This window comes from Rhea pennata, chromosome 1 (assembly GCF_028389875.1).
Source record: "Rhea pennata isolate bPtePen1 chromosome 1, bPtePen1.pri, whole genome shotgun sequence".
NCBI classification, from domain to species: Eukaryota; Metazoa; Chordata; class Aves; order Rheiformes; family Rheidae; genus Rhea; species Rhea pennata.
The window spans coordinates 57,251,021-57,393,871 of NC_084663.1; the positions used below are offsets into that span (position 1 = coordinate 57,251,021).

The 142,851-nt window shown below is 41.0% G+C and overlaps 7 protein-coding genes across 12 annotated transcripts; 4 read left to right on the forward strand and 3 right to left on the reverse strand.

Annotated features, from left to right (window-relative positions):
* Positions 1–7,124: 7,124 nt before the first annotated feature.
* Positions 7,125–9,997, reverse strand: MPST (mercaptopyruvate sulfurtransferase). Of its 2 annotated transcripts, none has more exons than XM_062588573.1 (3): positions 9,879–9,997; positions 8,621–9,269; positions 7,125–8,039 (listed from the first exon to the last, which is right to left on the reverse strand). In XM_062588573.1, the coding sequence occupies exons 2-3, from the start codon at positions 9,213–9,215 to the stop codon at positions 7,741–7,743; spliced, it is 894 nt and encodes a 297-aa protein (XP_062444557.1). In that variant the 5' UTR covers positions 9,216–9,269; positions 9,879–9,997; the 3' UTR covers positions 7,125–7,740. The 2 variants fall into 2 exon arrangements, with proteins under 2 accessions (XP_062444557.1, XP_062444550.1); XM_062588566.1 differs by lacking the exon at positions 9,879–9,997 and adding an exon at positions 9,771–9,864.
* A 187-nt stretch (positions 9,998–10,184) lies between these two features.
* Positions 10,185–19,200, forward strand: LOC134147410 (thiosulfate sulfurtransferase). The gene is made up of 2 exons (XM_062588542.1): positions 10,185–11,058; positions 18,714–19,200. Exons 1-2 carry the CDS (start codon positions 10,224–10,226, stop codon positions 19,010–19,012), a joined length of 1,134 nt encoding a protein of 377 aa, XP_062444526.1. The 5' UTR covers positions 10,185–10,223; the 3' UTR covers positions 19,013–19,200.
* Positions 19,201–19,634: 434 nt separating this feature from the next.
* Positions 19,635–26,290, forward strand: CIMIP4 (ciliary microtubule inner protein 4). The gene is made up of 6 exons (XM_062588554.1): positions 19,635–19,890; positions 22,397–22,472; positions 23,114–23,757; positions 24,266–24,413; positions 25,676–25,786; positions 25,992–26,290. The coding sequence occupies exons 1-6, from the start codon at positions 19,882–19,884 to the stop codon at positions 26,075–26,077; spliced, it is 1,074 nt and encodes a 357-aa protein (XP_062444538.1). The 5' UTR covers positions 19,635–19,881; the 3' UTR covers positions 26,078–26,290.
* A 4,995-nt stretch (positions 26,291–31,285) lies between these two features.
* On the forward strand, positions 31,286–113,020 carry PVALB (parvalbumin). 4 transcript variants are annotated; one of them, XM_062588642.1, is made up of 8 exons: positions 31,286–31,792; positions 35,899–36,066; positions 39,997–40,227; positions 43,261–43,335; positions 106,371–106,438; positions 108,443–108,575; positions 108,961–109,070; positions 112,857–113,020. In XM_062588642.1, the coding sequence occupies exons 5-8, from the start codon at positions 106,378–106,380 to the stop codon at positions 112,883–112,885; spliced, it is 333 nt and encodes a 110-aa protein (XP_062444626.1). In that variant the 5' UTR covers positions 31,286–31,792; positions 35,899–36,066; positions 39,997–40,227; positions 43,261–43,335; positions 106,371–106,377; the 3' UTR covers positions 112,886–113,020. The 4 variants fall into 4 exon arrangements, with proteins under 4 accessions (XP_062444626.1, XP_062444619.1, XP_062444632.1 ...); XM_062588635.1 differs by lacking the exon at positions 35,899–36,066; XM_062588648.1 differs by lacking the exons at positions 35,899–36,066; positions 39,997–40,227.
* CSF2RB (colony stimulating factor 2 receptor subunit beta) lies at positions 49,284–66,192 on the reverse strand. The gene is made up of 14 exons (XM_062588583.1): positions 66,020–66,192; positions 64,947–65,042; positions 62,996–63,125; positions 58,869–59,047; positions 58,379–58,527; positions 57,337–57,508; positions 56,676–56,808; positions 56,424–56,584; positions 55,402–55,547; positions 55,124–55,298; positions 53,926–54,016; positions 53,531–53,600; positions 52,064–52,167; positions 49,284–51,780 (listed from the first exon to the last, which is right to left on the reverse strand). Exons 2-14 carry the CDS (start codon positions 65,008–65,010, stop codon positions 50,580–50,582), a joined length of 2,775 nt encoding a protein of 924 aa, XP_062444567.1. The 5' UTR covers positions 65,011–65,042; positions 66,020–66,192; the 3' UTR covers positions 49,284–50,579.
* On the reverse strand, positions 69,464–79,296 carry NCF4 (neutrophil cytosolic factor 4). Its single transcript, XM_062588595.1, has 10 exons — positions 79,265–79,296; positions 77,426–77,510; positions 75,650–75,803; positions 75,240–75,310; positions 74,305–74,432; positions 73,249–73,306; positions 71,608–71,706; positions 70,731–70,861; positions 70,573–70,638; positions 69,464–69,784 (listed from the first exon to the last, which is right to left on the reverse strand). The coding sequence occupies exons 1-10, from the start codon at positions 79,294–79,296 to the stop codon at positions 69,547–69,549; spliced, it is 1,062 nt and encodes a 353-aa protein (XP_062444579.1). The 3' UTR covers positions 69,464–69,546.
* A 14,035-nt stretch (positions 113,021–127,055) lies between the features above and the next one.
* On the forward strand, positions 127,056–136,772 carry IFT27 (intraflagellar transport 27). 2 transcript variants are annotated; one of them, XM_062588606.1, is made up of 7 exons: positions 127,056–127,242; positions 130,540–130,619; positions 131,722–131,781; positions 132,482–132,541; positions 133,979–134,096; positions 134,413–134,522; positions 134,734–136,772. In XM_062588606.1, exons 1-7 carry the CDS (start codon positions 127,209–127,211, stop codon positions 134,830–134,832), a joined length of 561 nt encoding a protein of 186 aa, XP_062444590.1. In that variant the 5' UTR covers positions 127,056–127,208; the 3' UTR covers positions 134,833–136,772. The 2 variants fall into 2 exon arrangements, with proteins under 2 accessions (XP_062444590.1, XP_062444599.1); XM_062588615.1 differs by having other exon boundaries at positions 134,737–136,772.
* Positions 136,773–142,851: the final 6,079 nt, after the last annotated feature.

A 142,851-nucleotide genomic window follows, 5' to 3' on the forward strand; every position in this document is an offset into this window, starting at 1 on the left:
TCATCAAGGGGACCACAGTTTAATATATGAGCTCAGCCCTGCAGGGGCTGTCTGCAGTTCTGAACTTGTATTTGAGCTTGCCTGGAGTCAGGAAAAACAACCTGCTCTCTGGCACTCAGCAGGGTAAACCCATCAGTGCTATATGGCACAGCTTTTCCAGGGTCACAGCTCCTGTATCAGCTGCCATGCTGCTCTTGCTGCAAAATTCATGGACAGTTGCCTTCTTGCTAACATATGTAGACGCACTTCTGGGAACTATATCCTGAATTTGTGAAGTGCTGGCAGAGGGCAGGATTCATTTTTCTTTGTGCTTGAAACAGTCACTGACTCAGCAAACTTTCCTCCACTGCTGTCCTATCAGCACAAGCCATGCCAGACAGAGACCACCTGTCTCCTTTCCCCATGCTCCTGCCATCTCTGACTTTGCCTAGGCAATAGCAAGCAGAGATTTTAAATCAGCCCTAAGTAGGGTTTTACCTTTCCTCCAGGCACACATCACCCACTCACTCTGATTGGACCAGTCTCTCCTTACTGAATCTGACCATGTCTCTGCCACTCACTGCTGCCAGGCAAAGCCTGGAGCTGGTTTGAAAAAATAACAGCCTATGCCCTCTGGGGCATTGGTTCAAATGTGGTTCTTGGCACAGACACAAACTGAAAACATTCTCTCTCCAGGAGCTCTGCTTTTCCATTACTGTCTAAGCACAACCATGGTTGCCAGAAGCTCAATGCATTGGGAAAGGAAAGGCTGATGTTTTCCCTATCTCCACCTGAATGTGGACCAAAGCCTCCCCTTCACCCAAGCAACCTTCTAGGTCTTCTTTGCCAGGACAATGTGGAGACACGGTACTGCCTTGCAGATTCTTTATCATTCTTGTGCCAAGATGTTTGTGTCTCCTGAGTAGAGGTTTTACTCGGGAAACAGAGTCGAAAAAGAGAAAGACTGTTTTCCTATTCTTTTCATTTTATTCCTTCTTTCCTTCTCTTTTTTAATTTCATTATAAATTACTACCTTTTTTTTTTTTTTTTTTTTTTTTACGGAGTGTGAAGGCAGCATCACCCTTCCCCTAAATCACCCAGGATAAAGGAGTTCCTTGAGAAACAGTCAGTATAACCATGTACTTTGCTCATCCTGTTGAGGAATGCAAAACAGAGGGGGAAAGAGGGACTAACATGGAAAGGGTGCTTTAGATTGTTGATCTCCAGCTAATTTCAGCATAGGAACAATTTAGCTCCTGCAGGGTGCCAATGCAAACAGCTCTGGATCTCCTTTGATTTATATCAGGAGCAGTAATTATTGATTACTAAGGTAATCAATAATAGGGAGAGAATGAAAAGTGATTTTTGCCTACCTATATGGAGCAGGCTGTGGACCAAGTTAGTCCCTAAACCTTATATCAGTCTCTGCTGAGCAGAGGTGCTCAGGTTAACACTGACCTGACCTGAAGCATCATGGAGCACAAGACAGCTCTGGGCTCTGGGACTCTAATACTCCTACTTCTGGCTCTGAGTCAAACCTTGACAAGTCTAAGAGCTCTGCCCTGCACTCACTCTGGTTTGCAAGGGAGGCAGGACCTTGTCTGTGCTGGCTTCAGCTCCAGCAGAGACAGAGGCTGAGTAATGTGGTTTACTGATATGAATGCACTGGGTGGGAGTGGCAGCTTGTGTCCCTTATCTGCCATCCAAATCTGCCCTGCCTTTGTCTTCTCTCTTCTTTTATCAAGCATTCACCCTGTCTCCCTCTCCTCCAGACCTGTCTCACAACCCTTCAGCCTCTTGCTCTTTTTTAGTGTAATCTCGTTTGTTTTCCTTGCCCTCCTCCCCAACCTCTTCCATACCACTGCTGTTCTTGGTTCAGGCATGGTTTGTATTCAGGGCATACTTTCTACCATCAGCACTAGCCTCTATCTGTGACTAGCATGGCAAGTCTTGCTCATTCTTGGGCCATTGGGTAAAGGGTTAGTATATAATTCTCAAAAAGTATATTTTGAGTAGGGAGAAAGGTACAGGTACCCTCCTCTCATCCCTATAACCTTTTTTATGCAACATACAGCATGAACTTTACCGGAACTCCAAAAGTCAAGGAATTCCCCCCAGTAGGTGAAAACCCTCTTTGGGAGGAAATCAGCCTGTAGTGAGTTACTAACTGAAATGCTGTGATGAGTCAGTGTTGTTAGCTAAATATGGGCCTGATTTAAACACTTTTACCAGACATATGTCTGAGATGCTATTAGCATGTCCTTGTTAAGGTCCATTGAAAATCAAGGAGAAATAGAAGGGAGAGAGGAGATATAAATTTAGATAACCAAATGGCTGATCCTCCTGCTTTGATGATAAATATATATAAAACACATGCACAGAAAGAGACAGCAGCAAGGAAGAGCTTCTGTGGGGCAGTGTGATTACATAACGCCATACAGCACTAAGGAGTATACAGTTAATCACAGGGACTGGGACAACTGCACAGGCAGACTATGGAGAGGAAAAGCTGAACAGCCACTGGGTAGGCAGGAGCAGGCTGGCCAGAGACAGAGCAAAACCAGGAAGGTTACTCTAAACTGAGAGAACTTTTGTTCAGCAGCCATCAGGCTTATTGTGTAAACCAGCAAAGAACTCCACACACTGCCACATTCAGTACATGCATCACAGCTTGGAGAATCCATCTGGGTTCATTGTGTATGATGCATCGCTGATGTTACAGAGCTGCTCTTAGGTAGTTGTGTTGTGGAGTGTCAGTGGAAACAAGAATCACCGTGCATTGGCACAGACTGTCACTACTCTGACAGGCTGGGAACATGCATCTGAGATTAAACCCAAATGATCATTTAGTTAATGAATACACTTCGGGACAAGGCACTGGAGAAGAAACTCTTTCCTCTTCTGTAGAAACTGGACTGAGGAGGACAAGTAAAGCTCGGAAATTTGCCATTAACTCTGCAGAGAACTTGGCAAAGAAAACTCCCTGCACTGGACATAGGGGTCAGATGAAGACAGTTTGTTTGTAGCCAACATTGGCCAGCTTGACTGCCACCAGAGCAGGAAGACTGGAGCAGGAAGAGAAAGGTCCTTGGGCATGCTGGGGATCTAATCTCTCTCTGGCTGTTTGTGCCCTATGAGGCTTGTGAGCAGAGCACCTGCATTCAGAATAGTGTATAAAGCCTGTATGTATATGTGCATCACTTACCATCTCTGCTGGAAGAGTGCTGGGAGAGGGAGAGAAAACTGTCACGTCACATTTGTTTGTGAGCTGGACCCAAGAAAGATGTGAGAAAAAAAAAGAAAGCCAACTGCAGGTAATAAGCTCATGCAGTAGTCATTACTAGAAGGAACAGTGGCACTGGCAGAGAAAGGCTTGCTTTGGGCTGTGCGGAAAATGTGCAGTGGAACAAATGATTTACTATGGGAATGGCATGAAATAGTGCAATCCATCTGCTGGGCAGCAGTAGGGAAGGAAGAGGAAGGCTTACACAATATGAAAGGTGGAGCTATATTGCAAATGCACAGTAGAAAGGATGAGGAGTATGTTGTGTAAAATACATTTACATCCCTGGAAGGTGAGCACAGCCTCCATATATGAGGGAGTACCTGGCACCAGAGCTGGAGGAAAGGGATTGAGAGAGGGCTGCAGCAGAGCTCCAAAACCCTCACTCTCCTCTGCCCTCCATACCACAAACCCTGCAACAGCAAACCTGGAGAGCAGGACTCAGCAGCAGTGGCAACTGGAACAGGTTGGTCTGAATCATCACTTCCTCTGGAGTGGGGAATATGTTATATGGTTAAAACGTGACAGCTGTTCTCCCTCCCCACAACCTCTTCTGACAGGAGAAGCATTTTCTTCTCTCTCATTACATTCCAGGCTTGGAGAGTCTCCAGTGGCCAGGCATGTGGTCAAAATAGAAGCTGCAAGGTGATGTGGAGATGTAAGGGAGAAGGGTGATGCACTATCTGATCTTTGGCATCACTGGGGTTCTTGTTCTCAGCATCATAAGCAAATCCAGATGAGACACCATCACAATCCCAAGCCCAAAACCACACTAAAACCCTTCAGGGCTCTCTCAGGGCTGCTCACTCAGGTCCCCAGGTCTCAGGGAAACAATCTGGCTCATTTCTCTTTCCCACGGTGTTCAGCTGCTGGAGTGGACTTACCAGACAGCTGTAGTCCTTTCCCTTCCTCTCAATTACTGCTGCTTCACATAGTATATGCACTCTTTTGTCATAAGGCACAGAGCAGATTTTCCAGCATTCATGCCTGCAGGCTCAAGTTTTGCTCAGACCCTCAAAGCTGTGCTGTGCTCTGAAGCAGCCACAAAGTTTTCCATTGACCAGGCTGTTCTCACAGAGTCCAACACTGCTTCAGGACAAAAACATTACGGATAGCAAAATATACCTATAAACCAATAAAGAATTTACATGCTGACCTGGGGTTCTGGGATTTATAGAGATCTGTAACAGCTCCATCTCAAATTAGCCATAGGTCAGCCCTCTAGCCGCATTAGGGCTGTTTTTAAAGCTACTTCTCAACTACTATGAGCCCTGTTCCATCCAGGATAGTTTATTCCTCTTTCCCAGTGACAATTTTTCCATGGGCTCACCAGGAATATTACTGATTTGTATTCGTATCTACTTGTTCTCTTCCCTGTTTCCAGCTCCCACAGGAAACCCACCCACTGAGTCAGGGACATAAAGATCTGCAGAGCATTTATAGTCCTGGTACAAGACCCTTCAGCTGTTCCATATGTCCAGTAGCATCTGTTACAACTCAGAATAGGCTTTACAGTCTTCAGGCTTTGAAAACATTGTCTTAGGCCCCACAATGTTCCCAGTGCTGTGCCTGCAGCATGAGAATGGATCTCAACAGAAGGGAGAGAGCATATCAGAAGACATTGTCTTGGGACGGATTTTTGATGTATGATATAACAGGGCATACCCCACAGACAAAAAACATTTTGGGGTGGGGAGGAAGTTCTCTATTTCCCTGCAGTAGGGTAATTAAGGCAAAGCTAAGTATCTGGTTAAAGATTTGATGAAACCTGTGAAAATGAATCAACTATTGAGAAGATTCTGTGATTTAAAATCACAGGGAGAAGGGCAACTGAGTGCTGCCAATCTTGGCACACACGCCAGAGAGGGGGAAAGGTCCTGCTGGATGTCATGGAGTCACTCATCCACTAGAACAAGGGGAGAGGGGAAAAACTTTCACTTAGTTTGCAATCTCCATGTGGCTCATTGGGCTATATCTGACATCTCTCCCCAGCACATGTGAAAGAGAAAAGGCTCTCAGGCTCAAGAGGAAGCAGAGAGATTACTATTGACCCCAAGGACTGCTGTGTCCCAAAAGGAAACACAGTGCTTAGAGCTGTATTGCAGTGGGCCAGACATTCTGGAGGCACAAGAGCAGAAGCCAGCCACATGCATCCACTGGAAATGATGAATGAAGTCTGAAAGAAATCATAAATTTTCCCTAGTAAGTAACTTCCTGGAGAAACAGAGGAGTGGCAGCATTCTTGAATCATTGTCTGCGTGAGTATAGGAGTTTGACCACATATTGACATAACCTGCCTCATCTCCCAGCTACACAGAGGCTGTTAAACCCTAACGACCTATCAGTGAAAGACTCTTAGCTTGGCTGATAGTGGGAGAACCTAGAAATCTTGAATCAAAAAGATGTCACAAGCCAGTCCCTGCTACAGGAACTCTTACTAGAAAATGCTATCCATACAGACATCTTAAAACTTAAGCTGTCTCAAAAGCAGTGTGCTGTTGCTCAGACTGGGAAGCCCCTTCACAGAGTGTTTAAAACCGCTTGCTTACTCCCAGCCAGTCACCCCTAAACAGCTATTTTTTAAAGTACCCATGGTTAAAGATTGCAGTCAGATACCTTATGTGACATATTAGCTAGTTCCTCCCTTTCATCCCCAGGAAACAGTTGCTGGAAAATTACCCAACATGAAATAAAGCGAAGTGTTGCTACCAGCCTTTAAAAACACCGTTACATGGGCAGGGAACTTCACAAAATAAGGGAACAGAAAACTTTTCTCTATCAGGAAGAAGAAAACTAAACCATCTATTGGACCACAAACTGATCCAGAACTGAAGTCTTCACAATTTGCAGGGCATTTTTGACCTGCAGAAGAAGTGCTTTTGGGCGAGTCTAAGTACAAAGAGACAAATGTAAACCAACAAAAATAAAGATTAATTTTAGCCAGATTTGTGAGTTTCTTGCATTGCCACCTACAGAGTCACTCATTTCAGCCCTCAGTGTGCTCAGTATACCTAGGGCTTGCTGTAACATCATCTGAAAGTCCCTGAAGAACAAGGTTATTAGACTGAACCGATGTAGGGGAAGTGAATGTTTCAGTTATTGGAAATGGGGGGGAAAAGGATTAGGAATTATGTAGCACTGCAGAGGACAGAGGAAGAAATCATCTGAACAATGGAACCAGAAGAAATTTGCAAAAAGAGAGCTCATGTCCATGCAAGCCAGGCCCAGGAAGCAGCCAGGGCTCCAGGCAACCTTGGCCTAAAGAAATATAAAGAATAAAGCTCTCCAGTGGATTAGGATCTAGCCTTTGTATTCACTGGCAAGGAGAAGACCCTGTAAAGCTGTAACAGTAAGTATCCATTACATCCCCTAGAAAAGAGAAGAAATTGTTGAACAACCTTGGCAGGGATACTTAGGGATATTTTGGTTCTCAAATACATGACAATGATCCTGGGGAAAAATGCCTGCCATTTGGGGTTATTGCTCTGTAGGTTCCAGTTCCCCCCAAGCTATTTAAGGACGTACGGTTTGTCTTATGGAAGGAATAGCAACACTAATGCAACCCAACTCTCACCATGTGAGCTGGTATCCAGTCTTTGAAGAATAGAGCTGTAACTCCATTTTATGCCAAAAAGTAAATGGGCAAAAGACTGGGAGGAATAAAGTGGCAGTGTCCTGACAGAGCTACTTGTCGCCTTTCTTGGGCCACAGAGCTTGCCAAGGGAAAGAAAAAGTCATTCTACTCAAGGAAGAAGGAACTATCTCACTTGAATCATCAGAAAAGGTGCTCCCATTAAAAAATGACTTTATGAGAAAGACTAATACTCAAGCAACACCCACATATGCTCCATTCAGCAGAAAGGCCTTGAAACACATTTATTTAATCTTTTTTAATCTCATTTTTTTATTATTATTAAAAAAGGATTTGGAGTCATCAGGGTAAAAAATCAGCTAAGCATACATTGCAGTTAAGATTCCACGCACAATAAGAAATCCTGACCAACCTCTAACTTCATCAAGTGCCAAACTAGAAGCCATAGTTGCTCCTACAATGGCTACGCCTTTTCCTTAGGCTTTGTGCTCAAAAAAAACATTACCCACATGGGTGGATTCTAGGACACAGGCATCCAGATACTCACAGCCAGGAAAAGAACACGATCATGAGACGCAGTTACACAAGTATGACCATCCTGTGCGTAAACATGGTGGAATGTCCTGAGTCATGAGGCTGCCTTGACTCAATTACTTCCCCACACTGCTACCAGCACTCTCTCCCTTCCATCTGATACTGTAAGAGACGTCATCTTTATGCTCCATCACAGTAGTGTCAGGGGAAGGTGCCTAAAACACCATGTACCCATCTTTGTTACCCAACACCTTCACCTTATGACACTTACCTCAATAAGGAATGCTAAATCCATTTATTCCAAATCCTGTTTCAAGGCAAATTATCTGCACATCTTGGAGAGAGCAACTTACTACAATGTCTTCCCCTTTCCCTCAGATATAACATTTTCAGGTTGTGCTCGCATGTACCATTCCACCCAGGCCCCATCGTACACAGCGACATCTGGTTTGCCACAGAGGTATGCCCCCAGAGCAACATGGCAGGCAGTGACCCCAGAGCCACACGTAGCTACTAATGGCTTTGAGAGGTCCACCTTCTTCGCCTGAAACAGACTGCGGATCTGCTCAGGAGTCTTCTCTAAGCCAGACTCTGTGAGGAAATCGGTGAAGGGGATGCTCAGGGACCCAGGGATATGACCAGGCTCAATTCCTGGAGGAAAAGCAATACAGACAGGAATTAACCTCTGCCACCCGGGAGGAGTCCGTTGCAAAACCTGTTCTCTGTTTCACTGGACAAACATTTATTTTTTGATATATTTTGCTAAAATAAATAATTTTCTTTTTGTTAAAGTTTACTTTACTGACAACCATTATTGATTAGATGCACAGCCCTCAGGAATGATGGCTCCAACCTTCAGGTTACTAGTTAGTCAGAGAAACCTGTCATGAAGTTCTCTTCCTCCCTTGCATCAGAGCAATCTCCTCTGCAGTCACTGACTGAAGAACCTTCCCAAGTTCTGAGGGGAAAGTAGTACCAGTACATTAAGAGACTAATAAATATTTCTGAGGTGTATGAATGCTGTTTTCCCCACCCCAATCCTTTGTGAGAAAGGACACACAGCTTTCCCCACTTCTAAGTCAGTTTTCAACTAAAAACAGTACTAGCTAGTAAAAGAGCCAGAAAGACAGGGACAACTGTATTTCCCTTCACTGTCTCTACAGAAGTCAAGCCTGAGGGCACCCTAAATTAAGCCACTGCTTAGGATGCCAGTGTCTCAGCAGGCATATTACCATCTCGGGGCTCAGGCTCTATTCCCCGGAACCGTCCTGCAGAGCGTGCGTCGACTAGTTGGAAGCGGTGGGAATCCAAGTTATCTATGATGTCCTCATAGCTTTTCACCATGGACTTGTCCAAGGAGGCGTGGAATTCAGAGGGAGCTACCTGACTCTTTCCAGAGCTCAGTGGATTCCCCTCTTGCTGCCAGTTCTTCAGGCCACCATCTAGAAGGGAAACTGCTTCATGTCCAAAGGCCCGAAACATCCACCACACCCGGGGTGCAGAGAAAAGACCTTGGTCACTGCCATCATACACGACAACATGGGAATCATTCCCCACACCCAGCTTCCCCACATACTCAGCAAAGTCATTAGCCTTGGGCAGCATATGATCATATGGTGAAGTACGGTCACTGCACTGGTCAATGTCAAAGAAAACTGCACCAGGGATATGGCGCTCCTCGAATTCCCGCTTTGGGTCACGGTTCATCTTTGGCAAATACCAAGATGCATCCACAATTCTCAAGGCCAGTCCAGCTTGCTGGGACCTGATGGCTTCTGATAACCATTTTGCAGACACCAGAGCACGGTAGAGGAGTTGCTGCGACATTGCTCCTGATTTCTGGCCAAGGTTATGTGATCTCTGGGGCTTGTCTGAGCTCACCTGATTGCAAAAGAAAGCAAGCTGTAAATTAGAGATCAGCTTTATGGAAAGCAACAAGACAAAGATGTATTCTGAGGCCAAATACTTTCTGGCCTGTGTCCATACTTAGCATACTAAGCATGGCTATGTCTACAGTGAGAGGTCTGAAGTGCTCCAGTCCAGTCCAGAGTAATGAGTTTCACAGAGCTCAGCCCAAACCCTGCACTCTCTGAAGCTGCCACGGCAGAGTCCTGCCCCTTGCTCCCCCCTATCCAGAAACCTTCAGCTATGCTAAGGGCAGTGAGAGGGCAGCGGGGCAGCCCCAAGTCCCCCCGAACCCCTGCTCCAGGTCCCTGAGGAACAGCCTCCAAGCGGGAGGCGGGGATGGAGCCGCCCCCAGGGTGAGGGCAGACCCCTCAGGCGGGGGGCTTTGCCCTGCACTGCCCCACCGCTCTCACCCCCCTCGGGAGACCATTTCAAGCCGAGGCCAGGCCCGGAGGGCCCTCACGGGACACAGCCTACCGGATGACTCTCCGCCCTCCCGCTGCCTCGGGACATCCCCCTCGCCGCGGCTCCTCTCCGCGGGGAAGGAGAGGGGCCAGCTGGCGTCCGGGCCGCGCCGCCCCATACCTCCGCGCCGGGACCCAGCCGAGCCGCACCAGCCCTCACTCAGTTACCGCCCGCCATGGCCGCCGCCGGGAGACGGGAGCCAGAGCCCGCCCATGCGGGCCGGTCCCGGGCCGCGCCGCCCGCCCCTGCCCGCCTCCTCGGGCTGGTCCCGGGCCACCCTTCCCCTCCCCGCCGCTGCCCGCGGCGCAGGGACTAGCGCGCCGCCGCCGCCATTTTGTGTGTCCCCCAAGGCGCCCCCCAGGCCCGGGCTGCGCCTTCGCCCTCGTCCCCTGCCCGCCCGCCCGCTCGGTCGGGGAAGGCCGGTGTCGCCCCCCCCGCTCCGCGCCCCCTCCCCGCCTTGCAGAAATGGGGGGAGGGGGGCAAGGGAAGGACAGCAGCGGGGCGCCGAGCCCCCTCACTCCACCCAGCCACTTAGGCCCACGGCTGCTGCTAGGGGAAAGGAGCCATCGCGACCCTGCAGAGGCAAACGAGCACGTTTCCCGGGAGGGAGAGGGCGCCAGCCCGTCCCTCCCGTGCCGACTGATTGGCCGGGGCCGGGTGCCAGGAGGCCGGGAGCGGGGCCTGGCCGGCCCCGGCACAACCCCGGCCCCCGACATGGCGTCGCAGGTGCTCTCCAAGGCCCTGGTCACCGCAAAATGGCTCTCAGAGGCCATCCGGGCCCAGCGGGTCGGGCCGAGCTTGCGGGTGCTGGACGCCTCCTGGTACCCGCCTCAGGAGCGAAACGCCCGGCAGGAGTTCAAGGAGAGCCACATCCCTGGAGCATCGTTTTTTGACATTGAGGAGTGCAGGGACAAGTCGTCCCCGTACGACTTCATGCTGCCCAGCGAGGCCCACTTCGCCGACTACGTGGGACACCTGGGGATCAGCAATGACACCCACGTGGTGTTGTACGATGGGGACAAGCTGGGCACCTTCTACGCCCCCCGTGCCTGGTGGATGTTCCGGGCCTTTGGGCATAAAGATGTCTCCGTGCTGAACGGCGGCTTCAAGAACTGGGTGAAGGAGGGCCACCCCGTGACGGCAGAGATCAGCCAGCCGGCACCGGCAGTCTTCAAGGCCACGCTGAATAAAGCCCTGCTGAAGACCTTTGAGGAGATGATGGAGAACCTGAGTTCCCGGCAGTTCCAGGTGGTGGATTCCCGCCCAGAGGGCCGATTCCGAGGGACCGAACTAGACCAAGGTAAAAAGAAAATAGGAACGGGACCTGCCCTCTGCACTGAGCAGAATGATTGTTGATGTCAGCCTAGGCTAACAACTCATGTCGGCCATCAAACATATTTTTCCAGTGTACAGCCACACCAGTGCCTAACCCCTTGATTTATTTGCATGCTAAGGGATCTACAGTTGAGCATTCAGATCCCCATGCACTCCCAGCATTTTTTTTTTCTTGAAGTTGGTTGTAAAGCTGCAGGAGGAAATAATAGGGGAGAGGAAATACTGTGAAGTCTGCAGTTAGTTGGCTCCAGGATCCTCCATCCCACACCCTGCAGAAGTTAATCAGACAATGCAAACATGGGACATAAGAGCTTCCAGAGGGTTGTTTAGGGCCCTATCTAACACTAACAGATGTACACAAACTATCAGTATTCATACAGACACCTCACTTAATGAACCAACAAAAGCCCAGGCTGTTTTAGGCAATACTGTAACCCAAAGGATGTTTTTCTCTTTTCTCTGATTCCTAGCTAGTAGAAAATTTGCTTAACTTGATCTTTGTCCTTTGGCTCTTCGCTATAAATCTAACTAGCTAAAGGAAGTAAAGCCTCAAACCTTTCACAAACATATGAGCTGTCCCCTTCTTTCTTCTGGATGCCTCAGGTGACAGAAACACAGGATTTTGTTACCTTGATGGAATACTGGACATGGAGGCATTTGAGGTGGGAGAAATGCTGCGCAGTGGGGACAGCTAATAAAGCAGCGCTCCTGAAATGAAATTTGAGTTGATTGTTAAGGGAGTCTGTTACTGTGAAATTTAAGGGTTGATATATTACAGAATAACCTCCCCTCCAAAACAGTCACAGACACAGTTTAAAAATACAGAGTATAAGAAACAAAACCAAGCCCGACTACAGTTACTTGATCTGAGTGAGTTCCCTTCCATAGGAGTGGATGTACAACAGGCTTCTGTGATTCTGTGGCCATGCTGTGCTTTGGCCTTACAGCTGGGGGTTTTATTGTGTATATACTGCTCTACAGCCATTAAGTGTGGAAGTCTTGTCCCACAGATAACAAGCTCTGAGATTTTGATCTTGAAATAAATTCCTATGGACAAACCTCCGCACTGCTTGGCTGTAATGGGTCTGTACACATGGTTCACATAAACTGTTCACAGTTCACTGTGAATACCCAAGCACACTTGACCTGTGCTACAGAATGCAAAAGGCAGGAGAGTTAGTGGGAGTGATGGAGGGTACCCTGCAGCGCAGGGAAGGATGGGGAGTTAGGCTTATTGCTCATTCTGTTTCTTCACCTACTATAGCCCATCAAAGTGAACCTTGAATTTTAACCTTAAGATGTGAATAAAGTGCTCTTTGCTGGGAATTGATAGCCCCAAAGTGGGAGTTGTTACTAGGAGATTCTCTGCCCCAAAGTGGGAGTTGTTACTAGATGACAAATCCTGTTGCTTCGACAATGTCTTGAAAACAGATTTTTCCTTTGAAATGAGTCAGTGTGGAACAGTTTATTTGTGGTGGTCCGGCTTTGCTTCCTGGAGCACATCCAGCAAGATAAGCATTCCGGCTGCAGATGCTCATTCCCCAAGAGCTTGACAGCTTGCTAAACCAAGCTAGCCAATAGCTGCACAACAGCCATCAGTGGGTAAAAGGCAGTGCTTATACCTAAAAGAACAATTTGAAATCAATGCTGATTAATTACAGAGGTCATCCAATCAGGGAGGAGAAATGCTGTATGCAATTTAGAAGAGAAGAATGGTCTTGAGGCTAAAGAACTTGCTGTGTTCTCATGTGATTTCAGTTTAATTATTGCCTCAGCTCTTAACTTTCTAATTAAGTCAATTAATCTCTCCACTTCCATGATCTTCATCTCTAGAAGAGACTAATTTCAGTTTACTCTGTTTGGTTTTCAAACTCCTTATGGTAGGAATTAGCTGCCCCTGTTTTATTTCTGTGCAGCAGCTATCTTGTGGGGGGTCAGATCTCTGTTGTGGTGTTTAAGATAAGCCAAACTATGTGGTTAATTTTCAGATGTTCAAGGAGGCTTGCACAGGTTGCCAGGGGATGGAGAAAGATGGATGTATCTTTATGTCAGGTCTCATAGCTCTTAAATATAGGCATTGCTTTGGATGAAAAAGAAGCTTAGGTGTTTGTGCTGGAATGAGCTCCTCAGATGTGCAACTCTGAGCTATGTACAGAGTGGTTTAAGTGGCATGTTACTGGATGAACTGTCAAATACAGAGCAAACGCAGGCCCAGCTCTGCTCACTGCCTGTGATTCAGCAGAGGCCAGACTGGGGTCTACAAGGGCATGTCCATTCAGGCACAGTAGGGTACAGATCCAGGAAACCAGCTTGAATTGAGGCAATCCCCACTGATTGGGGCAGTTTATAAAAAATAATTATGAGGGTGGCAGTGCTGACTCCCTCTGAGTATTTGGCATATAAAATACGAAACAAGAAATACAGATTGAACAAATGCATACAGAATAAATGGCAATTTCCAAATTCCTTTAAAGACAACTGGAAAGGGAGACAGACAAGAAATCTTTCATCTGAAAAAGAAGACAAACCCTAAGTTTCATAATGGGCTTCCAGCTATTTTTATTTTTCCTTTTCACTGGCCTCAGCCCATGAGCCATCCTTTTCTTCCTTGCACATATACTACTCTTCAGGCTTTTCTTGTTTTTCCGGCTTTCATGTGCACCCTGCCCCACAAATACAGCTTTTGCTCTGCTTCAATATTCAATGGCAGAGTGAGAATGACATGTTGCTACTTCTTCCCTCTCTTCTGTAAGCAGGATGTACAGTCTGAACTGACTAGCTCCACTGTTTACATGAAGGAATACCCTATGCATGACATGGAGAGTGAGAGACTTTGTAAGAGTCTGTTTCATCTCATATAAGCCTGCAATCCAAAGATGTTCATCTTTGTGACAAGTTTGACAAACATCAGCCACTAGGATCTGCACTGTGCCCATACCAGTTCATAAAGAATTGACTTATCCTAACAATCTACAGTATTTTAACATTGGTAGCAAAGGCATATGGATCTAACTGCCAGGATCTTGCAGGTAGCTGGCCAGGACTGGGCTTAAAGTGTTCTTTCCAGTGAGTTTATGATCGGTTCCATGAGATCATTAATGGTCAATTCCAAGACATATAATTTGAATGAAAGAGAAAGATAAAAAAGGAGACAATGGAGGGGTAATTGGTGGGGAACAACTGTTTATAGTCAGCTGACTCCAAAACCTCAAGGAGTTAAATATATACAAGACACATCTTTCATTTTTTTACTTGATTTTGATCTCTTTAGCTTCTTTGACTAAGAAAGTCCGCTTGGGCTTTTATCAAAGTCAAAAGGAAAATTCTAGAGAATTCTAGAGAATAAAGAGCTCTAGTCTTAGCTAGATAAATAGTGAATAATAAAAGACAGTGATATTTAAACAGAGAGCCTAACAAATGTGGAAAAGCGGATTAAACACCATAGAAGATCACATATTAGAGGTTACGAAGTGTGAGGGAGAATTGCCAGAAGCCAAGCTGAGTGAGACTTGGCAAAGGGAATTAAAACAAATAACAAAAGCTGTTGCAGCAAAATGAATAAAAGAAAACAAGGGAAGAAAGAATAAATGGGGTTGCTATGGAGTTAGCAGGGTTTGAAGATGAAAGATTTTTTTTATCTATCCAGACTCTGCTACTGTTTTTTTCTGAAGAAGTCTATAGAATTGGGAGAGGAATAGTAAGAAGAAAGGGAAAGAAGTGGAAACGATCATTTTTAAACAGTCAATAAAAAAGTATCCCTGTGTTCAAATCCATCAGGCAAACAATCTCCATTCCAAATACATGTTGAAAATTGGTCATGTGACACTGCAAGTCCATGAGGAAAGACTTTTATTAAGTAGCTCACATTAGAGTATGGTTCTGTAGGGTAAAAACACTAGAAAAGCTTGTATTCATATTTTGGATGTGAAGTACAGTACAATCCGGGTAGCTATTAATCTATTAGCATAATGCTGATAGACTGGAAGACTTTTCAAAAAACTTAAAGAAAAAGTATTTGAATTGGAGGCAAAATGGAATACTATACTTTGTTAAACTTACAATGCAACTAAAGGCTATGTTTCTTTGATAATTAAATTGATTTGCCAGTTAAGAGAGGTGAGAACATGCATGCCTGTCTGATCCTTTCTTTTGGCCATTGGAAGGAGCTGTGTGGGGTAGATTTGATCCATTTGGACGTGCGTACTTTGTACATAATATTAAATAGACATTTATTATTGTGAGAAGAGGGCCGACAGAAAGGGGGGTGAGATAAAGGCAGGGAGATAAGAGCAGCTTATGCTGAAAGCAGATGTATTAGGCTGGCAGGAGTTATCAGCAGAGTCCAGTCATTGGGCTTCTGTGTTTTATTTCGTATTCTTGTGAATCATCAGGGCACTGAAAATAGGGCAGCACTACTGAAATGCACAGCTGGCATAGCCTTGGGGAGGTTTAAATGATCATATGCAGAATATGGGATAACCTAACCAACTGGAGTGATAAAAATGGTAGTAGGTATAGTACTACAGAGAGCAAGGCTGAATACCTAGTTGCATTAAATACTTTGCTGCAGGCGTTTCTGTTACAAGCTGAGGTCCCATAGTTGGAAGCAACAGAAGAGAGTAAGAATTGGGTGAATTAGTTAATTGCAAGAGCCACAAAATGTGATTTGGCCTTGAAAAGAGCAATTATAAACCTTCTATCTATCAGTCAAGGTGCCAGGAAGCACCACTTCAGAAGGCTGGTGGTCACCTAGAACTGATTCTAGGGTGGCCGAGGCAGTGAAGAGCGTATCTAACCAAACCTTATTGGGTTTAGGCTAAGGGCCTGATGGCTGATGGAAGTGCTGAGTACTTCCCATAAATATATTGAAGTGAAACCAGAAATGAAAAAAAGTTGTTTCAGACAAAGGGCAATGTTAGCTCAAGGATAAATGGTATATGGACTGACCACGACACACTTAATTTGGAAATGAATGTTCCTCCTTATTTGAGCACGGTGGTGTCTCCGTGGGAGGGCTTATGGCAAGGATTCTAACTGTTTCTGAGATGGATACTTTATGAGAGGGAGCCTTTAACCTGGTTACTGTAATAGCTGGGAGCAAGGCTCTGTAACTCTAGGATTCCTTCCTGGAGTTTTTAAGTGTGACTAAGTGAACCTGGCATGGAGTATCCTCTGTATTATGTGAGGTAGGAGTGGATGTATCCTCTCCCCATTCCAGATCCCAGCTATGTCCAGTCTTGCCTTCCGGTCTTGTGTTTTTCTGCTCTTGTCCTAGCGTGGAGTGAGCTGATAAGATTTCCTCTACCACTCAAGATTACTAGATTGTAAGCAGTCCAAGTGATTGCAGTTATGCAATGTCAGCTAGTTCTTTCAGCTGAACACCCACATACATGAACAAATGCTATTTCCACAGAATTTCCTATTTTTCACTCACAGACCACAAGCACTGGTCTTTCTGGCTCCAACAGACTTTCAAATATTTGGAGCAAAGAAATATCCCTATTGGTCAGAGACAAAAATGCGTTAAAATGAGACTGCTCTTTTCAGATCTGCTCAGCTTGTAACTGAAGATTTGTGGTCTCCAGTAAGAGGGGAGGGATATAATTCGTTCTCCTGTGCTCCCCACTGTAAGATGTGTGAACAGTCTAGAAAAGCTCTTGTGAACATTGGGCCTGGAACAGTTAAGAAGAGAATCAGTGGCCCAGCAAGCTTCTTCTGGTAAGAGCTGAGGCTTCTTAGTTCAGCTGCAAGCCTTCTTGGTCTCAATATGCTTCCCCTGTGCTCTAGGATGGAGGGGTAGTTTAAGACCGCTGTTCTGTGGAATTGTCTGTGTTGGTGTGATTATTAGTACTGCAGCAGAGGCTAGCAGAAATCCCTCAGCAAAGCAGAGAATCAGGACCATTGACTCTGGAAAAATGATAGCTTAACCCAGGTCTGTAATTGTTTTCCCGGTAAGATCATGTGCATTCTGAGAACTGTGAAAAAGGTTTTCTTACACTCCTCCTTTTCTTCCTATTTTTCTATTTTCTTTTTTTTAATTCTCCCTCTGTCACACAGAGGCTGTGTTAATGACAGTGGTTTTTGCAATTATCTGTACTTCAAAGACAGGAACTGATAAGCTGTTGTTTTCTGGAACTGGAAAAAAAAACATGTGATGAAACTACCAGTCCAAAACACTGCCTATTTTAACATAAACTCCAAACACAGCCAGAAGTCGGAGCAGTTGTCCTCCTAACTTTTCCCTGAAATGCTGAATGCTCCTGAGGGACACATGAGATGGCTAGTGGACAGAAGTGTTAGATTACCAAGACACTGGGAGTGGGTGAATCAAGAGGCAAACAGGGTCCATCTGGGAGAGCTTTTGTGAAACTGACTCAGGGCAGGTCTCAGTCTTTGCTCTGCTATGCAAAAATCACCTACTCATGATTCTCCGAAACCCTGTCTTCCTGTTATGATGTGGTCTCCAGGAGTGATGAAACTGCAGTGTCATTATGACATCTAAAGCCAGTCTCTGACTAAATATACTTTAATCATTTGGCTTTGACAAAGGTTCTTTGCCCCAATCTCTCCTCCATCTCCTGAAATCAGTTAGCCTGTTGACATTTGGGGCAAATTGAAAGCTCTTAATGAAACAGAGATTACTGTTTCTGTGAAACTTTCACAGGGTTCTCTCCTTAGAGGTTCAAACCTAGCTAGGACTAGTCCCTGGAATGCATTTTAAACCTAATATTTAATATTTCCTGCTCCATGGAGACTTTATTCAAAGCCTATCAAATCATTGGTAAAAATTCCTTTGAGTGTAATGGATTTTGATTATGCCTATAGCGACAGAGTTTGAATTTCAAGGGCATGATGAAAATCTTATCCATCACATTTTTATTTCTGCTTCTCTCTAAAGACTTTATTGTTGAGATCCAGCTTTCAGCTTGCCAAAAGTGGTCAGTTATATCAACAGAAAAACAGAACCCATGCTGATTTCATCCAAGGAGTAGATAAAATGTGATACAGAATCTAAATTCACACTTCTCTGACCCTGTTGCCCTGAGATGGCTTTCTCAACAGTAATATGTCTGGCTTTAAGGTTGCTTTACTGTTCTGAAATAGGATCTTATGGTGACACAAGAATAAACTGTGAACAGGGAACTACTTTTACAAATTTCACATGAGCCACTTTTTTTGTTTCTGAGAGTTCTGTTACACTGCTGTAGACAGCAGACATACTTGGAAAAGGCCAGAAAATATCCTGCAACATTTCTCTTTACACAATTTTCATTAATGTCTTTGTTAGGATCTTTCCTGGGTTGGTTCTTTGATTCTTGTCACATTTAGGTCTTCCAAAGCCTCTAAATTCCTACTGCCCATTGCTTGCAGTGGGGTAATAGTTCCCTAAATATCCTGGAAGATTTGACTTCAGCAGTGCCAAATAATCTTTATCTTCCTCTTCTTAGCACTGTACTGTTTTGCATCTTCATCATCACTTGAAACAAATGAGTATCTTGAAGAGAGAGACTAGGAGCACCTGCAGTGATGTCTCTCTTTAATGTTGTTTTTGTAGGTGTCTCTCATCACCTACATTAACTCCTCCCTGCTAACATTTCCTTTTCTTCTCTACTCTTGCAGGGCTGGAATCTGGTCATATTCCCGGTTCTGTGAACATACCATTCCACTCATTCCTAACAGAAGCTGGCCATGAGAAGAGTCTTGAGGAGATCCAACAAATGTTCCAGGAGAAAAAAGTCGATCTCTCAAAGCCACTGACTGCTACATGCCGCAAAGGGGTCACAGCATGCCACATTGCCTTGGCAGCCTACCTGTGCGGCAAGCCTGATGTAGCTGTTTATGATGGTTCCTGGTCAGAGTGGTTCCATCGTGCCCCACCTCAGTACAAGGTCTCTGAGTTGAAGCGCAACAAGGCCTAGAAGGAAAATTATTGCCTTGGGCAATGAATCTAGCAGCCGTCTTCAGCTCAGAGCAGAGGGAAAGAGGAGGTGGAAGTATAGGAAAAACATGGTGGTTTATATTTGGTCAATTTTTCTAAGAATGATCAGTAGAGTTTTTATCCCATCTTTCAATTTCTCATAATGAATAAAATCTGCTGCTAAGATGATGCAAGTGTGAATATCTCTAATTGTTCTCTGTAGCCCGTGACCTCCTTGTACTGGCTGTGAAAGGCAGCTTTTTTTAAATGAGGGAAAGTTGCACCCTGGAGGCTTTCAGAAATTCCTGTGTTCTGGTGAGAGCTCAGATCCGTGGTGTAACACAACAGAGGAAGAGTGTGGAGCTAACATACAGCACTGGATGCTGAACACAGGAGCTCTGTCTGTCACTGACTCAATGTGAGACCTTTAGTCAACCAACCATCTCTTCTTTTCTGCTGTGGAAATTGTGTGCACCTTCCCTTACCTCTCTGAGGGGACTTGTTGAGCCTGTGGGAAGTGTTTAGAGATGCTAAGAGGCCCAGTTATGCTAAAATAACAATATTGTTGATTATCATGTTTGTGTTATGAAAGCCTCCAAGAAATCCTGCTTACATGATGAGAACTTATGGGCACAGGTGCTTTATGAGACATGAGTTTTTTAGTCTCTTTCTTGTTTTTTCAATCAATAAGGATGACCTTGATCTCTGCCATGTTTATTATGGTTCCCATGGTAACTACAGCTCACAGATAGAGGGAGGCTTGTTCCCTAGCAACTGTCTCTGGTGTTTACCCTTCATTCCACCTCCATACCTGGACTTCAGCAGGACCTGCCTGGTTGTAAGAATAACTTTGGCATCTCATCAGAGACCATGAATCAGGTGAGAGAAGTGATAATGGAAGATGCTTTGCCTCTTGCTAAAACCTAGATTCTTTCTTCAGTATGAAAAAAAGCTGAAAAGATCCAGTTTTACTTTGACATTCATGGGGCTTCTCAGGCCTAGAAAGTTGCTGCGATCTCCTATTTTGAAGGCCAAGCCAGATTTGGAAGACATATTAGACCATTCTTGACCACATCTAGTGACTGGTAAGAAAGTCATAGCAATTCCTACACCTGTCTGAGGAGGTCTGGATGGCTAGAAGTCAGGAAAGTGAGGGTGAGGGTTTTGGGCTAGGCTAAACATGTATTCTTTTTTTTTTCAGGAAAAAAATGGATAAGTTTTATTATTTTTAGCTCTTCGACCAAGATATGTCTTTTCTGGTATGTCTGCATATTGTCGCCTGCAAAGTTGGTTTAAGTGTTACCCAGGAGGATGGTTAGAGGGATCGTGTAGTGGTTATCACATCTGCTTTACACACTGAAGATCCTGGGTTCAAGCCCCAGTGGAACCAGCACCAGGAAATCTTTGGGAGGTTGGACTAGGTGATCTCCAGAGGTCCCTTCCAACCTTACTGATTCTGTGATTCTAGCACTATAAGCATATGATTTCCCTTCTGTCTGTGAAAGCAGCAGAAATTCAGGCAGCCTCATAGTTTGGGGTTAGGATTAGCTCAGTCGGTTAGAGCGTGGTGCTAATAATGCCAAGGTCACAGGTTCGATCCCTGTACAGGCCACTCATTTGGGGGTTGGACTAAATGATCTCCAGAGGTCCTTTCCAACCTTACTGATTCTATGGTAGAATGATCTAAGAGTCCTTCCTGGCATGAAGATACCAGAATCTCAGGGTAGCACCTTGACTTTGGACAGCTCAAAAGTAAAACAAACAATAAGCAGTGATAACAACATCAAATCCAATTACAAACCAGAAGGTAGGAACTACAGCAGAACTTCAGTGGTGTTTTGTCTAGGAGGAACTAGGGAAATGAAAGTTATCAATGATAGGGATTTGAGATATTAGCATGTTGCCTCTATATATAGAAATTCTGAATTAAAAGAGGTGCATTGAAGTGAGAGAAGAGGAATTTCTACAACAGCAGACTGGAGAGAAAGTTCTTTCCATTGGATATAGTAACAATAATGACCGTATTTTAGTGCTATGTAGGAGGTGGGAATTAACAGGAGTTTATTTAGGAACAGATTCCTGCAATCATATGTAAATGTTTGGTTCCTCCTTAAAAGAGATTAAAAGCAATACAGAAAAGAAGCTGATCCTACCATATGAGCCATGCACTGGCTTTCCCTCTACATTTCTTGTGGCCCTTGTCTTTTTATGGAAGAGGTATTTTCTCTTACTACATTTTTGTAGCGTGCAGCACTGAGTCTTGGAGCCAGACTGATTGAGTAAATCCAGTTTCAGGATCCCAATATTGCATCAGACATGCTATAGCAAAATGCTGGTACAGTGTAAAACACAAGCTGCCAATTCAAATCAGTCCTGAGAATTCCTATGAGTTAACTTTAAAGCAGTAGGATTCCTGCTCCAACAGACCGTCTCTTTTCCAGTAACTAGCATTAAGAGCAGAAAGTAAGCATAAATGTCATATCATGAGCTAATTCAGCAAATGCAAACATATATCCCTGCCTGATCAAAATAATATTTGTACTGCTGCCAGAGCCAGCAGGTTCACAAATACTGTATTCACCATCATTGGCCATGTCATTAGTTGTAACCCATCATGGATTTCACATGAGCTAAGCTTACAGAGTCCTGCTGGGATGAGGAGCACGGAATAGCAGCAGCAGGATAGGACTGAGGATATGCAGACTTTCCTTCTGCATGAAAGGGCATAAGCTTCCTTTAAGTACAGGAGACAGGCAGAACCTAAGAGCTGGTTTTGCAAGGGTTAGGTGTTGGATCAATCACATCAGCAGAGCCAGCAAAGCAATACAGGGAATAGTTACTGCCAGAATCAGGGAAGAAACCTCCCTTCCTCTGCATATTCAGCAATGGCTGCATATGCAGCCATTTTATGTTCGATACTTCCTCTCCATGTTTGTCTAGCTTTACTTTAAAGCATGGAAGGAATGAACTGTTATAATTGCACATTGCAGCCTGGGAATGGAAGTCTCGACTGAAGCGCCTGTAGGTGCTTCAGAATAGATAATGAAGTTTTCACTGATTTCTTTTTCTGTTTTGGCCTGTTTCTTCACTACTGCTTATAAAAATTCTTGCAGCTCAGTATTCCTCAGAGGCACTGCTTGACCATGTCCTAGGCAGGCTGTTAATGTCAAATCCTGCAGAACTACAGTTTTTTAATCTGAAAGGATCATGGGTTGTAGGACCAACCATACAGTCTGGTGTGGACAGTCCTATCTTGATCTAGAGAGGTAAATTCCACATTTGCTTGAGAATATTCTACATCTCAGAAAGATGACCAGATGGGCAAGACTTCAGTCTTCTTCATTCCCTTCTCTGAGCCTGACACAGAATTTATTTCTCTTCCAAGGAGGTGCCACATGCCTTAGCTTCCCTGACACCTGACCTGGCAAAAAGTGACTCTGTGCTGGCTGGCAGTTCATCAGGTAAGCAAGGTAGCAGAGAAACTGTCCCTTATTCAGAGCTTGCTTTGCAACACAGCTTAGGAGGGAAATTATCATTGCCTCTCTTTATATTCTCTAAATTCGAATGTACACTATGTGGGTGAAAACTATACAGACAGGGGATCCCATGTGTCTGTGGGCTGATGGGTTACAGTCCCTCTGAGAATGTGTCCCCTACAGGTGGACTTGTCTTGCTACTTCCCTGAACAGGTGCAAAAAGCCAATGCTGTGCTGTAAACTCCTCAACAGATACCAATGCATAGCAGAAGCTGTCAGTGCACATTCGTGTATGTTTGGAGGGGCCACCTAAATGTAAGAAAGGATAAAGCTTTTTGTGCACATTCAGCACAAGATTTTTACCTGCACATTTCTGTGTATGATCATTTATCAAGAATATATGAGAATCCTTAGGAACTGGATTCATCTGGTTCAGTGGGAGCAGGAAGTTTGATATAGTGCTGCTAGGTATTTTTCTTTTCCTTTGCTCTTTGAGACCCTTGATTCTTCTTTTTTTGTCTGACAATGACACCATGATATGTTTGGTTGTTGCCAGCTTCACTTAAGGTACTACCTATCATCAAAACAGTAATAGATGCATTGTACTGTTCCTTTTGTCTTTTAAGTGGAACCTGGGGAAGTGAGAAAGGAGCATCTTCCAGCAGGCTCACGGCCCAGCAGCCGGAGAACATCTCTACAGAGTTCCAGCAGAACCTCTTGGAAGATCGCCAAAGGCCCATCAGCTCAGGGAGTTACAAAGAACTCCACATCTGTCAGATATCAGACATCTCCTTCTGCAAAGTGTGTTCAGAATAAAAGCCACAGCAAACAGAGTTTCCAGGCCAAAACTTCCTCCATTACAGATCTTCATTCAAGAAGACTTGAAGAGGAAGGAGGAGATACTTCTGCCACGAAAGACCCAGCAGTGAGGCATGAACTAAGAGGGAGGAACAGCAGTTTCCGCCTCTCTGCACTGTCCAGGCAGAAGGAGGCAGAAGACAAACCAAGCTCAAATGCCAAAGAACCACCAGCAGGCCAGCACCGAACACTGGGGTCTAGGGTGCCTGGATCTCCCCAGAAGACCACAAAGGCCAGCTACAAAGAGGCCAAGGAAACCCGCTGCAGATTAAGTGCCAAAGAGTCCTTAGCATCATTAGGGCAAGATGTGAAAGCAGAGGGGAAGCTTCTTCTGGAGAAGAAAAACACCTTAATGCATGCTAACAGCAAATATAAGTCTGTCAGTGCAGATGAACTTACCAGCAGTGAAGAGGTACTGGAGGAAGCAGTTTTGTATGCCCTTTGAGGCAGGTTGAGGGATGTTTCTATGGTGTAGCAGGAGGGCTGAGTGGGTGGAATATAAGCTATTTCTAGATGACATTTAGGGGAATAGATTTGGGATTCACACTGAGGTGTAGTAGGACATTCCACAGACAGCCTGTCCCATCTTTTTTTTCATTTTATTTTCCCCTCCCCTTTCATTTCTGTAGTCTCTGTAGTCAGCAACAGAGTCCCAACTCAACAAGGCAAAGCAGTGTGGTACCAGGACTCAGTCCACGGCCAAAACAATGTCAGCTCTTTCTAATTTGCACCCATTTGCACCAGTGTCAGTTGGCCCGTGCAGTTACAATGGCTATAGAGGCTACTGACTCAAGGACAGACTTGGATCAGGGATATTAGTCATAGCTCAAAGACTTATACAAGGATGGAAATACCAGAAGGAGTTTGGTGCACTTAAGAAGTATGAACTGAAACTGGTTCCATGTTGTTCATATTTTCAGGAACGGCAGGCTCTGTGCAAAGCAGGACTAATCATAGGGCAGAAAAGGCTCAGCGACCGCACTGAGATGCTGCAAAACCCTCTGACCTCTACATCTTTTGCTGATTACTACCAGCTGGGTTTTAATCTGAGGTCAAATATCTTCCAAGGTGAGGGGATGCACATACCTATGCTCGATCTTCAAAGTTGGGCCATTTATGCTGGGTTTGGGCCCTGAACATCTGCAGTGGTTTGGGTAGAGGTCTGATTGAAGGTGTCCATCATCTTCTTGCTTTTTCCATCCATGGCACTCCTTTCAGGCTTTAGCCCTTGAGGAAATAAAAGTTACAGCCTCTCTCTCTACATATTCCATCCCTTTCTTTTCTCATCTTCCACTCTTTTTTTGTCAAGGTAGGAAAAGTGAAGTTTTATCATGCCTCCATCCTCCATGTCCTGGACTTCCCCAATGGACAGCATTTGCAACCAGAAGTCCCCTATTAGTTCCAATCCCCTGTTGCCTCCAATTCCAATAGTGACTTTTTTTTCTCATCAAAGCCTTTAGAAATATGGCGTTCTGAAATGTCTTCCATTTCCACATGTCTTCTGAAATGTCTGAAATATTTCCACAGTCCCCAGCGATCTCTCCATTTAAGCAAATACGAGGAACAAAGCATTCATCACATTCTTGTTGCCACTGTATCCAAGAATCTCTGAAATAAATGTCTCTTTTTCTAGTTTATCATGTACCACTATGAGTCAGATTCCTGTCCTTATACAATATGTTCCATGACAATACCTAGGAAACTTGCTGAATATTGAAAACCGCACTGTCCTGGGCTTTATGCAGTCACATAGGAGAGAAGGATATCTTATTCCAGGGAGCTCAAAGTCATTATCATCAAGGAGAGGGTACAATAAAAAAGGAGGTAAAAAGGGATGAGAGATGATAATAAAGCCCCCCAAATGGCTAAAAGTTGAGGTAAACAGAAAAGTCAGAGTCTAGTGAGTGGGAGCTATCTGTAAGAATTATGGCAGAAAAGGAGCTCAAGAAGGCCTTGAGTGGTAAGATAGTGCTTTTTGTGAAGCTGTACTATTGAGTAGGAAGTTATTCACATGGATGAGGGGATTCAAAAGGAGATCAAGTTGGTACTTGAGTGAAGAAGGGGCACTGGAATACAAATAAAGATGGTACTATGCTGTACCCTCTATGTATATCTCATATTTCAAAATGAAAAGCAGTTAAACTGGCAAACACAGCTCCTGCCTGTGTGATGGTGAGGCTGTTATTCAGCACCTAGCCATACATCTAATAAAAGATACTGGAGTCAATACACATCTTTTCCTGTGCCTTTGAAATTGCTGATGTGGCTCCCCTGCAGGCCTGCAGTAGGGTGATTTCTGCATACTATTCCTCTTTTGCTGTTCCTTGCAGGTGGCCCACTGGAGAGCAGAAGCTTGATGAAAGATTCATACACCCCTGACGTAATTCAGAAAGCAATCAGAGATCCAAAGAATTGGCATGGAAGGAGGACTGATGAGCTAGGTATGCCTTCTGTCGGGAAAAATATGTTGTTGAACTTCTGAGATGGGTGCTGCTTCTGCCAAGGATAAAGAATGGGTATGGGCAAATGGGGGGACTGCACACTGGCATTTTCACAAGAAAGGAGCTCTGCGGCTAGAAAGGTCCCTGAGGAGTAATACTATTAGAAGGGGAACTATAACTGAACTATGATTTGCCTTCTTTACAGGGAGATGGCATCAGAAAAATGCCCTAAATCTTAACCTGCAGAAAGCATTTGAAGAGAAATATGGGAAGAACAAAGGCAAGCCTTAGAAGAATAAGGTTAGGGATTGGACTGCTTTCAACAAGGGATCTTCTTCTTCAACCATCTAATAAACCTCCATATAAGCCTTCTGCCAATTGCTTGTTAGGTGTCAACAGCAGGTGTGTTGGTCGTGCTCTCTTCTCTTCCCAGTTAGGGAGTCTTCTGGAAGTGGAATGCCAGAGAAAATATATGTATATGGAAAAGAAATTTGCTTTGTTGGTCACTGGTAAGTTGAGCCTCAATGGGATGTGAGATACACACCCTGCAGAGGGTAGAGGGATGAAGTGATGAGAGGAGACCAAATAGAAATTCATTTGCTCACCACATAAGGTGGAGTAGGATGTATGAGGCAGGACCAGGAATCCCACTGGGTGGCATGGAGGATGAGAGGAGAATGAACATGTTTTTTAAATGACACCCTCCTCGTGACCTGGTCGTAGTGCTGGGTTATTAAGTGGGACCTAGACAGAATGCCAAGGAAGGGAGATGGGTATGGGTGTGGATGTTTATGTGTATGTGCGTGTATAAAAGTTTGTCAAAAGATTCATGATACTTCAATGGCTGTCCCAGCAAACCAGACAGAAGGAAATACCCAGAGGATACACAGGGAACAAACCAGGGTCACCCAAGAGCCTAAGTGCTGCCTACCTTTTCAATCCTAATGGCTGTAAAACTCTCACACAGCTTCAGAGCTGGAGCTGTATAGCAACAAGGCACACTAGGCAAAGAACCAGATGCCTGTTGATGCTTTCCAGGGGAATTCAGACTCATAATTATGCTTCTTAGGCATCAGTGTCCATGCAGTCACTCGGGCAAATCCAAATGGTTGGCAACAGATGCCTATGTGGAGTAGGAAAGGAAGTTTCTCTGCACACAGTTCTGGTTTTGTTGTTATGTCTGTCACTTGGAAGGTATCATGGAAAGTTTTTGCCTAGGCAGGAAGCAGCAATATTGCTAGGAAAACAAATAGAAACTCACCTGAGAAGAGAAGGTATTCACTAAGGCCCACAAAATTTTCAGGCTATGCTAATGCAAATACAAACCAAGCCATTCCACCTAAAGGAAACGGGAAAGCTACAAGAAGCCCCTGGACTTCTCCAGTCTGCCGCTCACCCTGCCGTGTGACTGGACTGTTACTGAACCTCTCATAAGCCATACTCACCTCTGCTAGCCCTTCCCCCACCTCCAAGATAAATGTCTCTTAGAAACACGTCTCCACCATACAGTCTATGTAATCTGAAGTCCAGAGAGTGTGTCGAAAGAATAACTCAAGATCACCCAAGAGCTTGAATGCTGCTATATAACCAGGGAATATGCTGACTGCATAAAAGCAGTGAAGTAAGTTAAAATATAACTAGTGATTATCATGTGATAATCGTTTTCCAACAGCAATAATTAACCACTTGGGATTCAGATGTTTCCAGGCACATGCACAAGTCTTTCAAACTGAGGAGACTGGCCAAATGGCAATGTGTAGAAATCTCCCTGTGTGTTTCCGTGTGCATCAGTACAAGAGGTCCCTGTCTTCGCACTCAGCACTCTGGCTTCAGCTGAACAGCAGGGCTCTGTACCACCACCCTGTTCTGCATGTTGTATACAGCACTGATTACCGGCATGACTCCAACTACATAATAAACACTGTCGTCTGATCCTGCAGCAAGTCTTAAACCAGAATCAATGGACCTGAAAAGAAACCTACAGATGTTGTTTGGCACACGGAAAGCAGAAACTCAGGCACAGTTAGCTAATACAGGTATAAGTTCTTAATATAAGGCTAAATCAACACACAAATTTACAAGTCTCTTTCTAATGTCTGAGCAGACACTACAAAATTCTGGTACAACTTGGAACAAATGCACTTTGCTATCTATGAAATGCTAAGGAAGATCAGGAAAGGACTAGAAAAATCTTAATTGTGAGCCACTATCCTGTGCCACAAACTGTATAGTTTGTCTCTTGCTGTGAAGAACAGTAATCACTTTATACACTTTTTACAAATTAAAATAATATGTTTATAAGCACTTAAATAATGCAAAATAGTTGGCATTGTGTAATGCAGCGAAACAGAAGATATCTGATTGATGCCAAGTGAACACATACGCATGGTAATCCTTTTTCATCTTCCTCTCTGCTTTGCCAAATGATACAGCACAGCCAGAGGTAAAAACTTTCTGATAGCTGACACATTGAAAAGTGCAGGGATAACTTAGATAGCTTTTAATGAGACAGCTCAAACTACTGGAAGCAATCAATACCTGAAGTCACAGAGTGCTGAACCTAGATTTACCTAGAATCATGGTGAGGTGTGTTACCCTGTGTAGTGTTCCATGGTGCCTAGAGTGCTTTGGATACTCAAACAAGCATATTTAAAGCCAGCTTGGGAATCTCCAAATAGCATGTCAGATGCAGTTAAACAAGAGCTGAACTGAACTAAGTGCTCATTGCTGCTGAAAATCTCCCACCCATCCTTCTGCTCTCAGCTGTTCATTCCTGTTTTCTTGTTTGTGCTGGTGCTGATACTTACCAGTCCACACTCCAAATTGTTTCAACTTGAGAAACCATCAGGAAATCAATACAGAAGAAGAAAGTATAGTTAACAGGTTAACAAATCAAATTTTCTAAGCTAAGGATCTTGTAACAGTCAAGGCCCATAATGATGGGGCATACAGATGTTGAGGAACAGGCGTGGAGAGGGAAATGAGCTTTCACTTTTTGCCTTTTATATGCAGTGAGGCATTAGACCTCTGTTATATTGTAGCACTGAACTCAGCACTTTGCAATGTAGGTAGCTTGTATTTAAGTGATTTTGCAAGGTCTGAGCATTTGGTGGCAGCTCTGAGCCAATGTTTTTACCTGAAAAGCTGGAGTTGGAGGGGGGAAAAAAAATTGTTCTCTGGCCTAGCTAAACCATTCACCAGAATAGCTGGTTAAGATCTGTTTCAGTCATCTATGAACAGCGCATGCACTTGAAATATAAATAATCATATAGTATTATAGCAATTTGAAATAGAAGAGACCAATTAAATCCAAGAATCTGCATCACTCTTGTCCTACCTTCTAGTTTTTCCAGCAATAATGGATATTTCCCAGTTAAGGTTTAGGCATCTCAGCAATTGAAACATAGTTTATTCTGCAAGATATCACTATTCAGAAAAGTTTCCTGTTCTCCATCTAGCCTTTTTCCTTTTCAGTTAACCCTCTGACTTCTGTCTATCATGGGCTATCCTGAATTATTCCAATCTGTCTTTGTTATCTCCACTGCAAGTGGTTTTGAATGGCTCACTAAAGAAACTTAAGTGTAAGAACAGAAGATACTGCAGAACTCTTATCAGAGTCTTCAGCCAGCTATTAAATTCAGGCCTAGGCCTATACACTGTAAAGCTTTCACTGAACTAAAACTTACATTTAGAGACACTTCTATCCTGCGGTAAGCCCAATACCTCATTCCTAAAAGAATGAAGTACTTACTGCTGATCCTGTCTTTACTGGAATAAAGAGAAATCCTGAGCTGCTTGAAATAGCTAGAGATAACAACAAAGAGGGAGCAAGGGAACTGACTTCAGTGGATTTCAGTCTTGGACACTAGGGTTGAAATGCAATTTTGTCTTAATTTTGAAAGTATTTAAAGCATTATTATCCATCAGGAGAGAATGGTGTTTGAACATGGCCTGAGGATTAGGAATTACTTTTGCTAGTCCCCTTGGTAGTAGAAGCGCAAAGGAGCTATGTAGTAAGAAAGTGAAGAAAACAGAAGAGGTATTTTCCCCAGGGGTCTCTTGGGCTTTTGCATGCCACCAATTCCTCTCTGAGGAACTGAAATGTTGAGGGGACAGTGTGGGGACTGCAAATAGAATGAAGGCTTCTTGGGCTAAAGCTGCTGAGAGCAGCTACCTAGTATCAGAGGTTAGATCTCTGCAATTGGGAATGGTAAGAGAGGTTTAGGAGCAACCTTTCCCTTAGAGGCCAACAACGGATACTCTCAGCTCTGGGCAAAGAATGGGAGTGGAATACATTACCAAGAAGCTTTCAGGTTATTGAATTCAGTAAACTGTCTTTCTAGTGTTTATGTTGAGTTGCCATTTTATCCTTTTTAATAAGTTCTTTTTCTTTTAAGCCCTTGGATTCATTGCTCTTGAGTAAGAAACTTGATTATCCAGCCTTGTTTTGTGCTCAAGCAGAATCATTTGTTCTCCCATAACCTGAGAATTTAAACTGAAATTGATTACCTATTTTTAGAAAGAAGCTCTAGATAAATCTGACTTCTTCCTCTGACAGTCAAACCTGGCAAGGGATTATGTGGCAAGGCCATCTGAAGGTAGGTATGGGGGAATTACATCCTGTATCTATTACCAGATGCATTAATATAACTAGGAAAGGGGGTAGGGTTACTTGAGAACTTTCTCCACCTTGGACTGGAAACTGGGTAGGAGAAATAGCATTTGTGGGAAGAGAATGAGAATGTAATGGTGGCATTCTTCAGATTTTATCTTGATATCAAAGATCGCCACAATTCAAGCAAACTTCTCTGAATCTTGCAGCTGGCTGCATTCCTTTCCATAGAGGCTTCAAATTTCTGAAGAGACTGACCTCAATACTCTGTGTGTTCTTTTGATTGCCACTGATGGATCTCCCATTGTGTGCAGGCTATCTGATAATTTTAATATGCTTGGAGAGCCTATTTACTCCTGGAGCTTCCTTACATATGTGAGTCTTCTCACTGGGTTTAGGCAGGAGATAGAGTAGTAGTTGCCCACAGTGGAGGAAAACAATCACGATACTGTCAGGATTAAACAAGACTCTGTTGTTCTCCAACATAGATTCTTCGGAAAAACTGATTCCTTTTCAAGAAACATGTAAGGAAATATCTGGGGGTTCTGAAGGTCCATGGGGACCTGGAGGGACAGTAAGATAGTCCCCAAATGCATCCTGGTATGTTTCAGGAAGAGGGTTTGGTCTTTGTTCTGAAACTGCAACCGTGACACCAGATTTCCCAGGAGAAAACTCATAGCAAGAGCAGTCATCAGGGGGCTGGATCTCCTGCGAGTCAGAAGTTAATTCCTCATCAGTGACGAGCGCCAGATGGCTGGAGTCTTTGGCTGATGGCAGTAAGAGGCTATCTGTGGTGATGTAGCCCAAGGAGCACAGCTGGGGAGAGCCAGTACAGCTAAGAGCCACTGGGGAGTTCTGCCCTTCTGGTCTCACATTCATGCATTTCCCACAGTCTGCCTGGGCTGGTGAAATTTCCTCCCCTTTGCTGAGGTGCTGCATCATTTCCTTCTGGCCTGGGAGCAGGAAGGGCTGCAGAGGAAGTGCTCCTGGCTGTGCCTGCCTCTGTGGAGCCTGAGGACAGGCTTCCTTTGGGAGGCTCACATACTGTAGGGACACTGATTTCCCATGGATTCCCGCTGGGACTGCTTGAAGGGCCTGATGCATATCAGGCTGGGAGGACATCATTGGGCTGTACAAGTATGGACTGTTGAAATCAAAACAAGGGAAGCAGTACTTGTAACAGCACTGTTCTTGCATATAAGCCTGGCAAAGCAGGACTGACCATCCGTATGAATTAACGGACATACAAGTGCAGCTGATGAAAATGAGGTTCTACTCAGCACTTCAGAGGTCTGACAGGGGTTGTATGGCTCCAGTGCAGAATGGGAAACCTTCACTTTCTCTTCCTCAGCTCCAGGGAATTCTGCTGAACTACTCCTAATAATCCTGTTCAGGTGAGAAACACAGAACTTATCTACTAATGACACCTCTCTATTTGACAGCTCTGTAAAGTGATCATTGTACACAAACAGGAGTTGATCTACAGAAGCACACCGTATTCCAGGAAGATAGAAGGAATCTTTAGCTGCATCTCTTGTATCTTCCTCAGGAGATGCAAGCTGCAGCCTTCTCTATGCCACAGTAAGACAATAACTATCTAGTGTTAACACTGACTTTTCTCAGTGCTAGGATATGCAAGCACAAATTGGCTTTTGAGAAAGACTGTGTTTATACTCTGATTAAAAGAGTGCTGGGAACTATCCTCTGACCCTCAGGTTAAATGGCATGGACTGTCTGTGCCCACACTATATAACCCTGTTAGTTTTCTGAGTCTCAACACAGTGTCCTTGCAGTCTAGAACACAGCTATGTTTTTGTGTCCTTTTTGTTTCTTCAGTTCAAAGTGTACAAAATAATGTGAGAATTATGTTGCAGCTATTTTCATAGTATGAAACTGTGAAACTTTGTGTTGCATGGCCTGGGTGCAAAGTCTTCTAGAATACTGTTGAAGGACAGTGGACACAGCCAAACCTGGTACACTCGTGTTTTATGTTGCCTACTGGGAATGGTTGCTACCCTGAGCTATATTTCAAATTGTACCAGGATGTTACCTTGTAGAACAGTAGTTGGCAGAGGCCAAACCATGGCAGGGGAGTACTGGCAACAAAGCAGTTATAAGACAGTGCTTGAATCTGTATCTTGACTGACTTATTTAGAAGTACAGATTCAGGCAGTGTGATTGCCAGCATCAGCATTTATGCAGCTCTAGAGCTTTCAGTGATATTTTGCAGCTACTTCTTCAAAATAAAACATCTGTCTCAAGGGTCTTATAAACTTTGAATATGAGTGGACAAAGGGAGAAGACAACATGAGGTTTCAGTGAAATAACATACATAACCTATCTTTCGTTCACATGTCTTATAGAAGTAGATGTTGAAAACAGCTGATCCTCTCCCCTAAGAGAAAGATAATCATTATGAAACCCAAGAGTTATTTTAATTTGTGGCAACCATTCCTGATTCCTCTGCAGGTTAGGATAGTTTCCTGGGCAGAGCACTATGGTCATCATCCCTCCTTATCTTTGAAGACCTGACACAAATTTGAGGCTGTATGGACAACATCGGTCTCTTTCTGATCAGGTCCACACTAGTCTGGGATCAATGAAGTCCTTCTCTGGTCACTCTCAAAGTCCCATTCTGCTTTAGGGAGCAGGAAGTATATCATTTCTAGAGAATGAAGAGTTGAGGGAATATGCCTATTTATATGAGAGGGAAGATGTGTTTTATGTTCTGGTAGGCTGTGAGGAAGACAACCAAAAAGATTTCCACCGTAGCAAGTCTACATCTTTTATTCAAATCTATTTCCAGAGAGAATGCAGAGAACATAAGGGAGTAGATTTCTATCCCCAGACTTCCAGCTGTGGAGGGCAAGGTCTGCAGCTGCAGGAATTCAATGTAATTTCTACAGACATTTGGGAGGAGTAAATAGACTTAGGAAACATACAAGTAAAAATTCCTTGCCCTTTCCAACTCAATGGATGAATCTGTGTATGTATGCCCTTACCTCATGGTTAGTAAGGAACCTTTCAGAAAAGGAATCAGGAGTGTGCTGTTTGCTTACCAATCCAGCACTTGAAGGCAGTTAGTCTGTTCCATGTTCTCAGAAGTGTTCTGGCTGAACTCTGGCTGGCTGACTGGCACTGGGCTGGCAGCTTTCTGAAAAGAGAAAATGAAGAGTGTGACAGTTTTAAGGAGAGAGATTCCTTTTAAGGCTAGGAAGAGCCAAGAACCATGGGGACAAGAATGCAAGTAGCACAGATAGACACTTAGGATGAGCAGGAGTTTCCAGGCATTCACACCACGTAATTAGCTTTACTTTTGTTTTAAAAGTAGTCTTTTCTCAATAACTTTTGTCCCCACAACTGTGTTGTTTTCATTCGTAAGGTCATGCCGTTTCACTACTTAACCACAGTGTAATACTGGTGCAGGAAATCTTTTAATAGATCAATTGACGCAGGTTTAAGAGGCTGCGTGTCTGAATGTATTCTTAGCCCCTTCACACCTCTTTCACTTCAGCTAACCTTTTATGTCAGCTTTTCTCTCTTTTGTCTTTGCTCTAGTATGCAAATTACCTTCAGCTTTCAACCTTAATTCTCTAGTTTGAACAAGTTGAGGTCTGTTTGTCTTCTATCTTCAAGTAACAATGGATGGTAATGTGGAAGCAATTTCACTGCTCTGGCAACAGAATGTGTTCAGTTTTCCAGAAGACTGTTCCTTCACTTCCGTGTCGACTATCCTTGACCTATCTTTACATAGCTAAGAGTCAGGGGATGGTGTCACTGCAGGTTTCTTCCACAGAAAACATCAGATACTACTCTGTGCAATACAGACTCTGATCCAGCACCTCATGAGGACATTGAGGCAATATTTCACCTGTAGGTATGTAAAGACAGTCCTTCTGCAACAGCTGAGCAAAGAAACAGAATTACTGGAATGTTCACAAAGCTTAATATAGGATAACTCACTTCAGGAATGGAAACTTTCAAAACCATGAGACAAAGAATAGAGAACGCTTGTGGATGGAGAACCAGATATGAGCTAGGAAACAAAGCTACTGAGTTGCTTCTTAGAGTGGGGACCTTGGACCAGCGGTTATTAGTGTCGCAGACCAAAAAACATTTAATGAAGTCTGTCAACAGTCAAATTAATCAGAAGGAACTTTAGAACAATGAATGAATCTACAAGGAGGATTTATAAGGGCCTGAAAAACATGCAGACATGCAGTATCTGATACAATCTAGCACCACACTTTCCCTGTATCAATTGCTGACTGCATACATGCCTGGGAAGCATTACCTGCTAATTTGAAAAGGGCCTGAGAAATACTGGATGCCAAATGACTAGTTAGCTGAGGTGCATGACAGCCGACCATGTGCAGCATTCTCAAGAACAGCACTAAGACCAGGCATTTCACTTTAGGTGAAGATGTGCTGTGGGATATAGGAAGTATTGCTGATACAGAAAACACAGGTAGAAAACTAACATTATTGCAGTAGGAGAGGTAGCTGAGAAGTTAATCTTTGTAAAGACCACCTATTCCCTGGAATCATGCATCTCTGACTTACATTGCAGGGAACAAGACAGGAAGTGGAAGTCAGTTAGCTTAATGATAAGATAATACACAGTGGCAAAAATAGCCTGAGTTCTCTATCTGTAAAATGAAGATTAGCAGCATTGCCTTAAGGAGATAGAGATACTGCAGATGTAAGATCAAATACAAATGCAATGGTTTCAGAGGAGACTCACAGAGAGATAAGGCTGTGGAATTATGATATTTAGAAACTGAAGCATGGAAGGAAGAAGCTTAGCCACTGTTTTTGCAAAACTCCAAGTATGCTCCATTCAGTGCCTCTTTTGGTGATATCCATATACTGAGATATAATTTCTCTGGATCACAAGCTTTGCATGGCCTCCAAGTATGAAATCAGGAAATAAGTGAAGGAGAGGGAGGAAAAGCAAGTCGCTTACTTCTAAAAATGCCTTCAAAGATGACACTGTGCAAGATACACACTTCCTTCTCTTTGCACTCTTCTTTCTTACCTATTCTGGAAAAATACCTTATGGGAGGAAATATAGCTCTCATCGTGTGGAGTCAACCTTCAGCAACTGCAGGAGAAGATATGGAGAGATAATCATGCAGTGAATATGGAAGAGAGTCAGGCAACATCCTGACCAGCAACAGAGAAAGGTCAAGTCCACCTAGGAACAGCAGACTTCATGTATGAGGAGTCTAGAAGCTATTTTGGAGTCAGGGGATGGCAAACAATCAGATGCATCAGAGGTGAGAGTTGGCTTTTTTTTTCAGCTCTTAGGTCCTGGCCACCAAGGCAGGAAAAGAGGCACAAGATCAAAGGCTGTAGCTGAGGGTTTCACCAGGCCCAGCCAGTCTCTGTAATCCTTCTGGACAGCACAGCAGTCTGTTCAGTGACAGTGCAGACCCTGAGATGGTAGCTTCCCCCTTAACAAGATATCCCAACACATTCTTTCCTTTTCTTTTCACAGAATCACAGAATGGTCGAGGTTGGAAGGGACCTCTGGAGATCATCTAATCCAACCCCTCTGCTCAAGCACAGTCACTGAGAGCACATTGCCCACAATCATGTCCAGACTGCTTTTGAAGATCTCCAAGGATGGAGACTCCACAACCTCTCTGGGCAATTTCTTCCAGTGGTCAGTCACCCTCTTAGTAAGAACCTTTTCCTCACTTTCAAACAGAACTGCCAATGTTTCAGTTTGTGCCCATTGCCTCTCGTCCTATTCCCAGGCACCACTGAAAAGAGTCTGGCCCCATCTTCTTTATGACCTCCCATAAGATACTTGCACACACTGATAAGATCCCTCCTAAATCTTCTCCAAGCTGAACAGTCCCAGCTTGTTCAACCATTCTTCATATGAGAGATGCTCCACTTGCTTAATCATCTTAGTAGCCCTTAGCTGGACTTGCTCCAGTAGCTCCATCTCTCTTATATTGGAAAGCCCAGAACTGGACACAGTACTCCAGATGTGGCCTCACCAGGGCTGAGTAGAGAGGCAGGATCGCCTCCCTCGATCTTCTGGCAACACTCTTCCTAATGCACCCCAGGATACAATTGGCCTTCTTGGCCACAGGGGCACACTGCTGGTTCATGATCCACTTACCCACCAAAACTCCCAGATCCTTCTCTGCAGAGCTGCTTTCCAATGGGTCAGCCTCCAGCCTGTACTAGTTCATGGGGTTGTTCCTCCCTAGGTGCAGGAACCTGCACTTGCCTTTGTTGAATTTAATGAGGTTAATTTCTTCCCATCTCTTCTGCCTGTCGAGGTCCCTCTGAATGGCAGCAGCACAGGCCTGTAGTATATCAGCTGCTCCTCCCTGTTTTGTATCAGCAGCAAATTTGTTGAGGGTGCACTCTATCATTTCATCCAGGTCATTGAGGAATAAGTTGAACAAGACTGGACCCAGTGTTGACCCCTGAGTGACACCACTAGCTACAGACCTCCAACTAGACTCTGCACCTCAGATAACAACCCTCTGAGCTCTGTCTTTCAGACAGTTCTCAATCACCTCACTGTCCACTCATCTAGCCCTCATTTCCTGAGTTTGCCTTTTCTCTTCATACTAGAATAGTTCCATGTCATACTTCTCCAAGTGCACCCAGCAAAGCACAGTTCCATCCTTACTCTGTGTAATGGGGCTCCCCATTGCAAACCAAGGCTCGTCTGCGCATAGAGCACTCTCTCATGCTGGATGAGCAGTGCCTCGCCCTCAGTTTTTCATCCTTTATTCCACTCGCACAGCCAACATGCTGCTAAATCTCCCAGGCCCAAGGCAAACCTACCTGAGGAAATACTTATAGCTGCAATGAGCAATTATTAGCAAAGTGATGATGACGGCTGGGAGCATTGCTGGGAGAACCACTGGTGACAGAACTGAAACAGAGGGTGGGCTGAATGCCACCTTCAGAGAAGATCAGAGCAAACTAAGCAACAGGTGAGGTCTGTGAGAAAGCTGTTGTCTGGGTCTGTCTGCATGAGCAGGATCAGGAAAATGGGATGGAAATGGAAAACATTCTAGAAGAGGGAAGATGGAGCCTAGCTATTAGTTGCATCTAACCACAAACACTTACTGCATCTCTTGATAGTGCCTGAGAACCAAAAGGCCAGAAATTTGTCCAGCTTTTACTGCAGAATCTTGACCACTCTGCAGGGCACAGCTCACCCCAGGACAGCTCAGCTCTCCATTCTTACATCCCAGGACTCCCACTCCTGCTTGTAAGCCACTTCATACTCCAGCGCATTACCCAGTCCTTGGTTTGCATCAGCTACTTTCCATGTCAGCAAGAAGTCTCCTGATCTCATCAAGCTAACTGAAAGGTTTTGAGGTGGGAGGGGCTGAACTGGAAGGTGAAGGTACAACATATGCGATATGATAGTGAGGAGAGGGGCTAAACTTTGTATTCTAAGAAGGGAAGAATCTGGCCATTTAACGATTCCTCAGGGATGCTCCATGTAATCTGATGTTGGTTTATAATGCAAAGAGCAATTCGAGCAATACCTGTGGAAATAAAATTATGAACAGAATAAGGGGTTAGAGAGAGGAATGCTTTTGTTCAGCTTTTTAGCTGCTTTCCAAAAGAGGATGCCTTATAACGCATGGTGCTGAAATAGAAGTTTTGATATCATTCCTCAGTCTCAAGCAAGCCATTGTTAAGATGGAATGTGTATTCCCATTTTTTCTGTTGTAGCCAAGTAAGAAAGGTACATTTCAGTCTATTTAGAATGCAGTAAACAGAAGCTGGTAAAATGGTCTTAAAATGGACATTAAACTCAACTCTTGCTTGGTTTTCCACTTAAGAGCTCATCTAAGTATCTTTTAGGATTAGGTATGAAAAAGAAAAGGAAAACTTTATGTGAAAAGCCCTTAAATACTCACAAATAGAAACAAGACCTACTGGCTTATTCTTACCACTCTGAAACAAGCAGACATTTAGCTCTGTCTACAGTATCAGATCTGATTTGAAGATACACTTCTTTTCATTATGTGCTCTCAGATTCCTGTGACACACCCAATTCATTTTGAAGTTTTGGCATTTAGCATGGCTTTCACCTTTGTGGAACAACAGGTCATTTCTTTGGTCCTGGTTACACTGAAAAAGGTATGAGTAGCTGAATAGGAAACTGACGGATATTCAAAACTGGCTTCTGAAACCTTCCCTCCATTCTTTTTTTATTCTGTTTCTAGTATTGTGCTTATCACTGTGTCGTGTTGGCATGTTCCTGTAGTGTGTAAAAGTGACACGAGTAACTTCTCTAGTATCAGGCACATCTGCTTCCTTTCCTCAAAGGAAGGCTCATATACAGTAACTGACTTCAGTTGGTAGGTGTCAGGGACCTGAGTACAACCTCTTCTCCTCCTTCTAAGGGTTTGGCTGCCTATGCACAAGGCCAGCTCTGTGCACGCACACACAGCTGTGTAACCTGGGATCAGATGGTTGTGAAAGAGCTGTGTGTGAAAAGCTTTGAGAAGCCTCATTGGGGACCTCCCCACTTTCACTCAGCAGCTGCTTTTAAACCTTGGACCTTGCCTGAGCTATGATGCAGCCTGATGATGTGCCTTGCTGATTCTGATGTGCAGAATTCACTTCCTAGTTTGATTTTGAGCCTGCCTCCTGACTATGGACTTGCTTCAGGATCTAGACTGATGGCTGATTCTGGTCACTGTCGCTGCAGCTACTTTGCTCTTCTTGTTACTGCAGGACTGTACCCTTGTCAGTGAGGTCACTGCCTCTGCCTGTTTTGCTGTCTGTTACCCTTAACTCCTTGCTCACCTCCCTCAGAGAGCTCACCTCCCTCAGAGAGCAGCCAGAGCTGCTTTCATAACAGTAGGGTTGGCAGTTTATGTGTGTAAATATGTATATTCTGCTATGCTTACATTAGAAAAGTTAGAAAAGGTAGGTCAGAGAACTGCAGACAGCAGCTAGAGCATAAGGCTTGTGAGGAATATGGAACTTCAGTATGCCTCCAAAAAAAATTATTTCCCCTGAGGCCTGTAAAGTCCATTGTGCCACAAGAACACAAACTGCTGAAGTTTTGAATGTGGTTCAGTACTCTGTGGAGCACTCTCCAACATCTTTGCTGTTTAGCCCTCCATCTCCTTCTTTTGATATCTATTTTTTTTCTCCTTCCCCTATCTCTTCTTCTTTTTCTGTCAGTTCCTCTCCCTCATACCTTCCCGTTTGACAGTTCTTTTTTTGAAAGGAAGCAGAAATAGCTAGGAGATAGTGACAAACACAGACCAGTATCTCTGGGAGGAAACCCAGTGAGTCAGACAACTGTGTACTTCTCTCTTTCTCATAGCATTTTTTTTTCAGAAATCAGCTACATAGCTGTGTTCTTAATGGCATAAAGAGGGAGAAGAAGCCTCCTTTACCATGCTAATAAGTTATCATCTCCATTGCATCTAATGTAATACATCTTTTTCCACTTGGCTGCAGTAATTAACATACCTTACCGTATTTTATACCTGTGACCTCACAGCAAAAGCAAAGGAGTGTGACTGAAAAGATAATGAAAACAACTTACCAGCATATCCTGCTTTCTTTTCTTCTTTATCCTACACAGATCCAACTTCCAGGATGTTGGGTACACCTGGGCATAATACTAGTGTCTGCATGCTGGATACCATCCTGTCTGAAAGTCTGGGCAGCTGTCCTTCCACCCAGCTCCATCTCTTAGGTTGGCTTTAGCAGCCAAGCTCCTTTGGACTCTTCACAGAACTAAGTATTTACTTTCCACGGTTCGGAGTAATATTCAGGAACTGATGAGCATCTGAGCACTCCACACATGCAAGTTGTAAGTGATTTATAGTCTTTGTAATAGTGGAGGGTTTACATAGGTATGTTCTCTGAAAAGAGAAAGCATTCAGAAGACAGATGGGTCATAAAGGAGATGATAGACAGAAATGGCAAAATCAGCATCAGCTCTGCTACTGTACTGGAGAAGGCAGAGAGAGAAGAGTGAGAAGCAGGGAGGTGAAGTCTGCTGGGAATATCCTCTGTATTGTTCAGCTCACACTGCATGGATTTCACAGATAAAATTTGGCTCTTCATGGAAAAACCTGGCAATAAGAACTCTTCAACAGCAGCTGTTGCTCATAGAGTTGGCTGGACTGTCTTTTTGTTGCCAATTATCAAGATTTTATCATGAGTCCTAGGACTGAGAAAGCTTCAACTTCTTGACTCTGCTCATATGTAAATCACAATGGTTATGCAAGAAAAAAAAGATTCTGGCCTACCAGTTGTGAAGAAAAGGTGAAATGGTTTTGGAATAGGGTAATGCTAATTTTCAAGAGATACTCTAATTCAAAAGATATATAAAGTCATAAGCTTGTTTTCTAAGCTTCACATGGCCTCATGACTACAAGCAAAAGGGCCTCATAACACTGGCTTATACCTGAAAAACTTCCTCCTTTTTCTGCTTGCAACTCCCCAAGACAGGAAACACAGTCCTTTTGTTACAGTGAGCTATTATCTAGGATGCAAAATCATAGTTCTGTTCATTTTCCTGAGTTGCAGAGGACTGGTGCTCCACGAAACTCAAACACAGAGAAGAAGCTGTGTAAGCAAGTATAAAACAGGAAACTTCAAAGAACAGCTCCCCTCAATAAGAAACCTCTTTTCTCCCATGAAGGACCCTTTGATATTTCCAGCAGGAAGAGATCAGAGTATCGAGACCAACTGAGCAATGCTGAATGGGGATTTACTTAGCTGAGTACTCACTTCAACATCATTGTCCTAAATTCAGTTCTGTTCTGAGTCCTTGATAAATCTCTGTATAGCTTTGTAATAATCGGAGGTCAAAGCCAAACTGGAGACTGCAGTAGCAGTAATGTAGTAATGTAAGATCTCCTGCTCACAGGATTTAGCCGAAGTATAACGTTGCCTTGTGTACCTCTTAAGCCCAGGAAGAATCTCGGGGAATGTTTAGAAGGATAACTTCTAAGAACATAATTGTGTATAAAGAAGGCCAAACAAAAGCTCTTACCAATTCAGTGCTCTTCTAACAATCAATAAATGTCTCAACAGCAAGGCAATAAGTGCGGGGTATGAATGAATGTTTTATCATTTCAGGCAGAAACCAGATGCCTCATTAAGCAGGACATTCAGCTTTGTCTTTGTGGGTTGTTGTAAAGGTGATGAGTACATTCAGCTGACCACCTAGTAAGTACACTTGTGTTAGCATGCCACTAGGAAGTCATATGCAAAGGGAGAAACTTCTTACAACAGCTCAGAGGAACATTTTCTCTGGTTAGCTGCAATGACATTTAAGTTACAGAACTGATAAGGAAAATGTATTTTAAAAATCTAGTGACTGAAAAATATGTGTCCCTCTGAGTAAACAGGTATATGTAGTAGACGGATTTGCAGAATCTGCTTTTTCTTTCATGAGAAAGCTCTGTGGAAAGAGGAGCTGTGCTGAAGTGAGGTCACCATTAACCAGAGAAAAGGAAAGTGCCCTTCCCTGATGATTCCAACTCTAAGAATAGGCAATGGAGTTCTCTCTGCTATGATGGGAACTACTGAACTGGGGTCAGCCTGGTAGAGAGCTATTTTTCAGAAAGAGCAGCCAAGAGATGGTAAGGAATGATTTTGCCATTCTTAGCAGGCCTACTGCAGCTAAAACATCTGTGCCGAAATACAGCCACTTTCAGATCCAAAACGTGAAATACACCACAAGGAAGAGATTGTTTCAGTTATCATAGGGGCATAGCTTGATAGACTAGAGAGTTCATAGCCTTCAGTACCATACATCATGCATAAGGCAAAAGAGTATAACTCTTCCAAGTACCAGGGATTTGCATCTACCTCTGGAAAGACAGGTGATCGACAGGCACACTTTTCAAAACCTTTTATTGCAATACCTTTTATTCAATACAATTTGAGAGCCTCTAATGCTGAGAGAAATGAATAATTTCTGAAGCCTTCCTCTTTAAACTGTGATTACTAGCTCCTGTGATTATTAGCTCTTTTCAGGTTTCTGAGGACACTACAAGCCTCACTGGCCCTGCTCAGCCTCTTCTGGGGCCTTCTGGGGGCCTGAGCCCCAACCCTGCCCAGGTGCAGGACCCCATTTCAGCTTAGCCTGGGGCCATCAGTCCCTGCCTCAGTGATGCTGTAGCAATGTTAATCTCCAGCTCTGCTACAGCCATGCCCCTGTCTGGTCACAGACCACATCTTCCTGGCTTGACCTCGGGCCTTCCCTGTCACCATGAACTTGACTGATTTGGCATGATCTGGCCTCTCAGCTGATCGTTGGTGCTATCCCTGGCTCTGCCCTGCTTGTCTCAGGCTGGTGGTGTGAAACAGGGCCCTACTGGTAAGGCTGCTACCCTGCTGGTTGCATTATCATGATCGATCGGCTCCCCATCCCTTAGAAAGCAGCCGTCACCTTAACAAAGAGAAAAGGACAATAGCAGAGAGACAAGAGGAATCAATAGACATAATAAAGGAAAACCCTTTGTTGGGGGAAAAAGAAGCAAAGACATGTTGGAAAAGAAGCTTTCTTACATAAAACAAAATGATACCTAACAATGGAATAGGTGAAAGTCGCAGCTCATTCAGGTAACAGTCAGGCCTACTCAGGTCTGAAACTTCATGACTACTCAGTTTAAGTAAATACTAACAGGCTTTGAACATGGTCCATAAAGTTTGGGGTCCTACCTAAATACTTTTTGTAACTCTGCTGAGATTGGAGTCTTTTTGCCTTTGCAGTCCCCAATGGGCACACATGCATGCCCCTTCATGCTCCTTTCACAGATATATTGAATGAGGTGTAACCTTATCCCTTCAGGTTCTTCTTAACAGACAGAATCTTATTTGTTTACAGAGACCTCAATGGAGAAAAATGAGGATTGGTTATGAATACTCACGTAGACTATGTCTCTTGAAACTCCAGCCATTCGTAAGTAATTGCTTTTCTCTTCTTTGCATGCACATACACTGTGTGTGTGAATCCAAGCAATACTGTTACTCCTCTCGCTTAATATACGTGGAGTTAGTTTTGGCATCCCTAGACGAGAAGGTTTATCTATGAGATTGAGTTCTTCTGCAATAGCACAGTGCTAAGTGAAGGTAAGATTTGGGTTCCCTTGGGGGAATCCGAGGCATTCCTCTTCTGTGAGGTTGCTACAGTAACTTGAGGTAACATGTAGTATGTCCTGATCACTGATAGCAAATTCACGCTTCTAGTCAGATAGCAGAGACTGACACCATCACTTACCTTGTTAGTTTGGGAAGAAATCACAGTGCCATTTGGGTCTTTTGCCCATTGAGAAACATATGTTACAAAGTTCTGCAAAAGAAACTTGAGAAAGTTGAAGGACACTATCCTCTAGACAATCAAGCTGTGAAATGATGCCTTGTGAGGCCTCAGAAAGAAACACTGGCATGTTAATTCCCTGTCTAAATTGAAGGTTAGCAACAGCTTTTAGCAGAAACTTAGGTTAGATGCTCTGGGAAACTCTTCTGGTAAAAAAGCTACATGGGAGAGATGAATCTAAATCCCTGAATTTTCCCTGCTTTATTTGCTGTGATAATAGCCACACTGAAAGCAACCTTCATGAGTATATAAAGTAGTGAGTAGATTGCCATAAACTCAGTGGTAATCTCGTCAAGGCTACTAGTACAAATTTAAATCTGATTGGGAATGGAATCTTTGAGCACCAAGAGGAATGGCTGCGAGAGCTGGGCCTCTTCAGCCTGGGGAAGAGAAGACTGAGGGGGGATCTTATCAACGTGTGTAAGTATCTGAAGGGAGGGTGTCAAGGGGACAGGGACAAACTCTTTTCAGTTGCCCCATGTGACAGGACAAGAGGCAATGGGCAGAAATTGAAGCACAGGAAGTTCCACCTGAAGGTGAGGGGGAATTTCTTCACTGTGAGAGTGACAGAGCACTGGCACAGGTTGCCCAGAGAGGTTGTGGAGTCTCCTTCTCTGGAGATCTTCAAGGCCCGCCTGGATGCAACCCTGTCTACCATGCTCTAGGTGACCCTGCTTGAGCAGGGAGGTTGGACTAGGTGATCTCCAGAGGTCCCTTCCAACCTTACTGATTCTATGATTCTGTGATTCTCTGACTTTAATTAATCCTTTAGGAAAACCCAAGATCATGAACGGACAAGACACCAAAAGATCATTTGCTAGTGAGTTAAAATCTAGTGGCCCAAAGTGAGATATGCCTTGACTGAATGGATGGAAAAGCCAAGCCTTTTCAGGTCCAAGAGAGGGCATGAGGGTGAAGCAGGATCATCGTTCAGACACTGCCTGGGTCTTGTCGTATCTGTATGCTTCTCTGCTGGAGGCATTTGCTGACTGCTTTGGAGTATGTTTCCCCAAACACTGGCTGTTCATAGTCTCTCCTGTATTCAAGGTCTGTTCTGTCTGGTATGTAATATCAAAGACATAGCAGTAGCTCAGTATGCCTCATTGGCCAGACTGGACCTCATCTACTAGATCTGGTCTTAATCTGCAGCAAAAGGTGACTCTCAAAAAGTGATCCTGTTGGAAATGTGCTCTAGCCAACACTGTGCCATGAGCTACTGAACAGTTACCATCTTGTGTAAAGGATGATGGATGTCCTAAGTGCAATAGGCTCCCTTCATGGGGCAAAAAAGGGAAAATATCTCCTTTACTTCTAATAAAATAAAACAAGAGCATGACCAAGCAAAATAAAAATGTGAACAGACATTTTACTAGAAAAGGCTATGCAGTTGAAAAGATGGCACGTATCATGAGGAGTTTAGACACTGTCTTTACAAGTGCTGGGAAAGGCCCCAATGGTTATGGCCTATATGCACATTACCCAAAAAGTAAGTGAGAGGTCATGAAAGCAAAAGGTACACCAGGATGTTAAAAGTAAGGTCCTACATAGTAGCATTTTTTGAAATGATCCTGATATCATACACTGTGACGAACAGCAAAGAAGAGATTTAGCCATGGTTCATTAAACTGTGTAGGGAAGAGGAGGTTATATTTATTAGTATCCGTAAATTTTTTAAATAGATTAAATTTCTGTAAGATGGGGTCCACCTAATCAAGATGTTATCAGTGCTGCTACACATGTAAGATTAAAAATTCTGCAAGGGAATTTTAAAATGAAAATCAAGAAAAACATGCCAGCTGTCGAAAGTATCTTCTTCAGACTAATGTATCTGTGTGGTCTGAAATCATAGAAAGCCTGTGACTTAGGAAAACATATAGAAGAGAAGGTAAGAAATACTGAAGAAAAACAAATAATATCCTAGGTAATCAGGGTGTATAAAACAGGCAACCAGATCAAGATGAGTATGTGAATACCTCTGTACAAATATTTCAAGTTTAAAAGATGCCTTTAGTGGCAGAACCACTGGTAGAGTTCTGAGAAATGCATGAGAAAATAGACATAGAGTTAATAGTTTGATATATCATATCTGGATTTCTAAAAAGCATAATAAAATCCCTCAAAAAGTGCTGTTCTAGAAACTAAGGGATAAAATGAAGGTTCTTGTGGAGATTAAGGTCAATTAAAAGAAAAGAAATGAGAGAAGTTAATTATTAGTTTTCATATTGGAAGATTGTTATCAATAAAGTCTTCCAGGAATTTATAATTTCAACATAATTATAAGTGAGCTAGAAGAGAAGGTGACAAGAGGTCACAAAGTTTGTATGATACCCAATCATTTAGATCACTCAAATTTAAAGAAGGCAGAGAAAACAGTGAATTATGAGGTATAAATAGTATATGAAATTCAGTGTTAATAAATCTACAGTAAATCATGTGATGGAAAAATAATTTAACTGTACAATAAGTTCAGAGAACCTATGAAGGGAGATAAATGATAACAGCAATGGGAGAGTACAATTATTGTAGACCAGGTAACTAACAGGTTTCTTGAATACCATATTCAGTTCTTGTCATCTCATCTCCGAAAGAATATTGTAGAAACCTAAAAGGTACAGAAGGGCAACTAGTATTATCAGAAATACGGAGTCCATAAGAAGAAAAACTAATTAGACCAGAATTCTTCAGCCTGGAAAAGAGACAGCTCGGAAATGATATGACAGAAGTTTATACCGTCACAAACAGAATTTGAGATGGTAAGAGCTATCATTCACCAGATCTCATAGAATAAGAATGAGGGAGCACTTTATCGTACAATTGATCTAAAATGAAAACAGGAAGTTGTGGATCTATTTTTGTTTGTACATCTTTTATTCACAAACAAATTGAGGAATACTATACTGTCAGATGATATGAAGCCAAAAATAAAGTGGTTTTAAAAAGGAATTAGCTACATTTCTACAAGCTGGTACCATAAGTAAATACTACCTGTAACAGCCCAGATGCAACCTCCACATCTGAGAGGCTCTGGGCCAGCTGCCAAGTAAACATATCAGTGAAGGATTTACTGATTTACTTTATACTTTTCCCCATTTATCATACTCTGGCTTTAAGCATCCACTATAAGCTATTGACAGAGTCAAAATAGTGGGCAAGATGCAGTGACTGATGCAGTGCAGTTATTCTTATGTTACTACACTATAGTGGCTGCTCCAAGTAGAATGGGAAGAAAATATCTTTAGATATTGAAGCAGCGCTCCATCATCAATCTAGAGTGAATGAATGAAACTAAAAAGTGTATGGTAACATTTTATGTACCTGTGAACGCGGCAGAAAGACAAGCAGGTTAGGAATGTGCTCCACGGCTATAGAAGAGGCAACAGTAGTCAGCTTGGAAGTTTGCAATGTATGTGTGCATGCTGGACGTGGAGATGGAACATTTTTTAAAATGAACATATGAAAAGCCAGCGGAGAGTTTTAGATGGTTTTACATCTAGCTTTCTACATAGACAAGTTAATCTTAAACAAGGAGGAACATAGGCTCTCCTACCAATATACTGGCAAGGACACAATGAAGCAACATAGTTTTTGACCTAAAGCTGGCTCATACTGAACAAGTTTGCAGAGCAGTCTGGGTCTTTTCACCTAACACCCTGGTGAAATACCTGTGGTGTAACATGAAAAGCAGTCAGGATCAAGGTTGGAACATACTGAAGTCTGCTGGCCACTAGGAAGGAGCTAAAAGGCAAAAATGGGCATGAAGCCATTGTGTTATTTGTTCCTCAATTATAGAACATGACAGCCAGGGTTTCCTTTCCCAGTTTCTTCATTACTATAGTGAGAACAGAGGGAACATGTACAAAGCGAGGAGATGCAGTGGAGAGCATTCAGTGGAGCTGTATGGAAATGAGATCATGTGTACAGATGCACCTGACAGAGAATGAACAAGAAGCTACTCAGAGATTTGCAGGATGTGTTGAGTTTGTTTTCCATTAACTTGTAGAGAGTTATAGGGGGTCTTATAAATTCTCCAGGTATTATTCTTTGAGCCCTTGGAGGGCTTTCCATTGTAGGCTTCCTCTTCTAGCAAACTATTCACCTTCCTTACATAAAAGACAACTTCTGGGCTATTGCAAACAGTTCAGCACGGATCTTCATTAGAACTATTGAGGCCACAACATACTTACTAATCCAGTCTCATGGAACCTCAGGTAATATATTTCTAGTTGAGAAGGATTCTGATAAGGAAATAGTAAGCTGATTACTTCAGAGCAACTGAGAGAAAATTGCCTACTGTTAAAACACAAACAGAATCTTTGATGTTTGGACATACAGTGAGGAAAGAGTTGCAATGATTTCACAACTACATATTTAATGCAAATAGTTACACAGTTGTGAAAAGTGATTTAAAGCACTAATTGAGGTGCCTACCTCGCCTTCGTTGACTATACAGGAAAGCTGAGTGAGTCATCAGTCGAATGCATAGGGCAAAGAGCCACTCCGGAACTATTCAGTAGGAAACTCTACACAAAGGAGCATGTCATAATAGGGTCCTGACTCACCAAAATGCTGCCTCCTCTCTTACCTATCGGTACCTAGCACTGGGGAAGGCAGCAGCAGCCTCCTTCTGCACAGTGACTTTGTGCTCAAGCTAATTATCAGGAATTTGAAGATCTAGGATTCTCAACAGTTCTTACATTCGTGAATCACCAGGCCACAGGATTTCAAATATTTTTACCACTTCTACTGTAGCTGGACCTCATGCAGAAAGGAATGCAGGATTCATAGGATTAGCAACAGACTAAGTTCATGAAAGCTTTGTTTCTGTAACCCAGTAAGAAGTAGGCTTCTCTAGCATGAAAGAATCACTGGTTATGATCCCTGCTTCCAAGGTTGTTTATACCTTTTATTTAATAGGCTTTGACAGATAATCAATAACTAGTCCCTAGAATGGGAACTCATACTGCCCCAAAATGATTTTTATAGTTGCAAAAGAAAAATGCTGTTCAGCTCCCCTAGCCTGGTGCTGGTGTGTTACTCTGGAAGGAATATAGCATTCCAAACTCCTGAGGTGATCTTATGATCATAATAGCTGCTCTGTGAGGGTCACATGAAATGTTCATCTGCCTATAAATCCTGCCTCCAGCAGTAGCCCCTGCAAATGCCCAATGAAGTGTAGCAGTACATGAGGAATGCATAGTTTTCAGAGTACTGATCACAGTGCAAATGGGCCTCATCCACGCTGAAAATCTTTTAAGGTGTTCTTGAAAATTCTGCTCTGCCAGAGGCTGCAACTGCCTGCCTCTTGCTGTCCAGGACATCAGATTGAATTTTCCTATCTTTTAGATCTAAAATAATATTTATAAGTTTAAACATTTAAATATTTAACAATATTTACAATATTTTACAACATTTAAATGATGAAAAAATAATGCATTTCACTGCAATTTCTGAACTGGCAGTGTCCAATTAACATAGCAGGATGAATCAGCTGACATAAACACTGAACTCCCTCTCATTAGCTCTGCCAAATAAGATACCAAAAACAGGAGAAAACATCCTAATCTCAAAAGTGACATACTTGAACCTACAGAATTTTGTAAGGCCTCATCAGATGAGGTAATAGTAATGTTACTGTAAACATGATGCTCTAAACATATGAAAGGAAAGCTCTGTAGGAAGAAAGAATATTTTTAATAGTTCCATTCATATATTTGAAAAAAAAACAGATATCTTTGGAATGCAAGCCCACCTTCAGCTCTGAAACCAAAAACGTTAATTGGTCACAGACTGGCATCCCTGAATCAATGTGCTCTTACCTTGCACCATTTTCTTTACAGAACTGGTAGAAGTTACTTACCTAACTGGTTCCTCTTTCTCAACACAGCTTATTATTAAAAACAAACAAACAAACAAACTCCCAAACCCTAAGGATAAATTACATAGTTAAGCTATATTATATCATACATAAACAGCCAATGAACTTAAAAGATGCTCACACAATAATTTAGCACTTAGAAGGAGAGATCCAGGCTTTTGCACTTTCATAACATTTCTCCCCTGGCATTCGCTGTTACCTGTCCCATCCCTTCCTCTCACTCCACTTCATGAGTTCTCAGGTTTTCTTTCAACAATGTATCTTCCCCATGGTTTCCTATAGCCTACTTGATGTTTCCTCGTTGTGTCTCCTTCTTCTCTTTGCAGAATATTCTACAATATATTGCACCTTAGCATTATGACAGGTTTTCTGGACTTCAACAGGTTTTTCTCCTATTTCTTTCACTCTTCCATTACTGTCTAATTTGTTGCATTTTAGACAACATCTATTCTATCCCAACAGTGGAAAGAAAGAAGGAAAGGTCCTTGATGATTCTTAGGTCTATTTCACACACACACACACACAAAAAAAAGTTCTTAAGAAAGTAAAAGTTCTCTTTCCAAAGTTTCCAAGACAGTTTTAATCTGGTAACATTTCGTGCCATGAATTTTGATGTAGGCAGTTTGGTATTATGGTAGGATGACTGTGATCTATCACGTTTTTACCAGAACCATGAAAAGGCCAAAATGCTCACTGTGGATGAGTGAGAATTTTTGAAAAACACCATCTCTCTCAAAATGGTGGTATTTGGATTGTCTTTCATGCCAGATCTGTGAAGGCCATTGAGAAGGTGATTGACTGAAGTCACTCACCATGGTGAACTGGAAGCTGAAAAAGGAAACTGCTGTTCATTTTCTCCTGGATGGAAGGGAACAGTAAGGTTCATTTTCATGAAATATTTGCAGTCTCTTTCAGTTACCTCTGGTCTTGGCATTCATTAATATTTGCTACTTTAACAGATTTCTGTGATTCTCGAAGACTGCTGCCAGGAAAAGTAATCATCCAATTTCAGGCTTTTGAAAAGATGAATAGCCTGTGTTTTTGATACATTCTGTTCTTTGCCGATGATGGATTCATCATCAGATACAGGTTTCCCAGATGTGGTTCTGTCTTCAGAAGGTTTCTTGACTTGGGGATCTTCCTGGCTTGTATGTATCTTCTCACTGGGTTTTAGGCTGGGGAAGCAATAGTCACCAACCTCACAAAGGAAAACTGGCTCAGTGCTATCAGGGTTTAAGACTACCAAATTACCCTCTGACAAAGGCTGCTCTTTTGGAAGATTATTTTCCTTCTGTAAGACAGGTAAGGAAATATCTGGGGGTTCTGAAGGTCCATGGGGACCTGGAGGGACAGTAAGATAGTCCCCAAATGCATCCTGGTATGTTTCAGGAAGAGGGTTTGGTCTTTGTTCTGAAACTGCAACCGTGACACCAGATTTCCCAGGAGAAAACTCATAGCAAGAGCAGTCATCAGGGGGCTGGATCTCCTGCGAGTCAGAAGTTAATTCCTCATCAGTGACGAGCGCCAGATGGCTGGAGTCTTTGGCTGATGGCAGTAAGAGGCTATCTGTGGTGATGTAGCCCAAGGAGCACAGCTGGGGAGAGCCAGTACAGCTAAGAGCCACTGGGGAGTTCTGCCCTTCTGGTCTCACATTCATGCATTTCCCACAGTCTGCCTGGGCTGGTGAAATTTCCTCCCCTTTGCTGAGGTGCTGCATCATTTCCTTCTGGCCTGGGAGCAGGAAGGGCTGCAGAGGAAGTGCTCCTGGCTGTGCCTGCCTCTGTGGAGCCTGAGGACAGGCTTCCTTTGGGAGGCTCACATACTGTAGGGACACTGATTTCCCATGGATTCCCGCTGGGACTGCTTGAAGGGCCTGATGCATATCAGGCTGGGAGGACATCATTGGGCTGTACAAGTATGGACCGTTGAAATCAAAGCAAGGGATTGCAGTCTGGGAAGCAGTACTTGTATCAGCACTGTTCTCCTTTGAAACAGGAAAGGAAGAATCAGCCATCTGACTTGCTGGGCAGACAACTGGTGCACGCTCAGGCACATCTAAAGCATGGTATACGTTCTGTGGATCCAGCGCAACCAGGAAAAACTCTGCCTTTTCAGCTTGCCTTTCGGGGAACTCTGCCAACGTCATTGTCTGCCTGAATGTGGGAAAGTTAAAAGCTGCTATTGAGAAATATTCTTGTGATGAACATTACATATGAACAGAAGCTTAGTTACACACATAGCTACACAGAAAATCAGAAAACAATCTTTCTTGGGAGATCAGGTTAACCCAGATAGCAAAAGAAATTTGTTTCATCCTCAGAAGCAACTGGCATAAGGCTTTTTTGGTGACAGAACATTTAATTATATCCTCTCATGGCTTAGGGACCTCCTTGAGTGTGTCACAAACAGGGTCACTATAAAGTGCTGTTCACTAACCTGTCCACAACTTGAAGGAAACTAGCCTGCTCCATCTTCTCAGAAAAGTTCTGTTTGTTGAAGTCTAGCTGACTGTTTGTCAGCCAATTTCCTAGGTGTACTTTCTGAAAAAGAGAAAGTAGAGATGAGGAAAGAGAGGTTTCTCACTGGTAGTAGAATCAAGAGCCTCATGGACAAATGAGAGCATCCAGCAATCTGGGTACAACTTCACTAATATGACTAGAAGGTTCCCTGTATTCTCCAGAAGACTATTCCTTCATATCCTTTTTACTGTATCCCTGACCTGACTTTACATAGCATATAGGACAGGAGCTGCTCCCCTAAACAGCTCATAAGGATGTTGCAGGTCCTACTGTAATAAACATAATAAAGCTACTGCACTGTGCAGTGCCTACTCTTCTCCAGTAGCATATGAGGACACTCTAGGCAATATTTTACTTGGAGGTGTATGGCTGTCCTTCTGTAACAGCTGACCAGAGAAACAGAATTACTAGGATATTTACAAAGTTTAGGATAAGGTAACTCACTGGAAGGAGGGAAACTTTCAAAATAGTGACCTTAGGAGTAGTGAGTACTTGTGAGGAAAGAATGAGATATGGGATAGGAAAAAAAGCTACAGAGGTACTTCTTAGAGAGGGAACAAGTTTTTAATTTTTACTGTAGAGATCAAGCCAAATAAATTAACTTGAGATGTTAGTATAATCGTAAATATTCTGTCTTCTGGCACAGGAGCATCTATGCTTAGTTTTTCCTGTCTATTTGAAAATGATGTGTGAAACTGGTCATTACAGTGGAAGTCCATTGTACAGCAAAATAACAAATATTAGATGCTCAACAAACAACTGTTAAGTCTATCACTCAAACATAAACATAGATACTGTAAGTTAAGTGTCCTTTTGCCTCACACAGAGGCCATGTTGTAAATCATACCCATTGCATTACTGCATATCTAAATACACGGTAACACACACCCTGTGAGCTTAGAATAAAACCAGTTGTCATACAAATATATATATATATATATATATATATATATATATATAAAATTGAAAGTTTCTTAAATGAAGCTAAAAGCCCAACCTAAAAAACCTTGAATCGGTGTTGACAGCGGTTTGGAGGTGGAAGAAACCACCAGTTGATTAATTTCATGAAGACACTAGATTATTTCAATCAGTTAAAATTTTAGATCACAGAAAACTTTCTAGTTTAATTTTAGAAAATTATGATGCTGACAAGCACAATACAAAGTCATCACTAGTACAAATGTAAGGTTACAGTTAATACAAAGATACCTAGGTTTCTCCCAAAAATAAGAAATAGAGTACTGAAGGTGTGTGTTCATTGTGGAATGGGAGATAGAAAAGTTATAAAATTATTATTATTATTACTGTTAGGATTCTTAATATTATAAACTTCTGAAAAAAAGAGAGAAATAATGAGCCCTGCAAGGCACAATTCCATCCTCACCCCTAAGTAGCTCTGAATCAGGAGACTCTTGCTGGGGTTTGGAATCTTTTCCTCCCAGCTTTTCTTCTTTCTGCAACAACAACACAGAGTTTACAGGATTTGCTTCTTGCCTTGGCTGCAAAGGCAAAAGACTACACTGCACACACACACAAACACACACACACACACACAGAGCACTGCTCCAAGCAAGGCATCACCAAGGCCCTAAAACACCACAACACAGCTGTCACCTGCACGCAAACATGCACAGGGCTCCCCATTGCAAACCAAGGCTCGTCTGCGCATAGAGCACTCTCTCATGCTGGATGAGCAGTGCCTTCCCTCAGTTTTTCACCCTTTATTCCACTTGCACAGCCAACATGCTGCTAAATCTCCCAGGCCCAAGGCAAACCTACCTGAGGAAATACTTATAGCTGCAATGAGCAATTATTAGCAAAGTGATGATGACGGCTGGGAGCATTGCTGGGAGAACCACTGGTGACAGAACTGAAACAGAGAAAAGAGAAATAGGGAGCTACCCACACAAAGTGGCTGCTTCCCATAACAGGTTTTTCATTCTGGTCACTCGTCATGCAACAAGGTCAGGGAAATGTAGCTGGCACATCATGTGACAGGATGAAGAGGCCTTCTAGCTGTTGGGATACCCTCCAAAGCGAGAGGGACCAAATGTGACCTGAACAGTTTTTCCACTGGCATCAGAGTGATCAATTTATGCTCATAAAAAGCTGAGGAGGCACATTGCCCCACCATGAACACGGGGTGTGTCTGCCAGCATCTTAGGTCTGGCTTAGTTTGTCTCTGACTCCAAATTGAGCATAAACCTTCATTTCTCTATCCTTTCTTTTTAGGAGAAGTCCAGGGTCTGCCTTATTCTGTAGAGTCCTGAAAAGATAAGGGGGTGAGGGGGGGTGGGGAGTCTCATAGATTTCCTGAGAAAGAGCTTCCTTTCCTAATGACCACGATGAGTCATCAAGACAATAACAATTTCTCCCTGAGTACACTCTGCAGAATTTCCCTAAGCCTTCTTATTACCTCAAGCTTCCTCAGGACAACTCATGTAAGATCACATACCCTTGGGCCCAAGGCCGTACTGGTAACAGACATTCCACTTCTAGGTTCAGAAACAGTGAAAACCACATTAAGGTTTGTATCTCCAGTGCACTCTGTGGTGTGCTTAACACCGTCCTGTAGTTACTCGGCAAATAGAAGAGGCTGATGACGTTTATTCTGTCTCCGTGCAGTCTCAGCCTCTTTGGTCCCTGACAGCAGAATGGCCTATTAGATTTAGGAAACAGGAATGACCTTGTGGGCATAGTGTTTGCTTGATTCTCCCTGTGGAAACCTTTCCGGTTGGTAGTAGTGCTCTTGAGGAGGAAAAAGAAGGAACAGTGCTTAAAAGGTTATTGCTGCTCTCCTCCTTCATATTGCCCTTGTGTTGCAAGGATGCTGGTCGGACGTTGCTACATTGTTAAGCAACCCCAACTATGCTGTGGCTAGATCTAACTTCAAGCACAGGAGTGTGTTTCCCTATAGAAGCACTTCCCCCATTAACATTCCACAATGATTTATGAAAGCAGCCCAGGTGAGAAGTACCATTTTCAGTTTCCCAGGTGAACTCCTCACTCCATTCACTCCACGGACCCTTGTAATTCCAGGGAGTATTCACCCTTGCACGCATTCTCCCCCTGTATTTTGTAGAAGATCCCAGCATCTGTAGGGTGAAGATGAAAGGAGGCTCGTCGTTGCTGATATCTATCTTCTGGAGAGTCTAGAGGGAAGAAAGAAGCACGCATGAAGAGGGTAGGGGAATAATTCTTCCCATTCACCCCGCAAATAGAAATCCAGGTCTCCCCATGCTTCCTATGACTTACCTTTTCATATTGGTTGTGCTTCCAGTATTGGACTTCATATTTCTGTTTTATGAAGCTATATTGCAAAGTGTGTTTTATCCACCTCAGTTCATACTCTTGGTTCTCTCTCATGGTTACTGATACATTTGCAGGTGGCAGCACCTTAACTGGAGCATACAAAATGTCTTGGAATATGTATCAGCATACTGGTCTGACACTACCATTCACGATAGTGGATGGAGGCCAAGTCTAAAAACAGTATTGCGTTACACAACATAGTCTGCCTCAGTTACTTAACATCTCTTTATTCCTCACATCTTCTTTCCCCAACCCAAAACAGTCTCCCCATAAATAGAAGAAAATCCATACTCATGAATATGATGGCACTCCCTGCGTGCACATAAACAGTAAAACAGTATTTGAAAGTTCCGTTCTTGTCCACCACAGTTCCAAAGATTTTCAGCTCTCCGGGAGCTCCTAACTTATGTTGTCAACACTATAGCAATCCTCCCCAGCTTTACTTTGTGGAAAGTAGCACTGGTACCTCTGCACACATGCAGGCAAAGAAGATCTAGATAATGCACCTCACTCAGCAGAGGAGTCCTACCTCATCAGCGCTCCAGGAGCTGCTGCAGGGATTCCCAACAGTTCCACCAAGTTCCTGGGAAATCTCTTAAAGGCACACGCAGCACAAATGTCTGTCACTACCACTTCCTGCCGGCTGGGACCCCCACAAAGGACAATGACATTCTGACCATCGCAAGTCAGCAAGGAGCTTGGGGTCAGACCTGGAATTTCTTCACAACAGTTTACACTCCTGCCAGTTCCCTCAGCATCACTAGGGCCCTTGAGCAGCTTCAGGCCTATGAGCTGCTTCTCCCAGAACTCTGACCTGTCTCAGCATCCAGTTCCTTTCTTCATCAGTTTAGGTCTCTACCTCCTCCCACCCACTTCTCACCACCACTGTCCTCACACCCTCTTGACAATCTCAGCACCTCCCCAAGAAAGTCCCAGGAATTACAAGGCACAACACTGAGGCTTACTGTTCTTGTAGGCTTCAATCAGTTTCTCCTCCGTTTTGGTCCGAACAGCTACATGGTACTGGCTCTGACTGCTGCTGTTGGTAACAGTGATCTCGCAGCTCTGGAGCACATAGCGGGCATGGGGCAAAGTCTTCTCGTGCACAGGAGAGCACTCCTCCTCTCTGAGGGGAGAAAATGGAGATTGTGCTGAAGTGAGTGGGAAGGAGACAGAGTAGACCCTCAAAGGGAGAGGCACAGGAGCAGGTCACGTACGCTGATGCTGAAGTGGCCCTGAAGAACAAGCCAAAGAGGACAGAGGTGACAATCTCTTTCTTCACTTCCCAGCTGCATGTCAGACGATCCACACCATTGAAGAGGCAGCGAAGGTTCCTGGGCTGAATGCCACCTTCAGAGAAGATCAGAGCAAACTAAGCAACAGCTGAGGTCTGTGAGAAAGCTGTTGTCTGGGTCTGTCTGCATGAGCAGGATCAGGAAAATGGGATGGAAATGGAAAACATTCTAGAAGAGGGAAGATGGAGCCTAGCTATTAGTTGCATCTCAAAATTCTCCAGGCAGCTCAGGAGTATTATACCCATTCATCCAAGTGGATGCAGTTCCCACACCACAACACATGTCTAGATACGCCCTCTCCACAAACCAGAACCCAAAGTACAGCTAGTCCCCACAGAATTTACTAGACCTTGCACAGAGGGGCACAACATTCAGCCATTTCTTTTGTGCTAGGAGTATCCCAGTAACAAAAGGGCATGCAAGTTTGACAATACAGAGCGGTGGCTAGGTGGCTATAAAGGGGCTGGTCCTCAGCCCAGGCCCTGATTCTCTGCCAGCACAGCGTGACGACCCACATCCCTCAGGCCCTGGCTTCTCAGCCAGCCCTTGCACCCCCCCACAGCCTCGTTCTGCCCCACACTACCTTTTGGTGTCTCCCAGGATGCCTCCATGCTCCACTCGCTGTACTGCCCAGAGAAGCCGCTGGTCTGCCCTGGTCTGGCTCGCACACGGGCAATGTAGGTGCTGCCTGGAACAAGGCTCTCATGGCTGAGATGGCAGCGTGTGGTGTTGGAGAGTGAGAGCAAGGTAGCTTTCTGTTAGTGGGGGAAGCAGAGATGGAGTAAGGGAGGAAAGGGCAATCGGAACGGAGGAGAAGGGAAGACAGGGAAAAAGCAAGAGAAAGTGACCATCAGAGAAGAGACCAGCAAGATCTTTCCGAGGGCACTATAGCATCTCCAAGCATTCCCACATGTGCGACTGTCAACATGCATGGTGCCATGCAGCACGCTGTCCTGGAGAGGCTTTGATGTGCATGCTGCCTGCATAGCTCAGGAGGGATGAGGTACAGACATTGCCAGGTAAAATCTACCCCTGCAGAAGGGCTGGCTCTTGCAGCTTGGAGAGGGTCAATTGCCTTCAGCTTCAGCTGTGCAGGTTCAGAGCACTGCCCAGTGCAGAACTGTGTGGGAATTTGGCCAAGATACTTCTCATGAAAAAGTAGAGATCAGGCTGACAGGTGTAGAAACATAGGCAGATTTGGGGAAACAACAGAGCAAAGAAAATATGCTCTTAAAAATTATATTTTTCTTGCAGGGAAATAGCCTTAAATTGTTTTTGCCATCTTCCCACATGAGCCCACAGGTTCATCTTGAAACATGCTCTAATTTCATTCAAGAGGGACTTGGTGTAAAACAGATTCCAGCTCAAAAGCCAAGTACAGTGTTTATTTGTGTAAAGAGTAGGTCTTCGCACTTCGTTCAAAACAAGCAGTATTTCACTGTGCAAGCCACTTGCAAACAGGAACAGAGCCCCTTCCGCCTGACCACAAATAACACTTATTGCATCTCTTGATAGTCAGTGTCTGAGAACCAAAAGGCCAGAAATTTGTTCAGCTTTTACTGCAAGATCTTGACCACTCTACGGGGCACAGCTCACCCCAGGACAGCTCAGCTCTCCATTCTTACCTCCCAGGACTCCCACTCCTGCTTGTAAGCCACTTCATACTCCAGCGCATTGCCCAGCCCTTGGTTTGCATCAGCTACTTTCCATGTCAGCAAGAAGTCTCCTGATCTCATCAAGCTGACTGAAAGGTTTTGAGGTGGGAGGGGCTGAACTGGAAGGTGAAGGTACAACACGTGAGATGGGATAGTAAGGTGAGGGGTGTAAATTGGGGAGGAACCTAGTTAAAGTTCCCCATCTCTACAGTATTTCATCTCTACCACAGTAAGAAGCTCTTGAATGAGCGCCCTCTTCCAGTCCCAGCTGTGCTCAGAACCTAGTCTTCTCCCTTCCTGCCCCTGCCTGTCCTCTCAACGACAAATTTGACAGATTTCACAATAGAAGCTGAATTCAATTCCTAAATGGACTGCAGTATAAGGGAAGGATTATTAACTTTCATTTCTCGAAGATATCTAATATTCATGGGAAAATGTGAACACGGTATTTAATCCTTACCAGTCTGGAAAAGATGAATATTCAATTCTGCTTGAAGTAACTTGTTAGGTTTGAAGCTGTAAATATCATCTACTCCCATTCCAAAAGTGTTTACAGTGCTGTGACAAACCCAATGGATGTAGGGAGCCTTGTGGAACTCATTTTCTCCCTGAGGCTTGCAATGCATCTCTTCATTCTTCCTGTGTATAAAAAAGGTAATCTATAAAGAGCTGATTTGGAAACATATAATTAATCCAAAACTAAATGCTTAAAACTAATTCAATGTCATTCTGTTTTCTTATAATTTACTTAGATTCCTACATCCTCATCATCACTTTACTGATTATTCCTGTTTTGCATTAATGCATAACAAACATTTTTAACTTGGGGGTTTTCTCAAATGCCTTCCCTTTTCAAAAGTGTTCAGCAGAATCTTATGCTTTGCTACAGTTCTATTTTTGTCATTTTTTTCTATATGTACAGATTCCCGTATTTTTATGTAAGAAATGGTATGATGATCAATAATATAATGGAAATGCACCTTTCACTCAGACTGAAAGGCAGTAAAGGTTTCTGTAGGTCCTTAGCTCCTTAAATAAGTTTATTTTGCAGGCACAGAAAGACACTTATTTTTTTTTCTCCAAACAAAAGGCACTTTTATATCCTTAGTAGTGAGAGCTCTGTTCTGTCAACGGACCTTAGGTATTCATCGAAGTTTTCACCTGAGAGTGTTAAGCATCCTTTTAGATTGCCTTTCTCCAAGCCAAGGAGGATCTTGAAGATTAAAAACAATATTTTAAACTAGACAGGAGAGCATAAGCTTTGTGTGCTTGCAGTAGCCTTAGCTGCTAAAGGGATGTGTTGCTTCTTTTTGTACCCTCTGGAATTTTGCTTGTGCTTTTGGCTTCATGCCCAGTTATATTACATTGTTCTCAGTTATATTACATTGAAAAACAAAAGCGACCATCTGTAATGTATCTGTTTAAAACAAAATTAGGTGTACACCTACCAGGTGTAGGTGTCTAAAATATAACTATTTCCTTGTGGTGGGAGAGCTCACATGACTGAAATGCTAAAATGGATGGATCCAGGCTCTTGGACAGTCTGGGAAGGCAAGGAGAGAGGAGTTGCCCTTTATGTGGGAGAGCAGTTGGAATGCATAGAGTTCTGCCTTGGGATGAGTGAGGGGCCAGATGAGAGCTCATTGGTCAGGATCAGCAGGTAGACTAATGTGAGTGACATTGTAGTGGGTGTTTGCTATAGACGGCCTGGTCAGGAAGAAGACTAGGTAAATCTTTCAGACAATTGGAAGAATCTCACATTTATAGGCCATGGTCCTCAGGGGGGGACTTCAACCACCCTGGTATCTGCTGGAGGGACAGCTCAGCAGGGCAGAAACAATCCAGAAAGATTCTGGAGTGCACAATTTCCTAACACAGGTGATCAAGGAGCTGACCAGGGCAGGCACTCTGCTGGACCTCATGCTTACAAACAAGGAAGGACTGGTTGAGGTTGTGAAGATCAGAAGGGCAAAAAGCAGAATCTGTAGAACTACAGCTTCGTTAGTCTCAGTTCAATCCCTGGGAAGATAATGGAGCAACTAATGCTGGAAACCATTTCCAGGCACATGAAGGACAACAAGGTGGTTGGGTGTAGACAGCACGGATTTACAAAGAGGAACTCATGCTTAACCCACCTGATAGCCTTCTGTGATGAGATAGCTGGCTTGATAAATGAGAAGAGTGATGGATGTTTACCTTCACTTTAGCAAAGCTTTTGACAGTGTCTACCCTCATCCTTATAGACAAGTTGATGAAGTGTAGGCTAGGTAAGTGGACAGTGAGGTGGACTGAAAACTAGCTGAACTGCCAAGGTGAGAGGGTTGAGATTAGTAACATGAAATCCAGCAGGAGGCCAGTCACTAGTGGTATTCTGCAGGTGTCTATACTGGGTCCAATACTGTTTAACATTTTCATTAATGACCTGGATGATGGGACTGAATGCCCTCTCAGCAAGTTTCCAGGCAATATGAAACAGAGAGGAATGGCTGATACATCAGATGGTTGGGCTGCCATTCTGAGGGACCTTGATTGACTGGAGAAATGGGCAGAGAGGAACCTCATGAAGTTCAACAAAGGGAAATGCAAAGTCCTGCCCTTGGGGAGGAATAACCTCATATACCAGTACCCACTAGGGGCCGACCACCTGGAAAGCAACTCTGCAAGAAGGACCTGGAAGTCCTAATGGACGAGATGAACATGAGCTGGCAATGCACCCTCATGGCAAAGAAAGCCAATGGTATCCTGGCCTGCATGAGGAAGAGAGTTGTCATCATGTCAAGGGAGGTGATCCTTCCATTCTCTTCAGCACTGGTGAGACCACATCTGGACCACTGGGTCCAGTTCTGTCTCCAGTACAAGAGAGGCATGGATCTACTAGAGTGAGTCTAGCAAATGGCCACAAAGGTGATTAAGGGACTGGAGGATCTGACACACAAGGAGATGCTGAGAGAGCTGGTCTGTTTAGCTTGGAGAATAGAAGGCTCAGGGAGTCTGTTATCAATATCAATGTTTACAAATGTAAGTGTGTAAAGAAAATGGAGCCAGTAGAGTGTCCAGTGATAGGACAAGAGGCAATGGACACATACTGAAACACAGGAAATTCCATGTGAACATAAGGAAACATTTAATCACCGTAAGGGTAGTTGAGCACTGGAACAGATTGCCTGGACAGGATATGTAGTCTCCAGCCCTAGAGGCATTCAAAAACTGACTGGATGTGGTTCTGAGCAACCTGCCTAACTGACCCTGCTTGAGCAGGGCCTTTGGATCAGATGATCTCCGGAGGTCTCTTCCAGCGTCAAGTATTTTGTGATTTTACAATTCTATGATTCTGTTCCAGTTCAGATGAGAGATAGTCACAAATGTCTGAGGTCCAATCCTGTCTTCCAGGACATGATAGAGTATTCTAGCCAACCATCAGCAAGCATTGTTCAGCAATATTGCTATTTTTAAAATTTGAGTATTAGAAAAGAAACCAGAGATATTCCTAAAGTATAGATGGGACTGACCATACATAGGTGTGTGCCGTTAACCAAAAGAGCCTTAGAGATGTGAAGCGTAGAAGATGCTTCTATCTATGCACTAGTATCAACCTGTAGTTTGAATTTAGTCAGCTATTCTTCATGTATGAGCTAACCTTATTTAATCACTGGCTGTCTTGATGTAAGCTGTGTGACTGTCCATACTTCATACCTGTTTGATTAGTAAGATCCATTCGTGTTTACGGTAGGATCCACACAGAACACTCCAACATGTAACAATGTTCCAGAGCATATTCTAAAGGTCCAAGTAATTTTATGTTATCTTTTCCCATAAGTGTAAGTTTCTAGGGCCTATTACAAAGACCTCCCACTGATTTCAGTTTTTTTTAGGTCTATCAATTCTCTCTTCCTCAAACTAAAAACAAGGCTTCTTTTCTCTTTCCTTCCTTTATCCCCAGACTCTAATTCATTTTCTTCTCAGATTTCCATCTTTCTCTCTCCTTTGACTATTCCTCCCTCTCTGTTCTTTTTTTATTGTCACAAATGATCCAGTCTGGTGGTTCAGATCCATTTCTATAAGGAAGCAGATGTAACAGGGAGATAGTGACATAAACAGACCAGTATCTCTAGGAGGAAACCTGATAACATAAATGAACTTATCAGTTTCACAAATACACGGTTCATTTGTGTTTGGTAGAAATGATCAAAACTATGCTCTCAGTGATGCTCCTGCAAGGGCAAAATAACTGAAATAACTTGTCCTTTCTAGGTTTATGAACAACACTCAAGTCCACACTTGTGGCACCATCTTCTCCACCCCATCTATAGTGACCTACATGCCCCATCACATTTCATATCTATAAGCCCACAATGAAACTAGGGGAAAATAATTAAAAAAAAATCCACTACTGCACCCTATTCATTTCTCCCTCCCAAGAAGAGGCCTCAGAAGAGGGCCCAACTTTAAACTTGCACTCAGCAACAGAAAGAGGAGATCTGAAAATCTGACTGCCATCCCTTGTCTGGACCCCAGTCCTCATTTTTATGTTCAGTGGTCAGGTTCCCTTTGGACTTTTATCCAGCAGAGCACAGTTCAAGTACTTACATTTTATTATTATTCCTTCGGTAAAGAGTCATACCAAGGAAGGCATGAGCTTCTGAATGCTCTATCCATGTGCAGGTCAGCTGTGAGTTGTAGTCATTGTAGCAGCTCAAGTTCTGCATTGGGACACTCTCTGAGAAAGGAATTCAGGCAAAACAGATGCAGTGGTTACAAATGTAAATAGTGAAAGATAGCAGGAGGTAGGCAAGTTCTGCCAGTAAAATAGGGAAGACACAGATAACAACCCTCTCTTCATGACACCAGAAGATGATGCTCCATGAAAATATGCACTGAACTGTGGTCATTTTGCACATCTCCAAAATACACAAGTGTCCAAACCAAACTACTTGTCAAATTAACAAGAATAAAGTGAGATCTTTATGCTTTAGGGCCTATCATTCTAGCCAAAGTATCATTTTCCAAATAGAGATTATTTCCAAAGGTTAATAGATAGAACAGTCAGTGAAGAGGTGGTGATCTTTTCATCTTCATGCATTACTGAATGGGACTTCTTTGCCACTAACCTCCCAGTAAATGTTTTGACAGTAGAAAGGTAATGCTCTGGAAAACATCTTGTTAGAGGTCAGAAGAATGGCCAAACTAGTTTGCTGGAATCAGATTTAAGACCCAGAAATGTCCAGACCACTTGTCAGGGAAAACATTTATTTTTCAATCTGACAGCTGTGAAACGGAAAAATACAGGCCTCCTCTTTCAGCAGTAAGAGCAAACAGGAATGACTGGTACATGCACTACAAAGCAAGCTCCTATCTCCTGCCCTTGTTTAATCTCTGCAAGGTAGTATCTGTGCTACACTACTGGGATGTGATCTCCAGGTGTCAGAGATGTTAGCATGCAAACATGAGTGTGAGCTCGCAAATAATTTTTCTTGCTAAGAACTATTCTTAGCTTAACTGAAGGACTTTTTTCAGGCCACAAACATCAAAAAAAGTAAGATGATGTCTTAGCTAGCAGGCCTAAGAGTGACCTTACTTTCATCTTCTAGTGAAAAGCAGTGCAAAAGCAAGTTCTAGCACATCCCTTGCTGGTCCAGGAAATAGAGTATCCTACAAAGAAAGTGATCTAAGCATAAGGCTGAAACTTGGAATGCATCATTTAAGAGACCAGACTGCCTTACACTGTGATACATATTCCTGCAGAGATCTCAAAGGTAAATATCCTGCTTTTGACACTGGGCCAGGCAGCATAATTGCCCCACTGTGGGCATCAGGCATGTGGCATCTGTCTTGGAAAAGATAAATACCAAGAGGCACACCTTCTGATAACACTTTGGGGGTGGGTACAGGCTTAGTCTTTATGCAGACAAGAAATACTGGGTGATCTCAAGAGATATTAAGAAATTTAGAAGGATACTTCCCACTCCAAGTTACGCTAAATCAAATTAGAGGAAATAAAAGTAGCTTTAATTGTACATAAAAGAAGAAAGAAGTTAAACTCAGAAACAGAGGACAATGGATCCAACAGATGGTCTCTTTATCTTTCAGTTGTTCTACAGGAAAAAAAGATCAGGTCATTTGGATGTTGCTGTCCATAGTCCATACACCCACACATCTCTTGTGTCTGTCCACTCATCTCTGTTCAAACACACCACCATCTGATCCAGGTACCCTGTAATTTTCTTATGTTTTAACTTACTGTCAGGAGCTAGTACTCCTTTCTGTTCACTCATTAACCAATCAACTTGTTCATATCATCCATTTGTCCAGTATTTTTCCTGTCCAGTCCTTCAAACATACTACAATTGATCTGTCTGTACGTCCATCTATAACACATTGCCTGTCCGTCTATGACCAAGATTTCTGTTCTCCTAGAGTGGATAAGGTAGTAGCAGAAGAAAGTAGAAAAAAAGCAGAGAGTGAGGAAGAGTCTTGGCTGGAAAAAAAAAAGGAGACAGAAACAAAAAAAAGAAGAAGGTAAAATAAATTTGAAACTCACCTCGAATGGCTTGGATACTGAAGACCAAGTGTAGACTCAGCAAAAGGCTGCAAATGTTTTTCATGCTTATACTGTCCTTTGTACACAAGCTTGATCCTAAGTAAGAAGATAATTGGTTTCATTGCGAACTGGCTACTCTTTGGTTTTGCTTATTCTGAAGTTTCTTGTTTTCATTTCACAGAAAGAGAAGTAAAACTGAATTAGGGAACTTCTTCAGGCAGAAAATCTTCTCGTGCTTTGTTAGAGTGACATTTAGAAGTAACTTCTACTGAGCATTTATTTTAGGACAAAATCCCCATCTTCTTATTCTAAGAACTTGGAAAAATAGTCAGTTAAGAAGTAACTGTGTATTTTGAAGGTAGAGCAGAAGAATCCAACTAAGAGTAGTAAAAAGAAACAACCCTAATCTGTGAAGAGAGTTCAGCCTCCAAATTCATTCATCCTTCTCCTTATCATGCTCAAAGCCCTCCCAATGACCCTTAGTATTGCTTTGTTTTCTTACTTTTATTAAAAAACCACGATCCTCAACCACACATCTCCTAGGAGGAATAGCGCTTGAATTTCAATATTCATTCACTTTCATGTATCTCTTCAGCAAGCTACTTTTCCAGCTGCTCCACAAACAAATTGCAGATTATAGGAATGATTCCAAAGGAATGTCATAGCTCTTTTTTTCTGGTGATTCTAGAGATCTAGAGTCGATGTCAGTGTTTCAAAGACTACGGGCCACATTCTCCAAAACTGTAACTCAGGTGATTTTGGTCATTTCTCATTGCTTACTCAAAAGTAAAATAGACCCACATGTCCATGTATGTCACAGAGTTCAGACTCCTGTACTCTAGGAATATCTAGTCTGTAGCTCTTTACCACTTTAGGAGACCATGGAAAAACACCCTTTCAACTCCTATTGATTTTCAGATTACCGAACACCATTTCTTTACAGCAGAAACAACTGGCTAAGCCCTTGAATAACCATCACAGCTAACAGGTCTCTAAATGGTTCCCAAACTATTGTTTGAGAGCAGACTCTTTTTGCCATTTTGCTTTCGCCAGAGAGGAAACAGTTCCCTTACCTGGAATAAGAGCTGTCTATGCAGCAGGTGATTCAACTTGATGGGTAACTCTTCCTTTTCACTCTTCCTCCACACCATCAGAATCCTCTATATAGGTGCAGAAACCACCAACATCACCCTTATCCAGACTGGAGATGGGGGATATAAAACTGACAGCAGGATTTCATAGTGAACTTAGCCTTTAAATAACTGTTATACTTTCTACACACCTGACATGCCTCTTTTAAAGAGACAGACCACACCTTTTCAAGGAAAAGAGATGCCTGTATAATTGTATAGTCTGTACTTCCTATTTTAGCTGCCAAGGCGCTTACTCTGATGAACTGTTTTAACTGGAAAGGAAGGGGAAGGAAGTATGTCACTGCCTAGCTGCATTTTCAAACTAGCATGTGGGACTAATGTATTTTCAAGAAAAATGGGGGAGAGAAAAATGGAGAAATGACTGCAGCAGAAGCAAGAAAGAATAGCAAAGAATTCTTTGGATTTTAATTCCCATACTGTTTCTTGCTTTAGTCTAGTCTAGATAAATTTTGAGGCATGGATCTTTCTTTATTTATACTTTCATATATTATGTTTATTTTTATATAAACATATGTATATATATGAATAAATGACATATTTATTATGGGTGTATTTATTATCCCTTAAGGACCTATTTATTACCCCTGCAATTCCATTCACTTGAGCTATCTTTAAAATCCTGTTGTTTTACTGATCTCAAGAAGAATTAATAATAAATTAAATTTATTAGAGTATTCAGAAGAAAAAAAAATAGAAAGAAGAGTTGATCAGAAATTATCCTACATCCAAGACGGTCACACTGCTTTAAATCTAACTTTGAATCTTAGCCCCGTAGCCTTCAACGGCAAGGTCCATAAAAAAGTGAGCTAGACTGAAGGAAAGATGCTCATTTTTAAGCTTTCTGGCATAAACCGTGAGGGGCTACAATGAGTCCTCAGATAAAAAATGTAAATGTTGAGTCTATCTGTCCTGCACTGCTACTAGGCTTTCTCTAAATCCATGCGGCAGTGACCAAAACCATAGTTAGCACATTAGGCTTACAAAGAACTACACCAACTGTGGGGATCAAAGTAAACTGAGAATAAAGGAAGCATGTGTGGAGCAAAGAGGACGATCTGAGATCATTCAGGGAAGTTGTGTATCATTGGGACTATAAGGAGGCATGCATGTAAGAACCACCAAACAAGGAGGAAAATATGTGACAGTTTGCTGGGCAAGCAGAATTTACATTACAGTATAGAGGCAGAAAATTTTCAAGAATTATCCTACTCTGATTTTCAGAGGCTGGTCAGGTTATAGAAAATATATATCTTGTTTCTCAGCAGACATTTTCCCTCCTCCTTCCTCACTCAGACAGTCCCTCCATCTTCAAACAAGCTTGCCGAACCACTGGCTCCATCACAGGATCTAGCAATCAGCAAAAATCTTCAGAATTTCTTCACTCTGTTGAACTCCAGCAACAGGCGATCTTGAGCAACAGCTGCTTTACAAGCCATGCATGCTAAGTAGATTTCAGCTAACTGACATCTCTTGAAGCATGAGAGAATACACTGTAAGATTATTAACATTATCATTGTACATTGCTTCTTCTGCTTCCTCCACTGCATTTGTACAATGCCTTTAAAGTGATAAGTTATATTTTATAACATTTTAATAAAATAACATCCATTAAGAACTTTGACCATTGGAAAAAGGAAAGCATAATCTGTGTCTCTTCTGAACATATGCTATTTAGTTCTGAAATATAGTATGTGTGGATTTAATCAGCCAGAACATTTTACCTGGAGTACAGAGGTGACCGGCAGCACATCTTACAACTTTTTGGAAAAGGAGCATTTTCTATGAGTTTGTACAGCATTAATATACAGATAGAACTATGCACTTAATAAATAAAGTATGACACAATAAATGATCTATGGATTCCAATCTAGCAAAATATATGCTTATCTTTAAATATAAACGCTCCCCTTTATTTCCAATACATTGTTGTATTCATAAATGCAAGGCTTCAGATAATAGATTATTAAAGTTTATATGCATAAATTTATGTATAAACGTATGTACACACATCAAGAAAAAAAGCCAAAGTTCAAAGGATTAGTCATATTTAACTCTTCGTTGTTGTTGTTGAAAATCTTTTACCTGATAGCATTATAGGTAACATCTAAAAAAAAAGAAAAAAGAAAACATTATTTTGCCAGTTTTTGGGAGGGGTGGGTTATTTGTGAATGGTTAGATAACTGACTTTTAGTACCTTCAGAAAGGTTATCAATCTTCTCTTTTTCTTCGTGAGTTTTAGCAGCAGACCAAGGACAAATATTTCTTAAAAAGTGAATATGTACTTTAGCATCACAGACACTAACAGTTGAATCAGAAGCATGGTATTTGAAACCTCTTTTAATTTCTTAATTTTACTGATTATATCTATACATTATGGTATCCTTTTAATTACATGACTGCATGGTGTTTTTAAAATGTAGCATCTTAGGTATGGTACAATTTATGTAACACATACATAACACGAGTAGTACTTACAAGTAGCAGTTAATTTGCTCAGGAAGAAAATATTTTTGATTGCATGAACATTAAAGAAACAATTGCCAAGATCTTTTTTTTAATAACCAACTCTGTGTTTAAGGAAGGCTGAAAAGATAACATTCAAACTGTTCAAAATTACCTAATTTAAAAAAGTAGAATGAATTATTTTGCCACCAAAATAAAAATTTGAATAGAAACTAGTAAAATAAGTTTATGTGACTTTACTTGTTGAAGAAACTGATACAGTAAATTCTTGTTAGTTCTGCTTTGTAATATGGCGTCAGGAAGCAGATGAGACAGACAGAGAAGAAGTCGTTTTTTGTACAGGCATCACAAATTATTTTTATGAATGTGGAAGTAAATACTCTTACAAGTACAAGAAGCTTATGAGTAACACTGCACTTAAACTAGGTTTAATGTACAAAATTTAAAATATTGCCTAATGGAAAGACGAAAGCAAAGCAGTTTCTTCACTGAAATAACAGAAAGTTTTCTTGATGCTTCCATAACAAACTCTGAATGCCCAGTCAGACACCTAGATGACAGAAATAATTACTGCATTCATAAGCATTAGCTATCAAACATTCATTGCAGCAAAAGAGGGGAAAATTATGGTAATACTTGAAAAAAAGCTTATGAAGATATTTTGGGCAAATAAAGTGGCTCTAGAAGAGAGGATGGAAACTAAAGCAGGTCTTGGATCTTCAGACATGTGAACATGTCTTTGTGAACATGGCCAGTGATTTTACTTTTCTATTCCTTAGTTTCTCTGGTCTTCATGTAGATATCTCTATTACACAGGAGTGCTGAAAACCTGAAGAAGCTAACTAGGTATAGATTTTACATTGAAAAGTACTACATTATTAAATGTTATTTTTTTCATGCTCACCTCAAAAACTTGTTAAAGGAAATTATATGCAGAGAGGAAATCACAGAAGAATGACATATATGCCTACTGGAACATCTCTCTATAGTGGTCGTGTTGCTCTTACTGTTTGAATAGCATCTATTCCTGGATTAGTGTTGTAGACACTTAAGTCATCCTTGTGAGTGATGTGCAATTTCCAAGGGAAGATATGCTTCTCAGTGGGCTTCCTTCTGCTCTGAGACACCATGAGTTCAACATCCTGATCAGAGAGAAGCCGGATCAGATCACCATCAAGGTCCCGGTAATTCAAAATAATGTCGTCTTGGTCAAACTCCCGCCTGTTAGAAAAGAAAGGGATTGAGCCCTTGCAACCAAAGAATACCTGTAAGGTACTGCATTACAAATGATATCTTGGAAATCTAATTAATCCTGCCAGAGACACACTAAGCCTTGGATGTCTTTTGATGCAGAGCTAGTGGTAGAAATCACATAGCCACATTCACACTATGTTGTGTCTAAGCTAACAAATTTGTCAAGATATCAGTCCATTTGCAGTTACACGCGCATGCCACAATTAATTAAGTCTAATAATATGCCCATATATAACCAAGAGCTAACTGTAGTTACTCCCTCCTTTTGTCTATTTATGATTGCTTTTTGTGAGGGGAGGGCAGGTTAAGTAATAGAAGAATGCTGAGAAAAATCCTGTTATTAATATCTAATGTTCTAATGTTTTAGTGTTCAACACTAGTTTAATGATTTACAGGCATTAGATGGTGGTATCCTGCATGCCAAAGTAGTATATTAGACAAAAGACCCTTGCCTGGTAGTTGGGCTCTAGCCTTAGAGCAAGAAAAAGATACTGAATTCTACCCATCCCAGTTGAGCTGGAAGCACGTGGCATTCAGCACTTGCTGACAATCCAAAGGCAGAATAGTGTCTGCACAGCTGGCACTAGGCCAAGTCAAAGTACAAATAACTCTTCAGGACACCTCAAAAGTGTTTCATACCAAAAACATAGTGATGGCCAGGTAGAATGTACAGAATGTAGAAAATCTAGAACTGGAAGGAATGTGACACAAGTTTTGAGTAATATTAAATATACAACTATCTGCTTGCTCTGTACCTTATTAATTCCATTAGATCTTTGAATAATGGAATGGTGCTTAGATCCTCTTCCACCAAGATATCCCTGTAACAAGAACAAACATTATCATTACATATCATGAAAAGGGAATTATCAGCATCTCATCAGCAGTAACCTGGAAGACCTTTTTTTATTACCTGATAGTGCTCACTGTCTCCTCATGGTAATAGCAGCGTACTCTATTAACTGTGTCTTCCTGCTGTGGCAAATCTTTTATGATCTTCACAAAAGCACAAGGGAAAATCCCAGTGGCACTATGAGCTGTTCCCTGGAATGACAGGAAGCATTAGAATGAGAAAAAATATGCTGTTTTAGCTATATATTGTAAGTTTGGGAATTAAATTAATTTCCATGGGAACAACAAGCAGAATTTTTCTACTTTAAAAGGAAAAGAAACAAAAAAGCTATGGAAGTCACTTGCTGTCATCCACACAACAAGATTATATGATTGGGTAGTCAAACACATGATGGAAAAGTGAAACAGTGTGCAGTATATGAAAATCAAATGGTTACCAAGGAAGGCTGTGGTGTTTGAGCAAGCAGAGATATCATATCAGCAAACACACAGTATGTTCTCCTCATCGTTTTTCAGAACAGTGTTCTGTTGCCCAAGTTCTCTGTAACCAGACTGACGTGTTTTGTGGTATAAAAAGCATTAAATACAGAGCAACTTATCCTAAGGCAAGAAACCTACTAATCTCTGAAATAGAGTTTCCAGATCCTTTCTGTGGCCTTTTTGCATTCTAACCACTTCCAGAGAAATTAAAGAACGTTCTGGCAGAAGCAAATGCAAATGCAAACCAAAGAATAGAGGGCAGGAAATATGTAATCTAAAAACCATCAGAGAGGGAAACAATCTTAAATTTGGAGTCAGTGACCTTTCCCTCACAGTAACACCTGATTATGATATAGTTGCTTTGAAAGAAGAGCACAGGTATCAAGGACTAAAACAATTCTTTCTAGTCACCTATGCCAAAGTATGCTAATAATTAAGTACTGCTGTTGCAGTCTTACCTCCAACCAGTCTTTGTTTATTCTGCTGAGTAGATAGATCAAGTCCCCCTTCTTAAAGCTAAGTTCCAGTTTATTGGTTCCAGAAAAATCAAACAGTGCCTAAGGAAAGTAATAACTCTGAAATTATTAATTCATGGAATTAAAAAATGAATCTGCCTTGCCTGTTCTGTTCTTCAGTTGCATACACAGAGCATAACAAGCAGGATAGTAAACACACTGTCATCACAGATCTATTTCTGGGGTAAGGTCATATACAGAACTATAGTCTACAGTCCTTACAATTTCTTTTCCTACTCAGGAGGGGCAAGAAGGCTTTGAAGAAGCAGTGAAAACAATAGGATAAACATGGCTCTGAAAAGGCTATATGCTTGGATTCTTAAAGTGGCAGGACACTGACTACCAGTTAAATAAATATAAAGAAGATGAAGGCATATAAAAGCAAGTTAGTCAACAGAGCTAAAGACAACTGTCAACTTGAAACTTGAAGCCCTGAAAATCCAAAAAAATACATATAATTTCTGGCTGCAGTTCTACAGCTTTCAGATTTGCTGCAAGATGTCACAAAGAGCCTTAAAAAGTTACAGGAAAGTTGTGTCCTAATTTAAGGATAGCTAGCTGTTCTGTTTTCACCTAGCTTTCAGGCCTACATGCTGAACTGAGAGATAAGGGGAAGCCCAGGAAATTAACATATAGTTAAAGTAGAACTTAGATGCCCCCTTCAGGAAAATAAAAGGGGTAAGCACATGTTTAAAAGCTATCAATAAGCTTAACAAGTGACTCGGTTATCAAAAACATACATCTTCCCCATTGTCCTAGAGAACACAGTAGTCATTCAAACACTCTCAGAAGAGCAAACATTAGAGATGTCCCTTATTCTGCTGTGAGATGGTTCCTCTGGTCTCATTAAATGCCAAATTTGAGTGCCTTATAAAGCTTTCTTCAGGGTTCTCCTAATAAAAAATGGACAATGACAACTGACTTGCTAGAAGTTGATATGTTTATATTAGCCCTTTCAGAAGCCTTTTTCCATTTATTAAAAAGCTGTTGTACATATAATAAATATTAATAAAAAGGTAGCTAAAATCCAAGAATTACAACTGATCCAAGACTGGTCATCATCAGTGTTTAAAAAACAAACAAACAAAAAACAGTTCAACAGTTCCATGGTTTTTGATAACCTGATAATCTGATATGAAAGAGTCACATGTTCCAGAAAATAAGTCCATACTCAGACAAGGGCTGCATTCAAGGCAGTTTCATGTGCTTGATACCAAGACAGTATACCTCACCAGTAAAGCTTTTAAACATTTGCTGAAGTTGATGAGACTGAAGCTTGCGCTTACTTTAAGTTATAGGTATCACTATGCAAGTGTGGGCCTTTTGGCAGTGAGTTCTACCTACCTCTCAATTTTGAATGTCCTGTCATTCTGAATTCACAGTGAACCTTCTTATTACTTAAGTAAGGAGGAATTAGCTTTGCTTCATTCCCTACCGTTAAAAAGCAATGGCTTTCCTCTGCTGATTTCACTTTCCCTTCTTTCGCTGACCTCTATTTGGAAAAGGCATCTTAACCAGAGAGACAAATAGAGCAAAATGGAGTTTAATCTCCAACCCTGTGGTAGACAGTTGTAGAGTTCTCACCTCAGCCCGTGGAGTTGCTGTGCGGTCAAAACTAGGCAACTGGGGTGAAACGCTTTTACTGAAAAGAAAGGAGACAAAAGGGAAGTAAATGCCTCTTTCTACTCATCAGAAACACCATACGATCAGTACATTGTCTGCACCTTCATTATCACAAGAGGCAGGCAAGCCACAGATCACTGAAGAAAAAATGCATGAGAATCTGTGTACAGCATTGAGGTAAATAAACGCAGATACAACATTGCCCTAGTTCTCTCAGTTCCTGTACAGAGCGGCAGCAATATGATGACATCTGCTGCTGAGAACAGATGGAATTTTCAGCATAGTAGCCTAGACCTCCCTTCCACAACACTGCTCAGCACCCCAATCTGCCTTCTAGGCCTCCTTTTTTGAGTTTTCATGGCATTCTATGATTCAGTTCAAAATCTGCATCATACATACATTCAGGAATTTTTATACACATGCAGTTTTTGCACTGTTAGAGCTACATGAAAGGGAACGAAGTCCATCTTTGCTATGTTTAAAGGAGAATTAATGTGTGAAGGGTAATGAAGTATGACATCTACTTAGCAGTTTTCCAAAGGGGTTCCAATGCTGCTATGTAGGATGGGCCACTGCTTAGACAAAGAACAGGAACAAGTGAAGTAGTCAGTTTCATCTAGTGCTTGAACCAGATCTCATTAAATTCAGTGCTACAACTCACATTGACTTCAGTGGTGCAAACCCATGCTCTTAAGTTTGGCCTGTATACTCTGCACATTTCCTTGTGATAGATATTGCTGTAAAAGAATTGTCAGCCAGCAGAGCTGAGCAATAGTCTTTGAAAAAGAAGCTACAATTGCATTTTGAAATTTCTCTTTAATGCAAATACCATGAACATTTTAAATATATTTTACTGAAAGGAAAAAAATACCCAGTTTTCACTTTACCCAAAAGGTACCCTCTAGGACTTCACAGATTCATTTGTGATACACAGTGGTGATTATCAGCTCCCTTTCCCCAAAACCGGACAGTATCTCTTACACCAAACAGTGATGAAAAAACATGTCAATCACTTACACTCGGCGTGTCCGTGGGCGAAGCCGTCTCAGTCTCTGAGGCACCTGTTCACTATCAAAGGTTGAGTGGTAGAAAAACAGTCGCACCTCTTCATCCATCAACACCCAGATGGGTAGGCAGAGTAGGTTCTGTGCCAAGAGCAAGTAGGAAGCAGAGTAATTACAGTGGGAGAGACCAATTCTCTGTATATTTACATATGTAATATATATGCCTCTCTGACCTACAGAATCATGAAGGATATCCATTACTGCCAGAAATCTCCCCCCCTCCTTCACACTCAGCAGGACAAGGTTGAATAGTCACAGTTTCTCCTGTTTACTCCTGGAGCTGGCTAATGCATCACCTCATTCTTTGTGTCCCTGATTTAATGCAGAAATAAACTGCTCCTTGTGTTTCCCTTTAGAATATGAATGACCGTAAAAAGAGAAGGCAGTCTTAACTAAAAGACTTGGCCAGTAAGTTGCAGAAAGCTTCAGACTGTTACTGGTTTAAAGTCAGAACTACAGTTAATCCAAACACAAATAATTTATCTCCCTGATACTATTGGCTGTATCTTCACTGTGGAGCAGGTATACCCAGAACCCCACACCACTTTCCTACCTCTTAAGTGTCATCCCAACTCCATATTCACACAACACATGAAGAATATCCATTTCCTCATACATCTTGGATTTTTTTTGTAAGGGTGTCTAGATAAGAAGGCAGGGCCTTTTACAAAGGCCTTTGTAAAAAGCGTGCTCCAGTAGATTCCTACAGTCAATTTGGAGATTAAGGTTGCAGGGTGTCCCACAGTGTGGACACTCTGTCGGAGGGGGGATGTGCTATAGAGAGAAGCAGATACCCAGGACTAGAATGGTAATATCTGTCTGAGCTGATTTCATGGGATAACTGTCTCCAATGCTTAGCTCAATCTCTATGATAAAATGAAGTTTTACCTTCATGTAGGCATTTAGGATAGGGATCCTGTTCTCAGCAATCTCCTTTTTGGCCCCAACATAAACCTTCCCTGAAAAGCATAAAAACAGTGACAGTTATTGAAGGCGGGGGGGTGGGGAAGAGGCTATCAGAGAAATGAAGCAATACAGAGAAAGTATGAAGTCCTGGATCTCCAGGAAAATAGTCATTTTCTAATAGATTTCAGGTTCCTAAAAGAACTTTAGCACTTGTGGAGGGACTGCCAATGACTGCCTTGACTTTACTTCCTGTCTTTCACGGCCAGAACTAGTTCCTTGTCACAGCTAGCAGTCCTGAGCAGTCTTGTGTTCTTCCAATGCATTCCTGTTTAGGACAGGCTAGGACTGAGAAAGCTACTAATCATGTATGGGATTTTGAATCGACAACTTACCTGGAAGTATGGGGAGTGTGCAGGTAAAAGGACTATTTTTGCTCTCTGCCCCGTATCTCTCTTCTAGTTTGGCATGAAGGGCATAGAACTGACGGTAGCGGCGGAAAATCAGGTATCTGCCACCGCCTTTAATCTTCACTTCAATGACAAACATCTGAAATAGGGAAGAGGGATTCTGGCTAATGTTCATACTTATTAAGATTTACAAAATGAAAGTGAAGAATACAGTAGGAACATAAGATCAGCATCTCACTGGTGAGAATATTGTCTTAGAGGCAGTGTGAAAAGTAAGGCTTCAGTTAAGTATCTGGATACTCAGGTACTAGAAAATAAGAAGTTAGCACCAGACAGTGTGTTATGTGTGTGGATCCAAGTTGCCTATGGATCATGTCTCTGTGGCTGCTTTCAATCACATAATCACAGAATCACCAAATCACACAAAATCACAGAACAGCTGAGGTTGGAAGGCACCTTTGCAGATCATCTGATCTGACACCTCTGTTCAAAGCAGGGTCAGCTGGAGGAGGTTGCCCAGGACTGTGTCGAGTTGAATTTGGAATATCTCCAAAGATGGAGATTCCACAACCTCTTTTGGCAACCTGTTCCAGTGCTCAAACACCCTCACAGTGAAGAAGCGTATTCTTTTGTTCAGACAGAATTTCCAGAGTTTGATTTTGTGTCCAATGCTTCCCATCCTGTCAGTAGATACCACTGAGAAGAAGTAATCTTAAAAGGAAACCTGAAAGGACTACATGCTACTTTACTCTCACATACCTTCCCTCAGAACTGACAAAATATTATTAGGGAGGTAAGTGTAAATATAGAAAAATGAAGACACCAAGGGATCAAAGATAGTGTTTTATGATAGGACGCTAGGACATCTAAATCTACAGGTAAATCTTCATCTAAATGAAAAGATTTTCAGAGCTGAGGGCATTCATATTTCCTCTGACTTTGAAGTACACAGTTTTAGAAATTCTGGTCTATGTAATCTGACCAAAGGCAAAGCCCAAAACAAAAAGTTCCCTGACTTCTAATGCCCTCTCCAATCACTATATTATTTCTTTTCTCTCCCAACAACTGCTTTGCTGTGAGGGAACTCTTGATTCCCATGCACTGACCTTTGGGTCATATTGCAGCCAGATCTTTCAGTGGATATAAAGAGAGAGCAACTAAACATCACTGTATTCAAAAGTAAAACCTGCCAGCTTCAGTGGGAAAATTTATAAGCAATGTCTCCAGCAGAAATAGCACACTCTGCAGAAGTCACTGAGCTGGTCTTATCCAAAACTCTTTCTCAGAAAATCTCTTAAAGCTTTTCCCCACTATTTTCTTCTTTTGTGCTCTTTCATGATTCATTATCTGATCTAGATATGATATCAAAGATACGATATCTTCTATGGAGATAGAAGTGTCCTAATTTGCCAGTGCCATAGAAAAATGGAGCCAACCCCTCCCCCCTTTTTCTCTCTTTTTCCCACTTTTCTCACCAAGGTCACAGCTCTCTAATGGAAAAGAAATAGGTGTAGGTAAGAATTTAGAAAACAAGCAATATTAGAGGATAGATCTCTGTCAGATTCACCCAGAGAATAAATTTTTTAGGCTAGATTTGTGACAAAATGACCTTCATTCTAGAAAGAGAAACTCTAAGAAGCCCTCAGCATGGAACCGTTCATGCCAAAAAGCAACTACACTAGGTTAACTGCCTCTTGTTTCCCACAATCAAACCAGTCACAGTTGAGGGCATTTAAAGAAAAGATTAATCTCCTTTCTTACAAAATAATTAGTAAAACCTTTCTTCTCTTCAATGTCTGCGATGTTAGCTGAAACAGGTACATCATCTGGAAGCTGATCAAAGTCACTATGAAGTAAGAACAAAAGATATAGGTTACTCAAACTGGTGTTAGCCTTTGGAGGTCTCTATGCCATACATAACAAAGATATCATATGCTTAAGTTTCATGTTGTTAAGTATCAAAACCAATAAATTAGAAACTCTTGGTGTCATTCTCTTTTTCTGGAGGTCTGATCTTGAGATGTTAAGCTTCTGTAACCTCAGCAGAAGTCAGTGGTAGTTTGTGAGGACTCATTAAGCCTGAAAGCCAGTCCTAGTGCTCCTGGCCTTGTAAGAGTAGCTACAGACGGAAACGCTTGAGCTGGTAAGCTTTTCCTGAAAAATGAAATCAACTGTGGACGCATTCTTAATTCTTCCTACAGTGTCTAGTAGACTCAGAATAATAACTTTGGAGCAGTATACCTTATTTTAAGGAGATCATTACACACCATCGTTTATGTTATTACTACATTACTGTAGGGACTAGGAAACAGTTCTGAGAAAGAGCTTGTTGTGCTAAGTGCTATAGAAAATGAGAGCACAAAGATGATTCTTAAAAACTTTATACTACACGTGATACAAAATGCATATTATACATCTCAGATAAGAAACAACAGAAGGAAAAAAGCAAATAGGAAAATGCAAAGAAACAAAGATATAATAATGCACTACATCATAACTAGTGGTTCTGCACCAGCTGTCAAAGTGGTGTCAATTCTTTTTGTAAGCATCTCAGCAAAGTAGAATTTTAAAGAGACTTTGGAAAATGAATGAGTAGCTTAGCAAATATTTACAAAAAGACTTCCCACCACGAACAAATAATCTAAAGAAAGCACAAAGATACTTGTCTAAAAATGTCAAAAGTGTATGAAGGAAGTGATAATGAGCAGGATTGGCATTAGCTTTGCAGATCCTCTAAAAAAAAAAATGGACAGATTGTGTCGGAAGCAAGAGAAAAGGGAGGATTCCTGAAGGAATGCCTAAAGAGCAGCCATATGATCAGATTCACATATCATTTGTCTATATTGTCCACACAACAATAGAACATGGATTGGCAGATCCTTTTTCCTCTGGGGTCTTCTCCTTGGCACAGTATCTTTGACAAACAGAAGACAAATTCATCTTTGCCTCAACCTTATGTCATGTTGTTAGAATGCTATTTATATTAACATTTAAGTAAAAAGATTAATAATGAGCCAAAAGAGAAACTGTAAAAAAGGATCATCTAGGAAATGTCAAGCTGATGTAATGTTACGTTTTCTGATTCTACAAAAATATAGTAGTTGTTTCAGTTTATCCTGCTATCTGAAAATCCCAGGCAGAGCACTTCCACAATGGAGAGTCCATCTGGAAGGCTGAAGCAATGATGCAATGTCTTGCAATAGCTTGTTGTACAAGCAGAATGACATGAATCAGCACCACCCACAGTACCATAAGTACCACCACTTACTGTGAAGAGGGATGTGGTTTTGGAGATCAGGAGATATAATTAGTCATATCACAAACATTCATATCACAAACCCCAGTGACAGGGAACTCTTTTTGCAGCTATAAAGAGGACAACGACCCATTGGTGTCCTATATGGTGACTATTACTTGTGAAAGGAGAAAGAAAGTTCACTCCAACTTAATAAATGATCTACTCTAAACTGGGAAAACTAATATTTGGAAGCTGTAAGTCTTTCAGGAATATCAAGAAAACCTGCATCAAAATTAAGGCAACAGATTGCAATGGTTACATGGACGCTTGTGGGGAGGATTGAGGAAGGACAGACACGTTACCTCTTTTCTCGCAGTTGTCGAGGAAGAGACATGCCTTCAGCTTCTTAAATCCAGTAGGCACACTGGGCTGCTGTCCCTTCACTTCTTGGGCAGCTTACAGTGGAATGGGATGAGCCAGGTTACAGCCTTCTCACTGTGTGAATCAAGACTCCCTTCCAAGGCCTCAGAAATCTAACTCACTCTTTCAGCGTCGTCCTGTTTCTTCTGTACTTCCCCACCCCCATCAGACTGAGGAAGTACTAAAGAAAGAAAACAGTCATAAAGAAAGGCTGTTTTGTGATGTCTGTCATGTATCGGAACTGCCCAATCGAGAAACCAAAAGCCTAACGAAAAGCAGAAACTGTGAGACATATATTCCATTGTACATTTCTTCACAGAAAGCTCTGCCTCTGTGAAAAGCAAGCATGAAATACTGTCATATCAAAATGTTTTATATCCACATCACACAGGTATGCATGACTGCAACATATGCATGGCAGCAGAAATTCAGGCCCAGCAAAAGCCTCACATAAAACTGGCTAGAGTTAAATGTCCTGAAGATTTAAGACATTAAAAATGAGTCCTATCCTCCCACACCCTGTCTTATGTTTTAGTTATAACACATCACCTGGAAAAAGAGCTAGCCCTAGAGTTTATGGATTTCCATGCGAAGTTATGTGGAAGCAGGCTCAACAAATTCTGTTCTTCCCTGCTATAATGATCCCAAATATACTGCTATCACTATGTTAAAAATCTTTGTAAACCAGGATATTACCTCTGACCCCTTCTTTAGACTCCTAAAGGATCCTCCCTTCTGTGGATCAAGAGCCAGGAGATGGAGCTAAAGAATAAGTTTTCAAGTGGGGAGCAGGAGGGACAGTCAGGAAATTCAGCCTTATCAAATATATGGGTAGCAAGGAATTAGGCACAGGAAGTTGGAAATTAGCTCTGAATGATGGATGAATGCAAATAATACATGAGTCCCTGAAAGAGCAGAGCTCTTTTCAGCTTTTTATGCTCAAAACAGTCTATATTTGTCAGCTACAAAGACAGGGTAATGGTTCACCCAAGGAGAATGCTAACTGCCCTACTTATACACAAAAGGTAGGGATATAGCATTTGTGTAACATCAGTTGACAATCTTTGAAGAAGAAAATAAAAGGAAGAACGTGACAAGGAAACTGTTGTTTCCTAATCCTGTGGTTAGATTGCAGCATATTCTACCTGCCTTAGGCAAAAATCTGTCATGTACAGTATCTTTGCTCCGCATTTTAGTCTTTGATTGTCTTCCATTTTCACATTCAGCACATATTTGGGTCCTTTTCATCCTTCTGCAGTCAAACAAATATTATCATTTGAATGGATCAAAAGGCAACTGGCATTCTTCAGAATAGAAACCTATTTACAACTGCAGCCATCAAATTGGAGAGTAAACTGCATTTAACTGCACTTTACTGAAGTAAACTCTTCACTCAGCTCTTTCCTGTGGTCAGTGGAAGGCACAAATATAGAATTTGAGGGGGGTTATACTGTATTTTGCAGGAGAAACTACAAAATTCTGTGTTGTGTTTTCTGAGTGATTTTCTACACAGTGCTGCCCACACAGACTTAGCAGAATAGTGTTAAGATGGTGTGATGTTGGATTAAGTATCTCTCCAGACCATCAGGCTCCGCTGCATAGTCTATTTTCTTTATTAGGCCTGCTGGACGTGCAGTCTTCACATAACCTGAAGGCAAACTCATTAGTCTTTTTCTTTCCCTTTGAATGAGAGCAACGATAATCGAGTTTTGTAACTACAATTCTCTTGCTTCCTCCTGAAATCCAGAAAGAAATGAGACCAGATTACCTTCAGCAGAATTATTAATCACAAGATCAATGTATGCAAGCTCATGTAAATTCAGAGGGGCTCTTCTGAGATCTGCACAAAGATTGTGCATGGCACAAGAAGTGGGTAATCTTTAATAGGTATGAAAGAGAAATGCTGGAGGTACACTTTTAAAATAATAATTTATATTGGATGTATGCCATAGTTTGACAGGAAAACTCATAAAATGTATATTCTAATCTCTTCACATCTCTTGGAAGATAATCTAGATAGGTTGCAGATATACCCTCTAGGAGATGGATAATATGACATAATCCCAAAATACTTGCTCATTGTTTTCATGGAGGCATGGCTTTCCAAGAAGAGATTGACATCACAGACAAAACATCTATGCAACTGATTTCCTGTAACCAGAGTAAAAAAAGCAGACTGAATGCAGCTTAATTCTAGTACTCTCTGCTACAGATTGTAGCCAGGAATAATACTAATCTGACAGAATGATTCTTAATCTTCTGAGAAATGTTTTGATTCTGCAAATATTTTCTCATTCTGAGCTGGAACAAAACCAAGACCTTCTTTTTGGAGAAAAAGACAGACTCCTTCCTCAGAAGAATGGATAGCTGATTATTTAGAGGGCTCACCAAAGCCGTGGGTGTCTAAGATTTGATACAACGCTTTGCCATGTTCTTCTGTGCCAGATCAGTGTCCTAGCTACTGGGTGTTCTCTCTAGATCTCTGCAGTTGTGCTCTTCCACTCTGGTGTAAAATTAAACCTGAGTCTTCCCACATATCATGTGAGAGCCTCAGCCCTGGGTGATGGATATAGTCACATTCACATTCTCCTGCAGCTAAAATAATCACCTTATTAGTATGAATGAAATATATGTCTATTATAAAATTGTTGCTGTACTGACAGTATCACAGAACCACAGGATCATAGAACACTTGAGGTTAGAAAGTAGCTTTAGAGATCATCTAGTTTAATCCTCTGCTCAATTATGGTCATCTAGAGCAGTTTGCCCAGGACCCTGTCCAGATGGCTTTCAAATATCTTCAAGGATGAAGAATCCACAACCTCTCTGAACAACCTATTCCAATGCTCAGCCACTCTCACAGTAAAAAAAAAATAAAAAAAAATAAAAAAAAATAAATAAAACATCAGTACACATATTAAGAAATATGTGTGGAAAGTAGCCAACTTCATCAACTGAAATGGTCAGTTTTGAGAAAGCCCACCTGTACACTATGCATGGCAGGGCCACGGCCATTATAGCACCATACACTAAGTCTTATCCATATTCAAGAGAAAACAGGCATCCGGGTGCAAGAAATACTAATAATAAATAAATTAAATGAGACTACTAAAAAAAAAAAAAAAAAAGACAAAAAACAAACATGAATGTATGCTGATATCATTAGGTACATCCTCCCACTATAGCATCTGCCATATTATTTTGTCTTATTATGAGCTCTGATGTTGCAGCCTTCTCTCTAATGCACATGTTGTTAGAAAATACTAGCAAATTTGTACCTAAGCACCTTGGAAAGCTGATAGTATCAGTAAAACTAAACAGCCACAGCAAACATGGAATGTGAATGGAAAATGGGAATATAGTCCCAGATCACTAAAGATACACAAAACTCTAATAAAGGGTAAATAAAGGAAAGTTAGCAAAAATAATCAGCTGATTCAATTATGATGGCAACACTACATACTATGCCTACTAGTGCAGTAGCTACAATATCCTTTTGGCTGTACAGGCCTTTGAGCTCTACAGTAATGGCTTCTCTGTGGTGTATCTGTTAGAAAAGTACTGTGTGGTTATATTCGATCTCTGGCTATAGATTGAATGTGCAAAATGACAGAATAAAGTGAACAAAAATAATATTCCTAGAACATAACTAGTCTCATCATGGATTAATCTGTAACAGAAATAATATTTTAACAATCACTGCAGTGAATCTGAAGATCAAATAGAAATTCATACAGCCTATTTGGCTTGTAGGATGCTTTCATTCAACCTACTGTCTTCAAAGACTGCGTAGAATATTTGTTCTACATATGTGTAGCATACACAGTACTAGCAGTTGAGTGTCTTTTCTTCTGCAACTGTAGTGACTTGAGGTTGAGCTGCAGCTGATACATTCATTTGGAAAAAGTTGAGCTATATTCCATTTTCCATTCATATTACATTCTTTCATAGATTTGGCTTTTATTACTACTGTCAGCTTTAAAGAGTGCTTTGGTACATATTTATAACGTTTTTTTCAAATACAGTCATACCTAGATTCATTATTATTATTATTATTATAGTACATGGACACTGAATTATGGCTCTGTAAAACTTTGAGACAAAAGTTGCATAAGACAAACTACTCATGTCTTCTCTGTAATACTTTGTGAAATAGTCAGTGATCTTTTGCAGGTAGTGCTATAAAGGCTTAGAAGGCAGTTGGTCCAATGATAAGTAACAAGACTCTCTTTCATGGAAATATTCTTTGAGGATAGCTGAAAATAAATCCATGAAAAAAAAAAACAATGCTTTTGAAGTTGCCCTATCTTTGTAAACATATCAAAAATAAACAAAGAAGTGATAAGTTGATATGACTGTTTTTTTGTTACTCAGTACAAAATGGCTCAGTCTATACCGGCTCAGTGCATACACACTCTCCCTGTCACATGGGAAGAGTAAAGGTAGAGGAATACAGATAAACAGAATGTTGGAAATTTGTTTTGATTTAAACCCGGACACAGTTTATGTGACTGCTTGTTTGACTTTTCTCTTTAAAAGTAGGAATACTAGTAGGAATTTGTAAAGCACTATGATCATGTTCTGCTGACATAACCACAACTAAACAATCCATCTTGAATGAAGGAAAATATAAAGGTCAGTATCTACCACTGTTCCTGACAGTGAATCTGATAATATTATTTATAGAATAATATACTACTCAACATGAATAAGCTTTACAGAATCATATACTAAAGAAACAGTGGCATTTCTTAATAGCATTTTTCTTGGAACAACAAACGAAATCACATCACTAAATATTGGCTTTTGCTGCTTTATTGCTTGAACCAAACAATTCATAAAGAGATCAATATTGCAGGAAAAATACCTTTAAAAGTGAGATTCAGGTTTTTCTTTAGTTATCAACTATTTTAAAAATTTGCATATCACAACATCATTCTGTATTTTGTTAGTTCAATTTTACAGACAGATTTTGCCAGTTTTTCTCAGCTTACCAGCTGAATAACATCATAAGCAGTGTTATGGTCCTAAATTTTGTGGAAAACAATTCTGCCTTTACAATAAATCTGCTTCCTTTAATAACTTAAGAAAGATACAGGATTTCTATCTGATATAGTAGGATTGTTCAAGATAGGAAGAATTAGAAGTGTTACCGTAAGAACAGTAACTTCTACTCTATGAGCAAAGGTTTTTGTTTTTTTTCTTGCAGAACTTAGATGAGTACTAATGCCCAAGACTAGGGTAAGCAAGAAAAATGGATGCTCATAAACAGCAGCAGCAAATTTCTTTCACCAGATAGTCTATTGCTTCCAGAATAAAAGAGGCAGACAGGGAAGAAGTGGTGATATAGGCAGATGTAAAGTGGCTGAAAAACAGTTGTTTTGAAATACCTTAACAAGGAAGCAAATAACAACTAATACTGATTTTCTTAGGTCAGTCTTGTTAGAAATTAGTGCGGAGCCTGCTAATGTTATTGAAGCTGTGGGCTGGATGAGTATCCAGATACTCCAGTCAACTACCAATGTCAAAATCTGGTCATTGCAGTCACAGAAGTAGGATATCTCCATCAAAGAACACATTAGAGAGCTATATGCCTACAACCATTCCTCCAGAAACTTAAACAACTAGCTCCAAGTGCACAGCAGCAGTGACCCTTTGTGGCAGGAAGTTCTCTGTATTTCAGTCTCCTAATTATCTCTTGAGAGATGAAAATATGTCAGTCACAGTTTACTATTCAAGAAAAGACAATTTGGCTTCATCTGCTTCACAGGTTTAAAGATCTGTCAAAATGACTCAAAAAGTGTTCACTGAACTTTTCCAAATCTCAAAAAAGGGCAAGATTTGCTAAAATTTGTGCAGTGCTGCATTCAAACTATCATATGCTGTTCCTAATAGTTTAATTTTCTCATCTATTTGATAAAAGCCTATGTCAAAATTTCTTCCACCTAAATTAAGGCATTTATCTGTATTTCCTATTTTAACTAGAAGTTCTCTGAACTGGCAGTGAGGAAAGACAAGTAGTTCTAGTCAGTAATTTAGTCCTCAAGTGGGCTGACTTCCCCACTGAAGATTTTATGCATCTGCTTGCACTATATATGAAATATAAAGTATCGATGTTCCCAAATTTGCCACCTCAGGTTCCTAAAGTTAGGAGAATAAATCTGTGCCTTACTGTGGACCTAGTTATTACTGGTATAAATGCACCTTCCCATTTGGGACTTAGCTATATTTGGATATGCACTTTTACACTGGTATAATTGTCTTTACCATACTTAGGGGAGTTGTACTACTTTAGCTACACTGCTATAGTCAAACAAGCACAATTTTCTGGTGCAGACATACCCTGTCTGTTTATTACAAAGACTTTATGGCTCATTTTCTAGTGGTTTGTAAATTGGGACAATCTTCCCTAATAAGACTGGAGGGTAAGAGGATTCGAAATTAGGATATGAAGGCAAGTGACAAATACAGAGATGACAAGCATCAACCTCCCAAACCTTTCAAAGTTCTGTTCTGTCAGCATTCCTCTTAGTTTATGCTTACAGCCTGCCTAACTGGCTGTTTTTTCATTACTCCAGCCTTCAGTCTTTAAAAGATAAACCTGTGGAATGAACCAGCCAATGAATATACCAATAAGCAATCTGATCCCAAGCCAACTGCTAGTCTATCCGTTCCAAGTGTACTAGCAGCAGGCTAGAGTTTGTGTGTGTCACCTGTGTCTCAACAGGCAAAAGGCTGCCTTCTTATGTGAGGCCTGGTCTAAATAAGAGATGTCTCAGTCAGCTGCATTCAGTTCAGCCACTGTCTCACTGTGCAATTAATTATGCCTCAGCTTTACCATCTATAAAATGGATCTGACAGTAATACCTTTTTCATGAGAGCAGAATGAGAATAAAAGACTTAATAGAGATACAGTTATTTGAGAAAGTCAAGCGAAAAATGAGAAACTACAGTAATCATCCTTAGGAATCCCTTTGCATGCAAAATCATCTACAGCATGAACTGAAAGCCCTATAAAACCTTAGCTTTTAAAAAATGCGGCAATCATGTATGCTCTGATAATAAGTCTTAGAGCTGATTCCTAATCCTTTAGAAAAGAGTGTGGTTGCTAAATTATCAAGTATGTTAAACAGCAGTGGACAATGGGCCTGCTACGCTACAGAATAGGAGAACAAGGAAATTAAATGAAGAATAGCTTTCTGTGTGTATTCTCTCTGGGAATACAACACCCTGCTTCTGGATGGCATCAGTAAAGTGAACTTAACAAAAGTGTTGCGAGATTCTGAAGCTGTAGTTTCATGAAACACATATGTGGTGACAATATCAGCTTAAAAATCCCCCCTTCTCACATACTACTGCTCTTTCCTGCTCCACACCAAGGCATGCAGGTGAGGCTGTGCTGCAAAACAGATCAATTAACTCAGTGTAAAGAACACCATAAAAACATTCTTTAAAGCCACGGATCAATTTCTCAGGCTAGCTCACAGCATAGACATCAATCTGGAGGACAAACGTTGAGGAATACATTAAACTGGCATTGCCGGAGGATACTTTGAAAGTACTTTGATACTTACGAAACCACTGTATGGCTATGGAGCCAATGTGTGTATGTATATATGTGTATATACATCCTCAAACAATTCAGACACATGTACATTTATGTCTCTTGGTAATCCACCTCTACTACTAATGCAAGCTTTCTCTCATACATATGCTTCAGGGCAAGGTAACACTGGCATTCAAAGGATTTTACTTTTATGATGTAAGGAAGGAGCCAACATATACCCTCAAATCATGATTTTCTATAACAGTTTTCGTGAATGAAATATCTGCTCCTGAGCCAGTATCTGAAGAATTCAGATCCTGAATAGCTGCTTGTCTCTGCTTCAGTGCCTTTGCCCTGTTTCTCAGTGCTCTACTTAGTCTTCCAGATTTCAGCAGAGACAGCTTGTAGGATGTATTGTACAATCTGAATGTAGTGCCATGGTAATAGGTTTCTCACTGGTAATCAGAAGATGATAGGATGGACAAGAATGAAGAACAGTGTGTGTTAATAGCCCTTCTTCATGAGTGAAGAGGGATTTCCTTGTGAGGAGGCAGGAAGTAGGAAATTTTCAGATTAAAGGAAAAAGAGTAAATGAAGAAAAAAAATGAAGGAAATAAACCATGCAATCCTATTTCCAAGATATGTGATAAATTTCCTCTACTGCCAAAATAATCTTTATTCCAAGCCAGATGGTTAAGATACCCTAGATATACCTGCTGCAAAATAGTCAGAAGCAGAGGGGGGCGAGACTAATGTCCCGTTCCAGTTCTTTCTGTTCCACCTCTTGCCTTAGAATTCTGCTGAATGTGACATTTTTCCCTGGCACCTAATACACAGAACTCTGCTGCTAATTTTATTCACAGAGTTCTCATGCTGTGTAATTTGAGGCCAGAGACTTCTCCAACAGCCTGCCAGCCACAGAGTACACACCCTCCAACACTGCTTCTGTGGCAGAGAAGTGGGGGAAGGGAGAAGGAAATAAGCCAAACAAGAAACAAGCTTTTAAACTTGTAGGAGATGTCTGGCTGATTTTTGGAGCTCAGATCTACTGGGGATCTTTCCCTCTCTCTCCCTACCCTGTTTGTCAACAGACTGGTCCAGTAGATCTGCCAACAATTACACAGGCACAGACAACTTCTTCCCTTTTTTGCATATTAAATTATAGCTGGCTGCTGTAACTAAATCAGGCTGTTGATGACAATTTCTGCAAAATTATAGTAAGAGGTTAAAAGACAGGCTGGTGTCTCTTTTCCACCTTGGTTGATATTTATGCATCTGAGAGAGATAGCCTATACTGTAGTAGTTTCTACCAAAAGGAGAATGATAAAGTAACTTTCAAAACCTGGCCGGCTTGTCCTCAAAAAAGGATTGGGCTAGCTGTACACCCATTTAACCAAGAAGAAAAACTTTTGTGTCAAATACCCTCTTCACTACTGGCCAAGTAGACCAATTTTTCTTGAAACTTTTTAGTGGAATCATCACTTTTCATAGCAGTGGAGAAAGTATCGAATTGAATCCATTTTATATAGTAGTTATTTCTACCCTAGTGATGGTTACATCAAAAGGAGACCACTCCATGCCACTATCTTCTTCCAGCTCCTTGTTTTCTTTCTCTTGACTGTGTCAACACAAGGTGAGAGAACTACAAGTTAAGAGGAAGGAAAAAAAAAGAATCTTGATAACAGGGTTATATCAATAACTTCTTCTAGTCCAAACAGTTTATACCAAAACAAAATAAGATGTATTACCCAAAGACTTCTTTGGACAGTACAACTACATCCTAACTAATGTGTTTTCTGGTTTAATTATGTTGACCAGTACTAGCAAGTATATACATGGTTTTAAAAAATGGATCTCAGATCTTGCTGTATGTCAGGTGATATTATAGCCCAAAGACCTAACTGAGACTAAATAAAAATCTCTTGAGATTTTGAAAAGAAAGAGCTGGGACATTTATTAGTGTTCAGCTGCAACAAAAGATAATGAGTTCTGGTGTTCAGGGAAATTTCTCTGCATTTCCTCTCATCATGGAATATGTGCCTATGTAAAGAGAAAAGAGAGGAAAGGCCATGCAGATGAACACGATCCTTTAGTCCTTATCTCAGATGTCAGATAAACAAAAGATTGGGCATAAAAGTCAGATAAGTTCACATAATGACCTGGAAGAGTGATTACCATGTTCACTGGAGGGAAAAAAAAAAAGAGAGAGAAAGAGAGAATTGGAGAAAAGTTAGGGACAAGGGACAGTGGACAAAGAAGAACATAAATTAGTGATGTAAAGGGAAGAAATACAGATGTGTGGGAAGAATCAAAGTTAAATAAGGACTAGGAAGAATCCATGCCTCCTCCAAAGACACGCATTGCATTCCCAAACTTGACCCACATATGTCTGGCTTTCTAATTTATGAGAAATGTGAAGCTGACCAGCTAGTAGACTGCCCATAAATTATTTCTCTTGGCTAAGCCAGTATGATTCACATTAGGAGAGACGAAAGGAAAACTGAGGAATAAGAATCTAGCCTTTGCCCTCACTTGATGATGACTGCCGGAAACATAACCTGACGGCACCTAAAGAACTGCAAGTGTCCTGAGGTGACAATACTCCTTGCCAGGACCTCTCAGATACAAGAGCTTAGAGATCAAAGTCTTTTTCTACTGCTTGACTGTGTGGCTGCCTAATGCAGTTACACTTTCAACTCCAGGATACTTGTAATTTTGCTGACCAAAGCTTTCCTCAGAGCATTGCTTTTTCTGTTTTCTAAAAATTTACTTCCATTGTTTACCTTCTTTATTTCTCTCTTTCTATACTTCCTTTTTTTTTTTTTTTTTCTTATTTTTTCTCATTAAAGAAATTGTATCAAAAGACTAGCAGGCATTAGAACTTCACTCTGCAAAACCTACTGTAAACACAGTGTAGTACAATGCCCGCTCTAAACAGCAGAGAGTCTAAAAACAGTCTGGAATTACTTATCTCTGTTCTTCTCCATATGTTTGCTGCCATTCTTCTCACTGTTCTACACTTTCCTTTCCTATATTTTTTTCTGTATTCTTCATTGGAAACAAGCTATTTGAAAATGCTAAGAGGAGTATTGTTATGAAAAACAGAACTAATATGCAAAAAAGAATTTGTCAGGACAAGGGCATGTCAGAAATGACTGCAGAGATTATATGTATATATATATCTGCACTTGTATGCGGTTGCTTTAGTGTCTCTCCAAGTTATTAAGGTAGATTCAATAGCATGTTGCCTGCCTGACTTTCAGTGGAAGTAGTTTTTGACAGTATCCAATTGATCTACTGAAAGGTTGGCTGACATTGAAAGAGATCATGGCAAGCTTGAGGAATAGGCCAAAGAAAAATCATGGAATTCAGCAAATCCAAATGTGAAGTCCTGCACCTGGGATAGAATGTAGGCTGGGTGATGGCTGACTAGGTAGCAGCTCTGCAAAATAGGACTTAGGGGTCCAGATGGACAACAATTTGAACATGAGTCAGCAGCGCACCTTTGTGGTGATGACACTAACAATAGGCTGAACTGTATTAGCAAGAGAATAGCCAGAAAGTCAAGAGAAGTGATTCTTCTCTACTGATCACTTACAAGACCGCATCTAGAATACAGCCTCCAGCTTTGGAACCCCCAAAACATGAGAAATATTGACTACCTGGAGAGAATTCAATGGAAAACAAGCAAGATTGATAGAATGCTGGAGCATGCGAGATATGAAGAAAATGAGGGAAATGGGTTTGTTTAGCTTGGAGAAGAGAAGACTAGATAGACTTCCTAGCTAATTCCACGAAATAAAGTAGGTTTAAAGAGAAGACAGAACTAGACTCTTCTCCTAAGTACACAATGGAAAGACAAGAGGCAACAATCACAGGTTGCAACAGGGGAAAAATCTCATTATACATAAGGAAAACATCATTCAACACAACACCAGAACAAGCCAAGAGAGACTGGGGGCTTTCCATCCTGGGAGATTTTCAAATCTAGACTATGGGGAGCTTGATCTAACTTGGACATTATCCCTGTTCGGAGCAAAGCGTCAGACTAGATGACATCAATAGGCACTCTGCAACATAAATTAGTCTGTTCAGGTATCAGTTGCTCTCTTCAGAGAACCAAAGTCTCCACTGAAGTGTACTGGCCACTTTATCCATAACAATCTGCTTAACCTAAATTAAAATCTCACATTTATTTGGAATATGTGGAGATTTCAGACCAAGTCCACAGCACAGTGCTAGAAAATCAAATTTATTACACAAAAAGAAGAATAAAAGGTAACTGGGGGAAACACAAGTAAAGTTCTCCTAAAAGCTAAACTTTAAAAAGCATTACTTTAATAACTTCATAGCAAAACAATGATGGATATTCTGAGACTGGATTACCAGTAAGAAACAATCAACTGACTTCTACGCTTTGCTTATATCACCTCACACATCTGTAAATTCTTTCCTCTTCCAAGACCAATTTTTCCCTTCTCACCATTTCCCCTTGTGCCACTCAGCCTTCTTCCAGCCCACTTGTTTACTCAACTTACTTTCCTCTCCCCATTACAATTTTGTATCCTCTCCTCTGCTCTCCAACTCACCTTTGTTCCTCCACTCCTAAATCTCTGATCCTGAGACAGAGCAGAATTCCTCAAGGCACTTACCATAATAGCAACTTATTATTTGGCTTTGGGCCAAGTCCTACCTTATCAGCTCTGCCCTGTGAACTGGTATATGGAGTGTGGGAGAAAGCTTTGGAAGGAGGATCAGAAAATCCATACACTGGTGTGATAATCCCAGGAAAAGCTAAGGCTGCATTACAGATTCTTGTAAAATAAATAAGTCTTTAATGCCTCAAGGACCTTAAAGGTCCTGAAATGTTACCTGACAAATCAAGCAATCAGTAATTGAAATAGGGGCACAGGGGGAAAATAATCAGCATGAATTTGAATATAGGTACTAAACTTATGTGCCACACAAGCTCTAGACATGCACAAATTTTAATAGCAATAAATGTAGCTCTTTAGGTTTTATTTTGTCTTAGTAGCCTGGCTCTCCTTACATTCAGTCTCTATTTATACTGGCTAGTGACATTGCCTTTAGACATCAAGAATCTCATTATAAGAAATAAAATGGTTTATAGAAGCTTAGTATGTCCAGCTATATGTCTGACACAGAAGGGGGAAAAAATGGTGAAAAATTTACACACTTTGAAATTGGACTTTTATTGCTAGTGACTAGTGAGCAACCATTGAGGGTGTAGAGGTTTACATATACATCTAGTTCAGAGAACAAGAATCACAGTAGATAAACAAATTCACCACATACCTATCTGAGTATTGGTGCTCATATAGAAATTGGTGTTTTGGAGAAATTATTTGAAAATTCAGTACAATTTTGTTCTCAGTTACAGAGAAGTCACTGTTCACATACATTATACAGCAGAGATAATGATGACCAGTGCACCTATGTCATGATGTAATTATACAGAGTTTATGAACATCAGAAGTTTTCATATTGGAAAATGTTTTCATTTCTTTCTCCCTTGAATTCATCTTTTTGATTCATCAGAGCAGGCCTGTAAACCCCATCTATATATTTTATTTCCAGTAGTGCTTTAATCTATATGTTTCAGCAAAAATTGAATACTAAATACATTTCCCTATGTCAGAAATACAGTTCAAATTCTTACCCCTCTGATGATTGCCTTGTGCTTTCAAAGGCTAACAGATTTAGCTAGGCTAACAGCAGATACTCTGCTTTTACATATAATGCTTCTTCAAATCTCAACAAACTATTTGTTGAAATAATAGCACACAGCTGTGAAACTCAATATAATTCATCACTATGTGAAAGGATATTTCTTTTTAAGCAGATTTAAATTTTATCAAATGATCGGTCCATCTTTGATTTGTTTTTTTTTTTAACTTTTTCTCACCTAAGGCCTTTCCTGGGCTCTTAGGCAGTAGAGAAATGCAAAATTTAACTGTGAGTTATCAGAATAAGAAAAAAAAATCACAGCATGAAATAGTTCTTGATTTCTCATTTGAGTCCCAAGTCTGCCTTTAGGAAGATTATTCATAGTTAAAAAGTTAAGTATATATATAAGTCTGTGCAAGAGTATCTTCAGCACAAAAGGTCTTAGTTAATGGTTAGATCTACAAAAGACTGATGCAGTATGAAAACATGAGAAAGAAAACTCTAGGAAAAGAACTTCTAATCCTTTCAAGTAAGTCTATTCTCCAAATAAATATCTGCCTGAGTTTCCTTTTGTTGACTTGGTTTGAGTCTTTATGTTTGATTGGACATACAAAACACTGGTCAACACTCACCACCTCTGCCTTTCCATTCACATGAATTGTTAAGAAGACATGGTAACCATGCTTAAGAATTCACATTTGAATTAATGCTGCCACAGAAGTGCAGAGACTTTACTTAAACATGATAGTTTGTATAAAAGATGCAATGGATAAAAGCAGAGAGATAAGTCCAGACAAAAGTTAACAATAGTTATTTTCTCTGTTACAGCAAACTATCTAGAACTACAGGTCAAGGATATTTGCTACATGCTATTGATTCCAATCAGAATATCCATTGCTTATCTTCATAAAGAAACAACCATTTTTAATACCTCTGTGGGCATTTTTTCAGAGTGTCTGCATCTACAAAAATCACTCTTCCTCACAAAACAACCTATTTATTTCTGTAAGCTACAACTGTATGGTGTACCAACATTCCAGTGGAGATTTTTAGCAGATGTTTGTGTTTTGCTGTTTCATCTTCAGGGTCCTTTAAAGGAGCTACCAGTCTTTCAGGTTTCTCAGTCTCCCAACTAAATTAGTCAGCTGTTGACCACAGCTAAGAAGTTAAGCTAAATTAAACTTTGAAATTCCCTGTACAATGTATCTGTTATCAGATGTACTTCTGGTAGGGGAGGTAGAGCAGCAAGGCTCAAATATTTTGCTTTCCGACAGTTAGGAGAGCCAAGCTTTTCGCTGAAGTTTTCTCAAAACTTCTATATCTTTTTCAAGACCAGCAAAATTTCACTGATTTTGTGGCAGCAAAAGCTGAACTACTGAAATAGCTTTTCGTTTGGTTCCATATCAAGTGTGTGCATGCATGCAGATGTGTGAATCTGCACACATGCAGATGCTCTCATCCTTGCTCTTAGTTGAGTAGTAAAACACAGTCTTAAACAATTTACATGGCAACATCAACAGCTGGTTAATTTTGATGACAATATATCATATTCCCCTGTTCTTCCAGGGTTGTGCACTTCTATGCTCTATGTCAGAAAAGAGACAACTGTCTATCTTTTTATGGGAGGAATATGGAGTATGAGAGGCGTGTGTGTGTGTGTATGTGTGTGTGCGTGTATATAGAAAGAGACAATGCAGAACTTACTCTTTTAAAAAGCAGATAGGAAAAGATATGGATGCTTAAGAAGAGATGGCATAGGATATAGGTTTTTTACCTGTAGGCCAGGAACTGTCATCTAAACCATAGGCTTTTGAAAGTGGCTAGTAACTAACATGTGATCAACACCCACATAGACTGATGGTCTCGATTAAATCCCTATCAGACAGGTTTTGTCTCCACAAAATAATTATTCAGTGGTAGTAATTGATCTCTACCATTGGCAATTTCTGCAAAAACCTCTAGAACAGCGGCCTTGCCAAATCTCCATTAAAAGAACAGCAAGAGTCCCAGTGATAACTGTGAAAGATGGCTCAGGTTCTAAAAAAACTGAGTTGAGATTCAACTCTCTGATGTAAAAGAGGTTTTGCAAACCTGGTTACAGTATGCTGGTGAAATAAAGAAAGACTTCCTCTCTCAAAACTACATAGCATTTACTCTGAGGATACATCAGAGATTTCTCTTTCCAAAATCATTTGTCTATCATTTTCACCAGCACTTTTTCAGTAGAGAAAGAAAAGGGAAGGTGTAAGAAGTGTGATTTCTGCTGTCTGTATTTCCATGGCTACTAGAAAAAAAAATAGAAAAGGAACTGGACACATCACAGCATACAAAGTATTCAGTTAACAAATTCCAATGTAATAGCGCAGAGAAACACACTAGCTTTGTTCCACCTTCATCCTCCCCTATCACACTAAAAGAACAAAAGATCAGCAACAGAAAACCAAAGACATGTAAGAGGATCAAATACGTCCTTTAGAAATGTAAACTTCACTAGAAATAGGATGAACAGCTAAGGAAGTCACTTTTTTTTGTTTGTTTGTGTGAATCCTTTATGAAGACCCTTTATTACTCTTATGAGTAAAAACAACCTCTATGCTGTTCCAGTAAAATTTGTTGTACCATTGCTGAAAAGGAAAGATGGAGAGGATTTAGAGTGTACCTGAAAGAGAAACCATTTGTCATTCCTTCACAAGTCATTAGCAAATTTTGTCCCTCCTGAGCCAAGGAAGAACCATTCTCCTTCCCCTCTCACTTGACATTACAGTTTTGGGCAGTGTAATAATATACATGCTTATGAATAATATTAATAAGTACAAAAATAAATCTATCTCTATTAATAAAATACAAGAAAAGCCCAACTAAAAAGAGACCAAATTCTGTGCAATACACAGGATAAACTTGGTAGCTTAGAAGGAGTCAAGTAGTGAACAGATCCTCTCTGTGAAAAGGAGGATCCCCTTGCTTCATGCAAATGAAACTTCTGTCACAGGCTATACTGACCAGAATTAAAATCTAGAGCAACAGAAAAGGTTGGTACATTGTTGAATGTATTTTACCAAGACAGGATGCAACATGCAATTTCTTGCATCATTATATTGCGTAGTCTTGCGCAAATCATTGAATCTATTGGTGTTTCAGTTCTTTTTCCTTCAATAGGAGTTAAGTGCTGTTGGAAAGATAAATTCCAAAACAATCAGACAACAGTAATGGAGGATATGGAGGTACACTCAGGGAGCTCAGAGATATACAGGCTTTCTTGTATAGCCTACTACATTGTTCTTTATTTCTAAAATTAGTGGTTAAGATGTTAGAAACATCAGCAGAAGCACAGACAGATAGAGATGATACATTTCAAAGAAGTAAAATGCTGCAAATTGTGTCTTGTGGGTCTCTGCATCATACAAAAGCAATATATTAATGATCATTTTTCTGAAACTATCTCACTGTTCTTTAAGACATCAGCTTCTGTGTCCCGCTGAGATCCAAACTCAAGAGGCCTGGGAACTACTGCCTCTTACAAATAGCTGTCAAAATACTATAACACCAAGTTCCAGGTATTGTTATGTGTCATTCAGACAGAACTGTATCACATACTACCTCTGATGCTACACTTCTAGCTTTTATTTCCACTCCCTAGACATGGGATAGTCACAAAGTTTTGAAAGGAAAGGTACAAAAAGGCATTGCAATAAGATGATTTATGTAAGAGATATGGTCAAAATGAAACTCTTTGGGAGTTGGAAACATCCAAGCAAAAATGTATGCCTGTACAGAGCAACAGTTCAAATGGGCAGAATCCAAAAACTGCAGCGTAAATATCTCTGAGATTGCTTAGTCTAATAAAACTATTTCAAATACTGCAAATAACATTGTAAATCTTTGGAACAAAAATGAACTTCTTCCCAATTGCCTGGGAAAAAAAATGAAATTCACATACATATGGTTATGAATGAGGTGATAAAATGATTATAAAAAGGAATGGTTAAAATAAAACTGTAAGCAAAACTTATGGTACACTAGTAACAACAGGGAAGATGTACTTCTCCTAGGAGGATAAAAGTGAGTCCCTCTTTAGTAAATTTTCTCCCCAGAAGAGCAGAGGATGAGGTTATTGCAGAAGATAAAACTCAAATTTTCTGTGTGAAATTTACCTGAGGAAATCATAGATGCAGCCAAAGACAATGCTGCTGGACAGTCAGTGCTGGAATTTGGGTCCATTCTCATTATAAGAAGTTTAGTATAGGTAGCAATACTAGAGATTTCCTTCCTGCAGTCCTCCCTGTACACTACCTAGAGAGATAAAGGAGAGAAAACACAGGACAGCTCAGTGTATGGGTCTGATTCTGTCCATGAACTCTGCAGAGATTCTCTTTTAGTGCCAATCAGTTTATGATTTGTTTGTATCTGCCTATCAGTAACTGGACCAGGGCCCTTAAATTCATTTTATCGGGGTGGCTGAAATAATAATACAGAATTATGACTAAGATTTGTCAGCTAATGAATTATCAATAAATTAACAGTTGACACAGCGTCTGCTCCTTTTCTGATGCTAGTCACAGACCTTCTTAGCTAGTACTTTCCACTTGGGATATTGACAGGGGAAGACCCAACTCATCATTTCAGCATCACTGCTATGGAATTCTGCCCACTTCCTGTTTACTCAGAAACATATAACTCCTGTACAAACCTCTGGCTATTAAATCCATCTGACTGTGCACTAACAGCTCTGAAATAAATTACAAAATTTTAAGAAGGTAAAAAAAAAAAAAAAAAGGTTTGTGAAAGAATAACTATCAAAATTTGGGTTAGCACGAGACTCCAATTGCTATAACTGAAGTCAGATTCCCCCAGAAAGCTGTTTATGCTGATTTAAATGCCACAAACCCTCTCCTACCACCAACCTTGGATAAACAGGAATAAGTAATGAAACCACTCTTCTGCTGTGCTAGTTTATCCTGAGATAAAATGCCTGTGGTAATAGTTATACAGGCTTGTCCATTCCAGTGTGAATAACACCAGAGTGGCAAATACAACAGATGTTTGATACCCACAAGTGTCTGTTGTAAAGAAAACTGTCTGTTTCCATTCCCTTAACCTGGCGTCTGGGATTCCCACTGGGGCTAACAGCTTTTCTTCCTGCTGTTAGTATCCATTTGAGAGTAGCTAGAAGGTGTTATGAAACATAGATCTACTCTTTCAGGACTACCTTTTTCCTGCTTTGGTAACCAGAGCCAAACTCTTATCTGGAAATTACACAGGAACATCTATTACTATTTTTCATTTGTATTATCTCCTTTGGGTGATATTGCTCGTGATGTTTCGCTTTTCCACATCACTTACAATGCAAGCTAGAGAGTCTCAGAAACTCACTGATAGAAGGGACTATTAGCGACCTACTTCTAGTCTCTCAGGTATCTCTTGCAGCCATTTGCTATTCACAGCTTTTGAGCCAATCATCAGAAGAGTCACAAGTAAAAATGGAACATCTAAACTTTGATTCTAGGAATACAGATCTCCCAGGCAAACCAAATAAACCATTCCATGGACTATTATTAAGTAACAGAACCTAAAAAGCCTAATTCAGTCTGATATATTCCATCTGGCAAGAATAAAATAATTAGTATACACAAAACAACTGATATTTTCAGTTACTAGTGTGTAAGATATACATATATCTGAACAAGTATGTTCATTTGCAGCTTTACAAAAGCATATATGAACTCAAGAACAGCGTATCAGCAGAGTCACAGTAAACAAAGACTAAAGTTTTCTGATTTATACTAGGGATTAAAAGATTTTTTTCCTGTGGGTATTGTGAGCTCTTCCTCTCATGTGATACATATTTCACATACATTCTGACCATCTGACCCTTCCACTTTTCACACACACATGGTATCATAAACTACACTGAAGAAAATAAGAAATTAAGAACTGCCACACTGGGCCAAAAAAAAGTTCCCTCTAGCCCTGTCTCTAACAGTGATTATAAACAAAATGCTGTAGAAGGAATGTAAGAGCAAGGCAAATATATATGATGCTTTCTTCTAATCCCATCTCAGATGTCAACCACTTCATCTTAGGAACTTCCTAAACTGGATATGGCCTGTACAAATTTGGTAACCTTTCGCTGATCTCTCTTCCATGAATTTGCCCATTCTCCTCTCCAACCCACAAAAGCTCTCAGTACCGCAACATACCTTGGCAAAGACTTTGACAGGTTAAATCTGATAGGTGCTACATTCTATGTAAATATATCTTTTTAAAAAGATACAAATTCTGCTCCCCAACAGGAAAGGTTTGGCTGTACTTCTTCCAGCAAAGGTCTACCATAAATTCTAGCCAACTTCTAATGTATTTACATTTCATCTCCATACAAATATTCCTACTTATATTCACTCCCACTACTCCAAAAGATTTTGGTACAGGGTTTTTTGAATACTGAATCCCAGTATTATATGGCTTGTGGTTATATAGGGCACCTCTTTGTAAGGCAGTTCATTTGAGTTAAGAAGACTAACAATATGATATTTCTTTCTTTCTTTTCTTTTTTTTTTTTTTTTTTTTTTTGTAAATAATATGGAAGAGGAGACTATATCTAGGACCCTGTGAGAGGTGGCACATTTTGTAGCTTCACTAAAAGCAGGTAGAAGAAACAAAAACATATATTTCATAGTTCACATGAAAAACACTAAAGAAAAAAGTTCTTATAAGGATTTCTATCCTACTTCTAAACATAGGTGAGACCAGCGCCGATCTTTGCCTTAAATGAAAGCAAATTGGTCCCTGTATATGTGGTCTATAAAATGCTTTAGAATGTTTTTAACTGATAAATGCTGCAGATATACAAGGTATTTTTTAAAGATTTAAAAACTGCTGTGGAAACTGTTTCCAAATCTAAATGCAATATGGATGGGCTCTAGTTCCTATAAAAGCCTCATACTGCAGTAACTTCAACCTGATTTATCTTTCTTGGCTTATATCCTAGAAACAGGTTGAAGGCTATCATGGATACTTTAGGATATTCTATAAGCTCAGATAGCAAAGCAACTCTATACTACACTGTGCACCACAATACCATTAAGATGCCAACAAAATTGGGGGAACATCAAAAACAAGCAAGGAAAAAAAAATGATTAAAGGTCTAGAGAGGCTGATTCACAAGGAAGATTTAAAATAAATAATTCTGTATAGCATGGCTAACCAAGGACTAGAGGATATTGTAACTGTAAAACCAAATAAAAGGCATAAACATCACAGAAAGAGTGAAAAAGAAGGGTGATTGAAGGAGTTATATGTGAAAATAATGAGATAAAAAATATACAACAGAAATGTAAATGGAAAACAAAATAAACATATTAATGAAACCTCTACATTTTAGAATATGTTTCCAAATAAAAGAGTCATATTATTTATTCAACAAATGAGCAAGAAAAGAAATGGAGGGTGGGTGAAAGATGGCACGCTAGGTTCCCTGAAGACTAAAGTTCCTTGTTAAACACACACACACTAGACAAAAGGCAGCAGCAGGACAGGCTTCCTTTTTAAAGTGCTAATTATACATTATGATCCTAACATCAAATATTTCAGGTACATTGGTTAGTATGGACTTGGAGCAGCTTATAACTCAGGTTATAGTTATTTATGTGTAGCAAGAAAGTGAACAAGTGAAAATGGATGAGATCCCAATTAACCCTACAATGGATATATAACTTAAAGGGGAGAGCCAGTCCCAATCTTTTCCTGAATGAATCTGAGATGATAGTTTCAGTAATGTGGTTATATATTTACTGATGAGTGCAGTAACACAAACTTCCTACCCAAATTCTGTCACTTCACACAGATGAAACCTCAGTGATGAGATGCTATGTTGCCACAGCTCTCCATGTCTGTCAATTCTGGTCAGACTTGTATTAATGACCTAGAAGGATCAGACTTTGTATTCTATTCCTCTTACCACCATAAAAATCCCTCTTAGTTAATGAAATAACAGACAAGTACGAAGACCTTACTCTCTACCTGATAAGGTCATCAAACTGCTTCTCTCATTGTAAATAAGCCTTATTAGGAACCAAGAAAAAACATAAGAAAAGATTTCCACTAATTAGGATGGCTTTCACATCACACAGAAAAATTATAATGACCAACCCTCCACTTGCTCTTCTTTCACCAGTGCACAAATGCGCTCATTCCCATTCATCAGACATGAATGAAGTCACACTCCAGTAGCCATATAGTTTTAAAATCATTAAACTCTCTAAACTACCCCCCCCCAAAAAAAAAAAAAAAAAAAAAAAAAGGCAAGGGGTAAAAGATCTTCTGTCAGCTACCAAGTGGAAATAGAGCCTCTAGCTAATGACCTCAACATACTGGTATCTCTAAAGATACTGGTATCTCTAAACCAGAATCTAATCTTGCTACTTCATCAAGAGTATGCGAAAGTGCAGTGCAAACCCCACATCAGTCAAAAGACTGCTAGTGTAGAGAGTCAGTGTTTGTCAAAATGAGGAATAAAACAGGGTGCCTAAAATGTAATATTGCTTCCCCTACTAGTGCAGAACATAGAAAACCCAAAGACCATTTCAGGAAATGTAATGCAAATAAATAAGACAGAGAACATTAAACTGATTGAATTAATCTTTGTCATATTTGATTCAATAAAGCTTCCACTTTTGAAATTACCTCAGGCTGCTGGAGAATTTCCAATTTATCACAGAACTTGGCATCAAAAAGATATCAGCAACAGAAAAACATAGTTAAATATTCTTACCCCATCTATACCTCAATTATTTTTCCTCCTTTCTATGATCAATTAATCAAGGTAGAAAAATCAAATCTCACTTTTGCAGCACCTGCCTTTCCCAAAGGATAATTTCAGATGTATTACAGATGTGTATTACCATTTCATTACAGTCTGGGTTGCTTTTTAACCCAAGAACTGTTCATTCTGAGCTCTGAAACAGAGATTTTTTTTACTAACAAATATACTTCAGATAGATGTGACTTACAATCCTTTATAAAATATTCTCCCTTCCCAGAAAAACATTAAAGATCAAGAGAAGTGTCCCCAACTGGATTACAGAACAGAAGTGACTCTCAATGGCATTTTTATGGTTGTTGTTATTGTTTGATAGAGGAAAAATAAAAGTGTGTTCAAAGATGTCTTCATCCTGAATGAACAACTCTGTAGCAGATTGACATAAAGAGAATTCATAACTGAAAAGGTTACGATCAGGATATTATGGCCGTACATATTGTAGCTCTCCATTTACAACCTTCCACTTCTCCTAAGTAAGCTCAGATTTAAAATTTTTTAAGCTTCTACAGCACCTTACCCAGTGGAACCCCAACAGGCCATTTTGTCTTTAAGTAAGAACAGACAAAATTACACAATTTGAGTTTGCTGTTGCCTGCAGAAAGCACCTTCCTGAGTATCTGTGTTAAAGACGACCACATCTGGACTGTGATCTGCAGGAAAATGTATTTCCGGCTTCCTTCAAGACCAACGGGTAAACCAAGTACTGCAGCTTTAAGTGCAGGAATGTGGTTTAGGGCTGTTTCCTCTTGTTCCAAGCAGTATCTTCCAGGGTTAAAGAAATGAATAGACAAATTCTGGCCATAAGCCCTTGCTTTCCCTCACTCTGATCAGGAGGTCGCATCTTGCTATTCCCTTCCTTCTGAACTTCCTGCTTCATCGTGACAGAAGTCTAACTCTGCCTTCATCTGATGGAGGATGAAGCACCCATTTACCTCCAGACAGTTAAGTCTGCTCTTCCCTTTACTGATAAACACGTCAAGCAGATCGTCAGTCTGTCGATGTAAAAGGCTTTTACAGCTAAGGGAAGGTGGGTGCCAAAGATTATTAATAGTGTCCCTTGATTAGTTAAGGGAAAGATAAATGTGACACCGCCACCAAAATCCCTGAATATCTGATACCAGTGAGAAGTGGGTATCACCTGCCGAAAATAGAAAGAGCAAGAGAGATTATATAAGTGGGGTTCCTACCCCGAGTTCCACCTTTCTTTAGCTGCCTCCAAACCTAACCTTTTCCAGCGTGCTTGAGAGAGATCCAAAAGGTAAGTAGCAAGAAATGTTAACACTTCCACAGCAAGCGTGGATTCACCCGCTCCCAGAAGAAACCCAGGACCTTCGCCTGAAGAAAAGTAGATGCGAGATTCTTCTAACATTCCGACCCATCCCTCTTCCCACAATTGAAAGTCAAGAGAGATAAAGACTTGCAAATCTTCAAAACAGAGGAAAGGTTTCCCGCAGAGAAGACTTCAAGAGAGAAGAAAGAGACATGTAAACAGGAGGAGATAGCTGAACATATTGAGAGGAAGGGGAGGGTGAGAAAATGGAAATAAGAATATAGGGGAAGAGAGAAAGTGAAAAAAAAATGGGAGCAAAGACTTGGTAGACAGAATTTACTAAAGTGCTTGGTAGTAAACCAAACCAAACTAAAGCCCATCTCAGGAATTAAATGTCTCTTTATGCACAGATGATGGTAAGTGATGAGATATAGTTGTTCTCCTTGGCGTGGTCATTAGGAATATACAGGAAATGCGTCTCCCTTTTTGCAAAGCTCTCTCGGGTTTCTGCTTGTCTGCAACTGCAGCTTGAATGCTTGGTGTAGGGGCTCCTTGCTGTTCATTATGTTTTCCCTAAATCGTTTGCTTTTGACAGCGGTGGTTTGATTTCTATTTACTTGATCGTTTACTTAGTAAGAATGTCATCATTCTGTTGCTAGCGGGAAAAGGAGTTGATCTACACGAAAGCTTATTTGCAGAAAACTTGGAAATCCACGATATAGATTTTGCAGAGTTCAAGCAGCAAAACTGGCAAAATCTCAAAAATAAAGAAAAACACGTCATCCTTCTCTAAGAGGTGATGAGAAAAAGTTGAAGGGTCGAGTGTGAAACTGCCAATTCGTGAAACGCCTTTTTTATTAGAATAACATAACATTTTTAACTAAAGCTTGGTGGTTAAAAGCTTCTAGAAGTTTGTTAGCTGTCCTTAAAACGGAGGTACTGCTGCGGTTATAGATGGGCCTCAGCAATCCCTCCACTTTTGATACAAGTTGTCTGTTTCGCACACCTACCTGTCGTTGCTTTCGTTTTTCTGATTACGATCGGTACGATGTCTCCACTTCTGAATCTGGGACCTGAAATTAGGGGAGATGTTATCTATACCATATAAATGACTCCACCTAATCTGAAGCCTCATTCGCAATGGTTTCCTCTTATTTTAGATCTTCACAACGAATTTGGGCCTTAGCGGCCTGATAGATGCGATCAAGAGGGAAAGTGTAGAGGAGGCGAGGGACGCATCGTTAGGGATGCGAAGTAGCTCCTGAGACATTCGTGAGACATCAGCAGTGAATGAGCCTCAAACGCCGGTTAACTACGCGCCTCTGGCTGGTTTTCTTGGCATGAGGTTATTTAACCCGATTCACGTCTGCCAGCCCAGCAGGCGATGCTGCGCATCACCTGTGCTCAGGCCAGCTACCGGGCTTGAGTTACGTGCAAGGGCAGCCCTCCAAATGTGCTCCTGCGTTGTCAGCAGAGCAGAGCTGACACCGAAATACGAGTCACCCGCAACAAGAGCATTTTCACTGACTGATGATCAGGAACCTTCCTGTTTGTAGGGCCTTAATAGAGGCTCCAAGACTCGAAGTACGAGCAAACCTCAGCAACAAATTTGCAAAGGTTTGTAAGAAAGAAAAACTGTGGTGATTGAGGCCCAGCTCCTTTGTGGATTGCGCTGCTGCTGCATTTAGCAAAGAAGGAAAGTAGATGGATGTCATATTAGACTGGTGACCTCTCCACTGGAAACAACAAGGAACTTTTCCCTCTTCTTGCACTTAAGAAGAAGTAAACAGACGCCAATTACAGAAGATTATGCAACAGGCACGTTGATTTTTTTTCTTGTAAATAGTTGTATATCGACGGGACTACATTTCAACTAAGTGTAAAAAGGACTAAAAATTCGCAGGTTTTAACCTGTGCTCCATAAGGCAACGTTAGTACGTACTTTTTCAGCTCCATTCTCCAAAAGGAACTCCGCTGAAGCAAGGGACTAGAGTACTGTTTTCCCTTCACCTCTCACTTCTCAAAAAAAAAAAAAAAAAAAAAAAAAAAAAGGCTGTGGGGAACAGTGGAGAGCAGCCGAGCAAGAGCTGTCAATGTTGGAGAGTGAGCGAAGCTCTTCTGTGGGGGTGCAGTTTATCTTCGGTAAAAACCCTACTGCACAGCTCCTCTTATGTCCAAACTAGAGAGAGAGAGTCGGCTCCCACATCCGTCATCGTTGTTTGTCCTTGGAGAAAACAAAGTCTCTCCTGCATCTCAGGAAATACAGGATCATGGAGAAAAAGTTCCAACGGGGAAAAAATGACAGTCCCTCCCACAGCGAAGAGTCGCTGTTAAAAAAAAAAGGGGGGGGGGGAAGAAAAGGACCCCAATGTCACCTCCTCCTCCATCCTTCTGCGCTCAGTGGCACACTAATGACTCACCCGTTATAGCTGAACTTGGGCCACGGGGAGGAAGGTAGGGGGAGGGGAGGAGGCTCGTACTTTTAAGAAACGCTGAAGAGCGTTTCTTGAAACTAAAAGAGCGAATTGAGGTTTTTTTTCAGCAGCCTCCTCATTTTTTTTAAGGCCTCTTTCACAGTCTCCCTCAGGACAACGGTGCAATTGCGTCCGCGGAAGGGAGCGGCGGGATCGAACTGCACCCGCTGATACTAGTGTAGGGATCCTGCAGCCACCGCGCTTTCCTCCTCCTCCTTTCTTTACTTGGAGTTGCCAATATTCCTGCAGAGATTTGCCCTACTACCGGGCCCTAACGTTGGTTATCTCAACCTAGTGGCTTCTGCCCAAAATCTGAAAATAAGTTGGACTATTTGCCATATTTTACGTTAAAAGTGGGCACAAATTGGAGTAAAAAAAAAACCCAACAAAATACATTAGGATTCCTAAATGTTTTATTGGCCTTTTTGACGATTTAGGCAAGTGCCCGATCCCGCGTAGGAACCTTACCACTGCACAAGAACTACGTCTAAGCGTACTATCACCTCACATCTCGTTTCACCATATTATATCATGGAATATTCTGCAGCATATTGTGCATTACAAATGGGATCTGTAGGATTCGCAGGGATGTGTTAATTAATTCAGCGAGGATGATGCTTAATATGGACTGGCCCCAAAGAAATGAGGTCTAGAAGGAGTGTGTGTGAAGGGGGGGGAGAGAGAAGAAAGGAGAGACGTTTGAAGCGTTTGAACGTTAAGACAAATGTTCAAAAACTACATTTGCTTCCTGACCTCAAGAGCTGCTTGAAGCTTGGCATATGCTGCAGTTCCTTACTCATCATTGGATATATCTGGTAAAGCTGATCCTGCCTTACTAAACGAAAAGAATCTGCTCTGCACCACTAGCCCTTTCACTGCACCTGGAAACTTGACCTTGGCACAACTCTTTCTCCAGTTTGTATTACAACAGACTCTGGCACTGCTCCAGCAAGGCTTAGGCTCCAGGCTTTCCGCGGCTGACCCCCACTGGCATCCTCCCCCCAACCTGGTCCCCACAAATACATCCCCTCACCCTCTCTTCAGCAGAACGCCTGCTTCTGTGGACTGATTGGTGCTTTGCAAAACGGAGAGCGACAGTCCATGGCACGTATCCACACAGAGCTATATAGCTGGCACAGGTCCAGCCTTTCCCGGTGTGCCATCCCCACACAGCACTGCAGCTTTGGTCATATGAGCAGAAATGATGAGGAAAGCACTTTTTAATCTTTTCGCACTTGCTTCCCTGTTCAAACAGTTGCAGGATGGCTATGACTGATGTGCTCAGCGCTGAGGATATCAAGAAGGCTGTAGGAGCCTTTTCAGGTGAGTGCTTTCCCCCCCCCCCCCCCCCCCCTCTCCTTAGCACAGGACATGTTTCAGCTGAGGGAAGATTACAGGACCTAGCTAGATAAAATATCAAATGAGGATGTGTACAGAAGTGCAGTGAAAGCATGATGGGATTATCAAGTGCAGGGCTGCATCCTCTGCAAAGTTGTCCTGTAAATTACAGAGATTAAATGTTAATTCATTTTAAAGGAAAGCAAATGGTAACTGCAGAGAGACTTTGCTTTTAGCAAGGGGTTAGTTACAAAAGGAGCAAAGCTCTAGGTAACCCAGGGTTGGTTATGTTCTGATGTGCGATAGGCTAGTCAGCCGTGGACGTCGGCAGCTTCCTAGTTTCCCGAAATTCAATTTCAAGTATTGCAGAACTACTCTTTCTCGTTTCAAGGAAGTAAGAAACAGCTCTTTTCTTTCTTCCTATAGGGAACCCCCAAGTGGTTTTTGCTTTTCGGGATGGAGTAGGGGGCAACAGTAAGTAGTAGTGCACTGCTCGACTGCAGAAGCTTTCTGCAGGACAAATGGCTGCAGTAATCACTAGAAGACTCTCCCAGGTTTCAGACATCCCCTACCCCTTCTTAATTCGCGACCCCCAAACTGACTGACAGGGATTCAAATAGTTATCAAATAGTTACTAAGGTTGTTCTCAAAGAAATGTCAGAAATTGTGCTCTGTTGCACTCCTTCACCCCCCCCCCTCCACCCCGCTGATACTACCTGGCTAATCACACCACCCGGGACAGCAGCCTCTTTCTCCCCTTGTCTGTGCGATGACCTTCTCAAAGAGACAAAAGCACAAAGTCAGCTGAGCTCGAAGGAGCTCAGCACTCGGAGAGTCAAAGGGGCTAACAAATTGCTCTGCTCGATCCAGCAGCTTTTTTCCTCATTAGCTTCTATTATTCTAGGACCATCTCGAAGTCCTGGAGCGGATGCAATTAGCAGCAGCTAATGACAGATCTCAGTCAAGCAGATCCCGAATGACCGAGTCGCCTTAGTTTTATGTAATAGGAAAAGCTACGGCGGGAATAAGGATGTATCGTGCCAAAAAAAGAAAAAAAGAAAAGAAAAAGAAATGCCCACAGCACCTCTTGGAGGTCACTGCACTGGATTTCGCTAACACCTTTCCAAATCTACATCATAGTCGTTAACAAGCCTGCGTGGGTGGGGGCAAAAGCGGGTGCGGTTAAAGGACAGGAGAGGTGGAGCAGATAAACTAATTTATCTCCTCTCCAGTTTTCAAGGGCTCTTTCTTCTCCCCGGTGCCTCGCAAGGTCTTGCAGGTAGCGTACAGCACTCTATTGCAGTGTTCGAGCTTACAAACCACTATTGCACGTACCTTTAGCGGGAGAAATGCGATACTGATTTCTAGTTTGCCTTCAGGAAAAACAAAACAGAACTGAAATAGCCATGTGCTCCAGAACAGTTCTCGTCAGCGTTACGCTCCGTGGTCGAGCAAGAGTGCTCCTTTTATTTATTTTTTCCCATGAGTGGAAATGTCAGGATGTGTCAGATACAATCTAATAGCTAGGGTTCACCTTTAGGACAATGTTTTTAGCATAAAAACATTTCATTAACTTGTCCATCCCCCCCCCCCCCAAAAAAAAAAAAAAAAAAAAAAAAAAGTCTTGCAGGTAAGGCACTGCAATGAGACAGTGGACAGTGGAGGTTAGACATTAGTTCCCAACTCTATCACAGACTTTCTGTGTGACCTTGGGCAAGTGTCTTCATCCCTCTGTAGCTCAGCTCTTCATCCGCAAAAGGGAGATAGTACCTCTCCTATCATTTGTTCATTTAAATTACAGTGTCTTTGAAGCACGGGCTATTACAGTGTGGACGTTTAGCTCCTATCACAGCTAAGCTTCAGAACGTGGTTCTGCCTCCGAGGGTAGGACATGCAGCAATAAGGAAGAAAACTATGGGTACGTGTGTAGGAGTATATATGTTTCAGTATTTTTTTCTGAACAGTTCTCTGCATTTTCATCTCCCGTAGCTGCTGAATCTTTTAACTACAAGAAGTTTTTTGAGATGGTAGGACTGAAAAATAAGAGCCCAGAAGATGTGAAGAAGGTTTTCCGCATTCTTGATAAGGATCGAAGTGGCTTCATTGAAGAGGAAGAATTAAAGTAAGTAAAGATAAATCCTTTCCAAATAACCTCACTTTAGGAGTCTAATTTCCTATACTAGAAAATAGCACACAATTCAGTCTTCTGACTGGTATTTTTGTGCTATAATCAGTTGTTTGCTAATTATATAACCTGAAGTGTGTTGGAGGTAACTAGGTGTAGCTTTTATGGCAGGATGCCTGAAACACATGATGATCTATGTTTTACCGATAGTTCTTCAGTCAAATGAAGTTTCAGAGCAGAGCACTCTTCCTGAATGTTAAAGGTCAACAACAGAGAGGAATCAACCGTAGATTCCATCTCAAATATCAAAACAGTGGTACAAATAAATACAAAGTGAAACTGTTCTGAACAAACCTTTCCTTTTCCCATGCCTTTTCTTTAGGTTTGTACTGAAGGGCTTTACCCCCAACGGTAGAGACCTGTCAGACAAAGAAACGAAGGCTCTTATGGCTGCAGGAGATAAGGATGGTGATGGTAAAATTGGTGTTGATGGTATGTAACTAAATGAAAAATACTTTGACAGTAAAAATCTTATGTTATTCTTACATGCAAGGATAGAGTAAATTTAAGGCTCTCACTCAGGGCTGTGACCTTCTGAAGGGCACAACTTAGACTTAATGAAATGTCAAGTCTTGCTAAATTTGCCATACCTTACAAACTTCCTGGGAAACAGGAGTGAGTTCCAACACCAGAGGGGGTTAGAGTTTACAAAACCCAAAACTTAGTTAAGGAAAGGAAAAGCTGAGTACCACCACTTCTCCTTGATTGGTAAATAGGAAAATAATGTAAGATTTTAGATGACTTAGCAAGCAACTTCTTAAAATTTGAAGTGCTGTCAGTCTGCTGAGGAGCCTCTATACAACAACGGTGTATCCAGCTTCTGCTAGTGTTTATGCAGGTATTTATAGCTAAGAAAACTTGTCACTCTCTCTGAGAAAAGAACAACATTTTCACTCAAAGAACCGATAAAAAAAAAATACTACCATTTTCTATTACCCCTTAGCATGAATCCAATTAGCCCACATACAGGGGAAAAAGAGGTAAAGGGAGAAACGCATGTCTTTTTGTCTCTTTCAGTGTGTTTAAGTGATACATTTCTGAATTAAATCTTTCACTATTGCAGGAGATAGCAACAGATATTTGTTTCCAGAGTACAAAATTAGCTAGACATCATTAAACAATAACAAATTCCTAAGTTTCCACCATATTGAAAGGCCATATGTTAGGTTAAAATCTAAAAACATCTACAAGTCTCATCTCTGTGTGTTGCTGTATCTCTGGGATTTATAAAAATGTCTCCAAATAAAGGGAATAAAAGGCAAAATGAGGTTAATTAACAATCTCCTAGTTTAGAAACTGAAGAAATGACATACCAGATCATCCACTGACATATTAGTAGGTGATATATTAGCTAAATTGCTTGTTCATAGCACATGGGCATATCAGTTACTCTGATCCTATTTCTAATCTAAAGCTTCTTAAGTTCTCAGATCATGATGGTATCAGTGGCAGATGAGAAATTGTGAAGCTTCCAGGGAAGTTCCCGCTGAACTTTAGCAGCATTATTGAATCTAGGAGGGTATCCTTATTTCAGATACTTTCACATGTTTTATTTTATGGGTCTTTCTTATTTCCATTAAAATTAGTGGCATATTAATGGGCAAGATTTTCAGAAGAAAACTTGATTCACATAAGTAAGCTTATCGCAGCTAAGCTCACATCAGATGATACTTTTTCAGTGATCCCCTAGAAGCTGCAAAATAAGTAAAGTCATACAAAGGAAAATATTTTAAGTCCTTCTTTTCTTAGCCCTCTTCTTGCTTTTGTGTCTTATGGATTAGTGTAACTCATTTTTTTACCAAGTTTCCAAAATAGATTTGCTATTCTAGGAGATAATGTAGAAAGGAAAATCTGATGAGAGAAATCACTAGCCTACAACATATTCTTTGCAATTATATTTGACATTTCAGTAAAATAGTACAGGGTATGCATCAGGCTGGAATAAGCTAGTAAGCTATACTAAGCACAATGAGACAATCCTCTCCTTTTAAGTCGGAGCTTCGATGTAAGATAGCTAGTAAATTATTTTAAATGTCAAAATAGCCCAAATCCTTGTAAATAGAAACTATAGTTTGTGCAAAGAAAGATATAGCTTAATTTAGTTTGGAAGAGGAATTAAAGCTGAAAAAGAGGATGGAATCAATCAAAAGGATTATATCACTAACAGGTGATTCACGGGCAATAAACTTTTATAAGAATGACCAACAGACAGCCAGTAATGTGTGTCTTATATCAGAAGCTTTTCATATATCAGTAAAGTTTGTAACAGTGTTCCCATAAGCCATTTGCAGTTGGGCTAACCTTTATATGAAGATAAACAGCAAACAAGTTTTACAAAGCTATTCACTTTGTACGTATTCAAAATATTCAAATCTGTCATGCACATTGAAAATACTGGGAAAAAAGTATAATGTGTGTAGCAGTTATTCACGACAGGCCATTTTACAGCTTGTCTGATATCAGGACATTCTCCTGAAATATATTGCCAATATAGTAATAATATCACCATCATAATATATAATAGGAAATATATGGCTAAAAATATGAATAACCTTTCCTAACAGAGGAACCTAACCTTTCCTATTATGCAGACAAAACGTGTGGTTTTTTGGTTTGTTGTTTTTTAAAGAAGGATTCAGTTAAGCTGTAGCAAGTTAGCAACATGTTCTAACAGAATATGCAGAGTTGTTTTTCACTTTTAGAAAGATTTCATCCATTTGGCATGTGAGTTTCTGCTCTGCAGGATTTATTCACAGTCACTTGATAATCACAGCCTTTTTTCTTTTCTGTCCAGAATACTCTTGGTTCCTAACACAAGTGCTTCATTTTATCTCTTAAAATCAGTTTGCAACACTTTCAATCTATGTACCCACCATGTCCATGATTTATACATGTTTTGTGTTAAGTATTCTGCATCACTAATTCTAATTTGGATTTATATCTTTCAAAATGATGGAAAAATGAGGATTTAATTTAAACCCTTTGGTATTTTTATTTCTCTGTCTGGTTTGTCAGGCTTTGGCAAAATGTTTTTTGGACACATCCACCATATTAGTCAGTAGGGTAACAATCTCACTTTTTTGAGCTGAGCATTTCTCAGCAGAACATCAGAATTTTCTTACAAATGCCTAATATATAGCTTTGCTTTTCTTTTTCTTTTCTTTTTTTTTTGGAGGGGGGGGTTGCAAGACATTACTCCTCATTACATCAAACTTCAATAATTTTCTCAGTTCTACAGATGACTATGTCCTCCTTTTGTCATTTCCTCTCAGATGATTATGTTAAACCCATAAACCACTCTCTCTATACATCCTCTAATTCTTTTACCATTTTTGTTGCCCTTCTTGGGATTCCCTCCTGTTTGTCATTTTTAATGCTCTGAGGCACACACAACTGTGCAAGATGTTCGCATGGGTGACTACTCTAAGGCTAGATAGAATTAGGAATTATAACTTCCTTGAGCAACATACTATTCTGGGTGTCAAGCCGTGTGCCAAGCAGCTACTCACTGATATACAGATGTGCCTTCTGTATGCTTTATCATCCTGCTGAAAGACACATTATATACCAAAGCACAGAGTAACCTCAAATGGCAAATACATTTGTTTATGTAACTATTATGGATGTACCACTGATAATAGTAAGAAAGTAAAATCAGCCCTCTGAAATCAAATGAGTTTTTGTCATTATCATCAATGTGGTCAAGATTGCTGTGTAGGTTTTTACAGCAGAGAGAGTATCAACCTTCTGTTTCTGTAATCTGTAATTTTCAGTCAATTTGCCTTTATAAAATCAAATTTAAATGTAACATTTTTACAATATAAGAGCACAAATACTCTGAAAGACTCATTAATTAATGAGTCTCTTTGCCAAACTCTAATATAAAGGAAATTTATTTCACTACAGAATTTAATTTCTAGTTCTTGACTTCATCTGATTGAAATTTACAAAGGAATAACAGGGAACTAATCAAGTTCTTCAGATGAACAACGGTGGACAGTCTTGATGGTCCGGCATGTATAGAATTTCTTCCTTACCCTCAAATCCTTTCACTTCACTGTAAGATTTCCTAAATTATACTTTCCCTTTATCTTGAATTTCTTTGTTCTTCTGCTATCGCGATATTCCTGCTACATCAGTGACTCTGTAATCATTATAATATGCTTGCTCCTTGTTTACTTTTTAAAAATATTTTAAAATAATTTTTCCCTTCTCCAGAATTTGCAACTATGGTGGCTGAATCATAAAGGCTTTGACCAATGCAACCCCTTCATCCATCCTTCACTGCCCAATTCCAACCTCCTGCTGACTGCTTTGGCTCCTGTTCTATTTAATTATGTTATTTTATACTCTGGCTCTGTTCTCTGCAATCTTGTAACTCTGTAATTGTGCTGAAAGATACTGTTAAAATAATAAAGGTCACATCAACCTGGGCTTTACTTTCTCTCACTATGACTGGTTTCTTCTTTCAGATAGTCTTGATGCACATTAAGGGAAAAGGAAATTTGTTTTACTCATTTTTGCAGACACTCGTTGCTTTTTTCCTAGTTAAGGCAAAGTTGGAAAAAGTTGGTATAAAACACGCATATAATAACAAATTCAGCCCAAATTATGAACTGTGCCAAAACTGACTGAATAATTTTTAAGCCATCCCTGCTAAATGGATGCATACTCATTCCCTGGAAAATCTCTAGTGATGGCAATTACTCAACTTCATTTGGCAGTTTATGCTTTTGACTTAATCATTATTATAGCTCTGAAGTTTTCCTAATATTCAAACCACATCTTTCTTGCTGATCAGTGAACTGTTTTTTTTTTTAATCAAAATTTGTTAAATTTTTCTGGTGCAGTGGGATTTTTGGATAAAAGGCTTGACAGGAATTATCAGTTGATGCCAGCCATGCATGGAGATAACTTCAAACTACTGAAATGCAATCACTTTTAAAATGCAGGGTATGTTTACTAGCAACATTAAACAAGTATCTAGGAAAGGAATAGTGGACTTCTCAAAAGAAACAACATGATGGATTTCAGGGAAGGAGACATTAGATACTCAGCACCAAAATTCAGCTGTGATGCTACTGTTGACATTCCCACTGTTAAAATAGTACACCAAAACATCCCATGACAAAAAACTAAATCTTCTAAAACTTCACAAAAAGGCAATTTTTTTAATTATGTATGAGAAAGTGAGACTCAAGCCAAAAAAAATGACTAGCCAACAGTAAGCCTTTGGCTGAGTCAAGAACTAAACCCTTGCTCCCCAAATCTCGGTTCAGTAACTTTGACATCAAGCTACTCCTTTCTACCTTTTTTGTTTGTTTGTCTAAGCAAAAGTTAAAGGGAGAGAAAAATCACTTTTGAGCAGCATCTTCCCTACATCCTGACAAAGCATTGATTACTATTGCAAAGAAAAGAAAGGAAATCTGCCATTTGTGGACTCCAAACTACTCCCTGCAGCAAATTGTTCCATTCTGATTTAGCATCACTAATTTAGTATTAATATAAAGATAAAAGACTGAAACTTTGTTCTGTATAGAACACCATTCTTTGCAACAATAATTACCAATGCTACTGGCAAGCCAATAAACACACTTGAAGCTATTTACACTACAGTAACTCACAAAGAAGACTTTTTGCTGCAGTTGTTGTTCATTCAAAATAAATCCTCTGGTTTTGCACAATGTATTTATAGGTATGAAGAATATATTCATTTTAAAATATTTTAAATAAAGTAAATGAAAAGGGGTTGCAATAAGGCAAGACTTTTTATGCCTTCCTTTTCTCAGCAGCTGCTGACCTCAAGTGGTAAAAAAGTGTAATAACAACAGGATATTGTGCAACAAACAAAAGATTACAATACGAATTATTAGGATATCACAAATAAGATCCATGAAATCATAAAATCAACAAAAAGATGGCCATATAAGAAAGATATGATTTCAGCCATTTATATTCTCTTTCTGTTCTTTGAACCTGCAAGGATTTATATTTTAAGGCATTCCTGTGTGGCACGCAATCTCAAATTTTATCCAGAACTTTGCCAAAAAATAATAAACAAGTCAACACAGCCATTAACAAGTTTGAAAAGTTATTTATGGTACATTGTGTGTAATAAAGTACTTTAATCCAACATTAATAGAGGAAGTTTACAGGCATAAAATTTGAAGATCCCAAATCATGATTCCTACATCAATTTGTTTTAATATTATTCTCTTATTCACTCCTGAACAAGCAACACTAAGCAAGCATAAGACCTGATTCGACCTGAAAATTTTCTATTGTATAGGTAAGATGGAAAGAAAAAACTTTTACTTTCAAACTGAAAAAAATAATTACAATGTGAATAGCACTTACAATGAATAGAGAGACCTTCAAAATATCACCTTCATGTTTCTGATTTCACTTGATACTCTAAACAAGAATTATTATCTCTCTATCCATGCATTTGTTTCTTTATTCAAATACGCTACCAGTATACATAGGACTTAGGTAAGCAGAAGTCTCACAAAACCTGTTTTAAACCATATCTTTTCTTAACTTAATTTTAAATTCAAAGTATGAATTTCAATGTTACACACCTGTATATCTAAAGCAAAGAAGTCCCAAGCACCTGTCTAGCATAAATCAACTTCTGTCTGTACCTAAAATTATTGTTTTATGAATTATCCAACTCAGTACTTATATTCTTGCTCCTCCAACCCAAATTGCTTCCATATTTTACCAAATCTGAAATTGTTCCATTTCCAATTGATAAAAATTCTCAGAATTTTCCTGACTGATTCTGCTAGGAGGAAGTTATGTAGTGGTGGTTCAAAATTTTGAATGCAAAATTTTAAGTTAAAATAAAATAAACAATATAAGATATTATATACACAAAACATTAAACTATTCATTCTCATATAACCTTTATTTTAAGGTATTGAAGACTCTCAAAGAATCTAACATGAAGATTGGAGAAAACAAGAATTGCCACAAAATTAAATCAAGCTTTCCTCATAGGCTGTGAATTATATTACACTTAACACACACAGAAAATCCACATTACCCTGCATTGTGCTATTTCATATTAGAAAGATGCTTTATTTTCACAGGCACAAGTAAAGAAGCAAAATTAAATTTCTCCAAGAAACGTTTATCTTGAATTTTTTAATTGTCATATTACATCTTCTCCTCTATCCTGTGCAGCGCATATTCTGTAATTCTCTCCACTGCTGTAATAAAGTAGAAGTTATAAAACACCAAATCCAGCCAGTATGCTGAAGAAAAACCTTAAACAAGTACTCATCCTTTCCTTAGACACTTAGACGTATTTTGTAACAAGATAAAATTATAAAATTTAAGATTTGTAAGTTATGTTTACCCATACAAAAAATGACACCACTCATTCACACTAATATTATATATTGCCAGAAAAGAAACACAGCAGTCTTTGAACTACAACTCAAAAGGAAGAAAAGCCAAAAATCCACAAATCTTAAACAAATAATTTTCTGACAAATGACAAATTAAGATCTAATAAAAAAGGTTTGCACCAACCAAACATCAACAATCCTTAACACATCTCAGATCACTATTACCAAATTTTTAACCAACAAATTCATATTTTTTTTATGTTTTACATGGTCCTTTAGAGCTCTTAATACAGTTTCATGGATCATCAATTTTCCACTTCTTATTCTGAGAACCAGCTGACTGGAGACCTGTTTATTTTGCCAGAGCTGAGATAAGATTGATATTTGCAGTCTATTCACCAGTTCTGAGCTCATCACTGTAAACCTAAGGTCTCATGATTGCTTCTACCCTTTGTTCACTTCATCAAAGCAAAGTTTGCTTACTTGCTTCTTTTGCCTTCTCTTACCCAAGAACTTTTGGGGAGGAAGTAAGGACACTTTCCCCTATTTCTAAATACTTTCAAACACTTGGAACACAGTAAACACTTTCCCTGCTAGCAACAGACAAATAATTTTATCAAAGTCTTTGCGCTATAAGTGTCCAAACATGGATAGCATTCTACCCAGAACAGAGTTAACATTGTTATTGCTATAGAATTAAAACCTGAAGCTATGCAAAATATTTGAAATAAGCTCTTCCTCCAAAAATAACATTGAAAATTATGAATTTATACAAGGTTCAGTAACAGCACAAATTAGTCCACAAAACCTTTATAAGTGAGCATAAAGCGCAAAAGAATTCTATTTGGCTGTAGAACCCCAGACCGAGATCAAGTGCTCATCAGATAGAGAATACATTATTTTTGGCATAAGTCAATTGCAAATGACAGAGAAATCACACAGCATACAATAACACATCAAAATTAAACTGTGATTAAAGCATATGCTAACACTCTTGTGTTAACTACATCAAGAAACCAGAGGCAATAAAAATCCAAGAGCATAGGCTTCAGCATAAGTCAGCGATCAGAATACCTCCTCTAGGTCCTGGGCTCTGCTCCTGATAACACATGCTTAAACCTGTGCTGCTGCACAATCACATCTTCATTCTGAGCAAGCATTTTGGTGGATGCTCTTATCCAGAGACCTATACTTTAGAAATTCCAAGACTCTCTAGAGCTCCAACATTTAAAACAACTTTTCTCCTAAACAAAAAAATATATAAAAAGAGAGAGAGAGAGAGAGAGAGAGAAGCAAAATATGTCTTAAGGGGGTAGCTATGCACATGAGAGAGAAACTGTTAAAATTTTCCCAGACGGTGAGATTCTAATGTGGACCTCAGTATTTCATAAAGGAGGAAGAACATTTCTGACTAGTGCTCTTCTAGTTAATAAAGTAACAAAGCTTAACGAAGCTTCTCAAAGGTTGATACAGTTTTAAAGACAGAAGTAATATAAATGCAAATACAAGAATCCCTTCTGCAGCCACCAGACAGAGGAAACTGCAGTAGCTACATTAACAAAAGGACTGGAATATCCAAGTGAAAATACTGGAGGGCATTTAACCACAGAAACCCAGAACAGTTGAGGTTGGAAGGGATCTCTGGAGATCATCTAGTCCAACCACCTTGCTCAAGCAGGGTCACCTAGAGTATATTGCCCAGGATCATGTCCAGACAGCTTCTGAATTTCTCCAAGGATGGAGATTCTCTGGGCAACCTCTTCCAGTGCTCAATCACTCTCAGAGTAAAAACATTTTTCCTCATGTTTAGATGAAACTCCCTGTGTTTCAGTTTGTGCCTGTTGCCTCTTGTCCTGTCCCTGGACACCTCTGAAAAGAGTCTGGTCCCATCTTCTTGATACCCTCCTTTCAGATATTTGTATACATTGATAAGATCCCTTCTCACTCTTCTCCAAGCTGAACAGTCTCAGTTCTCTCAGCCTTTCCTCAGAGAAAAGATGCTCCAGTCCCCTAATCATCTTTGTAGCCCTACGTTGAACCCTCTCCAGTAGTTCCATGTCTCTCTGGTACTGAGGAGCCCAGAACTGGACATAGTACTCCAGAGGTGGCCTCACCGTGGCTGAGTAGAGGAGAAGGATCACCTCTCTTGACCTGCTGGCAACACTCTTTCTAATGCACCCCAGGATACCATTGGCCTTCTTGGCCACAAGGGCACATTGCTGCCTTGCTGGCTCACAGTCAACTTGTCCACCAGAACTCCTAGGTCCCTCTCTGCAGAGCTGCTTTCCAACAGGTCAGTCCCAAACCTATACTGGCGCATGGCGTTATTCCTCCCTAGGTGCAGGACCCTGCACTTGCACTTGTTGAACTTCATGAGGTTGTTTTTTTCCCAGTTCTCCAGCCTGTCCAGATCTCTCTGAAGGGCAACACAGCCCTCCGGTGTATCAGCCACTCCTTGCAGTTCAGTATCGTCAGCAAACTTGCTGAGGAGGCACTCTGTTCCTTCAGCCAGGTCAGCGATGAAGAAGTTGAATGAGACCAGACCCAGTACTGACCCCTGGGGGATACTGCTAGCTATAGACCTCCAACGAGACTGCGCTGCTGATCACAACCCTCTGAGCTCTGCCATTCAGCCAGTTCTCAGTTTACCTCACTGTCCACTCATCTAGCCTGCACTTCCTGATCCTGCCTATGAGGATGTTACGGGTGATAGCGTCAAAAGCCTTGTTGAAGTCAAGGTGCACAACGTCCACTGCTCTCCCCTCATCTCCCCAGCGGGTCATTCCATCATAGAAGGTTACCAGATTGGTTAAGCGGGATTTCCCCTTGGTGAATCCATGCTAGCTACTCCTGATCACCTTCTTTTCCTCCATATGCCTGGAGATGACATCTAGAATGAGCTGTTCCCTCACCTTTCCAGGCATGGAGGTGAGGCTGACTGGCCTGTAGTTTCCTGGGTCCTTCTTCTTGCCCTTTTTGAAGGCTGGAGTGACATCGGCTTTCTTCCAGTCCTCAGACACCTTTCCAGTTCTCCACAACCTTTCAAACATGATGGAGAACAGCCTAGCAATAACATCTGTCAGCTCCCTCGGTACCCATGGGTGCATCCCACCAGGGCCCATGGATTTGTGGATGTCAAGCTTGCCTAAATGATCTCTAACCCGATCCTCCTCAACCAAGGAAAAGTCTTCCTTTCTCCAGACCTTCTCTCTGTTCTCCACACTCTGGGACTGCTGAGGGCTGGTCTTAGCAGTAAAGACTAAAACCAAGAAGGCATTCAGTAATTCTGCCTTCTCCATATCCTTCATCTCTAGGGCCCCCACCCATTCAGCAGTGGGCTCACATTTTCCCTAGTCTTTCTTTTGCTGCTGATATATTTGAAGAAGCCCTTCTTGTTGTCCTTGACTTCCCTTGCCAGATTTAATTCCAAATGGGCCTTGGTCTTCTTCGTCCCATCCCTGCACACTCTGACAATGTTCCTATATTCCTCCCAAGTGGCCTGTCCCCTCTTTCACATTCTGTATTCCTACTTCTCTGTCTGAGTTTTGCCAGGAGCTCCTTGCTCATCCAAGCAGGTCTCCTGCCCCCTTTGCTTCACTTTTTACTCATAGAGATGCACTGCTCTTGAGCTTGGAGGAAATGATCTTTGAATATTAACTGCCTCTCTTGGACCTCACTTTCTTCTAGGGCCCTAGCTCATGGGATTCTTCCAAGGAGGTCCATGAAGAGGCCAAAGTTTGCTCTCCTGCATAAGCTTACAGAACATGCAGCTTGAAAAGGAGATGTTTATCAAAAAAAAAAAAAAAAAAAAAAAAAAAAAAAAAAAAAGAGAGAGAGAGAGATGTTTATTCAAAAACTCTTTTGGTCTTTCAAGTAGGAAAACCTAAGGGAAAGGATCTTGGCAATGCCTAAATCAGAATGTTCAACCTTTTCAACAAGAACAGCAAAATTCTACAAGAGTCTAGCCTGAAAAATTGATGGTTTATGTACAAGAATACAGTTGGTTTCAGTGGTGTTAAAGTGGTACAACAAGGGTATTAATGAACGGAAACTTAGGCCTTCAGGTGGTAAGAATATGGTAAACTTCAACATTAATTGCAACTTCTTCATTGTAGAACTTCTAGACAAGCAGAAAGAGACCAAGGAATAGAAGTCAAATGCGTTGCATAAGAGATGACTACTGGAGGGAAGGGTCATGGGTTACTGAAGAGACAAATTGAACATTAAAGAAAGAACATTGGAAAAGTCGTATTTTCAAGTTTTGGAAACATTGCCTGGGAGGATCATATTAGTTTACTTTTTTTAACTGTTAAACTTCACTTTCAGTAACTTTAATGACATGCAGTTTAGCAAAAGTATCACTAAAAACACTGAAATATATAGGTAATGTCAAACTATCAAGTACTGTTATTACTGCTTTAATATAAAGAGGAATCACAACTATGTGGCTATGCTAATTTATGCTTCCTTCCGTAGATGATTAAAAATTATCTGTCTTAAAATACTTGTATTCCTCCCCTCCTTGCAAAGTAATTTTCAATTTTGCTGGATACAGCACAACTGCATCTACTCCTTCAGCTGCAATGGGTTGTTGAAATAAAGCTATTGCCCAGCACCTGCTCCTAGTCAGACAGCTCAAATCAGAAGTTGGGGAGGGGGGGAGGAAATATAAAGATTTTATGCTGTTGTAATGCAAGTCTCCTTTTAGCTTTGCTGCAGTCAGTGTTGAATTACGTTCTGCAACAATCTCCATTATCAAAGTATTTTTTTGTTCTCTTCTGTATGCATTTACTCTCGTTCATATATGATACCCTTCTTAGCAAAGTAGAGGAGTCTTAAAACAAAACTGCCAATAGATTTAATGAGCCTGCATCTTTTTTTTTTTTTTGCCTGTTGAGGAACCTAGGATTCAACTGCATTTCAACTGCATTCTCAGTTTGAATGCTCCAAATGAATATAACTGATACAATATAACTTATTACAAATTAACTTACAAATTATTTCTCTCTGGAGGTTTGAAGGGTCAAAATTAACCTGAAATTTAATCTATTATTTTGAATACAAAACACAGAACAGGTAGTAAAGGACGGACCTAATGCAATTTCTTTTCTGAATGGACCCTATTTTTACAGGCTTGGGATTCTTCTCATTCAGAATTTTTATTAGTTCAGTCTGCTGCTGGAATGTGTAAGATCTCATCAGAAGCAGGAACAAGGGCTCTGCTTTTGTAGAAATAAAAAGAGGCAAAGAGTTGGTCTAGCTACGCACAGGAGCAAATGGGAAGGAATTAGCCGGTGTGAACAGCTACTGGAATGTAGGAAGGCTGTCTTGATTTGAGGTATGAGAGCAGTAATGAATGGGCAAAGAGCTCTGAGATGGAGGCCATAGGATAAAAAATACTGAAATTCAGGGTCTGGGACTTGAGAAAAAGGGAATCTGGAGCTAGAAGGATTGGAGATGCCTATAAGGAGGATTTGAAAAGCTTAGAGCAGAAGAGGTTTTGTTATAATATGAACACACTGTAATAAACTGATTTTAAGAAGAAAGGACATAAATAAAGTAGAAGAATGTTTCTAAAAAATCAATAATTGAGGTAAGTGCACATGGCAGGAAGCAAACAGCATTTGGAACTCGAAGTTTTATTAGGAATCTCAAGCACTCCTCTTCTCCTTCCCCTATTAAAGCTCCAGATCCTGGACTCACATGACTGACTCAGTTTTCAGCAAGGGAAAAAAAAATCTAGCTGTCATGCCTGCAGTAAAGAAACACCTTGAAAACACAAAGCCTAAAGATTTACACAAAGTATAAAACAAAACATCACACTATTAATTTTTCCAATAAATTTCACTACTTGAATGTAGCATTAATGTAAACCTAGCAGATGCTTTCCAAGCACTGGCAGCAGCTATAGATCAAAAAAAAAGATTCCCAGCTGATATCATATTCATCATCATCACCACATAATGACTGTCATACTGGAATTATGGGCAGTTCATTTGAAGATGTCATATATTTACCTCTGTATTCTACAGATTAACACTGTCCTCACGATGCAGAAGCATACTTCGAGCTCACTTAGCAGTGTTGAAAGATTCCACGCACAACACTGTGTGGAACACAGCATGACAACGATTGCTCCAAGAATACATCCAAGAATAGTCCATTCACTGCTGAGAAATGCTCAGGTCATACATCAGGTCACAATCAGTCCCTAGTCTGCCACTGGTAATTCCATGGAGACATCTATATAACATTAAGACTTTTTGTATGATGTGCCAGAGCCCAGATCAACTATCCCTGTCTAAAGCTCTGAGGTATATTGCTAAAAATTAAACAGAGATTTTACTTTTCACCTCACTACTTTCCATAGCTATCAGTGTATCCTGATGCTGTATTGTAACTCTGATTTTCCTCTTATCACATACAAGAGCAAATAAATAAGGAAGATTCAAGTTGTTTTTTTTTTCCAGATATATCCAGAATAAATATTCTCCAACAATTCTCCTTCTTACCTTTGTCATTGTGGATTTGAATACATCCTAGGGAAATCTGTCCCTCATTCCATATTTATCAGAAGAGAGGACATACTAGTTTCAGTAGGCCTACCCTGAACCAAGTTTCATAACCTTGTAAAGGTACCTACTCTAGGCCTAATAGCTTACTATTTTTCATTGACAGCCATCATTCATTTCTAGCTTTCACTTTCCCAACTTAGTGCATTAGAAACAAATGACAGTTATGCCAGATCAGTCAGAAGTGCTGTTACTACTGTCAAAAAATCCTTTGGCTGATTCCACCATCTTACAATCATTCTACATTTCAGTGCACTGAGTTTCAGCCAGAAAGCCTTCACACCCATGTCTCAGTCACCTCCAGATGCTGAATAAGTAATTAAATAAAAAGACAAGATCAGAAGACCCAGAACTATAGTGCTGTTGTTATGAACAGTAAATAGAAAGCATCTAAATTCTTTCTTCTATTCCAAGAGCCCCACTTTGAAAAGAAGAAACAAAATGCAATTTGGGGGGATATCACATAAAGTAGCCCTCACAATAGATGAAGTTTCTATTTCTTCTACTATTTAAGCATAAAAGAAGTAAATCAATAATAAAATCTACACACTAGTTCTTACTCTTCTCAAAGCTCTCCAGACATATCAGTAAATACTCAGACTCAGTGTTGTAAGAATCTACACATATGTCTGAATATTCAGACATTTTGAAGATACTTCTGATGTTTTACCACATTGTTTCTTTTTATTATTAGTTAAAAAAAACCTGAAGTGATCTATATTTAAGAGATTTCTTACACAAATATCTACTAGTTCTTTTACTTAACATTATTAATATTTATTAAAACAATAAAAACATTAATATATAATTGAGAAGCACTGCTAACTTCAAGTACAGATACATTAGCTAGCTCTTCAGGAGTTTTAATTAGACAGAATATTCAAGTTATATGTTGTAACTTGCTTATCCCACAGTGTATCAAAAATCTTTGCATCTATACATGAATAAATATAAAAAGGAAACCTTAGAAATATTAGTGAATTTAGCCTCACAAAAAATTCCTTTTTAGTGGGTATATATTGTGAAGGAGACAATGATTTGTTCAGTGCCTGACAGAATGAGGAGTACAAGACCATACGAGTTTGATTTATTCTTCAGTATAGTCTTACCTTCCTTCTGCCATTCCTTGCCACTCCTACCAAAGCTGCAGTCCTATCATCGATGCTTTCTGTTGCCTGATGAAATGTGAGCCATGCATGGACAAGTGCAACCCACTTGCTGTTTTGTGACCACTGGACCAATGAATGTGACTTCAAATTTCAGGGTTCTATGGCTGTCAGGCTAACTTATCCTGTTCATATTATAAAAGGGGTACTTCCTACTCATCAGGAATCTTGCTTTGAGGAAGAAATGAAACTTGGGGAATAAAAGAGTGCTCTATTTCTCCTCAGGTGGTAAGTATAGGATTTAAACTCATCAGTAGGTCATTTAAACTCAACCTCTTCGGGGTAGGGATCTCACCCATTTCTTCCTTCTAATCCCTTCTGGGTTTCTTTTCCAGCTCTTCCTCACATATTTGAGATGAAAAAATCTTCAGTGAGTACAGTTACTAGTATTCCAATTTATTCAGCAGCAACCCTTTTGAACTGTTAACAGCAGACTGTGATTCTGCTTGGATTACAAGATCTGGATAAGTAACTCCATCCTTAATCCATCACTGTCAATGGAAGTAATGGAATAACTTCTACCTATGAAAAGTCAGGAAGAGGAAAAGATTGAGGTTGTAAAAATAGAGTGGGACAAAAGAAGAGCACAAATAAACAGTGGACACAAGTCCATTGAGAGTCCTATGCACAAGTGTATCCAGATATAAGTAAGAAACAAGGGAATGGGACATAGTGTGCTAACAGAAAAAGAGTAAATAGAAGAAAGCAGATAACCAAGTTCCAAAGTAGAGTTCTTCAATAGCAATGAAAATCTCACCTCCAACATAATTTATACCTTCTGTTACACTGATACCAGTGTAAAGTTGGTAGAGATATTTGAGACTTCAGTAAATGTTGATTGATATCACACTACAGCCAGGATCAATAAATCTCAAGTACTTCATAATGGAGCCTCAAAGCCTTCATATACAAACCCATCAGCAAACTGGGATGATGTTACAAATAGACAAAGGATAAGCAAAAATTGCAAAAATGTAACAGACATGAGTGAGTTTTTCAGAGGATACAGGGGAAGTGAGAAAAGCTGAAAAAAGACACAGTACTTAGACGCAAGCGATAAAAAAAAACCAGCAACTGGACAGCTGTTTAATGTGATGGAGGATTAAGGGATGGACAAGAAAACAATGAAAGCAATTATCAGACTGGGGATTAATATTTCTTTCCCTCTTAAAGGATCCCATAATAATGACTCCATCATTATGCGTCAGTAGAAATCACCATCTACAATGAAAGGCATTATTTATCATAAGCTAGAGAACCCCTCTTTCATGCTCTATCACAGAAAAAAAAAATCCTCATTTGCATATGAAAGAATCATTTGATTTTCCTATTGATATTTATTATTTTTATGTTAGTTGCTTATCTAGCTGTATATCTGACAGGTATGTCATATAGTCTCAAATATGTAAAATGCTAGAAGGCAATTTGTTTAGTCTTTTCTAAAAAGGCACTATCTCGAGCCAAAAATCTGGAAAACTGTATTTTCAACCAACTCTACTCCTTGAAAGGCCAATCTGAAGCCCAAAAACTGGTGCAGTACTGATATCCTCTTCTTCCCAAGATTACTTACTTCTTTTCACAGTGAGCAGATTCCTTGTTCGGCAGTAAACATCCTAGAGTGTAGCCAAGTAAAGTTTATACACTAAGCAAATATTGTTTGTCTGTTATTGATAACATGCTATCTAAAAGCATAAGACCTTTCAAAGAGATGGGAAGGAGCAAAGAAAAAGGAAGCTTCACATTCAGCTTTTTCAGCTCTAACATGAAAACAGTAAGCTTGGTTCAAACTGCTTAATGAAGAAGACAGGAAATCAGGTTAGAGATCAAGGATGATAAGGGAAGAAACAGTTAAAGAGCAGTCAAGGGACTACTCGTAACATTATCTGAAAACAAAGAAAAGCAAATACTAGAATGAACCAAGCTGCAGTAACTGATGTGAAAAATTACAAAAATAACTTGAGGAAAATAGAACAAAATTTGAGATACTAAAAAGAGAGCAACAAAGAAAGTCAGGGGCAAGAAGAGAAGCAACTAAAGTACTTATGGGGAGAATACTATTGTCAAAAATAAGTAAAAACAGTAACTCGAGAAAAGGAGAGCAGATCAAAAATTGATCCAGGGTAAGAAGTAATGTTATTACTTTACCCAACTTGCACTATAGATATATTGGCCTTGACACTGGCAGCTGAAACCCCAGCTGACACTGTGCAATTCAAGAAAATTGCAGCTGACTTAAAAACAGAAGCAGCGAGATGTAAGAACAGGGTGGAGATGAGGTCAGAGCAACTCTGACTCCAGCTCCAGTCTGACCTCCGCCCCAAGCCCCGAGGGAAAGGGACTCATGTCACAGGACTCAATCAGCCTGCAACAGGAAAGAGACATTCATAGAATGGTAAGGTTGGAAGGGACCTCTGGAGATCATCTAGTCCAACCCTCAGCATAGCTCATACGGAGATTGAACCCGCAACCTTGGCATTAGCAGCACCATGCTCTAACCAACTGAGTTAAACCTAACCCCCCTACCCTCTCCCTGCCTCAGCCCTATACTTCCTCTCCCCACAACGGCCAACCCCTGCTCCTCTGCCTGCAACACCCACAGCCACGCACAGACCAACAGCCGGCTGCTGCACGACCGTTATACTTCCGCGACACCTACTGCGGAAGCGCATGCGCACCGCCGCTAGAGCGGAGGCGGGGCACAGAGCGCGTGTGCTCCCCCCTCCCCCCACGCTCCGGGAGGGGAAGGCGAAGGCGGGAAAGAAAACCGGGGGCACAGATCAGGCGCATGCGCAGGACGTAAATTACCCAGGCGCTCAAGCGAAGGCAGCGGAGGAAGATTCCTCAGGGAAGTTCCCATTCGGTGGGAAGGATGTAGGTGGAAGATGAGGCTTCGTCCCCCTCCCTCTCACTTGTCTTTTTGTTCCCTGGTGCTGCTGAAGCCCTGTTCTCTAGCTGTTTGCTTGTAACTTAATTGTAGTCTCAGCAGAGAGATTAAGAGAAATTAACTCAGGGCGTTAATTTCGGGCGCCTGGTGCGGCTGCCTGTAATCTACCCAATAAAAACCATCAGCCTAAGAACGTAACTAGTTACTGGGCAGAACCACCCCAATGGCTCTGCCCTGCTGTGGCCCTCAGAAGGGGCGGGGCCTAAGCTTTATTGTCCATAAATTTGGTGGGCGGGAGTAAACAAGAGAGCCAATAATCACTGCAGGTTAGTATCGATGAACAGAGCTCGGAGCCAATCGAGTTGGGCAGGCAGGCTCATTCCAAAGAAGGCGGGGGGGGGGGGGGCGGGTGGTTCCGTTCTGTTCCGTTGCTAGGGCCGCGCCGTTGCTAGGGCCGCGGCAAACGGCGGCGGCGGCGGCGGCTCCCGCTGCCTTCCCGGTGCCTTCCCGGTGCCTTCCCGGTGCGCCGCCGCCGGGCCCGGTGTCCGGCGGGGCTGGGCTGCGCTAGGCTGGGCTTTCCCCGGGCCGAGGCGATGGTGAAGCTCGCTGCCAAGTGCCTGCTGGCAGGTGAGTCCGCCCCCCTTCCCCGGCGGCAGGGGCCTGCCGCGAGCTCGCGGCGCTGCCCGTGCGGTTGGGGGAGGCCCAGCGCGGGGCGGCGGTGGCGGGTCGCCCCGGGTGGCAGCCGGCTGCCTGCTGCTGTCACGGCCCCTCGCCGGCGGGTCACCCCGCCGGCAAAGCACGTGGGGAAGAGGTGACAAGAGAGGTAGGGAAGGTCCGTTGTCATCTCGGGGCCAACACGGTGGGAATCACGTTATTATTATCTCCCCGCTTCACCGTTACATGTGGAGAGTCGCGAGCTGTGTTGTGGCAGGATGAGAAGTGCAATCTTAATCAGCAGAAAAGCAATGGCAGGATCCAAAATAGAGAGTATTTTCATGGGGTGAAAACGTGGTCTCAAAGTGGGGAAAGATTAAAGGCTGAGGCCTGCCTAGTACTGAGGGATCCCCGTGTGCTGATGGAAAGATTTGTGGCAGAAATCAGGATGATTCTGAGAGTGTGACTGAAAAAAAAGCCTTAGGATAGGGTAGAAGGAAGAAGCATGTACCCTTCACAAAGGCTTCCTTTTCCCCAAGCAAACTCTAGGTTAACATGAAAAAAAGTGAGGTGAAGACACCAATTTATTTAGTTATGATGGATTATGGAGGTGAGGAAAGTAAATACAGTTGACTGTTAACACTATGGGAAGGAAACTTTTGTTTGTTTTTCCCCTTCCTCTACACTTAAGCTGTGTAGCCTCAACCACAAGCACAAAATCATAAAACATTTGTAAGCAGACAACTCTCAGCTTTAACGCCTTGCTCCAAATCTGTTTTCTTTCATCAAGAATAAAATCTTTTTGCCTTTTTGCCTCAGAAAGAGCTAATCAATTTGCACAAAGCCCAAGTGCAGTCTTTGGCAAAGGCAAAAGAGTTAATCTCTTTCAGCATCTCCCTGATGCCTCTGTTGACAGTTACTGTGGACACCATGCTTGCCCGTCTTCTAGGTCTGCAACTTATGCATCGTTTTCAATTTGGAAGTCTCTAGTCTCAGTATACAGGCTTTGCTGAAGTCTTTCAAGTTTTTCAAGTTTTATTGTTTAATGTTAGTAAGGCTAATTCCATTATCATTTTAAATTAACATAGGTTTTTTGTGGGTGACCTATTTACATGCTTACTCCTAATCAAGTTGGGAGCTGCCTTTTCAATTCTGTGCAGCATCCATAAGTGCCAGGATAATATCAATATATCATTAAAAATAATAAATGAATGCAGAAGACCAGGCAAAATAACTTCTCTGTCTTCCAAAAGACATCAATATAGTGAAAGGGACATAAAGGGTGAGTAACTACAACCAACTAAAGGGAACAGGAGGATGCAATCACAGAGGTAGGAGCAAAAACATCCAGAGGTGAAACAAGGAACTCTTGTGTTCCTAATGAAATGATTATGAAGGGTAGAGTGGCTTGCAGTATTGGGAGCTGTACAAAGGTCAAGGAGAACAACAGAAAAAAAGAGATAGTATTAGCAAAAGAGAGATAAATAACTTGACACTAGAAAGCAATTCTTAGGTTATTTTGAGGGTAATATACAGTCAAAGATATTGTTGTTTGAGCTTACCGTGGAGACACTTTGGAAGGGGTTTGCATTACAATAAGACAGTTGGCATTTTTGAGACATATTACAGTTTCTGACAGAAGAGCAGAACTGTGGATGCAATAAATTCTGTGGGATGCAGTATTGGCAGATGAGACTGCAAACTAGATGAAAAGAACAAAGAAACTTATTTTGAGAGAGAAGTATAGTGAAGTAATAAGCTAAGATGATGGCTAGGAATAGGAAGAAATGAAGAACAACTAGGGCTATTGGACTGTAAAAAGGCAACAAATTGGATAGGAATTTGCAGCAGATGATGGAAATAGAAAAATCTCACAGTTTGGAGCAGTATATGCTTCTCTCTCTCATTTTAGAAAGACAGATCTAATTGTCTATTGAAATACACACCAGCTTCCTCTCAGAACAGAGTGTTGTCTTCAGCACAAACATGAACTGATCAGGGAACAAACAAGCTAACTTACCAGATTTTCCTGTCTAAATATTTTCCTGCCCAACTCAGCTTAAAGGAAGAAAGCACATGACAAAATATTTAAACATATTTTTTAATTTTTGATTGCTGCATTTAGGAGAAATTGTCACTAACCAAAGTACCCCTTCTCCTCTGTAATACCTTGTAAGATTAAAAATTTCTCAATCTGCTTCAAAAGACAGTCTAGGAAACTGGAATAGGGTCAAAATATGCCTATATGTTGCTTTGTTTACTAATGATGTAAGATAAAAGACTTGTATTCCAGATTTGGCTGTCATGAATATTCCTCCAAGGGTCAAGCTATAACCTTGAGATATTTAGTCCCTGATTCCTGGCTGTTTCAAGATCTAGGCCAGTAAAAGGAGATATGAAGCAAGGATAAGCCCTTTGGGAGCATTAAGTTAATTCTGTGTTTTTCAACGATTCTGATGTACAGTATGTTTCATGAAGTGATTTGGGTACACACAAACTCTGCAATTCTCTGCCACTGCATTAGCTCTTAGGGAGTATTGTAATAGTGGGCCAAGGTAGGGCAACTTTCAAGTTTGCTCAAAATGTTGTGCAAACCAAACCAGTAAGTCTTGGCTCTAAAAGAGCAAACACTAAAGCCTCCTGATTTTGCTTCCATGTAGGGATGAATCAGAAAGACCTTTCTTTCCAGCCAGTGACATTTTCTTCTGTTATGTCCAGAATGCAACTAATGAGACAGCAGTAGCATTGAGTCAGCAAGCGTTACCGTCTTAGCAAGGTCAGCAGGAAGAGTTCATGGAGGAATGTTACCAGCTTAAGAAGCTTTGCAGAATAAGTGATCTATCTCTTCCCTGAACTCAGTGTGTAATAATGATTTGAATTTGAGGAAAACATAATTTAAGCAGAGGAAATAGCCTCCTATGCAGCCCAGTCCCTCTTATCTCATGTCTGGGAAAGGTTGATGTTTATGTAAAGGCTATAGGCCAGACATGAATTTTAGAACAAATTGTAATTCTGCTCACATCTGGGGACCCTTTTTTTGCTGCTGAGAAAGCAGAAATCTGAAATTAGCCCAGTATGCATAATAGCAATATTCATTTTACCATGTAGGTAGGCATTTTTGTTTGTTTGTGCTTCTTGTGGGAGTTATATTACCTGTATTCAGGTTATAACTTCTAAGCTAGCTCTTATGGTATTTGATAGGAACAGAACTGAGGGAAAATAAGATTCTATATGATGAAACAAAAATCTTCTCTATTTTTGGTCTTGCAGGTGATCCAGCTGTGGGGAAGAGTGCTTTAGCCCAGATGTTCCGCAATGATGGGGCCCATTTTCAGAAGAATTACACACTGGTGAGCATAAATGAGACAATAAGCTATCCAGCAACTTTTCTGAGTTGCTTGAGAGAAAAATAAGAAACTCTAAAACAAAATTAACAATGTCACTTTAAGTTGAGGCACTGAGGGTTGAATCTTGTTGTATGATTTTCTTTCTCTCACACACTACATTCTGAAGAGAAATGCCTTAGCATTTTAAGTCTTTTGCATTGTGTAGGGGCTGGCCTCAAAACTTAATGCAGAGTCAACCAGTTAAAATTTATAATTTTCCTGCTGAATCAATGTTTTCACAAGCTTTTGTGGTCTTGGAGAGCTTCCCCCTTTAGGGAGCGCTCCATGAAAAGCATCACTGAAGGAGAAAGCTGTTTATTCCAACCATTAAATGTGTGTGTGGACAGTGTGCTTATCACTAAGCAAACATGAAGATGTGCTGCATAACCCCAAGACAATTACAGTCTACAGAAACTGTTCACTGGTGAAGAGGATACAGTTTGCCATCTTTCAGTGTAGGAATCAATGGTGATGACTAATCAGAAGCAGGATAAAAATAAAAGTAAATATAAGCAAAGTTTTTTAGAAAGAAAAAAAAAAGGAAGAAGAATGTGTGTGTGTGTGGTCGTGGTGGTGGTGGGAAATTGGCATATGTTTATTCATTGAAATAAAGATGGAAACCAGAAGTTAGGGATAGAAATAGAACAAATGAATGAGCTACAAAGCAGAATGAGATAAAAGGTGGAAGAGGGACAAATTACCAGAATCCCATATGTTAGCTGATCACATGGTTGGTGTGAAAAGTTCTAAGATATGTTTTAGAGCAGCAATGTGATAGTAAACGTAGCCCTGCAGATTTCAACTAACACCCATACATATAATCAAATTTCTGGATGTTGTTTTTCTGTCTTTTTTTCCCTATTTGAGCAAATCTACATGAGTTTGACATGTGAGCAAGAGTATGTTACCAGAGCTTTGAGGAGTGTTGTTGAGTTCCCAGCAGTATATGTTTGATGGAATTGTAATGATTCACAAGAATTGCCTCAATCCAATGCACAGTTGGTATGCAGTTAGACAGACTCTTAAAAACTCTTCTGATCCTTGTTTTCCTGATTATTCTTGACAGACAACGGGCACAGAACTGTTGGTGAAAGCTGTATCAGTTCCAGAGACAAGTGATAGTGTGGTGAGTTTTTCTGTGACATAAATTGAGTCAGAAAGAGATGTCCAGAGCTCAGACCTCACTTTTTCTCTCATTCTGATGGAAGATCCCCCTGCATGTTCATAAGGCCATTAAGTTGCATTAAGGAAATGAGGCTGATTTTTTAAGATTATTGATTCTCCAGGGACAGTTTAATCTTAGAATGTAAGTTTTACATACTTGTATACAACATGACATCTTAAGCCAAAGCTGCTGCCAGCTTTGTAAGGATTGTGTACTGTCCTTTAGGACGCTCAGGCTTAGTTTATGTTTCTTAGAACAAATAAGCCCCAAACTTTAGTAATTCTTTTTCCTTAATGCCCTATACTTCCACTAATGGGATGTATACATACACAGTTTGTACAGTATGTATATTTTTTATATAAATAATAGAGGTTAGCGTCTTACTCTCTGGCTCTACATACCCTGTTTCCAGTAGGGGTGGAAACCAGGCTCAGTGCCCCAAAGGCAACCCTTTTATTGTTTATACAGGGAAAATAGCTATTTTTTTTTCTTATGCTATCTGAACTGGCAATATTCTTGGTATGAGGAGCTTATCTCTTAGGAACATGGCACTGCTGTACTATACAAAATTCAGAAGTGATGGGTTCAAGTATTTACTTTCTAAGCCTTTCCCTACACTGCAGTTTTCCTGGCAAAGCCTTCTTCCTGCTTCTGCTTTCAGGAACTCTTCATTTTTGACTCTGCAGGCAAAGATCTATTTTCTGAGATGCTGGAGAAACTGGTAAGTATTATGTAACAGCCCTCTTATTCCAAAGAACTGCTTTTGCTTTAAAGAGCTGAACTCCCAGTCTGGCAGATGTAGCAAACTTTGTCTTTAGCATAAATGGAAGCAGCTATCTTTGTTCTATCTCCTGTTCTATATGTCTGAAACTTGTAAAAATGCTAGAGGAAATCTTTTCCAAAGGAAGGAAAGCAGGTGATTCTTCAATTTCTTACAAAAGAAATAGGGAAATTTAACTGGAAATAGCTGTGTGCTGTTGGTTAAATTTACTTTTATTTCTTAGAAAAATATCCATTTTGCTACTATTCTAGCAGTGGGATTTTTGCCATTATAGTGATTTGCTTCGATCCAGCAGGACTCTTCCATGTTCTTGGGCATAATACTGTCCTTGATTTTTTTTTCCCTCATTCTGTTTTTGTCCTTACCTATACAGTTCTCCATTGTATTATCTCATTTCGAAAGGTAGGAACAATTAACTGATGTGAGATGAAACTTCACAAGATGGCTAAGTCAGTGTAATGATTCATTGCACTACAAGAGGCAATTTCACTGTTGTCCTTGCACCAGGTCTGGTTTGTAAGGGACCTCCCAGGAAGCTGCTTCAGCTTCTCAAACTGGCAACAAGCCATTCTGCTTTTTTTTTTCTGGATTAGTTTTTTGCTGATTCAGCATGCAGAATCAGCTTCCCAGGGATCAGGAATGAATGCTGGAGCTGGTACAAATAAAGGAGTGCAACTGTGCTGGAGAGAGTCCAGCATAGGGCTACAAAGATAATCAGAGGGCTGGAGCACCTGCCCTATGAGGAATGGCTGCGAGAGCTGGGCCTGTTTAGCCCAGAGAAGAGAAAACTGAGGGGGGGGGATCTTATCAATGTGTATAAGTACCTGAAGGGAGGGTGTCAGGGGATGGGGCTAAACTCTTTTCAGTTGTCCCATGTGACAGGACAAGAGGCAATGGGGAGAAACTGAAGCACAGGAAGTTCCACCTGAAGGTGAGGGGGAATTTCTTCACTGTGAGAGTGACAGAGCACTGGATCAGGTTGCCCGGAAAGGTTGTGGAGTCTCCTTCTCTGGAGATCTTCAAGGCCCGCCTGGATGCAACCCAGTCTAACATGCTCTAGGTGACTCTGCTTGAGCAGGGGGGGTTGGACTAGATGATCTCTAGAGGTCCCTTCCAACCTTACCGATTGTGTGATTCTCTGATGCTGTGATTCTGTGCAGACAGGAGTGGGGAGAGAGAGCAAGACCAACAGTCTCAGTGGCAGCTATCCATTTAATCAGCTTAACAGAAATATGAAAGCCCAGTCTGGGCATAGGGTTCTTATATGCTAGGCTTTTTATTTATGTCTTAGCATCTGTGTTTACTGTGCAGATGCAGACTGGCTGTTGACCACATCAGTTTCATTAGAGCTGACAATGCTCCTTTCTTGCTGTGCAGTGGGAGCAACCCAACGTCCTGTGCCTTGTGTACGATGTCACTAATGAGCAGTCTTTCAACAACTGTGCCAAGTGGCTGGAGAAGATGAGGGCTCAGGCAGTTGGGATGCATCTTCCAGGTAAGGAATGGATGAGATTCTTTTAATCTGCTCCCCTCTGTATGGCAGAAGCTGTTCCCATTGAGATGTGGCGTAGAGTATGTATTTTAAGCCAAGCCCATGCACGGCTTCCTCCAACTCATCTGCTTTTATCGCAAAGTAGACCAGGCACAAATGTTTAAGATAATCCCTTTGTGGAATGTTTTCTAGATAGTTATAGCCTGTTCTTCCTACCCCCAACTTTTTCAGCTCCTCCTACAAATGTTCTGATATTTATTGTTAACAAATCAGCATTTCTGGGTTGGAGTTTTTTGTTTGTTTGTTTGTTTTTCTGTAGGTGTCTTAGTGGGGAATAAAACAGACCTGGTTGGTCGTCGAGTTGTGGAGCAGAAACAAGCACAGGAATGGGCTGAGAACCATGGCCTGGAATACTGCGAGATGTCAGTCGTGAGTATCTGCTCCTTTTACCATCTGTGGAAGTGGATGTCTGTAAGGTTATCTTCTCTTTCAGGAGAGGAGGGATAACTGGGGGCTCTGTTTCACTTGTTTCTCTTCTAACTCACCCTCAGTTTAAATCTGTCTTTAATGAAGTAGTTAGAGTAGAAATAGTCAAATGCTTATTCCATCTGTCATTCACAATTTTCTTATTTCTTTACAGAAGGAGATGAAAAACTTTGAGGCCCCTTTCCACATCCTGGCAAAGTCATTCCACCAACTGTACAGAGAGAAGGTGGAGTCTTTTCACTCACTAGTTTGAGGAATGTGACTATGATGGCTTATTTAGCCCTTGAGCTTCTTCTAGTGCCCAGAATTGTACAGGCTGGAGTACAGAGAGAAGAAAAAAATATGAGATTTTTGTTTCGTCATGGTCATCTTCTGGTATTTCAAAATAAACTGAAAATAAGCATATGGAAAGACAGTCTTCTAGAACTGCTACCTCAGCATTCCTTTTGTGTCCCCTGTCTTGGTTCTCTGCTCACTGAAAGTCTGCTTGATTGGAGGAGGTGGGGAGAAAAAAGGAGAGGGCAAAATGGAAATTGCTAGCTTTTTGCTTTGATATTGCCGTGTTTCTTCTCTGAATAGACTTTCTGCTGCTGCAAAGGAGGATTTGGAGGTTTTGAGAAGGAAAGAGGAAGCTGACAGGCTATTTTTCAACTTAAGCAATCCAGCCCCAGTACATTGGTAGCAGGGCAGGACTGATCTGGCACTGCCACTTGAAAAACACTTTCAGTAGGAAACCTGTGCTCCAGAATTGATGCATGGAAATTGAGATATGTGGGGACCAATCTGGATTTAGGTGTGCTTCTCAGAGTGCCCAGAGTTTGAGGTCTGTTTTAATGGTGTTACCTGTATCAGTTGTAGGACTGTTATGCTGATGACTAATAACTGTATCTGACTTCTAGAATAGGTTCTTTTCTCCAGCATGGCCCGCTTCCTTTGCCTAGTAGAAGCTGTCTGTCTTGCATCTGTACTATTGTCACTTGGTAACACAGTGCCCTCTGCTGGTCCCAAGTCACATGCTTTCTCAAGAAGCTACCCTCTGTTGAAGCAAACAGGGCTCCATCCAGTCGTGTCCAAATTACCTTATCTACAAAATGAGGTCATAGTAAGAAAACCTCTTCTGTTCTTTGGGCAAGCACTTGTTATGTGTTTTTGTATCATTTTTTTGTCAACTGAACCCTGCAATGCCTTATTCTCACTAGGTTCAGTTTGCAGTCCCTCACTAGAATCAGAGTTGTCTTTGTTGTTAAACTTTCCCTGCCTATCCTTCTGACATCACCAGTGGAAACAGGATTCAGGAAGAAAAAGACAACCTGACTAAGTTATTCTGATTCAGGGAAGGGGGCATGTGTGGCTGGAAGTTTGTTGTCAGAAAGAGTAAAAGCTCAGAAAAAAAATGCTCTTTTATTTGGAGTACTGATGTTGCATGTATAAGAATGTGTTTGTTAATACAGTATGTGAAAGCATCCATGGTACTGTATTGCAGCTGGATCTTAGAAGTTCAAAACTGTAACCTTTCTCTTCTCTCAAGATTGTGTTAACCTCCCTTGGGCAAGGGAAGATGAAATTTGTGGAGAGTAAGCACTGAGTGATTTTTTCAGGCAGGCTTTTGAAGAATCTGTGTTTCAAGGCTTGTATGTATATTTTATAACCATTTTTTTATACCCGTTGCTAGGACAAGTACTTCGGACTGCACATAAGAGATGTGTGTCGCTTGTGGATGTCATAGCAGAGTTTATGAAGTACTTTAAGGATCTGGAAAAGCAGCTGGGCTTATTTTACTGGCAGTAGTATATTGATGCTGGGAATTAGCTAAGGAGCACGAATCCCAACAAAAGGAGTTAAATAGGCGCTGGGTCCACAAGAAAAGGAATGAATGGGTTCTTTTGCAGGAAGACGTTTGAATAAATGACAGAACACCTAGGAAAAGCTTGCTTGCTCCAGAGAAGAGAGGACTCCTCCATTGGCTTAGAGTAACTAGAAGACTTGCCTTTTTTTGACTTGGATTAGCATTACTATGTGTGGTTTTTTGTTATTTTATTTTGTTTAATCTTACATATGTTGCCTTGTTTGTTAATCTTGGGGGGTGTCTGTTTATTTATATGGGCTGAGTGCAGACTTGCCTGCAGATGCTAGCCACCTCTGACTAGTAAGAATAAAAGTTATTTTGGATGCTGTGTGGATCTAGTTAAAGAACTTCTCTGCTGAAGTTTTGTTTTGATTTGGCAGCTCTTTCCCCCCATGTTTCACTCACTGTATGATTACAACATGAGAATGATATTTCTTCATATTGAAAATAGCATGTCAGGTGCATCTGCCACCTGCAACATAGTGTATGGGGAATATGAATGTCTGAGGAATGGGTGATAAAGTGAATCTTTTGTGATCTTTAACTGGTGATTTCAGAAAGAGCAGATGCACCAGAAAGACCTCCCATAACTTTGAATAAACAGTCTAAACCCACCAGTGAGATAAAGATGGGTGAACATTGTTTACTAAATGAATGCAAAAGCTGGAGAATGTCATTAACGGAATGCTTGCCGTGGTGATTTGTGATTTATAGGGAAGCTGTTTTTGAGAGGTTTAGTGAAGAAAAATGCATCCCATGCAGGGAAAGATATATTGCCTGAGAGGGGAAATTTATTGTCTAATTAGCTAGCAGTAGGGATTCACCCACTGCCCCTTTCCTTCTTTCCCCAGGCCATTACTAGAATTACAAAAGAGGTGTCTAAAGCATGTTGGCCAACTAGCTTTTTTCACAACTATTTCAAGCACTAATGTAGACGTAATTTAATGTCTTTCAAAATGATATGTTTAACCATAACCATCTCTGTCCTTCCCAATGTATTTTAAAGGCATAATATATTGTCCTTCTTGGCTAATGTGTTGTATAATACCAAAATGGTGTGGGTAATGCTTGTTGCTGTTTTCCTAGTCTATATGCAACCTTAGCTGTAGACGTTAATGGTGAAGAGTGAGTGGGGACTATGGGAGCCAGGTATGGGTAGGCTGTGGAAAAACGTTTTGTGTCTATGTGAGGGACCTTGGGGTAGTGGGTAGGTAAGGTGGACAAGCAAAATGAGTAAAAATCTGAAGCATCATTAAATTCCTCTTCTTTTATCCACTAATTGTTGTCGTTACGTCTGTAAGGTGAGGATGCTTGTTTGCTGCTTATAGCCACTGAATCTTTCTGACTTACTGAACAGTGTGAGGAAGGCAAAAAGCCGAGCAGGAAGCTTGTTGTCTTTTTATAGCTCTTCTGCTTTGTCCAGCTGTGTAGTGCTGCAGATGCCCAGCGTGGATGCTTATAATCTTGAAGAGCCCCAGCACAAAGAGAAAAACTGAAATTTTACAAGGAGGGAGAGGAAACGAACAGGCCTTCAACTGTCTTTCAGAGATGCATAGTCCTTCGGTCTTTTTCTGCCTGCCTGCTTGTATGATTGGCAAGAACAAGCTTTCCTCCTCAGAGCCTCTCCTTATCTTTCCTTTGGTCCTCATGATTCTGCTCCACAGAATCCCTATTCCCTGCCTGCTTTACTGGGCTTGATATATCAGAAGCTGGGTTTTCTTTTTGTTTTGATTTATTTTTCCTTTACATTTTTTAGATCCTCCTAACTTTTCCACAAACAACTCCTAAAGATATAACACATTTCTTTTTAAGGAGATTAATGAAAGAAAACAAAAGTGGATTTTTTAATCAAATTGTTTTGGAAGAATGAACTTTAAAAAGCTAACTAACTTTCTGAAATTTTATTGGAAAATCATTTTTGTAAAGCTGTAATATTAAAGATGCTTTAATGATTTTTGTTCTGCCTTGTCAAACTTGCTAGATACATTCTACTGTGGAGTGAAATGCAGGATATAAAATTCCAGAAACATCAGGTTTTGCTGTAGGAGTTAATAAGAGTTTCAAAGCTGATCTTACTGTGATAAGATCTGTTCAATCTTAACAATAGAGTGGTCACTGCTGTTCATAATAAAGCATTAAATAGACTGAAATAGGGCTGTCAGAACAGTTTCTTCTAGAGATTTGTTCATTTTAGAAGCTTAAAACTTAAGAAAGGACATCTTTTGGAAAACTGGTCTGATAAATGACACTATTTGGTCCAGGGTTATTTCTGATATAACTTCACTGACTTAAAGGGCTGGATTTAGTCTTTTATGCCAATTGACTCCCTTGGGTAAGCTTCATTTCTTTACCCTCTATACATCTTGGACCAATCTAACCTGATAGCAAAAGACACATGATGTTGTTGAAAATGAAATACTGCCTTGAGGCAGAAGGATAAACTGTGTGGCCTCCTGAGGTCCTCCCAGCAATATTTTCTATAATTCTGTTAGATGTGGGGAAAGAAGTAGAAAGCACAAAACAGGCTAAGTCACAAGCTAGCAATTAAACTGGGTGCTGGGCTGGGCTACAGTAAAAAATGTACAATCTATCCCAATTAAGAACTGTATCTCAAGAGAAACCAGGTGCCTGACGCAGGTGCTGACAGCAGGGAAAACACTGTGTTTCTGTTCTGTAGGCAGCAACTGCATTCCACTGCTGCTTGCACAGATCCATGGGAGTCCTGCTTGAGACTATGCTCTGCTTTTAATAAATACTCCACCTATGAGGTCCAGGTTGCAACTGCTTGCAATTGTCCTGTCTGCCTGTGCAAAGCCAGCAGTGTGATGGCAGAGCTCTGCTATAAGCAGGAAGACATTCCTACTCTTCACAATATCCAGGATAGGAACCTCCTCTTCCCATGCATTTTTAGTCCCTCTCTTCCTCTCTCATATCCCACTTCTTGATGGATAGTGGCCATCTCTGCTTGTTCTTAGCAAGTGATTTTTCCATCTTGCAGATGGTACTCCCAGGGCTAAGGGACTTCCAGGACCTTCCGCAGCAGAGAGAGAGTCTGAGCAGAGGCTCTTCAAGGGTCATGTTTGCCCCCATGCACCCTCTTTCTTAGCTTAAGGGCATATCATCTCTCTCCTTCTCGCGTTCTATTTCCTCCTCCTCCTGTCATCTTGCCTTGAGAACAATGTCTTCTGTGCCAGTTGCCCTTGGCTCTGTTGACCCAGAACAGCAATGTTTTGGGGAGGTAGAAAGAAGAGGACTCCTCAATCTCCAATCCTTTTAATGCTCTTATGTGATGTGACTCCTAGTCAAAGTCACCTGAGAAAGGGATGTTGCTCATTCTCCAGTACAATTTTCTGTCAGGAGACCCCCAGCTGAGTCCTGGCAGTTTAATTTTGGCTCTTCAGAGCTTGCTGCAATGTAACTTTCACAGACACTGGCTGTTCTCATTCTGACTTGGAGTTATCGGGCTCTTTTCCCCCCCTCGTTGCAGGGGGCTATCTCTCATTCTTCTGTCACAGCTTCACATTTCTCTTTCCCCTAGAGCTGTTTGTAAAGAGAAGCCTGGAACTGCTCTTTTCCTGGTCTGTGAAATCAAATCTGAATCTGGCAATATTTAAAAGGGAAATATGACAGACCCTGCATGTCAAGTTGGGGTCGAAGTTGGGGTCAGTTTGAAGAGTTTCCCTCCAGCCAGGCATTCATCAACTGGAGATATGTGGAGCCTGCAATCTTTCTACACAAGAACTGGAAAAACATACAACATGAGGACTTTGAGTTAGGGACTGCAAGCAGGACAGGTATGTGGGCAGGACTGACCAGCTGCTGTACCCCATATCCCATGTAGGAGAAATGCAAGGGCAGCTGGAGAATAAAATAAGGTGGAAAGAGTGGGATCTATTTCCCTGTATGAAGGCCCAAATGAGTTGCCGAGGCAAAATGGGGAGGTGGGAAATATGGGTGGAAAGACCAAAGGCTTTCCTTGGCATATGCAATTTCATATGGAAAAAAGGTGGGAAAGAAAGTAATATCTTCTTGAGCCATTTGGGAAAAGTGAGGAAACAGGGTAGTGTTGGATGACACTGCAGGTTGGAGAGTGGCTGACAAGAATAAATAACTGTTCAGAAATTTTCAAGGCCAGTATCTCTCAAGGTCAGTTTGGAGCGTTCAGAGCTGTGATGAGTACGGTCAAAGGTAGCCATCAGTTTATGTTGAGGTCATAGGGCCTGCATCAGAACAAGGCATGGTGATTTCAAAGTCTGCATGAGAGGCTGAAGCTATGGTTTAATAGGGTAATAATGAGAATCCAGGATGATATACCTAGGAGTAGTGTGGGGAAGATGAGAACAGCAAGCTGTAGTGCTGTGAGGAGTAGCGGCTGGAATAGGCACGTGCGGGTGAAATCAGAAAAAAATACAGTAAGTGGGCTAGAGACACTATTGGACGAAGAGGGTGGGAGAGTGTGAAGAGATGTTGGAGATATATATTGGGTAAAATTCTTCAGTGGGATATTGAAATGGAGAGGAATAGATACCTACAATTATTACCCACAGATCTTTGTATCAATTAGAACATAAATTAATTTCAGTCTTTTCTGTATCTTATTTTACTAGAGATTGGGGTGATCTATTTGCTTAAATATTTCTGTGGGGAAAAAAACAACACCTACACTTATGCATAATTGTGCTGCATCTTGAACGTATTTATGTTCATCCATTCAGGAAATGGAAAGAGAATCTGCATCTCATCTGTCCGAGGAGAAATGACCACTACAACCTGAGCACTGGCCTATCAAAGATTGTTCATGAACAGTCATAAAGCAGAATATCTCCACAAAACATCAATATGTAACCTCAAAGCATCGAAAAATGCAATGTGTATGAGGTCAGTGTAAAGCCAGTAGAAATCACCCTGTTCATGAATAAAATTACTTATAATAAATAATTCCTTCAGCTCTGTATGGGATGAATCTATTTTCTGCACTATTTTCCCTTCTTTGATTTTGCTAATCTATTTTGACTCTTGTGAAGCATCACTTACTCTCTTTTCAATGGTTTTGTGTGGCTTGTGTGTACTATTTCTAGGACTTCAGTTTTGTTATGTTCGGTGGCTTCAGTCTGGGGACTGTGAAGCTGAAGGTATTGCAATTAAGGTTGCAATTGAAGCATTGGACATAACATCAGCTCAGAAGGATAACAAAGAGTGTCTAGGAAAGATGACTTACAGTGTTAAGAATGCTTTTCGGTGCTATTGTCAGCATAGAAATATCAGGCTGCAATGAATGTGAAAAACGTTAAATTGGGAAGGAATAGCTAGTGGATTTGGCACAGGAAACAACTGTGGGTTTCTTGGGTCTGAGGTAAATGCACAGAAGAGTATGCTGTAAGTCTCTGGATACAGATGCCTGGGGAGGTAGTGGAGAGAACAGTTTATTGGGCAACATCATGAAGCTGAGTAATGGCAGGAGGACGTTTCTGTTATGGGTAGAAGCACAGTAATGCAGCTCTTTTGTTTTCTCTAGTTTCTGCACCCACTGAGACCTCAGGATAGTTCTTTTGAATGGATAACATTATTGTTGATGGTCTTCCCCACTGATATTGCTAGCAAGGTGGTTTTCTCTCTTTACCAAAATAGGAGAGGTGATCACTGAATGCTTTCTGAGTACACGATCATTTTGGTATCTTATTCATTTGCACTGTTCATGCGTCTCACTTTTCTCTTCTTAAATATCCCTGCACATGGAGGTCTGACTGCTGCTTGTACCCATGCATATGCACAGTTCTGCCACACCTGCTGTGCCAACAATTCCCCACATTACCTTAAGACTGCTTGGATCCTCCTATGTACTTATCCTTCTCGGATTCTAAGCTGCTGCCAGGAAAAAAACACTGGTCTTTCTATCCATTAACACCCTCTCCTACTCCTTTCCTCTCCATCTGGTACTAGGGTAGTACTTATGCCTTGCTCAGTTGGCTAGTTCTGGCAGGAAACTGGACTGGTAGAGGAGCAAGAGAGCTGTGCTGATGTTGGATGTGTGTCTCTGTGCATCCGAGGGGCATTCAAGGCAGGCACCCTTTCCTCCTTTTATCAGACTGTGCTCATTTATTATACCATCTGTTTTCCGAGTGCCGGAGATGATGCTGGGGATATGTGACTTGGGGCACTCAGGCAGAAACTGGCCTGCACAAGGCCGGCCATGTGTTTGCCTCCTAGCAATGCAGCGGTCAGCAGCAAATTCTTTGCTGCCGCCTCCTCTCAGTATGGGAGAGAGCAAGCATGGTCCTGGTTGTGTAGGAGACACAAAGAGATGAAATGCATGAAATTGGGGTGGGGGGAAGGAGGGAGAGAAATGGACTGGGGTCCATATATATCAGCTAGAGAGAACTGTAGGAAGGAGGGACGGACAGATGGGCAAAGTGTGGGAGAAGGGAA

Coding starts and splice junctions, on each gene's coding strand:
- IFT27 (XM_062588606.1), top strand. CDS start 127,209: ATGGTGAAGCTCGCTGCCAAGTGCCTGCTGGCAG. Junction 131,782..132,481: donor CAGAGACAAGTGATAGTGTG/GTGAGTTTTTCT, acceptor TTCTGCTTTCAG/GAACTCTTCATTTTTGACTC. Junction 132,542..133,978: donor CTGAGATGCTGGAGAAACTG/GTAAGTATTATG, acceptor CTTGCTGTGCAG/TGGGAGCAACCCAACGTCCT.
- PVALB (XM_062588642.1), top strand. CDS start 106,378: ATGGCTATGACTGATGTGCTCAGCGCTGAGGATATCAAGAAGGCTGTA. Junction 106,439..108,442: donor GGCTGTAGGAGCCTTTTCAG/GTGAGTGCTTTC, acceptor CATCTCCCGTAG/CTGCTGAATCTTTTAACTAC. Junction 109,071..112,856: donor TGGTAAAATTGGTGTTGATG/GTATGTAACTAA, acceptor TCCCTTCTCCAG/AATTTGCAACTATGGTGGCT.
- CSF2RB (XM_062588583.1), bottom strand. CDS start 65,010: ATGAAAAACATTTGCAGCCTTTTGCTGAGTCTACACTTGGTCTTCAGT. Junction 58,528..58,868: donor TATTCATCTTTTCCAGACTG/GTAAGGATTAAA, acceptor TTCACCTTCCAG/TTCAGCCCCTCCCACCTCAA. Junction 51,781..52,063: donor TTCCTTCAAGTTGTGGACAG/GTTAGTGAACAG, acceptor TCCCACATTCAG/GCAGACAATGACGTTGGCAG.
- MPST (XM_062588566.1), bottom strand. CDS start 9,806: ATGTCCCGAGGCAGCGGGAGGGCGGAGAGTCATCCG. Junction 9,270..9,770: donor GGAGGGCGGAGAGTCATCCG/GTAGGCTGTGTC, acceptor TTTTGCAATCAG/GTGAGCTCAGACAAGCCCCA. Junction 8,040..8,620: donor AGAGCCTGAGCCCCGAGATG/GTAATATGCCTG, acceptor CTTTTCCTCCAG/GAATTGAGCCTGGTCATATC.
- NCF4 (XM_062588595.1), bottom strand. CDS start 79,296: ATGTCTCTTCCTCGACAACTGCGAGAAAAGAG. Junction 75,311..75,649: donor CACACTCCCCATACTTCCAG/GTAAGTTGTCGA, acceptor TATGCTTTTCAG/GGAAGGTTTATGTTGGGGCC. Junction 69,785..70,572: donor GATCTAATGGAATTAATAAG/GTACAGAGCAAG, acceptor CTTTTCTAACAG/GCGGGAGTTTGACCAAGACG.
- CIMIP4 (XM_062588554.1), top strand. Junction 22,473..23,113: donor GCTGGCTGGCAGTTCATCAG/GTAAGCAAGGTA, acceptor TTGTCTTTTAAG/TGGAACCTGGGGAAGTGAGA. Junction 23,758..24,265: donor AACTTACCAGCAGTGAAGAG/GTACTGGAGGAA, acceptor TCATATTTTCAG/GAACGGCAGGCTCTGTGCAA.
- LOC134147410 (XM_062588542.1), top strand. CDS start 10,224: ATGGGGGGAGGGGGGCAAGGGAAGGACAGCAGCGGGGCGCCGAGCCCC. Junction 11,059..18,713: donor AGGGACCGAACTAGACCAAG/GTAAAAAGAAAA, acceptor CTACTCTTGCAG/GGCTGGAATCTGGTCATATT.